Source organism: Solea senegalensis, linkage group LG18, assembly GCF_019176455.1.
Source record: "Solea senegalensis isolate Sse05_10M linkage group LG18, IFAPA_SoseM_1, whole genome shotgun sequence".
NCBI lineage: Eukaryota > Metazoa > Chordata > Actinopteri > Pleuronectiformes > Soleidae > Solea > Solea senegalensis.
In genome coordinates this window covers 3,507,331-3,649,375 of record NC_058041.1, presented here as the reverse complement: position 1 = coordinate 3,649,375, position 142,045 = coordinate 3,507,331, and the positions used below count along the sequence as shown (strand labels likewise).

Genomic DNA, 142,045 nt, shown 5'->3' with positions numbered 1-142,045 from the left:
ATTTCTTTGGCTTTTTAAGTTTTCTTTTTGTATTTTTTAGATTGAGACAATACATCAACCATTCCACGGGACTGAGTACACTTTGGGTAGCTGGAAATGTTGTGCAGTAGGGTTATCTGTGTAAACCATCATGGGTCATTACTATGCGCGTAATAGCCATCATTCAACTTCTCTGAGTCCTTTTGTGGGGACCTAGCGCCATCTTTGGGATTGGTATCGTTCTAAAGCAAGGATCAATTCATCACATCTTCCACAGGGGTCCAGGGTGTCTTCGCCCATCTACAATGTCCAATGAAATGCCAGCACGTCGAGCTCAGTGGGTTTCACTGCAGTGTTGCTGTGTCGACGACCACAGTTGATACTGTGCACTGTGTGACCATGAGCACGACTGACCCCTCTGTCTTTTTCTGGACTGCTTTTTATGCGTTTTCCAACATAAAATCTTGGCAGCTACATTTAATACTATTTATGAAAAATGTTGTCACATGTCTTTCTATTAAAGGTCTTTATGAGTAGAAAGTCCGGTGTACTGTATTGATTTTAAAATGTAGACGCACAGATGGCATTAGTATAATTTATTTACAATAAAATGAGCTGATTGTCATACAAACCATTCTGTATGTTTGAACCCAGCAGCTGTAAGAAAGGGAAGAGCATTTGACTTTGGTGATGGTAAAATCATAATTTTTTTTTTTGATATTTGCATTATAATCTTACCTATTCGACACACAATCTCCTCACACTCCTTGATGGTGCTGGCTTTGAGCGCCACACAGCAGAAGCCTGACTGAGGAGTTTCTGGGGAGTCTCTGTGAACACAGCCAATCATATGCTTAGATGACATCTGGCTCCAGCCAATGACTACACAGCAGTGTTGTGTAACATTGCCACAGAGGGGCGTGACACAATGCAGCAGACCTGGATTTATAGGGGTGTGTGGACAGTGTTTGAAGTCTGTGTTTGAGACTTACGCCACACAGAAGGCAAATATCGTATAGTCTGGTTGGCCGTATCTCCCCACACATGAAATTTCAGGATAGTGATGCTCAAACAGCTCCTGAGAAAACACCAGGTTAGTGTTACCAGGATGACTTTATTGACAATCAGACCTTAAAAACACTCATCCACTCACCTGTTTGGTGCTTCTTTCTGTGCATGTCAAATGTGTTTCCTTCATATCTAAAAGCACTTCCTGCAGGACAAAACACAGATGGGGGCAGGTTGCTGTTTTGTTGAATTAGCATTAACATAGTGTTAGTGTGCCCTCCAGCAGAGGGTGCAGTAGCATTACCTTGCTGGGCAAGTTCTGTTGTAACACCTGTGGAATTGCTTGCTGTAGCACTTCCTTTCCTCCAAACTAGAACAATTAAAGACCACAGAGTCACACTTTGTAGAAATTAGCATACGGTTATTGAACTTTGAACGTAAACAAGTGGTGATTTACCAATCCAATGCTTGCTTTTCCCAAGAACTGCACAATGTTCACAATCCTGTGGAGGAAAATTGCTTTAGAATCTTTGGCGTCAGTAATTACTAAAACATGAAACGGTGAAGAACAACTTGCCTTCCCTCTTTGAGACACTGTGAAGTAGACGGTGGCGTCTGTTCCGGGGGGACAGAGTTTGGCAAAGGAGCAGGATTGAGCTGCAGCGTGGGGTTTTCTGTCCTAAGTGCCCGCAGGAGCTTGACAAGAGGCCGGTACATGGTTCCATCATGGGCACGCCATCGCAGGACACGCATGGAGAGGGGGCAACCCTTCAGTCGTGACAGAAGCACACCTGCCTGAGTAAGCAGAGGACATGGCTTTTATAGCTCATGTTACAAGATCAAAGATTGACAGGTTTCCTTTTAATTATGCAAACAATTTGTCAAGGGTGTGACTGGATTGAATCACTCAGGCAGTACAAACTTTGTTCTGTGCTGACAGGGCTGCAGGGGAACTCTCTAACGCTGTCGACACCAAAATCAAACCTAGTCCAAGTGAATGTTTTTGAAATGCATTTGAAATATGGCGTTATTGCAACATCTCATTTACAAGACAAATGGATTCATTTCATACCAAAATCTTATCATTTCCTCATTGAGTCCAAGTGAGAGATTCCCTCCATATATTATTGAGATGGAATGGAAGAATGGGACAGAAGGACGGACAACTGCCACTAACAGGAGAATCCATCCATCCCTTCATCGAGCTGTAGCCAATTCATCCACTTTGTTATCATAAGCTTTGTGCTTAATCCGTGTTCACATTAGACACATTGACAGGAACCTGTACGTTCTGTTACTGCTAAACAATGTGACAGCGGGTCATCAGCTGACCAAAAGGTTGGCAGTTCAATGTATGAGTCCCAAAAGCCAAGACACTGAACTGCAAACTGCCTCGAAAAGCCCAGATGGTGTGAATAACACCCAGTAAACACCAGTTACTGATACTGATAATGTTAAATAAAATGTCACTTGTTTTGGATTATAAAACTTTTTTTTTTTTTTTACCTGCCCACACTTTGAATTCCTCAACGACGTCCCATTGATTTCATCAATAATGTCACCGGGACGCACAAACTTGTCCACGTGGGCCTGACTGCCAGGCACTAGTTCGAGGACAAAGACGCGTCCACTTAGATACCTGAGGGAGACAGACAGAGGGGATTCAATAAATCTTTTAATGAGCAGACAAATACTGTATGTGTAAATGTCTTTGAAAGTGTGCGAGATACGAGCCTCAAAACCATCCCCACTTCCCGACAGGGCACCACCTCATACATCTCACACACCTATAAAGACACGCAGAACAAAGTGGAAGGATTGACAGTGATATGACTGCGATTGAGCAAATTAGTTACTCAGTAAAAATCATTGTCTCTTACCGGTAGAAGACAACTCTCATCCAGAAAACTGCAATTCTACATAAAAGAGATCAGAGGTTGAGTGTTAGTGTAGAGTCGTCTGATTTGGACAGACGACTTAGTGATAATAACTGGTGTTAAATCGCGTGTCCTCTGACCTCCATATCCAGTTTAAACTGCATGTGAGAGAGGACGAGCAACAGTGACATGAAAGGCTCTGCCAGACAGAGAGAGAGAGAGAGAAACAATCAGATTAACACGAACAGTTTCAAACTACAACGTTTTATTCTAGACTTGTATAAAAGGTGCCAGCGTTGACGGCAGAACTTAATCGTGACCAAATTCGTGGTTTATCGTTTGAGCTTCGGTCGCCCAAATCTAAGAAGTTCATCTACGAGTCAAAGTGAACATTCGTGACAAATTTGAAATGGATTCACTGAAGATGATACAGTTCACAAGACAACAAAACAATGTTTTGTAAGGTCACAGCAACCTATAGCGACAAATCGTATCAGTTTGTCTTCGATTTCAAGTGACCATTTGTAAAACTTCACAAGGAAAAAAAGTCAAGGAGTTTTGACCTTTGGGCATCAAAATCTAGGCAGTTCATCACTGAATCCAAGCAAACGTTTGTGCCAAATTTGAAAGAATTCACTCAAGGTGTTCTAACGCTGATGTGTTTACAAGACAAAAAAAGTTTGTGAGGTCACAACAACCTTGATCCATTTGATGCTTTCTCATGATCTTCCTGAGATCACGTTCACAAGAAACAAATATACAAGATTACCAAGGTCTTAGGTCACAGTGATCATCATGTTTGACCTTTGGGCATTTGTGCTAAATGTGAAAAGATGTCACCAGCTCGAAGTATAAAAATAAAAACACTTACCTAAAAATTCTTCATTCCTGAGGATTGATAGTGTCGGACTGTACCACTGCAAGGGAGAGGAACAGTAAGAAGAACCATTCATTGACACTCATCTACAACAAGTCTCGTCCACTCATGTGCCTGCTCCAATGTCTCTGACCTCCAGGACTCGCGGCGTGTGCAGCAGGTGGGTGATGAACTGTGGGAGGGTCTTGCGGTTGAGGGCCAGTCGCAGCAGGTAACGCCCTCGACCCTGAGCCGAGAGCAGCTTCCTGCAAACTCTGGTCTGCTCCACGGCCAACGACAGAGCGGAGAGCCTTCACAGAGACACAGGGAATTAAAACGGGATCCAGAAGACTCTCTGGATCTGTATAGAACCTTACCTACTTATAGCCATGACCATCTTATATAAGCAAGACAAAATCCATCCTGATCTGTTAAGATGTCGCTGAGACGTTCAGCGGGACTTCCCATGTTAAATTTAAATGATGCCATATCCGTAATCTGGATGAGATCAAGATTAAACTTGAGTGTCTGGTCCTGCATCCTTTTTTATAGTTTTGCCCATCATCATCATCATCATCATCATCATCATCATCATCAGGTGGGTACAAAAGACAGAAAGTAAAAATAAAAATTTAAATTCAGATCGGTTTAATCCGATCCCTGCTCTACTTTTAAAGAACAAATAAGCACAACTTGACTTCCTATTTACATCTTGCATACAAATTCCTTCTCATATACAACTGTGTATATATATATATACAGATAAAAGAAAGGTATACACAATAAATAATCTGTGAGACCCATCAAAGCCCTTATTTTCTCCCTGTGCCTCATAAAAACGTTATGTTTGTACATTTATTTCAACTGGGTCATGCTTCCACGGTGGTTTTTAATGTTGTTTGGACACAAAGAGGTTTTTAATTTAACTCCTCCTTAAATTATACCCACCATTTTTCTGGGTCTTGCCAGAACAATCACATTGATCGTTTAAAGAAACTGTAGACAGGAAGTTGTACAGTGTTTTAAAATGTTACTGATCTCACCTGGAGCAGGTGTCGTGATGTGGCAGCTGCTCAAAACAGTGCCAGTAATCTCTGTGAACCAGACTGAGAACTGGTTCTGATCACAAACACGAACACACACACACACACAAACACAGATTATATGTTAATAAAAACTGTAACCACCAAAAACACTGTGTTCTAATAATATTATATGTCTGTGTTGATGTGTAATTATTTAAAAGAGACAATGCACATTAACTGACATTAATGACACTAAAACAGAAATAACTCATAATTACATTGTGTGAGACATGAAAACAAGGAGTTTTCGGCTTCCTACATATTTTTACTTTGTTTGAGCTCTTGCTTAACACCGAGGACACGTTCTGACACTTTATCAAAATGATCTACAGATTATTCAGAAATGAAAATAACTGTTGGTTGCAGCGCTGATGATAAGATCAGATCAGAAATGTGACGAGTGAAAGTACTTGTTTTACAGGACGTACGACGTACACATGTCAACATGAAGCAGTTACTGTGACCTCTGTAAATATTTGTATGTTCTTGTTTGTTGATATGCATGTACTTTGTAACTGTTTTTAAAAAAACACGACACAAATAATCCATTTTACTTACTCATGATATACAACATGTCTTAATCTGATTATTTCTTCAGATTTTTGACTTTTTTAGAATTAGAAAATGCTGTTAATGAGGGTTAGGCTTAATCAGACTAATTAATTAGACTTAATTTTGATCTGGTTAATATCAGAATAATGCTGTGCAATCTTATTACTGCTCATGCAGATTATGACTTGTTTTCACATTAAGGTAATCAGAAAATGCTGTTTACATGACACTGTCTTAATCAGACTAGACTATTGTGCTAATCTGGTTAGAATCAGAATAATGCTGTCAGAGAATGCTGTTTACATGACACTTTCTTAATCAGACTGTTGAGCTAATCTGGTTAATATCAGAATATTGCTGTGTAATCCGATTACTACCTATGATAATTGTGACCCTTTTTCGGGTTAAGGTAATCAGAAAATGCTGTTTACATGACACTGTCTTAATCAGACTGTCGAGCTAACCTGGTTAATATCAGAATATTGCCGGGAGAGAATACTGTTTACATGACACTGTCTTAATCAGACTAGTCTATTGTGCTAATCTGGTTAGAATCAGAATAGTGCTGTCAGTGAATGCTGTTTACATGACACTGTCTAAATCAGACTGTTGTGCTAATCTGGTTAATATCAGAATATTGCTGTGTAATCCGATTACTACCTATGCTAATTGTGACCCTTTTTCGGTACATGAAACTGTCTTAATCAGACTGTTGTGCTATGGTTAGAATGAGAATATCGCCGTGTGTTAGTGATCATATACTGACGTTGGAGTCCTTTCCTGAGCACCAGCTCCAGGAGCTCACAGCAGGAGGAGAGGTGACGGCTGGCGTCTGTTATCGTAGAGTCTTCATCTGACTGAAGGTTCAAGACACACACTGGAGGAAGAAGAAGAACAACAACAACAACAATAATAATCAATAATATATACTAACAAACACATGTTTTCCTCGTTTAATCGGTGTTATCGTTGTCATCTGACAGAGGAGACGAGGACGCACGAGACGTAAATAATCCGCTGTCTGTAATGTCAGCTCGCGCGCTTATGTCAGGGTGTGCGCGGCGCAAAAATAAAGAAACAAAAACCAAACGAGAAATTAAGGAATTCATGATCGACTATGGCGTGTGCACGTGATCGTTACCTTTCAATGAACTGAGGAGAGGATCTTTCGGTGCCATGTTCACGCGCCAGCTGTGATCTGCCGTCTACACACACACACACACACGCTCTCCTGTCATTTACACACACACACACACACACACACACGGAAGTCAGCCAACATGCCGAGACACACACACACTCATCCATCAGGTGGACAAAGAGACAGACAGTGTGATTAACGACTGTCTCGCGGACAGACGTCTCACTTAAAGCGATCACATCAGGGACAAAGAGATTTTAAATATAACAAAAAGAACAGGTGTTTGTTTGTGTTTGAGCTGCAGTGACGTCACCTGCTGTTCCTCTCCTGCCCTCAAACACCTCGAGTCAGTTAACTGTGGAATTAACACACAGTGAGTGTTTCTGACACACGTGTTTTTAGATTAGGGATGGCACCAGTCTTGTATAAAGAACATTAAAGGGATACTTGAGTAAAAGTACAAGTATCTTAACAGAAAATGACTTTGGTAGAAGCTGAAGTCATTTTGTAAAAATAAATAAATATTACTTAAGTAAAAGTCTCTAAGAATATGACATTTACTGTACTTAAGTATCAAGAGTGATTTTCTAATATAAAATGTACTAAAGTTTTAGAAGTAAAAGTATTTAAAAAAAGTGCTAGGGGGAGTTGTTGTTCAACTGGAAGGTTGTGGGTTCAATTCCTGGCTCTGCTAGTCTATATGTGTCCTTGAGCAAGACACATGTTGAAGCGTGTGAATGGGTGAAAACGTTTTATGAATGTCAATAACATTTTATTTAAGTAAAATACATATAATGTATATATCATTTGAATCTATATATAAGATCTATATTAAAGCAATAAATTAATATATTTCTATAGACAACAGTGGTCATTTTAATTCACAAACATTTCATTTGGACACAAGAAACACAACCCCCTTCCTTCCTTCCTTCCTTCAGTAAGCTCGTGGTTGTGGCTGAGTATCGCCCTCTGGCGGCGCCTTTGCGCCACTGCAGCGCGGTGAGCAGTGATAAGAGCGCGCGCTGCCTCCTCGTGCCGCAGTCGTGCTGTGATGAAGCGGTGTCTCAGTGATCCATGAGCCCACACACACACACACGCACACAGTTAATGGAAACATCAGAGAGGAGCTGAGGAGTCTGCGAGGAAAACAAGTGACAATTCTCACACAACAAGGTCAGAGTCATTTGGTTTATTTTTCATTGATTTATTTGTAATTATTTGTAAAGAACTGCTGCTGCTGCTGCTGGTGTTGTTGTGGTTGTGGTGCAGCCTGCGGAGAAATTAAACCAAACACTTCACCTGACATTGATTATGTTGTGCTTTTGTATATACAACAAAACAAACAAATAATTGATTTCTTTTATTTCAAATGATAATTTTCTCAATCACAGACTTTGAAGAATGTACCATAAAAGTGTGTGGACACACTGTGACGTTGTTTCACTAATTATATATATATATATATATAAATATATATATATATATATATATATATATATATATATATATGTATATGTGTGTGTGTATATATAAATAATAATCATATTCATTGAGTTTAAGTGCATTAGTTTTGTTGCAGACAGAGTTTTGTTGATATGTTTATATATAGAAACACACTCTTACCTGGGTTTGTACACAAATGGCACCAGTGGTAATCCAGGATATACTCAGTAATCTGCCTGCTCCTCACCACACACACACACACACAAACACACACACACACACAGGCTTACGCAGCTATTCTTTTTAGGACACTGCGTTGACTTCTATTCATTTGAACCTTAACTTAACCATAACCAGTTAATCCCTAACACTAACCTTTACCTTAACCTAAACCACAATCCACATCTTGGCCCTAAATTTAACCAGCTCCTCAAAAATTAGGTTCTGCCTCATTAGAACCAGGTTTTGGTCTCCTTGAGGAAGTCTGGTCCTGACAAGGTCAGTTTTTGCCAGAAAAGGTCCTAAAGAGGCGACACACACACACACACACACACACACATTTGTGCAGCATTCATAGTGAGGACACGTCATAGACAATGCATTCCCTTAACCATCACCTTAATTAAATGCCAAACCCTTAACCAAACCCAAACCTTATCCATCACAAGTAAATGCCTTACCCTGACCCTTAACCCCACCCTTACCTAACCGCAATTCTGACACTAACCTTAAAACCAGGTCTTAGCCCTGAAAAAGTCCTCTTAAGTGGGGAGCAGTCAAAATGTCCTCACTTCCTATGTTTATAAATGTTTTGGTCCTCATAAAGATACACACAAGAACACGCACACAACAACAACAATAACATAATGTAACCCCTCATCAGTGGAGTCAGGATTTACTCCTCGTGCCTCTGCAGAGGAACAGTAGAAATAGAACAATTACCTGTTTAAATGACACATTTAGTGAGATGCACAGTGTCAGATGTAAGTGTAAGTGTTTCTACTTAACCAGTTAACAGGCTCAGGCTCTGCGTGTCGGCGCTGCTGTCGCAGCACGTGTCTGTGCACGGACACTGACACAGACCCTTAAGGACTTTGTGAAAGAGCACGTGGTGCTTTGCAGATATTATTATTATTATTATTATAGAGAAAGAAAAAAACATACAGGCAGGGGCGGATCTGCAGGGGTCCAAAAGCCCCCCCCGGAACATGATAGGTCTGATAGTTTACTAGAGTAGAATTTAACATATAACATCACTTACTCATAAGGCTGATAATAAATCAAATATTTTTATCGTAATTTACAAAAAATTCAATATTTCTTATAAAATGACCATTTTAGCATTTTAGATTAAATATATTATCATAATTCAAGTTGGAGATACATTTAATTAACCCTCAATTAAAGACTACATCTACATTGTCCTTTGAAAAACTGAATTGCAGATCATGTGAAACTGTAGTTTTGATGAGTCACAGTGACGTCACACGGTCACAGATATCTGTTGTGGTGATTAAATGTTAAAGTGGCTCGTCATGACTACCAGAGCTACGAGGATCCTCACACGTCACTCAATCTTTGCTGGACTTAATTCACACCCTTCACACGCTCTCTTAAGGTCTGTCAGCCAGAACATTCTCTCGGTCCCTCGTACCCTGTGGTGACCCAGTGTTTGAGTCTAAAATGTGGCACGTCTTCCCCCCGTCTGTCTCAGGTGTGTCATCTCTGTAGATAGCAACTCAGCAATGTCCGTCGACCAGCAAACAAACACCCCCTGTTCCGTCTCGGTACTTTTCCGTTGTCTCCGCCTCCGCTTCACTCAGCCCTCCCGCCGGCCACTCCCACCTCATCAGGGCAACTTAGCTCACCTGTGAGCACACCTGCTCCTCATCCCCTGCAATCAGCTCAGCACATATTCACTCCTCGCCTGGTGTGAGATGTTCTGACGGACTGATTTCTTATTGCTGACCAATCCGCCTTGAATTGGTCTGAATCCTGGATGTTACCCGATTAGGACAATTGCTTTTAGCCCTACTGGTTCATGTCTCCTGCCCTGCCATCTCTGTCTGTTTAGTGCTAATTAAAGGGACATTTCAAGATACCTCTGCTGTACTGTGTGTGTGTGTGCTGTGTGTCCAACTCTTACCGGTTACAGAACATACAGCAAAACCTTTGTTTGTTACGTCACCAGTTCTAATTTCGTTGTGATTGTTTGTCAGCTCTACTTTAACAGTGTCTTTGTCTTAAGTTAGGGGGGGACATACTGCAAGATTTTACCCACAATTCAGCCGGGCAGAGTCTGCACCAGTTAGGAAACGGTGTCAGAAGATGGCAGGAAGTAGCGTGAATATCAAAACAACAATAGCGACGCTTGTTTATCCCCTTTAAACCGTTGCTCTCATATAGGGGTGGTTCAAAATATCGATGTGGGGATATATATGCTCGTCCAATATGATAATCTATTCACTAGGGTTAAATAACGAGGTTCAACACATGGACTTTATGCACTTTGTTTTCTATGTTGTGAATAAATAGAGAAATCCTTTTTGCATTTATCTTTTGTTTTCTTCAGTTAGACAGAATCATTGTATCGCAATATTATTGGTATCGTTGACCATCTATCGTATCGCGATACCCTGTGACGTGGCCGTTTGATGCGTTCACTAACGGAAACCAGTGGGTTAGTGCGTGTTCTCCAAGTCTTGTCCTCCGCTTTCAGTCAAAGATGCAAAACAAAACAAAAAAGAACGTAGCCTGGTCCTCCAGCGTTGTTGGCCTAAATCCACCACTGCATACACAGTTAATTTGTCCTCACAGAATCAGTCTCTTCCTCTTTACTCAATAATTTATTCTCTTTAAGTCCCGGAGTCAATACCAGCATCTCTTTGGCTCGGCTGCAACAGCGAGCACATGAAATGTCAAAGTGGCGTTCACTGCTGAATCAACAGCAAACTGGTCCAATGTTCCCCCCCACACACACACACACTCCGCAGTGTGTTTTAAATCTGCTCTGCTCTGCGCTGTGCAGTCGGCCGTTTCATCAGGGGAGTACGTTTTCCGATTTCAAGGCTGTGATGAAGACGCACCTTCTCGCACGCGCACGCGAGGAAATCCTGTTACTGTGCAATATTTTTCCTGCTTTGTTGGTTGGTGTTTGTGCACTTGTGATACCTCAGAGGATGATGAGCTCCTCTCTGGACTTCAGCTGATTAAAGCTCTGCAGTGCTTCTCTTTCTCTGCACACATACACATATATTTTTGTCCATCTCTCATAAAACACGGATTTCTGCCCCCTCATCGATTTGTGTGGGGGCGACAGGAGCACACTCAGCTGCAGTTCTGACAGAGTGAGTGCCAGCACGCTAAAGCCTTTTATTACCAAACCACAGGGCATCGGCCTCGCTTTCCAGCTGCCAGCATGATGAAGGACTGCCTACAGTTCCTTATTGAGCCGGCCAAGAAGCTCAAGATCCGACTCAAGGTGCGGGGAACACATCTCTCTATTTGCTGCAATGAGGGAATACACTGGTACAAAAATGCGTGTGGTTTTTTATCTTCGCTTGCTCTTCTTCCAGGAGTCCCGTAGGAGAGTCAGACTCGAGAAGAAGGAGCCACTGCTGGAGAGTCAGTTATTTATTATGGAATTGGCTCGAGAACTCAACAAAATTTGCCAGGTATGCACTTCTCCATCCCTCTCTTTGTGTTCTTACCATCACACCAAAAATGACATGAACTCACTTAAAAGGCATGAGAATGTCATGATACAATCGTCCTGCCAGTGAGTGAGTGAGGGAGTTGAGGTAATTCTTGGTAGCCAGAGCAAATCTGGCTACCAATCTCCTACCAAGATTCTACCAAGAACTGGGCGGCTCCAGCCATCAGTGGCCGGGAAGCTACCAAGATTCTACCAAGAATTGGACAAGCAGCGGTCGTCCAGGGTTGCTGGCACCAATCTCAGCTGACAGGAGAGAGGCGGGGTACACCCTTGGACAGGTTGCTGGTCCATCACAGGGCCACATATAGATACAAAAACCATTCACTCTTACCTATGGTTTATTCTAGAGTGTCCATTTAGCTAATCCCCCTACACACATGGGGAGAACAGAAAGGCCCTTGCTCTGACCAGGTCTCAAACCTGGGTCAAAGGCAAGAGCACTGACCACTACACCAACCGTGTGGCCCTACAATCTTCCAAATAATAGCAATTCACAATATTACTACAATAGTTGTAAAACGTTAAACTCTTGCAATGTCTCTACAACACACTGAAATCACAGTACCTTTGAGTTCAGGTTGTTTGCTTCACCCATGACTCATGATTAAGATTGTCTCATCTCCTACGCCCTCGTCTCTGTCTCTCTTTTATCATAGAGGTCAATTGTCCTAAGTCACATCTGGACCAGTGAGGACATCTGGTCAGCAAGTCTGTGTCGGGAGTTTATCATGGAATGGGCCGGCGTTCTGGAGAAGAGAGTACAGGTAGAAGTCAAGGAACCACCTTTCTGTGTGTGTGTGTGTGTTTTCTCAGTGCCGTCACTTCTGCTTCAGCTCAAACGTCTGTTTTTCTTAAATTAGCCGAGGATCGTCACATCCGTATACCAGCACGAGAAGCCAGAGAAGAAGGACTGGAAGGGTCACTTCCTCTGCATGCTGGAGGCGGGAGGCGAGTGCGACATGGGACCCTACAAAAGGGTCATCATGGACTGGATATGGGAGATTAAAAGCAGGCCTCAGGTGATTATACAATGGTGAATGATGAGGAGGAAGTGTGCCAGCTTTTTGCCCCGGTATCACTGGGTGACCGGCTGGTGATTAGAGTCTGACCCAGTTCCCTCCTTGCATCTGATAAAGATGATTAGGATAAACCCCTGCCCTTGACAATCACCCTGTCACACTTGTAATATCCTGAACGCACTGGTGTGCTGTCAAGACAAGACAGGACCTGCTGAAGCAAAGAACAGAACCAAATAATGTCGTCCTAAGTAAGCCTGGCCCATACTCGAGCATTGGCCAGTTTTTGGTCCCGATCTGGCTGTGGGTGCCTTCCAATTTTAGACTGATTTGTTTGGATGTTTGCTCTTGATCACTGGGGTATTCATAGGTACCTTCATACAAACCTTTGACTCAGCTTGTCGGTGAAGGATCTTAGTCCTCCAGGTCATAATCTTCTTCAGCAGTTGACTGTGGGCGACTGGACTTGCTCGGGTAAGTCCAGTCGCCCACAGACCAGCTACTGAAGATTGACTCAGCTTGGTAAGAGGGTGACGGTGGTTTTGCGGTTGAGGTCGAGCCTGAACCATCACATCGTGAACTCTTTACCGTCTTCTTCTCTCCAGCCCACCGTGTGGCCAGGTGAGCCCGTGCTCATGATGCTGGACGACCTGGAGTTCCAGTGGAAGAGGGGCCGTCTCCCCAACCTGCTGCCCGCAATGGAGCTCGCCCTGCTGGCCGTGCTGAACTCCGACAGCCCCGTAAAGGTCTGGATGTTTCCCTGATGAGATTGGATGAAACGCTTTGGCTCAGCTTCACGCTGTTAACAAATAACAAGATTAGATTGAATTAAAAACCATTCAAAGCTATGATTTATGTTATCGTTCTGCTGCTTTGTCGCGTGTGTGTGTGTGTGTGTAGGTGGATGTGACGAAGCAGTGGCTCGTGTGGAAGCAGAAGAATCGGAGCACCGGTGAGTGGATGTGATCTGATCACTGTTAAGTGTTGAAGACGGAGCAATAAACTACACCTCAAAAAAACCCACATAATCTGTCTTTACAACGTGTGAACTGTTCCTGATCATGATGATGCAATAGCTGTTAATCAGTCTCACTGATACTCGATGAGCCACTTCTATTCAAGCTAATCAGTATTGATTAAGTGAAAGGGAAATTCCTTTTCCCTTTCACTTAATCAAAAGCAGGTTTTCATTGCATCTGGTGAAGGAAACGTGTGATGACTCTAACAAGTTTCTGCTTCCAGACGCAGCTCGCTACATCCCCCACAGCGGTGAGTAAACATCCTGTATACTGTCACATCTGGTTAGAAGTTATTGAACTTTCAGACATTTCACTGGACGTTGTTATGACCACTGATAACGATCGAGGAAAACTAGCGGGTTTGTTTTTTGCAGCTAGCGTTTTTTAGAGTTTTTTGGCTGCAAAATGGCGGCAACTCAATGCGTTTAAGCACGTAGACATGGCCAGGATGACCAGCTGAAGTTCAAACTGAGTATCAGAAAGGAGAGGAAAAGAAAAGGTGATTTAAGTGACTTGGAACATGTCATGGTTGTTGGTGCCAGACAGGCTGGTATTCATTATTTTAGAAACTGCTGATCAAATGGGATTTTAGCGTTAGCGTTACCCTCTCTAGACTTTACAGAAAATGTGCAGAAAAAGAAAATACTCAGTGAGCTGCAGTTTTCTGGGTGTAGATATGATAGACTTATAAATAAAGTATGCAGAAGACCATTAGGTCGGTGCAATTTGGGCCATAAAATTAAAAATTAATCAGCTAAATGATGCAAACAAATGGACATCAGTGTATTGTTGCATTACTACAGCTCTAAATCTCTTTCTCTTTTTGTTTAAAGTGTGGAATTGGATTTGCGATGCAGCAGGTATGAGAACTTCACTCTGAAATCATCGAAATTCCCTCTTTTCTTGTCTTTCACACATTAATTATGTCCATTCTTTTCCACAGAGGAAGTCACTGTGGACTCAGACTCAGCCAATCCAGACCTGCTCATCTCCGGCGATGAAAAACGCATGAGGTGCGGCCTGGAGCGCCATGACGCGCCGCGGTGCCAGCGACGCTTCAACGGCTGGTGGTGTGCCGTGGGCCAGGAGGGCTACACCTCTGGACGTCACTACTGGGAGGTGGAGGTGGGTGAGCGGGACTGGCGTATCGGAGTGGCCAAGGCATCCGCTGTGAGGCAGGGCTTCCGCTCACTCAACACAGACACGGGCTACCTGACCCTGCGTCTGGAGAGAGGCACGGAGCTGAAGGCTCTGACAGTACCGGCCACCCCACTGCCACCTAGCTTGGCGCCCAGGAAGGTCGGGGTGTACCTGGACTTTGAGCATGGCCAGCTGTCCTTCTACGACGTGGAGAAGCGCTCCCACCTGTACACCTTCAACGAGAAGTTCAAAGAGGAACTGTACCCGCTGTTTGGGACTGTGGAGGTGGTCAAAGACCTGGTGATCAGGCCTGCAGACGTCCGACAGCCGTGCCTCTGCCCCGGGCCCTGCCTCTGGAACTGACCTGGCTCCTCTCCGCCACCGCCACAACGCTCAGTCCTGACCCTCAGCAGCTAACGGTGAACCTCGTGTACAGTAAGGCTGTCACTTTCTCCAAAAAAAAGTTTTAAATCAATTCCTTCGAAGATATTCGGACTCACACGAGGTCAAACACTCGACGCGCTGCCAGTTTGTGATGCCTCCGCATGCCGCCGTTGCACTCGGGTGGAGCTAACAGCTAAGCTAGCAAGCAGGTGACTCAGCAGATGTGTTTGTTTCTTTGCCGTTCGAAGGTTAGAAGCCCAAACACTTCCACACACGCCCGCTTTTCAGATGCTTCGATGTTGTGGTCGAGGACAGCTCAGCTTGTTTGTGTCCTCTTGTTTACGCTGGTCAAGGTCAAGCTATGCTCAGAGCGCCCTCTTGCGGTTACTTCAGAATATCTGATGTGCTTCTAGGCTGTATATTTTGAACTTAAGTGGGTTTTTAAGGTTAAAGTTTGGAGCAAAGTGACAGACCTTGCGCGCTGTTGTTGACCAGGAGTATTTCTGTGCGCTGCCTTGTGAGATCAGGAACAAAGAACCATCCTTCTGCGTAACACTTTCTGTTCCTCTATCCATGGAGACACAGAATTTGACTATTTGTATTGTAAAAAATGATTATTTTTACTCCAGTAAGATTTGAAAGAAGCCCAGAAATTGTAAATGTTTCAGGATTAAGTGGGTTTTCAAGATTTTCATCCCATACCAGCAACATGGAAAATAGTTTTTCTGTTTTTTTTTATGACGTATTGATTGATGAGAACTAACCTCACAAACAAAAGAAAGCAGGTGTTTATGTGAAATGGCTTGCAACCAACAGTTTGGCATGTCAGTGCAGTGAAACAGCACTGCTGATGCTAACACACTCGCACAACTAAAGAGTGAGTTGATGCATGTTATAATTCTTGTTATTATTATCTCGCTTTGTTGTTTCCTGCGAACCTTTGTCAGGCATGAGATTTTTGTTTTTGGAGCCTTTGAATATAAAAATGTGTTTTTTTTTTCTCCCAAATGTTGAAATAAATTTACTGTAAAAATGCTCCTCCTTTTGTCGTTGACACATCAATTTGACATTTGAATTTGTATTTGACAGAAATGGTTTAATTTCAGGTCTTTTAAGTGCAACAGAACATAAAAGACAAACCAGTAAGTGATCCAGTGAGTTGAATTTAGAGGCATCTATTACAGAAATTGATCCTTTGTGTTTTGATCTCCTTACATTGAGCCCTAGATGCCACTAGATCCAACACACTGGTGCTTTTAAGTTTGAAAATATTTTCTGGTTTTGGTGAAAAAGTTGATCCATCTGTAACTTTATTTCCTTGAAAAAAAGAAAATCCTCTCGACACGTTTCACTTACAAAAAGCATTTTCAACACAAACTATAAGCCCAGAACACAGTAGGTCATGCATTTAATACAAACACAATCTTTCTGTCTGTCCACACACCATTCCTGTAAAACATTGAGATCTTGTTGAAGTGTTAAATCTACCCAGAAATGTAAAATACGAAGGCCATGCAGCGCAAAAAGGACACATCAGCTTGAAGCGGTGTTGAGTACAAACCATCTTCCATTTTAGAGCTTTCAGATCATAGTCGAGCCCCCCCCAACAAAAGTGTGTTTGCAGGAATATATCTCTATATTTGGTTTAAATTTTATATATAAAAAAGAGAATTAAATACACTTGGAGAAAGCTTAATCACACTTAATATAAACAAATATGAACAAATACGTCACCTCACTGCTCTGTGTTGCTCAGGACGGGACCGTGTGGATGAAAACAGCGTTTAACTCGCTTTAGAAAACTAAAACAAAGCGACGGCAGAAAGTCTCTCTGACAGAACACGGCCTGAAATTTGGGTTGAGTTTAACCCGAAATAATCAAAACGCATCACTCAGACAAAGCACGAGAGAAAGGTCACTTTGGATTATTGAGCCACAGTCAGACTACTGACCTGTGCTGGCCGATTCAAAGCCCCAGTGTGTGTGTGTGTGTGTGTGTGTTACCAGATCTAAACCAACAGAGGGACTGAAGTCTAACGCAAAATTAAAAAAAACGGGAAAGAGAAAAACTTGATGTCACGTCTGTGGACGCCAGTTTGTAACAGACGTGGGAAAAACAACCTCCTCTCGTCTTATTTACAGTGTCGCATGATGTATTTTTGTTTCAGTGGCGGACTCTCACACACGCCCACGCGTATAAAAATAATAAACACTGACTGTGTGTGTGTGTGTGTGAGTGTGTGTGAGAGAGAGAGAATCTCTTCATCACGACACCGTGGACGTTTGTTCGGGTGATGGAATTACTGCATCTTATGACTCGTAAAACATCTTCTTCGTGACGGTGGTTCCTCCGAGCACCTCCCTCTGAACCACTTCCTTGGTGATTTGGCGTGTCACCATGCCGCTGGTCTCCGTGTGCTGCGTGGTCATCATCATCCCCTCTGTAAGAGACGAGGAACACGCGTGTGTTAATGTCTTCATTCATCACAGGACAACGCGAGGGAGACTGAAACACTTTCGTGGGTCACCTGAGTAGAAAGGGTCGTTGAGCATGGTGTGGGAGATGTTGGTCCGCGTGCTGATGTCTGTTGGCATGTGGAAAACTTCTCTTCTGGTCATGGATTGGTTGTTGTACTGAGACAAGGCACCTGCAGGGGGCGGTGAAGGACAGACATGAACATGTAGCGTATACTGTATGCAGTAGAATGTGAGGAATAGTGATAATGGGATAGAAAGGCTGCAGTAACATGGCAACAGAGGAAAAGGATCATGTCAAATTGCTATATTGCTGGTATTGATGCTCATGGTCCACAGAGGATGAACCCATGTAGATCTACTGACCAGTAAAATATAATTAAACTTTTAAAACGTTAAATCTTGAGGGTGTTTTCATGTTAACTTGACCTCTGAAACAAGGTTTTTATATCGTTAGGTCCAATTTCCCTTAAATTAGCTGGATTCATAGTACCCAGAAGATGAACCATTGATGACAAAAATGGACTATATTCAACACAAGACAATCTTTGCTCTAGTATCTGCTCAAGAAAATGGAATGTATCATGATTTCCTGTAATCTTGCCTCGTTGCCAGTAGCTGGAGTTTTTATTCTGATTTGTTGGTAAGCTTAATTTTACCTCCATCCTGAGACTCGATGGTGATGATGCCCTCCCTCTCTGGGCCGAAGCCCTGCGTGGTGCGAGCCTGAACTTTGAACTTGTAGGGCACGTTCTCCGTCAGGTTGGGGACGGTGAGGCTGGTCTCGGCGCTGTTGCCGCTCACCTGGAAGGAACGCACGTCGCCTGGAGAAAAGGAAGACGTCAGAAAAACACACTGGAGTAAAACCAAGAAGGAAAGGAGAGTATGATAAAGTGTGACGTTCTTACCTCCACCGTGCAGCTGCTCGCAGGTGACCACATAGCCTAGGATGTCTCCGTTGGGTTTGCGCGGCTTCTCCCAGCTGAGCTGCAGCGAGTCGGGGCTTAAAGCGGTGAAGACCAGGGGGCCTGGAGCGCTGGGTGTGCTCAGAGTAAACGGTGAACCTTTAGTGTGAAAGAAGACAAGAACAGCTGCATGAAGACATGTTCACTCTTTGTCAGTTAAACCAAAAATGATTAATGGCTTCAGTACCTGGCATCGGACTGAGGGGACTCTTGGGGTCGACGGCAGACTCAATGGTGATGACTCCCTCTCTCTCTGGACCCCAGCCCTCCTGGCTCTGAGCCTTCACCTTAAATAGATAGGAGTGGTTGGGCAGCAGGTCCTGGATGATCACAGAGTTCTCCGCCGGGTTGGTTATATTGATGCGCTTCATGTCACCTACAAAGAGAGGACACGAGAGAGTTGCGATGCCTCCGTACTGAGAGTCAGCCACGTGGATCCTCGTATTGCTGAATTCATTTACCTCCGTTGAGCAGCTGATAGAGGACACAGTAGCCAAGGATGTCTTTCTCACAGTGCGGCTCCTGCCAGCTGACTTTGAGTGCAGTGGGACCCAGAGCAGAGAAGACCAGTCTGCTGGGGGTGTCGGGGACACCGGGAGAGAGTCGGGCATCTGATGTGTGACGGAGAGAGAAAACTATGATTTTACCATTTCTTTTTCCTAGAAAAGGCACGGACTGGAAATATCTTTGTAGTTGATTTGAAGATGTTTTGACAGCCTTTCTACTTACCTGCAGTAACCTATTGTGAACTCTCCAAAAGCCATTAAGATTTCTTGAAGATGCTTCTCCTCTCATCCCAAAGGATTTTTTAGAGGTTTAACGTCTTCAAGAAGTCCAGTTACCACTGATTCAGTGACTTTTTGGAGAACTATGAGAAACTACAGACATTCTATGAACACAAAGCCTGATATCTTATCTCCTTAGAAAGTGAATATGTTGCACTGACGACATGAAGGTACATGCAGTCTTGGATCGCAACTTCCATTCTCCCTTTACCTCTGCTTTGGTCTCCACCATGATCTTTAGCTGCCAAATGCTCCACGTTATCCCCTCCTTTGCTCTGGCTACTGTTTGGTGATGGGAGGAGGTTTGTCAGCAGTTTTCTGATAAACTGCGCGAGCCAGAAAACCAAAATAAGTGCCTTTGAGGTCTTTGTTTTGGTCTATATATTGTAGGTGAAGTTCAGATATAGTATAAATGTCACGTTACTGTTTCACAAAATACTTGAGAGCATACATAAAGTGTATGTGGAAAGTACAAAATAATTGCATAACATCGTAAAACGCTTTAGAAAAAGAGAGGTAAAACGTGTGATTTGACGTGGCTGATAGCAGAGGCTCTATGTTAGGATAGGCCGACATGACAGCTTGCCAAAAAGTGAGACCAAAACATGTCAATGACCCCTGGTGAATTGCTGCCTGGATAAGTCACGTCCTCAACGGAGGCAGAAACTCGAATGGAAAGTGGATTCACATGGTCCCTCTTTATTTACAGTCTTAACAAGTTGAGTGTCAGAAAAGCAGGAATGAAGATGACATCACACCCAGCAGACACACCCAGTGCCTTCATGCTCGTATGCAGTAGACTTACCATGAAGCACCCTGTCCAGATTATATAAGGCTTCGTGGACATCTGAAGACGGGGTCCTGGCCCTGGAACCCTGAGACAGGCTGTAGCTGAATTGGCTCTGAGAGTTGCTCTGCATCCCAGAGTAGCCGAACCCACCTGATGGCGCATTGAGCAACGAGAGGAAAACAAGGAGGAGGAGGAGGAGGAGGAGGAGGACAGGATGACGAGCAAAGAGAAGGATGGAAGTGGCAGTGGAGTAGGAGGGGGGGAAGGTCCAAAACAAAACAGGAAGAGGGAGAAAACAGCGATAGTCAGGATAGCTTCTGCAAAGTCTGTATGGATAAGCTTGCTGTGCAGCCATCAGCCCCAACCCTGCTATAGATGTCCAAGCTGTCGGCCTCATGCATCTAAAACTCTGCTCTTCAAAGTAAAAGCTTTTCATTGACCAGAGACACAGGCTCTAATTCTATTTTTCTTTTTTTTTTACGCTGAATTTGGGAATAAAACACCACATCATACCCAGATCTGGGAACTTGCTCTGCAAATCTCCCATGACGATGGAGTCGCGGATGTTTTCGTCGGCGTAACCCCGGTTCTCCGAGCGCTTTCTCATGATCACGTCCGTTGTTTGTACTCCACCTCCAATCATGCGAGTGCCGCCTACAAGAGATAAACAACATAAAGACCTGACATGTAGGTATTCTGGCTCATATTGTTTCTCACTGCTCTTGGGAGTTCTTCTTACCTGGTCCGGGCAAGTAGGTGGTGGTCGTTTCTGTGGTGAAGGAGCTGCCGCCGGCTCCTCTGTAGTTGGAGCTCAGGGTGGACATGGGAGAGGAGGACGCGGACAGGTTGCGCGTCGCCGATCCACCAGGGAAAAGGAAGTTCTGCTCCCACTTCCCGTTCATCATGAAATCTGTGAATAAAGCAAAGCGGGAGCCACAAGAGTCAACCGACCTGACACCTGGAAGAGGTTTCCTGACACCGATAAGTCTGATATGAAGCAACCCAAAACCAGGCCAAAAGAGGCCTTTAGAGAGGAAGCACCAGCACTTCACCTTTGACCTGCAGCTCCAGTCCTACTGGTGCCACCTACAGGTTACAGCAACAGCAGTTAGCAAGTGTACACCATCTACAGGCAATGAGTGTCAGCTTCTCCATCTTATTTAGAACTTATATAAAGGTTTCTTTTTAAGATTTTATGGGAACTAATTCAGTTGTGGAGGTTTTTAGTGTATTTTAACGTAGATCTAACTGCAGCTTTCCTTTGACTTTTCTGCAGTGTTATTCCAAAATGTCTAAACTGCTGTTGCTGTTGCTGAAAAATCCTCCTCCACTGGTCAAAGAACTCGTGTGGAGAGAACCTGCGAAATCTGAGCATGTCTCTTTTAACTCGGACGATGGAAACAAACCATAAACCACAAACAAAGCCTTTATTTCTCTACAGCCGCAGACACCTGCCCTCCCATGATCATCAACTGGACGTGGGGCAGTTGATGCCAGTGCTCCTCTCTGGGCGGCGGCTGGAGGAGAGATGGGATAGGTGCCAGCTCATGGGCAAGGGGACAAGAACGCAAGCCTCACATGGAATGACTACACAAATATCTGAGCGGGTCAATGACAAAAGGCAGATTTGCTGGGAAAACCATTGGCCGTGCATAATAGCTGGCATGCTGGCTGCCTGTCTATCTGTCTGTCTGTGGGTCTGATGGAGTGGTCTTCACCTGGCTGGTGTGTTTGGGCGTAGCTGTGGTAGGGGGCCTCGTCTGTACTCGTCTCTGTGTCTGTGCTGAGACGACTGGCGATGACGTCCACCGGCCTTTTCCACGACACCTTACGGAGATCTAGGTTGGACCCCACCAACTTGACATAATTCCAGCCTTGTATTTATAGGTCATAGGGTAGAAGCAAGGAGTGTGAATTCTTTTCCCGCGCCTTCTAACTCTACATTAAAGGGGTAGTTCAGGTGTGGTGGGAAAACCGCTTAAAAAAAACAGCTCACCGAAAGAAACCTACACCAGTGTTGTGTCACTTACTCTTCCTGCACCAAAGTCCATAGAGAAAATCCTGTGTTTTTTACTTCACAGCACACAGACGTTGTTGATTCACTGCTGTCTTAATCATCCAGTTTAAATGTTTAATTTGTGACCTCTGTGTTTGACATCTCTTACTCAGATTTATATTTGTTAAATAAACTTAACAAATGAAGCAGCAGTCGGCCAGCAGCTCCTGCTAACAAAAAATGCAGATTTTCTCCATGGACTTTGGTGCACAAACGTGAGTGGTGACCAAACTTTTGTTTTGTTCTATATAAGGTGAGCTTTTAGTGAAGTGGTTTTTCCTCGTGTCGCTGCTACCTGAACTATCCGTTTAACACATTTCATGGGACATCGGATGACACAATATACACACACAGTATATTCATATCACAGAATGCCAGAATGATTGTCCTGGTGGAGAGCAGCAAAAGAAAAACATGGCAGCGTGGAGCAAGGAGTGTGACAGCAGATTTACTGAGGTGAGGCCATGCGGTTTGTGATTATACAGCACTGATCTGGCAGATTTTTCATTTCATTGCTGCCTGCTTGCTTGGGGCGTTGCCTGCAAGAGAAATTCCTCCCAGATGGAAGAGATTTATAAAAAAAAAGAAAAAAGAAAAAGGAGCAGAGCCTACGAGAAAAATGCCATCGACAAGCTGGAGGAAATATATTAACGTCAGCCTGTGCAGGCGTTTTCACGCCTGACAAAAAAAGAAAAAGTGACAAGGCAGAAATGAGGCCTCCTCGTTATTTTCTTGGCTACATTTCACGGTGCTGTCCACCCCTGCTGCAAAGTAAGTGATCTGACGATGACATAGGTAAACTTGCACCAGATTAAACCATTTTGACATGTGCAGAGTTAATAGTCTTGTAATAAAAGCTATTATTGCTGCTGCTCGCCCTCTGATATTTGTCCTCACTGAAGCATCGATTTATTGTCCCTGCTCTCTAAGCGTCTGTTTCTTAGTTGTTGTTGTTGTTATTTTTTCCTCTTTTTGATAAACATTTAATTTACTGTCCAACCATGTGGATTTCTTTTAAAGTCTCTGAGAGTTTTTTTTGCTCCTGTTCCTGTCCCATGTTTTTGGGAAGACATGTGAACACAGAAAACCAGGAAGTCATGAATGATGATTGCCATAAACCTAGTATTTGGATTAGATTATCTTGGTCATATTTTTAGCACGATCATTTGTGTCCCTGTAAGCGTAGCTTCAAAAAGCAGGATGGAGTGTGAGTACTGTGAGGAGTCGGAGTGAAATAACAGCAATGAATTACACTCTGGGAAATCAGTCACTTGCATTTCAAGCCAAAAAAAAAACACACTAAGTTTACACCGCGGGCTGTCAGAAGCAGCAGTTTTTGGTTCTTGGTACCCACCATCACCAGAGACGCTGGGTGTCTTGGAGCCACCGGGAGATTTCAGCACCTCATTACTGTACATCAGGAAGCTGTCGTACTCATCTCCCGCCTCTGCATCCACTATAGGGATGTCAGGAATGATGGGAACTGGGGACACAAAGAGAGAAATGAATCTCTGTTTTGGGGGTAAATGAGGGCTCAGAGTGGGCGTCGTGGAGATGTGTTTGCAGCCGACTTACTGGACAGTGGTCTGGTAGGCTGCGACGCCAGGTTGATGGTGGCGTCTTTGAAGGGGCCCCAGCCCACGTTGTTCTTGGCACGGACCTTGTACTGGTAGGTCTGACCGTTCTGCAGGTTCTCAATCAACAGCATTCGTTTCTTGGGGTTGTCGATCTTTACTTTCTTGGCGGTGCCTACTGGCTCTGAAGAAAAGAGGATGAAATACAATTTTAGGGCGTGATGGAAATGTCATAATGCAATTAATGTTTGGGACTTTTTTGCACTTTTTTTTCTTACTCATATCGTCACTGATGGGCGTGTAGATGACTTCGTAGGCTGTGATGTTGCCGTTCGTCTCGGCCGGCTCGGCCCAGCTGACCTGAGTGACAGTCGGACTGATGACGTTGAAGGCTAAACGCCCAGGTTCACCAGGCGCTGGAGAGCAAAGCAGAGCAAATTTCCTTTATATCACCAATGTTTACTGAGTATTTTGAATAAAAAGCTGATAGTATAGCCAGTATTTGCCTTATGCAAAAGCTAAGTAACTGAACTGAAAGAGCAAAATATTGGTTTAAGTTCTGGTGTTTGCCTTTATAACTAAACTGTAACTAAATTAAAAATGGTTATTAAGCAAATATCTGGTGTTTTCTTTGCCTATATATGCCCAGATAAGCAAAAAATAGTACTTAATATTAACACATTGGATTGAAATGCAACAGAAATGAGTCAAAAAAACAACATTGCTGTGGTTGACATTTTCTAACTTAATATTTGATTTAATTATGATTTATTTATGATGTAAACTGGAAAAATGCAATGACATAACATACAACTAACAACATTTATGTAACAGCTGACTCTAAAACACATTATCTACAGCAGATTCAGTCTTTTACACAGACACACTGTGTTGTCCAGCTGGTTTACCAACAGCCCCAAAAACAAACAAAAAGATTGTGATTTCTTTTAACAAGATGCATCATTTGTGCAGTAATTACCATCCTCCAGGGTCTGACAGGGGATCATGTCAGTGTTGTAACCGTCTCCCATTGCATTGTAGGCGCACACTCGCATCTCGTAGTCACAGTACGGATACAGGTCCGTCAACTCGGCTTGAGGCGTCTTCACATCCAAGACCGTAGCGTCTTTCTCTGGGTCACCATAGATCCAGTACTTAACCTACAACACATGAAGACACAACATTAAAAAAAAACAACACTTACACACAGCTTCTTTTAAATGAGATAGATTAATAGAAGTTAAAAATGGATTTACCTTATATCCCAAGGGGTTACCAGGTGGTGGCTCCCAGTTGAGACGGATGTTTCTGGGTCCAGTTGCTCTAGCTTTAGGGTTCCCTGGAGCGAGCAGAAGACCACCAGGTGTGCTGGTCTTCGGGACGACGAAGCCCTTGTTCTGAAGCTGGGAAATCTCAGGAGATTTGGGAGCTACATGACGGACAAGAAGTCAGAGGATGAAACCAGAAAATCAACACAGCATCTCGTTTTCCTTCACTGTATCTCACCTCCGTCTGTGACGTTGATGATGGTAGTCTTCCTCTCTCCAATAGAGGCGTTGCCGCTGGGCTCAAACAGCTCCACTTGGAAGGTCTCGGGATGGATCGGGCCTGGATAGGCTTTGGGGTCGATCACTATGTTCTTCTCCGTTTCTCCAGGACCGAACTTCAGAGGGCCGGAGATGTCAAAGCGCTGCGCCTTCCTCGTTCGCCATTTCACCGTAGCAGGGCTGTCTGGGTTTCGAGTACGAACCACGGGGATGATGTAGTTTGGGTCAGAGGTGCTGAAGTTCTGCGTGGCCTTTTTGAACATCAGCACACTGGGATCTGGATAAAATAAGAATTCAGCCAAGGAAGAGAAGAAACCTTAGCAAGACACGATTTGACAGGGATGAAGTTTGAGACGTTGCGATGTTGTGAAGCATCCTCTCACCTGGTTGGTCTGCAATAGTGACAGTCGTCCTGGGATAGCGTCCCAGTTTGGCACCCTGTCGTGGATTACTGAGGTCCATGACGAACTGCTTGACCTGTTTGTCTTCCAGGAGGCCATCTTTCTCACTCAGCTCCAGCAGCCGAACAGGAACTAACTTCTGGGTCTCACCAGGACCATAAGTCAAGTCTCCTTCCACAGTGATATAGTCCTAAAATACAGAGGAAGAGCAAAACCTGTCATTATCAGCCTTAGCATGCAGTGAGTCAGAGTACAAGCCAGGGTTGTCGTAACCATGCCAACATGTGCTTAAAAGTACAATGGTAAGACTGCCCAATGGAACAAACAAAGGACTCCTCCGCGTGTGTCAGGGAACTACGGTGGCCCTCACATACCAGAAAGGATGTCGTTCTTCTGTGTTCTGTGCGTAATTAGCCTTTGCTTTAACACACAAAAACACACAGTAACATACTTACATACTGTCATTAAACCTAAGCATTACAGGTTAACTAGGTAAAATATAATCTAGATGAAAAAAAACCCAGAAGCAAAGTGAATCGTGATGATCCGCTCACCTTTTTGTCCTTGGCGGTGAGGTCGCGTGAGCGGTACGTGACCTGTGTGCGTCCGTCCTCGATGATCTCTCTGCTGATGGGAATGTTGGCCACTCCATCCTGGCGGCTGTACGTGTACGCCGGCTGGAGGAACGAGAACACACTGGTGGCTGGAGACAGAGAAAGACAACAATCAGATGGTGTGATCCACGACAATCAAGATTTCTCAGTTTCACACATAAAAACACAACACAGGTGGTTTGAAATCTGAAGGTACTTGATCTTCTGTGATCATATTTGTTATTTTGGAATGCAAATCATCTAAAGTCCGAGATCTCGCACCATGCTCTTTGATGATGGTGATGTTGACCAGGCGTTTTCCGATCTCGGCGATGCCCAGCGGCACGTCCACGGCCTCCACCAGCAGCTGCTTCTTGTCGTCGTCTTCGTCTTTGACGAAGAGCGGCACGTGAACGTCCACGGACTCTACATTTTCCTGGAACTCAACGGCTCCCGCGGCCTCTGCAGCGGAGAAGCACACGTGACAATGACAAATAAGGAACATTCTTTATTTCTTTATTCACACTCTGTACAAACAGCAGACACTCACCTCTGTCTGTGGCCACTGTGTAGTAGCCAGGCACCACTCTGAGGTCCTGGAAGTGTCCGGACTGGACGTTTTTCTCTGTGAGTTTGACAATGTCAGGATAACTGCTGCGAGGAGCAGACAGGACGGTGTCCATGATGGTGTAGTCCTGCCTGAAGGAGGGGCAAAGAAAATGAACACGTCTCACCTTTCATTCTTCAGGAGGAAATAAACTCTTTGCTGACTTGTTTTGTTTTTTATGAGTTTTACCTTTTTCCCGCATTTCTCTGCAATCTGTCCAAAACAACCAAAACAGATGTTTCCTCGTTAAGATAACTGTACACAGATGCTCAACGACAACATCTACATGCAGTGCAAAAGTGATGACATTTGGACATTTGACACATCGTACCTGAAAGCTGTCTTTTGCACTTTCTGCGCTCCGGGGATCTGTTTGTAAACCTCATTGAGCTGGATGGAAGAAAAACAAAATACAACACTCAGTGACTCAGAGTCTTTTTTTATTCGTACATTTAACACAACAATCAAAAACACCACTCACGTTATCAGCCACTTCCTTGCGGAGTTGCTCTGCGTCTCTGGATTCCGGGCGAGACAAGTTCTCAGAGAACAACCTGTTCAGCCGCAGAGAGACTGGGTACTGGACTACAAATTTAAAAAAGAAAAAAAAAAAGACATGTAAATAATTTAAAACCTTTTAGCAAAATCAGCACAATTTGTTTTGGGATCAAGGCTCTTTGTCCTAAGCTCCTCCCAACAGATAACAGATGAGGTGACGTTTCGGTGTAACTGTTTATTGTCCAACTCTCTTTTACACTTTTTTGTTTTTGTCATGTTGAAATGATGACTCCAGTGGTTAGCACTCCAGCCTTTGCAGGAGAACCCGGTCAGAACAGGTAAATTTGACACTCTGAATTGACCACGGGTGTGAGACTGAGAGTGGATGGTTGTTTGTTTCTATGTGGCTCTGTGTTGGACTCGCGACCTGTCCAAAGTATACCACGCCTTTCACCCTATGTCAGCTGGGATTGGCCCCAGTGACCCTCATGTGGGGGACACAGTGATAGATGAATGAATGAATGAAAGAATGACCTGAATCAAAGAAAGTAAATATCAAGTAGTTGTAGAACAGACAAAGGAGAGACATCTCATTATAACTAGATATTGGCAATCTGAGCATGCCTGATTTTTTTTAAATCCACCCCCTTAATTGGATCTTCTTCAAAACTTTCTGCATTTTTATGTATTTTTGCTAAAAACCCAGAAAAACAAACAAAACCTCCTTGATGGTGGTAATAATTCAGGACTCACTGCTTTCTTTAGGATTAGGCTTTATCAGATTCTGGGGGTGATTTGGTCCTCGGTGAACATTATCTGTGATCTTCCAGCGAACCACATCCGTTCCTTTCGGTGGGCCGGTCCTCACCATGGGTGTGTCCAGGTGGTCCGAGGTGAGCAGAGACTGACGGAGCAAATACTCATCCTCCTTGAAGCCGACCATGCGACCTGTACAGAGCACATCATGTTAGTTATATTGACCATGACGTGGGAAAACGAAGGATTTGAAGCCACGCTGTTGAGTTGAATGTCCTACCTCTACGACAGCAGGGCAGCAGGGCAAGGCAGCTCTGTTTTACAAGAAAAAGATAAAATAAAGATCAGTAAGGTGGCTTTATTTCCTATTATGTCCATAGGTGAGAAATGTTTCCGCACCTGACAGCAGGTTTTACAGCACGCACAGTATTTCCAGCAGCAGAGCAGCAGAAGTGCGAGCAGCAACAACAGGAACAGGAGGAGAGGGAGCAACCACAGGAGGCTGGCAGGGGGACAATCTGAGAGAAGTGGATCATGTCAGAAATGCAGAGAATCACACAGATTTAATCTGAGCAAAGAAAAACACTCAACAACAATAATCGTTCCCCAAAGTTTTGTAATCCAGGCTGTGAAAGGATTTTTCAGGCAAACACTGTTAATGTCATTAGGGTGTAAAATACAGGGTTCCCACACATTGGTTGACATCAAATTCAAGGACTTTCCATTATTACATTACATTACATGTCATTTAGCAGACACTTTTATCCAAAGCGACTTACAATGGAATTGGTCCTTTCCAGGACCAATTCCCTCAAATTCAAGGACCCAATGTGCTGACACAGTTTAAGATGTTAGGGATTGTGTTTGAATAAACGCCACTGATCATTTTATGCTGTAGCTCACCTCTCTTTTCCAGCACCTGAAGCTCCAAGATTCCTTCCTTCGGATCTTTGGGGTTTTCAGCAGTGTAGTAGTACGTACAGTCGTTGTCCTCGTCGCGGAAACTGCACGAGTCACGCACCAACTCCCCTAAAAACAAACAGGCACAAATATAATACTACAACACTGTTTCTGGTGTCACAACTCATCACCTGACAGGAGGTGAAGAGAGAGAGAGAGGGAGCGGATCACTCATGCTTACGGTCTTTGAGTTTGTCCACCATGACAATTTTGAAGGGGCACTTAGCGCACTCATCCTCAGTTTTCTTCCCTGTCTTCCAGGCTCGACACTGCACGCATTCTCTCGTAGCCTCGCACGTGCCTAGCTGGGCCTAATCAGTAAACACACAAGGCAATGACATTAGGCCTCGTTTGGGCTTTTTCAACGATGGTTACTGCAGTTTTCTGAACATAGCCAATCTAAAATGTTCCAAATGATCATTCCTGTAGACTTTTAGAAGTTTGTTCTAAGAGGTCAGCTATCAGCGTGTGGCCCCAGACGGTTGCTTGTACACACCTCAAAGTTGGGCTCACAAGTTGCACTCATGTCGATGTCAAGGTTATGACACTTGCAGCGGCCGCATTCACACAGACCTCGGTCGTTGCAGATACCCTGAGAGTGACACAATAAAAGACACAGTGAGACACATTGTTTTTATTCTTTTTCTATTTTGTCACTTGTCCAGTAACAGTCTAATTTCACCAGGGAGCATCTTATCTCATACAAACGACAACCACAAGCACAAGAAAAGAAGAAAATCATTACATAAACCAAAGTTATTTGATTTATAAAAGTCTTGACTGTATAACTGGTAACGTATAGCACTAAACCTGGGGTGTGCCAGCAGTAGAATAACAATATCTGGTCTATTATTTATTGAGAAAAAGAATCTATGCATCAGGTTTCACAGAAAAGCTTTAAAAGTTCTGACACCAGGGGTTTCTTAAGCAATATTCTAAGCAATACGTTTTTGCATTGTATCTTATCGCACCACTCACCCCCTTGTCATCCAGGCAGGTCTCATTGCTCTTGGGACACTCGCAGGCTTTTCCCTCCCAGCCTTCTATACACGCACAGCGACCCATAATGCAAGAGCCGCGTTCTGATGGGAGAAAAGGGAAAGGATTTCACTGCATTAACCCTGTGGCAAGTGATGAGTGTGTCTACGTGTGTGTGTCCTCCAACAATTCAACAATCACAAATGTGCGCACCGTTGCAGAGGAAGCCTCCAAATCTTTGACAGTTGGTCTTGTCGTACTGACAGTAGGGCCCTTCAAACTGCTCCGGTTTGTAGCACATGCACGTCCCACACTCGAGGCAGTCTCCGCGGCCTGAGCAGGGCTCCTTCATGTCCGGGCCTAGGCATTGGCTGGTGTCCAGAGCCGAGCTGACCGCAGAGCAGTTACAGAATGTACTCAGCCTGAAGAAAACACATGGACGAAGAAGAGTGTTGTGACAAGAGTTCTTTAAAAACATTACAACACACGCACATTTGGTGTCAATTTTGCCTCAGATACTTTTACAAACTATGAAATTCAATGATAGTCTCACCATCCATCATAACAGCGACACTTCCCACAAACCAGGTCTCCGTTGCCATGGCATCTGGGTGATTTAATAGATGCAAACTGAGGGACAGATAAAAACAAAAAATGTATAATTACCAGTATCAGATGGCATTAATACTCAGCTAAATACAGAATAATACTTAAGCTGTCATAGCTACATGTTGCTATTACAGGATATACAGTACAACTAGCAAGCATCTGCTTTATGAGGAAGGAACTAGACCTTGAGAAGCACCTAGTGACAAATGTGTGTGTGTGTGTGTACGTGCATGTGTCTGTGTGCGTATACCTTCTCACATTCGCAGGTTGGACACAAAACCGAGGCGTCCACGTTAAGGGCGGTGCTAAAAGTCGTGGGCTTTATTTTCATCATCCCTTGTTTTTCATCCACACCCGTCTGACACACGGGCGTCCCGTCGATCATCCTCTGGGCTTTGAGACGCATCCTGAAGTTGCCCTGGAGAACAAACAAACATTAAAATGTAGAATATAGCATTATTTGGACTCGAGTTTTGTGAGTCATCTGTGTGTCATTTTAGATCTTACTATTGCTCCTGGCTTGAAATCAAAAGTATTATGCTCTGCAACTACTCCACTGGTGGACAAGAACTCAGCCTCAAATGCCTTGGGTCTGTCCACTGCACGGATGCTCATCTTAGAACGGATACTCTGAAAGCACACGTGAGGACATCAGCCAAAAGACGTCTGATTGCAGCCGTTTGACTAAGAAAATGAAGGAAAGAAAGATGGGGGCGAAGCGATGTTTTACCTCGAAGGCTTTCGACATGACCTGCAGGATGTTGGATGAGTCCTCTTGCAGCTGACCGACCTCAGCAATGGGGAAATACTCTTTAAGTTTCTACACAAAACAAGACAAAATAAAGACATAAGTTTGGGACTGAAACAAAAGCTTCATTTTTCAGCAGCATAACAGGGATAAAAAAAAAACCTGAATAACTCACCTGGTAGTACGTGTAAGAGTGGTTGGTGACAGCAAAGATGGGGATGATGTTGTGTTTGCCCAGAATATCAACCAGTGTGGGTATGGAAGGGTAGTCCTGATTTTTATCCTCTGTGTATTTGCCTTCTTTGTCCAGATGGCAGGCCTTGTCGTTGCGTTTGAGGATGCCGGCCAGCACGTTGACGCCGTCAGCCTCGTAGTGGAAGGCTGACTCAGTGGAGAAAACCAGGAGGTGCGTGCTGTGCTTCCGCCAACCGATCTGCTCCTGTGGGACAAACGTGAATAAAACAGGAGGCAGAATAAGGATATTTAGGTCAAAGAAATCAAATGATGCAACTTTTTCCATTACGATTGCTCAATTGGTCATGTCAGTTTTGATGAACATGTGTGACCTGACAAAACTCCAAAGTTCAAGAACACAAGGAAAATGTTTTGTGAGGTCACGATTCATCTGGTCATCCTCGAGTTCAAGTCAGTATCTGTGCCAAATTTGAAAAGAATCCCTCAAGACGCTGTTGAAACACACATAAAAGCCTCTGATAAACTATAACACAGGAGGTGATCGGAACAGATGATTATGGTTGAACCGATACAATATTCAGTGATGTATCGTCTGATATTGACCACAATCCCAGTTTTACATAATTATCGTGTTATGTGTGTATCCGACCCTCAGTGAACTACTTACCCCACACACCGCAGCCTGCAATATGGCATCAAACCCGCCTTCAGGAGCATCCAGGTTTCCAGAGATTCTCTCCTTCTGCAGCTTATTGGTGAACTCCTTCACGTTGCCTGTCAGCTTGATGACATTTTGGAACGAGAATGGAGGATCGCTGTTGGGCCACGGTGTTTTGAGTCTGAGAAGTGAAGCAGGAAAGAGACCATTTTGATGTTTTTGTTTACACGTACGGTCGCGTCAACCGTCTTCAGCGTGTTCACGTGTGTCACACTTTCTCTCTCTTACTTCGCGGGTCTCATGTCCGTCTGCGGCTCAATCACTTTGTCCACAAACTTGCCAAAGCCGATGGTGAAGTTATCAGACAGCGTTCCCACCACCGAAGCTATGCATAAAAACAAGTTTCATTAGTATAGACAGTGTGTGTGTGTGTGTGTACAGTTGTGTGCAAAAGTGTTTGCCCCTTCCTGATTTCTTATTCTTTAGCATGTTTGTCACACTTGCAACGAGTCTTTCACAAGGCTGTGGAGGAATTTTGGCCCACTCATCTTTGCAGAATTGTTGTAATTCAGCCACATTAGAGGGTTTTCAGGCATGAACCGCCTTTTTAAGGTCATGCCAAAGCATCTCAATAGGATTCAGGTCAGGATTTTGACTTGGCCACTCCAAAGTCATTTTGTTTTTCTTTAGCCATTCAGAAGTGGACTTGCTGGTATGCTTCGGATCATTGTCCTGCTGCAGAACCAGGCTTCAGCCTGAGGTCACGAACAGATTCTCCTTCAGGATTTTTTGGTAGACAGCAGAACTCATGGTTCCATTTATCACAGCAAGTCTTCCAGGTCCTGAAGCAGCAAAACAGCCCCACACCATCACACTACCACCACCATATTTAACTACTGGTATGATGTTCTTTTTCTGAAATGTGGTGTTACTTTCATGCCAGATGTATTGGGACACACACCTTCCAAAAAATTCAACTTTTGTCTCGTCAGTCCACAGAGTACTTTCCCAAAAGTCTTGGGGATCATCAAGATGTTTTTCTTTTGGCAAAATTGAGACGAGCCTTAATGTTCTTTTTGCCCAACAGTGGTTTTCGTCTTGGAACTCTGCCATGCCCAGTCTCTTTCTTATGAACACCTTAACTGAGGCAAGTGAGGCTTGCAGTTCTTTAGATGTTGTTCTGGGGCATTTTGTGACCTCTTAGATGAGTCGTCGCTGCGCTATTGGGGTAATTCTTGTCGGCTGGCCACTCATGGGAAGGTTGCCCACTGTCTCCATTTATGAATAATGGTCCTTACCATGGTTCACTGGAGTCCCAAAGCTTTAGAAAGGTCTTTGTAACCTTTTGTCAATTACTTTGTTTCACATTTGTTCCTGAATTGCTTTAGATCGCGGCATGATGTCCTCCTTTTTTGGGATCTTTTGGCCGACTTCACTTTGTCTGACAGGTTCTATTTAAGTCGTCTCTTGATTCAATAGGTCTGGCAGTAATCAGACCTGGGTGTGGCAAGTAAAATTTTCCAAAAAATGTGACTAACCACAGTGATCTGATGATTTTACAAGGGGGGCAATTACTTTTTTACATGGGGCCATGTAGGTTTGGATAGTTTTTTCCCCATAATAAATAAAATCATCACTGCATTTTGTGTTAACTTGGTTTGTCTTTGTCTAATATTTAAATTTGTTTGAAAATCTGAAACATTTAATGGTGACAAACATGCTAAAAACTAATAAATCAGGACACCTTTGCACACAACTGTATATAATGTATATATATATAAAATCCAACATTATACATACTGTATATATACATATATATTATAACATATAACTCATTGCACCAACTCATTGCAGTTCTGATGCCGTTTCAAAGCTGCTCACCAAGCTGGTTGCCCATCTTCTTCAAGTTGTCCAAATCGTCAGCCATGGAGTTGGAGAAGTCCATAAGAATATAGAGATCCAGAGGACCTTTGGTTGGAGCAAACACTTCCACGTCCACCATCTTCTCCTCTCCTGGCAGGAAGCTCATGGCCATCATCTGTGGTGACACCTGAGACTGCTGAAGCGCTGTGTTGATCATTTGAGCCTGAGCAGCAAGAGGAGCGACAGGGAGGAAGCACAGGAGGAAAAGTAAAGATCTGACCATAGACTGAGGGAGATTCCGGCCTTCAGAGCGATGGAAACGATTGGAGTCTTACCTTAATGGTCTTCACACTGCTTTGAATGGTGATCACAGATCCAGCCATGCAGCCATGGGCGAGTATATTGACGCGCAGGTCACAGCGAGGACCATTAAAGGTCTGTGCAAACAGAAAGTTTGATTAATGTGTTTTGCTCCAATACTGAACTCTAAAATGAGCCGAATTCTCACTTGACTTGCAATTTCCTGACTAGTGAACGGTCTCAATGGCTAGTTTCAGCTCTTCTTCAACAGAAAATAATGTCAATCCTGTAAATATTTATCTGAAACCTGAACAAACCGATTCCGGAGGCTTCAATACAGGAGTTCAGATTCTTATCTGCAATGTTGCCATTTTGAGTCTGACAAGTTAGAAAACATAACTTTTCTTTCAAAGCATTTAATTGAGAATGAATTAAATTATTCTCAATCATCCAAGAATCAAACTGCATATGGAAATATGCACAGGGAGCTGGACTGAAGTCGACTAAATGCTAAAAATATCTTGGAACATAGTGGGCCGAAAGATTGAGACAACTGTTCTGGTCTGGTTCTGTTTTCTGCACTCACCTCATCGGGACAGTAGGCACAGCCCTCCCCAGCCTGCAGGCACTCGGAGCAGGTCTTAGTCCTGGCAGCAAAGCAGTAGTTCTCTGAGAGGGGGAAAAGCCAACAAAGAGATAATCAAACCCATGAAACATAGCAAGAATACCTGTGGTAACACCAAAACACATTCTACGGATTTGTTCCAAGGGAAAACAGCAGCTGGAGGTAAGTAAAAAATAAATGCTGTGATCTTTGTCAGATAAACACCCCGGAATAAACAGAAATATTGCACAGTATACAGTAGATTGTTGATTGTAACAGTAGTTGCAATTAAATTGCTTGTTTTTTTGTAATCAGCATTCACCAAATACTAAATATCTAATGATATAAACTGCTTCATCAACAATTTCTTTGTCTCAGGGCCTCAAATCAGAATTTGTGGTCAAAATACTCAACAACACTGAATATTAATCTCTCAAACTACAAAAATGAGGTCTGAAATTCTTAAAGTATCTCAGTATATTGATAAATCCAAACATAACAACTGAATAGGACTCTGGCTCAAGTCAGAAGGTTGGCAGTTCAAATCCCAGCTCTTGCAGTGCACATAAAAAAGGTAAATAATAAAGAAGCAGCATATATACTGAACATACTCGTGTTACACGATTTACTTCCTCACCTTCGGCGTAACAGGATGTCAACAGGACGGCCAGAAGCCCGAGTCCCACCGAGAGATGTAACGTCCATCTCCCCATCTCCTTCCTTTCAACAGACAAACACAATGCTCACATTCATATACATCACGTCTACAGTATATACAGTGTATATATAAACACACACAGATTTAACACAGTTAGAGGTTCTTGTTCTGCGGTGATCTCCCTCCGCACAGACCGACATGTAACTTGAACCACCTGTACTTTCTTTTGGCCGTGGCACAGAGACGAGGACACTCCCTTTACCTTCCACTTTGAAGTGGAGCTGTAAACTGAGACTGATTGAAAAGCGAACGGGCGGACCGTTCCTCACTCTTTTTGTTACGTTCCTGCTGTGCTTTGGCTTTCATATTTCGACAGACATCACTGAGATTTCCATCTGTTCCAGTGAAATTAAGGTTATGTGATCTTTTGTCCAATTTAAATCTGGACTGGGTGAAACAGTTTTGTTGTTACTCATCAACAAGTCAATGTTATGTAAATCAACTGATTTAAGAGAGAATTTATTAATTCATTGACAGAATCCAGGAGACTTTGACCAATCAGGATGCAGTTTACAGAGAGAGGGTGCCTCCCATTGGCTGTTCTATTAAGCAGCTATACGTACATGTTCCTTTGGCGCAGATTCTGCCTCCATGAGTGCGACAATAATAGAATAGTCAGAATAAAAGGAGTGATTTGAGAGATTGTCTTGAAAGTGTGTGCGTATGTCCTTGTTCATCTAGTGGGAGGAGCTTCGTCTTACTAGCTGTCACGTACTGCAGCTTTAAAAATGCTGTCACATTAAAGAAGAAATGGGGGTGTAAATAAAGGTTGGATGTGATTTATCGAACGCTCCTCCATCTCTTTATATAGAGGAATCAAAAAAGACAAAGACATTTTCTAAACTTTTAAGAAATGCTGCCTCCGCCTTGAGGTTCTTAAAAATAAACGACTGGAACTGTACATTGTAAAGCTTGACAGCATTTTCCCAAGTCACTGTGAGTGCTTTACATCTCAAAGTGCCACAGAATTGTATATAATCCCATCCCTAATGAAGACTTATCTCCTAAATGGTTTGTAAATTAGGTGGAACAACCCATTCAAGGTGATTAGAATGACACATGAGCTGCTCTTTATACCTGACTATATAGCTCAACGAGTGCATTTTACACAGAGACACTATACAGAGCCAGTTGAGACACAACACAGAGAGAGATAGAGGAATCACAACAGGAAGAGACTAATACCGGGCGGGGCCTAGAAATATTCATGACAACGTGTTGTTTATACTATTCAAAATAAAAGAAAACAACCTATAATTTCATGCTGGAATGTTGAACGGAGGACAATCTGACAAACGGAAATAATGTCTCCAATAGACGGCGGGAGAGGTGGGAGGTGAACAAAGGGCACAACGGTATGTGGCTCAGTCGTAATCTGTGTGGGCAGTAAACGGTGCCACGCAGAGAAATGATGATTTGCAAGCGCGGCAAAGGAATTTCTCCTCGAGACGAGAGAGTGACCCGTCCAAGTCAGAAAACACAGGCTGGAAACACATGGGAAAGGCACCATAACACTCTACTGTGAGCTCCAGCTCACTACAGGTGTGTGTGTGTGTGTGTGTGAGATTGTGCCATAAGATGTCACATAAATCACTGACCAGGAGGGGTCAGAAGACAAAAAAAGGGAATACAGCAAAACAGAGCAGCTCTTATTCTCCAACAACAGAGCACATTTTGAGCTTGTCCCCACGTGAAACTGAAGGCGTTAATGAGCCCGTCAATGTACTGAGAGACACAAATTGCAGCCTGTGAGAGACTGAAAATAGATCTGAGTCATTCAAGCTTCCAGTGGTCTAAACATCGAGAAGAAGAAGAAACAGGAGAAAAAGAAGACGACGACTTTATCTCGAGTTCAGACAACTTCACGACTGCCAGGTGAACATACCACTGCGAGGCGTGAACCTGACCCTATCATGACATCATCAGTTAGGGGTAATTACAGGTCTGGGGGGGTCAAGTTCAACACAGCTTTGAAGTAGTGATGCACAGTGACATGTGCACATGTCAATAGGTTCATGCACAATGCAAACACAGTGATTAAACACTAGAACAGTTTACTCTCATGGTCTTTAAAGAGTCAAATGTGAAATGGTGAAAAATATGAGGAAAGGGGAAAAGAGAAAAGGAAACATTCACATTTTGGGCACTAAAACTGATTAATAACCTATAGAATAGTTGGCAATTAAGTTAGTATTTGATTGTTTCAGCCCCATATAACACACATAATTGTTTTATATTGTATTTTTGACCTCAGATTTGAAAATTGTTTCGGATTTACTACCCGTAAATAACACAATTATCTGGTTTCTTTGACTTAAATGTCAGATATTCAATAATGATCTGATTTGGCTGCTTTGCATTAGTTAATATTGGCCAATTTCAACACTTTAATTAGTGTTTTGTAACATTTTTTGGGCTATAATGCCCACGTCCCTCATTGAAGTCACTGCACATCACTATTCCACTTTAAAAACAAACAGTAAATGAATGAATAATGGATCAATAAGTTCATAAAACAACTGCAACTCATGTCAAATTAAAAAAACACAACCAACTGAATCCAAATCTGCACAAACTCCAGTCCTTCATGCACGTCTACAACCACATGCTGAACTATTAAGTTACATAATGCGCACGTTATAGCACTTCACCTGTTGCAAATGAGCATTTATGAACATTTCCTTATGACTCTTCAGGTGAAGGGCATTGCAAACAAAGCTGCCTGAGGAAATGTATGACTGGATAAAAAAAGAGATTAGTAATTTAACAAACCTCTCACTGCGCTCTAACCCAGGCCAAGTCCAAAAGTCCAGGAGCAAATCAAAAAGAAAAAAGAAAAAGAAAGACACGCTAATTCCTTCTGCTTAAGTCTGAGGGGAAAGTTTGTATCCACCTGCTGACAAGAAAACGTCCTCGCGTCCAAGATCAAAGTTCAAAAACAGCCAAACTTCCAGTGTTTTCTTATGTCTCTTTTTTCCTCCTGCTTCCCTCCTGCACCACCAGCCTCCTCACACTAGGACTTCAGAGTCGAGCGTGTGTGTGTGTTTTAAGGAGAGAGATATGAATGACACAGAGTCTCAGAGCAACTGAGTGAATATGAGTGTGTGTGTTGAGACTTGATCCCTACGCTGACTCTTGTGCACGCACATGCACACACACACACACACACACACACTTTCCCTTCCCTATCCAGGTGAGGGAGAGGGTTAACTCCCTTCCTGTATCTGAATCTCCTCCCCACCCTCCACACCTCTGTGTGTCAAGCCCCCCACCCCTCCCTCCTTGTTGCATTCCACCCCAACGCAAGTTCACCTGTGTGGGCTTGAGTGTGGGGGAGTAAGGCCCCTCCCTTCCACAGCCTCCTCCCCAGCTCTTGGGAGTGGCCCACAGAGCAGAACAGTGCCTGCAGGCTAAGGGAAAAGGGCTTTGTGACTCCTGTGTTTACACAATCATGTGCTCACACTTTGTGGGCACTATTGTCTACATGTCAAATATTTGATAATGAAAATTAAGATTGCGACACATCTTTTAATCTCCCCTCGCCTCTCGCTCTGTGGAGGATGTGAAAACGCTGGCGTGGACGCCGACATTCCTGAACACTGTCCCTGACACTCAATCCTGGTGCTCACCTCGTTTAATTGTGTTGCAGAAGCACACACACAAAACCGCAGTGGACTACAATGTGGAGCCGAGCCAACAATGAAAGGATTAAATATCACTTTCAGTCTATTCCTTGCAGCAAAACAGGCCAAAATGACCATAGTGGATTTGATGGCTGCAAAGACAAGGACGGTTTTGTCCATTATGTTAAGTTGTTGTATGTTGCTAATGTAAGCTACGCTAGTGGCCAACTTGGCCTCCAGACTTTCTGTTGCCATTTACAGTGGCGGCCCGTCAATAGAGGGCACGAGAGCGCTGCCCCACCTGTCTCACACGAAGAAGAAAACTGTAGTTTAAATGTAATTTAAAGATTTTCTCACTCGTTTACAACGGTATTTCTTGTTCCTTTGGGGCACAAAAATCTTTCCTATAGACCCTCATTATGAATGGTAGTGCGCAGTAGATTTTGGGAGACCTGAAATGTTTGTTTTTTGAAAATGGGAAAATCTCAAAACGCCAGCCTTGCATTTTCGTGTAGACAGCGAATATGCTGCTTTTGGAAAACGACGATATCATAGTCTCCCTCTGTTACGCTGGCATTCACTGTCTTGTGTTTGGAGATTGTCTGGCAGTGTTAATGTCAATGAAAAGTAACTTAAGCTTCACTGATATCACTAGAACAGGTCCTGTCCTCAGCGAGTTCAGACACGTGGGTGAAGGAAAAAGTGTTGAAGATTAATGGTGAAACTGAATGGTGAAATAAAGGGAAGGAGAAAACAAAAACCTATTTTAACAGACACTATTTTTACTTGAACGAACAAATAAGTGATTGTTACATTTATGTCGTTGGATTTGTCACTGGTCTCTTTTGGTCGCGGGGGCTCTGAAAAGTTGCTAAGTTGTCAAAACCGTTGTTTGGTGTGTTTGCTTTATGATAACTCTTTCTTTCTTTCTTTCTCCTGGTTCAGTTAATTCTGTCTTTGGTTCTGTAATTACGTTATATCAATAATGTGTGTATAACGTCTTCTTCTGTTTTTGGTGTAGCATTACAGCACCACTTACAGGCCTGGCATATGTACTACAGTGACACGACAATCCCATTTTGTATGTTTGTTTGATAAATAAACTTTAACTCGTCTTTGTTCCAGGTTCACGGGAAGCAGGCATTTTGTTTTACGCTGACCGTGACCCCTTTTAATCTTTTTTTGTTTGTTTGTATGATAAATATCCTTGTCTTACATTCCTGTTTGAGGTTATTTCAATACAGTCTGATAAAGTGATACTTCAGAGGAAATAGTGGGAGTATCAGATGGCGCCTATGTTACTGCAACCTGATTTATGTGTAGGCCTTTGCTTCTTAAAACACAGTGGACCACACATCGGTCGTGATAAAAGCCACTTTAAATCACTGTCGCTGCACCTGATTATTACACTCTTACATCCTGTGACTCGGACGATGAACACAATGAGTTTAGTTAGAAGAGCGGCTCAGTAAAGGCCATGTTGGGCAATCTGAGCTGGAGCGCACACAATCACACTCCCAGCAAAAACAAGGGCAACTTTCACTGCGGGGTAATAAAAGTGCACACTGCAGTAACACCTCTCCGCTCCTCTGTTGCTGTCTGACACCTCAGCAGCAACAGCGAGGCCAGTCTAAACAGGCGTTTCACGTGTTTGAGGAGGAGCTGGAAGCGTTTACAATTGTGTGAGGAGTCACCACAGCGAAAAAAACACAACACTTTTCACGCTCAGTTTGAGTTTTCAGTAAATACAGATGAGGATTTGTTGGAGGTAAAGTGGAAAAGACAGTTTACATTATAAGAACATATATAATCATGGTTTATGTTGTGATAATTGTGTGCTGTGGCATCACAGTGGAGCACATTTAGACATCATACCATTATGACGTCATAGTACATTATGATGTTGTATTCATTGCTACTCCCATGTCAGTGTAAAGTATGACATTTTAGTAAAGTATAGAATAGCTTTGCTGCCATTATCCTTCATTATGACATCACAGTATAATGTCATGACATCATGGTGTAGTACAGAGGTGTCAAACTTGTGGCCCCCTAATAGATTTCATATGGCCCACCACTCAATATTAAGTTATAATTATTTTTGCATGCTATGTCTTTTATTTACCGATAAACTTTGCATCATAAATGTTTTTTATTGTGATCTATACTTCCAGTATATCATTCCCTTTCAAAATAAACACTTTAATTTTGAAATTCTGAATAATGTTACAAATATTAGCTCATATCACCCACCCGACTGCTTTTTACCCCTAAAAGTTGGAAATTTTTTCCACATTACTGACCCCTCCTGACCAAACTACATGACACCCCCAGTGTAGTACTTTGTGATATCACGGCCATTATCGCCTGCACGTCCAGTGTACTTCGGTCCAGTGTCATAATATACAGCATTATGACGTCATAATACAAAAAAAAATATGATTATAAAAGCTATTGTGACTCATTAATATGATTCTCATAGACACTTGAACAATGAATGTACAAATAAAGATTTAATGAAGGAAACAGAGCAAATCACATCACCAGAAAACATTATTGAGGCTAAGATTCACTTTATCACTAAGATAAGACACTTTTAGAACACTTTAAAAAACTTATTGTGCACACTGAGGTTAAAGTAAAGATATATTATACGAATCAGCCCTTTAGCAGACAAAGAACTTTGACTTACTGTGAATGAGACGTTGTCCCAGTGAAGCTGGACTCATCTGCAGAGAACCCACAACAGTCTCACTTCCTCTGGTTCCAGCGAGACTGTGCGAGTGTGTGTGTGTGTGAGCTCCGCTCCCGCCCGCAGTGTCCCGACTCTGCGACAATTTACATGACAAAAACTGCACTTTTTGGATCACTGACTTCATTCACTGCTTATAATGGCGTCTCTCTCTCTCTCTCACACATACACTCACTCTTTATCCCTCTCACCCATAAATCTGCAGCAGACAAACTGACCACAACAGAAACAGAAAAGAAATACATTTATCTTTGAAACAGGAGCCTGTGTGTTTTTTTTAAAAAAAACTTTTAATTAAGGTTTTCTCTCAAGTTACATGGACTGTGAGTGTTAATGTACTTACCAATCGCTACCATACGGACTTGAACGTACCTGCAGGGAATATTTCATATTTAAAATACTTTTACATTTGCTCATGATTGCATAAACACCCATATTACGTGTCAACATTAAAAAAGAAAGAAAGTCATTTCCTGTTCAGTAAGGACATGGGTGTGGCTCATGGACTCAATTCACACCTGCACAGATGTGGACTTCATCACAGTGAGATGAATCATGTGAATGTAGTCTAATAAAAGGTATTTTGATGAAAGCTAATAAGTAATAAGTCAATTGTAGCGTTACATATTTAAAAATCTCAGATGAACATTCCAATTATGTTTTAACTCGGAGCGCGTTGGCACACGAAATCCATGACACAAGAACTTACTTTATTGCTACGGCTCATTATTAGTCCATTATAGACAGCATATAAAAAACTGTTCATCTTATGGTACTTTTCAGATCACATTCCACAATGACATATTGATTTATTTACCTATCAATTATATTATTGAAGGTATATTGCTCTAAAGTGGAAAAGGTTAAGTGTGATTCTTAATGTACAAAAGTACCTTTTTCATAGCTGCCATTTTGAAAGAAAACAGTGAGTAAACAGGAGTGTGAATAACATTACAGTTTGATACATTAATATTCTGTACAAATACTAAAAAAAAGAGCGATGTTTATGAATTTTACATTATTTAAAACCTTTTTTTTTTTCATTAAAATACAGCATGGTGGTTTTCTAGTGTCAGATTAGATATTTTCCTTTAAGTTCATCACACATTACATTCTCTAATGTCAGTTGAGTATTTGCCACCTGAGAAGCACATCAGAAGTCAGACAGATGTCTAGATGAAGAATTTATTTTTCTTTTCCAAATGTACCATATTTGAATTCCAGGTTCTGCAGAAACATGTTGCGATATAAGACGGAAGCTGACATGTGCTCATTCAAAGTACCAGATGCATGACTGTGTGAGTATGATTCAGCCGTATGACTCATCTTTTTATCACAGTCTGTCTTGGAGCATCCTTGAACTCTGCTGGGGCCTAGATCACACCCGGGCCTCTCTGGAGATGTGGAGCCAAACTTTAAATTTATCCTCCAAATAAGAAAAGAAACAAAGTTTTGAAATTGTAATGGGGAAATTGCAATATAAAAGTGGAATGTATGAACTTGAGCCTTGTAACATACCAACATGGGCCATTGTCCTTCTGTGTCTGGTATCAGCAGATTCCCACAAATTCTAATAATTTTAGGGGTTGAAAGTTTCAAATATTTTGATACTTTGCTCCATATAACAAGAAAATTAATTTGTAGACAAAACATGACATTTGAGAACACCATCATTTCAAAGGTTTTGGAAACATAAATCAATTGAGTTTGAAAATAAGCACACGTTGCAGCCCTAAATAATTTATTTGAATTCAACCCCAAAATAGAAAAAAAGACAATTAATCTAACTGAAACCATTTATTCGCCATCAATACATACCGTATGTACAAGTGTAAAAAAAATCTTCAGAGCTGAGACGACCTGCTGACGGGGGGAAACAAAAAGCTGAAGAACAATAAAATGATGGACTCACAGCTGAGGGTGGGGTGAAAATACTGTACCAGTACTATGGATATAAAAATAAACATAATTCAGATATTTCTTTGACGGTGTGTTTTTGGATCCTTTTTTTCCTCATTTGGTCAATGTCATGTTCATGGTGACACTACGGTAAAAAGAAAAGAAATGAGATGGACACGCATCATCAGATTTAGTGATGCTACAGTGCAGAAACAATCCCAGAGATAAAAGGCAGTTAAGTCTCAGTCCATGTGTAGCAGGGTTTGTATGTGGCTTCTGAAAATGACACGTGTCCATCATGTCCATTTGTCCACGCTCTGCTTGTTCTCATGTGTGTGAAATGGGCGTCTTACTTAAAAAAGGAAACGCGTTCACTGCTTTGCTTTCTTCAGGATGGTGCCGACCGCGGAGATGACTGTGGTTTTGGTGCCGCTGGCGGTGGTGGTCACCGAGACGACGGCGGGCAGGTTGGCGGTGGTGGTGATGAGGGTGGGCTGGGCCAGGGTCACGGGGATCGCAGAGTCCCACTTGCTTTTCCGCTTCTGGGCTTCTGATGGGGAGAGTGAAAATGTGAGTGAATTCACGGCGCGGCACGTTTGACTTGTGCACAACATACAACACGTGTGCATGCAGATGTTTGCTGTACACACTCATGCCAGAGGTTTTACTCCACTGATCTACATTCAGACCTGGTATTTACATCCATTGACAGTAGCCATGTTCACAATTTACAGGTGAAAAGATTTACGCCGTTTACGCGGACGCAAAATTTAATTATCTGATTCCATTTTGACTAATTGTCCAGAAGTGGAAGCAGAAGAAGAAGTCTGCTCGTGCCCTCACTGTCCAGTTTAATTTTAGGAGTGAAAATACAGCAGTAACAAAACACTAATGAGATCAGACACTAAATCAGGAAGTCACGATCCGATCGACTGTTCATATGAACACAGATCTGAGTGACAATCGGCATATACCAGCACTCTCCTTTGGAATAAAACTAGTTTCCGAATGGGCTTTATCGGATCAGAATTTTCCAATTGGCACGCGTGTAGGATATATTTTTGTTCGGATTATTTGTGTCCATGTAAACATAGCTACTGATTTACTCATACTCACACAGAATTGAATAAAAAGCATTCAGGATAATCACATTAGGCTTTACTGAAATTAACATTCAGTATGTTTACATGACACTAGGAAAAAAGACTTTTAAAAGACATGTTAACATGTTAGTCCGCCTGAAATTGCACTAAACCAAATTTCTCAAAATCTGACGAATGAACTAATGAACCACACTATGAAAAATGTTTAGCCGGCATTCAAACATATGTAAACATTCAACAGTAAAATGTGACTGTTATTGATAGAGTTTAAAATGCTTGGTGGCAACAACAATAACAGAGAAGAACACAATCAGAAAAATGTGAAATGATGATTATCAGGTGATGATTTTAAAACCCTGAGTTTGTCTGAGTGTCTGTGGCATCTTTAAAGTCCTGAAAACATATTCCAGTTTGTTAGTATGTGTGATAGGAGTCCCACATCTACACACTTTCTATTATCCTGGATAATATTTCTGTATTTCTCTCTTTTCCTAGTGGCTGTGTTTGTATTTATGTGCACCAGCTTAGCGACATCTCCTCCAAAATGTGGACGACAGCTGTCGGCTCATTTATATTTATATATATATATATATATATGCTGTCAAGCTGTTGCTCACACCACACCCAGAGTCCTGATGAGGGAAGTTAAACTCGTCATAAATCACATCTACATTTTGTTTCCCCAACTGAAAAATGGGAATGTTGCTTATTTAGTCAAATATTTCAGGATTAAGGAGCTATAAATAACAAGCTCACAGTTAGCTGACAGGCTGTGCGACAGCATTCAGTTCACACTTGTGCCTTTGCTGGAAGTGTTGTGTAAATGTTAAAGAGTTTTGACCCAGTAACATTGACTTTTCCAAACACAAACACAACATGAAGCATTAGTCTTGCTATGGTGGTTGTTTTACCTGTGGCTGTGGTGTTGGTGCTGTTGCTGGTGGTGGATGCTGACGTGTTGGAGGGGTTGGCGCCCTTCTTCGTGCCCGTGACAAACTCAATCTAAGACAAACACAGAATATTATTAAGGTTTTATTTATTATTCTTTTAAATCAATACTGCTGATACTGTTTGGCGTGTATGTTTTATTGTTAATAACCAGGACAAGCTGCAAATAAGATTGAGGATCTAAGGGGGTGGTTGGTCCTTGAGGGCATATCAACAGTATTTGTGGTGTGTGTTTAAGCTGGCGAGCGGGGCGTACGCCTGATTCATACTCTGTCATCTACATCTTTGCAGTAAAACACACATTCCTATTTTGCTGCACAGTGCGATTGGTTGGCACCGTCTTTGTGTAGGTTTGATACTCAACAGTCGAACCAAAACATATTCACTTTGTTGCTCTCTATTTTTAAAAACTGTACCTCTGTTTCTTATGCTCCTTGTTAATTCTAAATCTTTTCATCCAAAATTATTACCTAGTAGAACTATATCATATTGAGCCATTGTCAAATATATATATATATATATATACACACACACATATATATATATACACACACATATATATATACACACATTTGCTATTTATATTCTGTGACTTATACTGGACCATTCTGCCCTTTTGCCAGAGAAAAGACTTCTCTGTGGTGAAAATAAAGTATATCGGATTTGATTTGAATTGAGTGAAGGGAAAGACACGCCGTCTGGTTTCATTCTTGCACTGCTCTCCCCGCATACCACCGAGTACATTTCACTAAGCGGCTTCTGTAATGTGCATGTTCATTCAAGTCCACTGTCTAAGCGATGCTGCAGCTGCAGCGTCTGATAAGAGCAGCATGTGTCACGATGTTCTCAGACCACGTGTGCATGTTTCTAACACCTGACACCGTGTTATTCACCTCGCAACGATCGTTTCGAGGAGGAGAAATAACAGGAGCAAAAAATAGCTCAGCACTCTCTTTTGAGCTGTTTGTGTTCACCTGGAAACACGGTGGTGCCAAACACAGGCTCAGGTGTAGAGTGGCACTGGCCTCGGCCTGTGCTGCTGACACAGGAGCAGCACTTGGCAGTGTTTGTTTGTGCATGTGTGTGATGAAGGACACGCGGTAGAAAATAAGTGCAGCTGGTGGAGACTTGCCCCCCTGACGCAACTCAGAAGAGAAGCGTCAGCAGAATAATCCACTTTCCTAAAATCTGAGCCTCACCTTTGTCCGCTCCTTCTTGGCTTTCTCCAGTTTGTCCATTTCCACTTTCTGGGCTTTAGCTGTAAGGGAGAGAAAAAAAAGTGAGTGTGGAGCTGGAAACACACAGAACTGTGAAGAAGATACGAAAAAACAGCAGCTCACCCAGAGATTCATAATAGGAGTCTTCTGACCAGCCATGAGGATCAAACATATCTTTAGGGTAGTTGGTTCCAAGTTCATCTATACCACAGAACTGAATGAGCTTCTCGTAAATACTGAAAGAAAGAAAAAAAATCTGATAAGACATTTTTGTCTGTGGACAGAGAAAATTAAGTCCTGTTAACCCGTTAATTAGCGTTTACGTGTGGTATCATGTGCGTGTGTTTGTTTGTTTGATTTGGGAGTGATGATACCTTGGGTTTCTAAACTCTTTCTTTTGCTGGATGTGGTTGTTTATGTCGAAATCTCCGTGGAGCTTCCTCTCATACAGCTTGTGGATCTTCTCCTGCAAGCAAACAAACAACACAATTTGAATGAAGAGCAGGTTGAGAAGAAACAACTCTGCTTTAACTCTTCACATTTGGCAGAACAGGCCATCAGTGTTGAGTATCTATACTGCTGAGTCCGTGGTCGTGTGTGAAAGGGGCCATTGTATATTAAGTGTCTGTTGATGCCACTGGGAAATATTTGACAACCAGGCTCAACAATGCCACAGGGAGCTGGCAGATGTAAGCAGGACGGTGATAAATGAGGCCAAAAGTGGAGCGAGACGAAAGAGGATATTTGTCCTGAGATAATATCGACTCATTATCCTGTCAAAAAGTAATTTCTGCTCTTGCTTGCTGCATTTGCTTGGGTTTAGGCAAAAGATCTGCTCAGTTAAAACGTAATCTATCATGTAAACAAACATACTCACAAAATCCCACTGAACAACTTAACTGCGTTTACTTCCCATTTAAGGATTTGTTGTTGATTTTGACAGGAAACTGAAGACATAAGATGAGATTGTATGTTAAAAAGTTACTATATAAAATTTGTTTAAAGTAAAAGGTTTGCAAAAACGATTTCCAAATATTTAATTCTACATCATTTACCTCCCCGTTTCTTCTTCTTCACACTTTCGACATTTCTTGAGCTTTACCTCAAACCAGCATTCAGTGTAAAACCAGTAACAGGATCTAGTTAGAAATGTCAAATAACACACTTGCAGTCTTTGTAGTGGTTAGATCTTATTTCATTTTCAAATTGTACAAATTTTATGAAGATTAACATAAATAAATAAGTTTATCTGCATCAAATTCACTTCATGTAAAGACCAACATATATCCTATTGTGGCTTGGTTTTCTTTCACAAAGGTTGGTTTTCTTGAAAACTCAATCTCGGTCTGAGCTGAATGAACTAGCAGCAGGTGGGATGTTCTCATCCTGACGTCACAACTCACATTTAAGAGGTTTTTAGAAACTGACACACAACGGATGCAACTGAGTAGTGGGCGAAATTGCACAAAAAAACGCCAAGTAGCTGTAAAAATATGTTTCAATTGCTTTCTAAATGCAAGCGTGTGTCCACAGCCCGAGGGCTGGGATATTATCTAGGCCTGGTTTGACGTGATTCATTAGCTGTTCATCTGGTAAATAGGTGGGGTGAGGGAAGGTGGTGTTGGTGGTGGTGGTTGTCAGCCCAGAGGGGAGACTGCTGAGCTGTTCACTTACTTAAGTCGGCTGTGTGCCCTGACCTGCCTGGGCTCCTCACAGTGGAGTTAACTGAAGCGTATGAATAGACAAGAGCAGCGCTGGTGATTCCACACTCGCAGGAGACGACACCGTGTGCTGCTTTAATTACAGGGGTGAGTCTCAGGATTTATGCAGCTACGGGAATTTATTTTCTGAGCCCAGAGGGAACAAGTGAAAATTGTTAATTATTCACTTGGATGCAGTGCCACCTTGATGATTTGCCTTACACTGAGGTCGAGGTTGCTGTTCAAAGTGAAATTTTTCAACACTTGACCTTGACCTTAAAAATTCTGCACTGCAAAACAGTTTGAAAAGAGGAGTACAGAGTGTACATGTGCTTATGAAACCAATTTGTTCCTTTAGGAGATGATGATGATGAGTGTTCATTTTAGTGGGATGAATGCGCAACATGGAAAATGTTTATTCAGCATGAAAAAAATGAGCCAACGGACTTGCTAAAACATGACATGCTGGAACCAGGCAATTCCATCTAGCTCACAAACCCCCACAAACCCTTGACATGTGTCTGGTTAGCAGGCACCAATGTGGCCACATTAAAAAAACAGCTTGCACGAGCTGAGAGCAGCTGCAGATTTATATACATCTTGATGGGGAAATGTATTACGACAGTGGAGGAGTGTCTACCTGTAGTTGGCTGGAGCAGCGTCCAGGAGGTTCCGGGGGGATCCTGATCTCATCAGGCGACATGCTCCTCACCTTCTCTGAGAATAGAGCTGGTGAGAAGACAAGAGACGTAAACGTAAGCCCACATACGTATGTGCTTGCAAGTCTTAACCTGCAGAAAATCAAGTCAGAACCTGCAAACAAAAACACTTTTGCGTTTGAGCTAATTGAGTAGATAAGACTTGAGAGAGAGGTTTGGATATGGATATAAACTGGAGAACATGAAACAAAAGGTTCAGTGTGTGTGTATTAGTTGGGCAAACATTGTAGGCGAATTCCTGAGCATCCTGCTGTTTATCACAATACTGTGTGGGTGCCATTGGGTTTTATAGGGCAGCATGGTATGAGGAGTGCATGTTCTGATCAGGGCAGGGCAGGGCAGGGCGTGGCTGCTGTTGGGGCTTGTAAGAAGAAGGGAGGCTCCACTTTCCTCCCGCCCCCACCCCCACCACCACCACCACCCCACTGCCTCCTTCCCTCCCTTGGGATCCTCCCTTGTTTTGCTCTCTGTGCTTTTACTGACTTCGGGCCAGGCATTCTTCAGTGTCACTCTGTATCCCAGTCAGACAGACAGTCCTGCGAGTCATTCGACAGTCAATCATACTCTGCATGTGTGCTGCAAGCAGTTTGCTCTGTGCGTGCGTGCGTGCGCATACGAGTCTGCAGATCCTCTACAAGTAAAAACCTGACTGGACAAGAGCAGATCACTCTGTTCTCTTCTTGGACCTGCTCAACATTTCATCTTACAAAACCAAAAAGGAAAATTCCACATTTGCAAAGTGTGAAACAAATGGTGTCAACAGCCTTCACTTGAGGTTTTGATTTCCAATAGTTCTCAGGAAGGCTTCTGCTGATTGTGGTGCATTAACTTCAGCATTCCTTGAGTCACCATCTGCAACCAAGTATCATCTCAAACACTAACAATGTGGAATTCTTGCTCAGGTTGAATTATTTCTCTAGGCATACATATCACTGACACAGGGTGATGGCATCTGCAACTGTGCCACAGCAGTTCCTCTCTTCAGAATCTTTACAGTTTTCGTCAGGAGCACAAATTCACCCTGATCCGTCTGAAAAGTCATGCTCCACTTGCTCCACTTTGTTTACCACCCACACCGAGGAGGAGCTCGCCACTGCCTTTGTTGACTAGACACATTAGTTAAACTAAGCAGGTCCGGTATGCAGCTTTACATTGACATGCAGAATAAACGGGCATGTAACTAGTTTGTACAACCTCTATTTTAAATCACAGAAAACACCGTAGCAGCCGCAAACAATGAAAACCTGACAAGACAAGTCTGATGAGTCACTGGTGTTTCGGTAAACTCTCTCTCTCTATCGCACAAACACTGTCACAGCCAATTACACACTGCGGCTGCAACAAGGGTTTAGCATTGTTAAAGCCCAATGATCTGCTCTTGACAAGGGGGGAGATTTACTCGATGCTTGTGGGATAAACTCTAATTTAAAACACCAAAATAAAAGACACTACAGCCTCCGCAGTGGCAGTTGGGAATAAATATCCCTGTTTGAAATTCATCTTATGTAGAACAGTCAGGAAGAACATGGGAAAGACGGACAGAGAAAGAGATTATGCTCAAAGTTTCCATTTGGACTTCCTAAAAAACAGGCCCCGAGTCACAAAGTCACAATCTGTGCCCTGAGGGTCTTTGTGGACAGACAGTCTTTCCCTTCAGTGGAAAGACAAAGGGCCGTCTTCAGCCTGCTGACAAGAGGCCCTTTTGCCAGATGCACTGTGACATTTACTGACAGACGACACAGAGGAGACGAGCTCCGCTGCAGGAATGTCAAGAGTCCAGGGCCCGAGCTGTGACTCACACTCTGTGCCACTACAGTGCACCGATGTTAGGATGGAGGCTGTGAGCAGATCGGCTACAGCTGCAGATGCCTCTACAGTGGAGGAGGTGGAGGTTACTGCACAATGACAGCATGCAAGGATTTAATAAAAAAAAGAAAAGCAACAATTTCATTTTCTTTCAAGCCGTCAGCTTGCTCTATAGCAATGACTCCCAAAGTGTAGGCAAAGGCCCCCTGGTGGGCTGTGAAGCTACTGCAGATGGGCCATCATGTGGTAATAAATATAAATATTAGTTTTTAGGAATAAATTATTAAGCTTGGGTTTGTCAACCTTCTTCCATATGTCACCAATTTAATTTGGAGATTTGCTAAGTATGATATGAAGTCACTGAAGTGCTACAACATCTGTTATATGATCAAACAAGATGTTGAATATGATGAACTTGTTGAACTTTTGTTTTCTCAGTGGTCAGTCTTCCCTTATGACCATTGAACAACCACCAATTAACATGTTGCTTGCAGACGATGCTGTGTGTGTGAAATTTTCCACTTTCCAGAAATATAATCTTTAATTTGTTAATCAAACAATTTCCCCCCCAGGGATTAATAAAGTATTCTGAGTCTTATTTGGTGGGTGATCACAGCTAACAGAATTCATCATGTGCTATGCTGGGCCTGATGGAGCAATGGTGTCCATCAGGTGGAAAATCTGTGCGATTAAAAGATTTCTTGGGCCATCAGACTTTTACGAAGGAGTATTAGGGCCAGCCCAAAAAAAAAAAATCTGGCACAAGAAAAAAAAAAGTCAGGCATAAAGATAAATTAATTTTGAAAATATCAAAGTACTATAGTTGATGGCCATGGCTGCCGATGGCTGCCGATTAAGTGGTTCTTCAGAATCGGCTATAACAATAAGGAAATTCTCTCTCTTTTGGCTCATGAACACGGTGTGGTGATAAGTATTAGGACATTGAAGAGACTGTGCCGGAAACTTGGAACGGGGCAGATGCAGGGTACCAATGGTTGCACCTGTATGCGATCCAGAGAGGGTATGTTGTATCACAAGATACAATAAGGCAACTGATCAAGTTGCTTGATCCTGTCGGTGTGGAGCTCAGATAGACGCGGTGTCTGAGACGCAGACACTACCGCACCACAAAATCACGTTCACACTCCACGTCTGGCCAGCTGCTGCCATGGAGCCGTCAGTCGCTTGTCGCTCTGTTGTGGTACGTGGTCAAGCCTCTGCAGTTTTTTGTTTTTGTTCGCCTGGCTTTTTTTTTTTTGGCTGGCCATAATACTCCTTCATAGACTTTAAATAAGGCAGTCTTGATCTTATTTTATTTTTTTTACTTTTGCAACCTATGTAAACATTTAGCGCCGCATATAACCATACAGCGGGCAAGAAAACTTCACTATCAACAGTTTGTGATCCAACATGCTGGTGCATAAAAAGGCCGCTCCCTGTATCACTCACTTCCTGTAGGATATAAAAGTCCTCTTATTCACAAACACACCTGTACAGGTCAGTCATTACTCATTAACCACTGGTTAGCACTTCATAACCCACCTTCCACTGGCCTTTATAACTCACCAGGGGCTAGTAAGTGATTCATACACTCAGCGCCGTAACACCCATCTTACACGATGACAAGTTAAAGCCTGATCATTTATTATACTCTGATATACACATGTTTTATTGTGCACAAAATCATCAAGCTACTCTTCATTTGTATTAGGACTGAACAATTCATTGTATTTATTCAAAGTACAATAAACACGGTTGAATTGGAAATGATACAATAATTGCATCAAGCAAGGATCAAAAACTGTAGTTTTGTAGTCATTTTAAATCTTTTACACAAAGAATACTGAACAGCAGCTTTTGTTAAAAGTTCAGGGGGGAAAAATTGACATTACATTTTTCCACAAATCATTCATAAATGTTGTTATTATATACAAATTTAAAGCTAATTTGTAGTGACTTCCTCCGTCTTTGACATTAAGCCTTAAGCCTACTGTCACCTATAAAGAATGATGCATCACAAAATAGTGTATCGTTAGTGTGGGTCAATTTTTTAAGAAAAGTTGTGTGACAGTGTAGTTGAATAATACCCTCAAGTATCAAATGTGCATTATGGGCAAATATTTATTTAATATTTATTTAATATTTATATGGAAAAACAAGCCAGGACAAGAACGCCTGGAATGAATTATTATAAATAACTCACATTACGAAGAATTAAATGTATAAGACCGACCATGTACATTCAAATTAATGACCATGTCTGCGGGTGCAGTAGTGTGGCTCAGTGATTTCATGGTTTCTGGGCACAGATGAAGGTTATATATCTTAGGACACATTTATTAAAAGGGTGAATTCATTGCTGGCTTCGGTATTTTCATGAAAATCATTTGAGGACAAGCACCAGCTTTGACCTTTAAGAGTTGGTTGTGTGTCTGTGTGTTTGAGAGAGCGAGAGAGAGAGAGAGAAAGAGAGAGTGTATGTACTCACCAACAAGCTCATTGGGGTCTTTTTTTTCTGCTTCCGACATCTGTAAATAAGTCAAGGAGGGGGGTAGATGAGGAGAGAGAGAAAAGAAAGATAAACAAAGTATTTAGGTTTCCTTTATGTAGGAGTAACAAACTATTCACCGACAGATAAAGATGATATAATTGTTGACCATGGTCTCAGCTTGGGTTATAAATTATAAATTACAGGGTATTTATAAGTGTGGTAAAACTGTCCCAACAGTCAGAACCCGAGGTGAGGAAAAGCTGGAAACAAAGCTTCATTCCATTAGTTCTTGAAACACCACAAATCACAGCTGTAAAAGCAGCAGCAGAGAGCACAGAATAGAAGAAGCAGACAGGGGAATAGTTTCTAAGAAGCACAAACATCAGAACAGTAAATCTAGGTAGTCTTCAGTGAATGCTCCGGCTCAGCAGCAGCAGGATGAGGAGGAGGAGACATGTACAACCTCTAAAATATGCCGCCCGTTGTGCCAGCAATGTGGGCAAAACACAGGTCCAACACACACGAACAGTGCCGTTATTCACAGGAATCACATTGTCACCTAGCAACTGCACAGAGACATCAAAGAATTGTCCTGAAATGGAGGACAGAGAGGCACAGTGGAGCCTGTCGACACAAATCCAAGTAAATACCATTTCACCTGCAGTTTGAGACACAGCCAACGAATTCGAGATCATTTCACTGATTCTGCAACGAAGGTTTCTTTGCCCATTTGGCTGCCCTCCTCACAGTAGTGTCAGAGGTCACACTATGCAAAGGAGCTGCAGCACTAGCAGTGTCCAGTGCTGCAGCTCTTTTTTTTTTTTTTAAACAGAACTGGCATTAACCTGTATTTCCTGTAATTCAAAGTCTAAGCTGCTTTAAATGAAACCTGGCAATACTAGGAGGAATTAAACAAAACTAATAAAGTAACATTTAGTACAAGTGTGGTAGATTAAGTGGTTTAAGTGTCTTTGTGACAAGCTGTTGTTTACAGGATAAGAAAAATCCTACAGCCCTGCGCAATGTTTTTTGACCACCTTTCGATTAGCAATGCTATGATGATCATGCAGTATCATCATCACTTCATTGGAACACATCCAATAAAAACACTAAAAATAAAACAGCTTCTACAGGTTAAATGGTCAAGTATTCAGAGTGATTACTTATACTTAAATAGCACGACCCTGGCTCTCGAATGGAACTGGAGTGGAACCCCTATTAACGTTATTGGTACTCATTTTTGTCCAGGTCTAATATGCCAGCTTTATTCACGACATACCTAAGCAATCATTCCAATCCAAATGGCAATGATCACACAATTTGACATACATAAAACAACAAAGCGGGTGGTTCCGATGGAAATGCTATGGTGCATTTCCATCGGCTCTACTCGCCTCGCCTCGCCTCGCCAGATCATTCTCTCTGTGTGATGTTTAACTGCAGTTATGGAAATGTGAATCAACTAATGCAAACTCACAACTTATCCTCAAATAAATACAGAAAATCACCATTCATACACCTCTAATACTGTGTCAACAGAATGAAAAAAACCCAGATTTGCAGGATTGTTGTAGGTCTGTTATGCTACACTCTACAGACGACCCTACTCCACATGTCCACGTTTTCACGAGAGCTGAAACTATTACTCTAAATTAATCGTCAACTATTTTGATAATCGATTGATCAACATTTTTTAACGTTTTCTGACATTTTATGGACTTAACGAGTACTCGATTAATCATGAAAATGATCGATAGTTGCAGCTCTAGTTTTCACATTTTCACGGGTGAGAGATGCTCCTTAACAAACATTTTATTTAGTTTATTAATGCATAACAAATGCAAAATTAGTAGATTAGATTGTGAACCTCTGCCTCATTTTCATCCAGCACCACAAAGGCTAACCTAAATATGCCAACATGCTCATGAGACTAGTACTTGGTCATAAACAGGAAAAGCCAAACTGTGACCCGATGATGGCAGCGGAAAAGGTACAAGAGTTGGTCAGAAATTATTAATTCTTCTCCACCAGTGAGCTCAAACATCTGTGTCCTATTCCAGAGTAATCTAACCTGACATGGCAGATGGTTTTGTTACACCGGAGGCATCTGGAAAGGCTTCGTTTGAAAAGAAAAAAAAGGCAAGTGCTTTTATAAAAGAAGATACTCGGCACACAACTGAAGTATCTGTTTATCACAGTTGGTGAAGTTCTGGGAGACACTTGTTGCCCCTTTTCCCATGAAGAAATCCAGTTCTGATATAAATGACAGTGTAAGAAGCAAGATGTTACTCTGGAAAAACCAAGATCATCATTTAACAGCAAAACAAAGACATTTTAGGGATGAAACAATCAATAAAAACTGACGGTTGGATTGTTTAATCTGTTGATTATTTTCTCGAATCATCAATTAGAGGTCTGGTGCCTCAAAATATAAGAAAATATTTTGTCCAAGAAACCAAAGTTTAAATGTTTTGTAATATGGAGCAAAGAAATATTTGCAAAGTTAGTTTAATGCCTTTAATGTAGAAATAGATTAATAATCCATGAATCATAGCAGCCCTAGATCATTTGGTCCGGATCAAAGTCTGAATGACCAACCAGCCAGTTTACTCACTCACCAACAGACTGATAAAGATGAATTGAGAACTCAACCGCTCTGCCATCATCAAACAGTAAAGTGCAATTACTAAGGCTGTGTTTAAAAACTTGATTTCATAATTACAACTCGACAACTCCACTGAAGACACTGCCAACCAAACCTCAAGGCAAATGGCAGGTTTCATTTTTCCTTTAAAAACTTAAAATAAAGATCGAGACAAAGGTTATTTTATTATCTGAGAATCTTTCATATCCAAGCAGAATTGGGATCGTGACTGAAAAATCGGCAACTGAATCAGCATTAAATCAAATTTAGAAGTCAAATAATACCAGGACATTGTGAATCCTGATCACGTTGGTTAGCGTGACATGTAGCCCTCAAAAGGAATAATAACAATTAAGTGGAAAACTGAATAAGACGTGACAATTATTTTCACTCTTATTGCATAAACTGCCAAATCTATGAGCATTTCTCTGCTGCTATAGGTCAGAAACATAATTGTATGACACGAGTCAGTCAACAATCACAGAAATTTAGAAAACAATAGTTATTAAAAGGTGTTATGAAAGGTAAAAAAATTATTGTTTCCTTGACTTCACTGTTGTGAAATCATCACACGCCATATCACAACTTCCTATGAGACTTTATGAAAAATGGGATCAGTCAGAGACTGTAAAAACCAAAGCTTCATCCTGCACTTAAACTGTTTCTGCTTGTTGGGTTTGTGACTCACTCTCACATTAGTGACCTGTGCCAAACAACACAGCAGAAGAGAGCTGGCATGCTGTCCAGCTCACAAACACACACACACAGGGTGGGGTTAGTATGGTACAACCGTGCAGGTCCAAGCAGCTCGCTCTGACGAGCACCACTGTTGGTCCTGCACTTCACTCCAGACGAGGTTCAAGACACATGAAAATGTTTCGGTCCAGCAACTTGGAACAAACTGTCCAAGCCACTGACCTGATCTCATCTACATGAAGTTTCTCATTTGTTATTTGGACATTGGGCATTTGTTAAACCACAGCACCATCTAGTGCACATGCTTTTTCATTGCAAGTGGTGAATGGGGTTTTAAAAGAGCTACTGTTTTTTTTGTTAGTGACAGAAATGAGAATTGAATCAAGTTTATTCAGTTTCCCATTCTAATCGATCCCACACCAGGCGGGTGTCCAAATACCTCAACATCATCTGCGTCCCTCCCCTCGTCAGATTCTTCCATTTCCTATAAAAACAGAAATGCAGGGGGTTAACGTCATAAGGGACAAAGGGACAGACAAGGGGGTTGAAAGAAGCAGCGGAACACGATAGATGACAACCACCACCCAACAATGGACTGCAAAAGGGTTCAAGCTTTACAATTCTGTTGTCTGGAGCCCAAGATTGATCCATTTTTCTTTGATTAAAATATTGTTACACTATTTTTTGTTTTAATTGGCACAACCATAACCTTAGATGTAATTTTAAGGCGTTTTCTTGTGTGCAATGGTGGGTCACACATCAGAAATGAGAGAGATGATAACAAAATGTACTCTTTTTTATGTTTGGACGTGTATCAAGGCTTTGCAGTAGCCACCGAGCAATAAAAAAGCATTGTCAGGCATGAAAGCCGACCAACCTGTGCAAACATTCTGATTTCCTGGTTTTTTGTGTTTTTTTACCCCTGATCGTAAATGTAATGCAACTCAGACATTGTTTTAACCCCATCAGTCTGCTCACATTGCATCTACTGCAATGTCTCTCAAAAAACACACCCACGCTGCACTCTAAACTCTATCACTAAAAAAATGCCAAACACCAAGTTGTCAGTGGTTCTGTAAAAATGAAAACTTTCTTAAATACTAACCGAGTTGCTTTCTCTACTTTCTTCATCGCCATAGTCCTTGTCATCTAGATCCTCTGTTCGGTTCAGGTCATCCTCATTATAGTGATACACCAGTGCCCCAACATGACCTCCTGGTGACAGACAAAAAGAAATGAAGAGGGACACAGTCAGGTAACTACAAAAGGGAGACAGCAACAGTGGTAGGTGATAAGGAAATAAGGCAAGATCAAGACCAAAAAATAGACCACACGCCATATATTATGACCTTGAAATCAAGCCCATTCTTTTTAGAATTTGTTTATTTTCTAGCTGATTATCTAACATCAAACTGACTGCTCCATAACCGAGACATTTGAAAGAAGACATAAAGAGTTAATATAGAGCTCTATTAGGACTTGAGACCTAAAAACATTCAAGTTTTTAGGCAAGTTGACAAGGCAAGTCAAATCTATATTTTTAAATTGTGTGTAACTCATCAGAAATTAAATCTGTGGTGAACAACTACTGTATGTTACAGTGTTAAACATATATACACACACACACACACATACATACATACATACATATATATATATATATATATATATATATATATATATATATATATATATATATATATATATATATATATATATGCATAAATATACACAGTACTGTGCAAAAGTTTAGGCACCACCAGCTCTGTTGTTTTTTCTGTCAGTCAAATTCTGTGATCATTGGAATTTGGAATGAAGAGATGCGACTTAAAGCTGGTCTTATTTTTAGCGAGCTGTCAATGAGTTTAACTCATGCAACATGTGTATATAATGCTCAAGCATGTCTTGAATAAACCTGGCGTAATAGACGTTTTTTTCCAGCAGATATTTCTTTAAATGAAATAGTAGGACAAACACAGGAATTACCAGTTACATTAATTAAGGTTCAACTCCAGTATTAACGGAGCTGTGTCTTTGTTCAGCTCAAGTGTAAGGGTAGATCACACTAAATACTTGACAGCTTTGACACTTTTTTTTCAGAATTTTTTTTTTTAAACAAAAAACTGCAAACATATTTTCTGGATGTGTTCCAGTAAAGTGAAATTGAAATAACTATCCTCTATTGTCGTTATAGGATTGCTCCATCCATGTTCAATTCATAGACTTGATGCACTTTGTTCTCCATGTTGTGAAAAAAATTTTGTAATCCTGCACTTTTAACCAAACGTTTCATTTTCTTCAGTTAGTCAGATATTGTGATGTATCGCAATATGATCGGCTGGCAATATATTGATTATCACAGAATTGTTGTACTGGGATATTATAGGTATCGTGGACCATACATGCATAGTGATTTCCACCTCATTATCTTCTGTTAAAATTCCCACTATTTATCTACACTTTATATTTCTGTATTTTGTGTGTCTCTACTCTTTGTAAATGTGATGCATTGTTTGTAATCTGGTGCACTTGTTTCTGTACATGGATCCCTTCCTGAGGTTTCTCCCATGTATTTTCCTTTTGAGGATTTCTTTTCCCTCACTCGATGTAAGGGTCTAATGCCACAGGGTGTCACAGACTGTAAAAATTGTAACTTTGTGCTATAGTTACAACTGACTTGACTGGAGGTGGACGAAACTGCGAGGACCGACGTTCATTCTGATACGTTAACGTATAAATATAAACAAACACTGTGAGGATGCTCCAATAACATTATCAACATTCAAACTGGAGCATAAGTTACTTTCAACTGACAACACATTAACGTTTTTACACCCATGGCGAGAGTAAACATGGCAACAAACAAAAAGAAAGGCCTCCGGTGAATTAAACCCGCTAGGTTAGCTAGCTTACTACTTGACGTTAGCAACCGCAAGCTCGCGGTAAACAGTGTTTTATCATAATGATACTATGAAAAACAAACAAAACATGACATAAATTACCTGTCTCATCTGATTCAGGGTCAGAGTCGGGATCTGTGTCGCCCCCATAGTCTACCAAAGAGGAAAGTTGAGCACTCTTTCTAGCGCCCGCCATTGCTACATGCGTCGCATAAACGCCTGGACGCAGAATAATAACGTCACGGAGGTGTACTACTGCGCATACGCCGATGAGCAGCACAGGGAAATGTAGTTTATGTGGTCTTGTACCGGAACCGTGGCTCCACAGACGATAAAACATTGTTGTATAAAGTACCTAAAAGGCCAAGGGATACTTGAGTAAAAGTACAAGTATCTTAACAGAAAATTACTTGAAGTCATTATTTATAATATTACTTATATATACTTTATATTACTTAAGTAAAAGTTTTAAAAGTCATTTTCTGATATAGAAATGTGCTAACGTTTTGGAAGGAAAAGTATTAAAAAGTGTAAAGTAAGGATTGAGCCATGGTGGCTCATTGGTCGGGTGAATTATCTTTCAACTCGAAGGTTGTGGGTTCAATTCCTCACTCTGCTAGTCTATATGTGTCCTCGAACAAGACACTTAACCCCATGTGGAAGTGTGTGAATGGCTGAATGGTAGAACTGTAGTGTAAAGCAGGTCATTCTTAAAATGTTACAGTTACTGTCACCAGATCACAGGTTCAGACTGAAACAAAATCTGGTCAGTCAGATTTGTGTTTACTAATTATTACTCAAAGAAAAAACTACACCGTATGAAGCAGATCAAACAGCAAACAAATTCTGATTTAGTGACACATTTTATTGGAGAAATCAATATCTCACCAAACTCATACTGTACTTATATACGACATACAACTTACACTTACAATTTCTTTTTTCATATGTTGCAATGATAATTCCAGTCCAAAACTAACCCCAAAAATTCTCCATCTTGTCAACAAAGAATAGAACGTGGGTCAGGGGGTCACACATCTAGATCACTCCTTGCTTCCTTGACTTCTTTCTCCCCTGCTTGTGTCCTGCTGGGCTGCGGCAGCATCCATAAACCAGAGCAAAGATGACCAGAGACAGAGTTCCCAGCACAAACACTCCTATGACCACCGCGCCGCCCACTGCCCACGGCTCCTGATGCATCCGACATAGGAACCTTTTCATCCAGTCATCCGGTGACCCTGTGAGATACTGCTGCCCACACTCACTACACATAGGGGGTGAGAAACCAGAGAAAAGCTCTAATGTGATACCTTTAGCTGCCACTAATTATGCTTCATGGCTTCCACAGAGTTACATTTTCACATTTACAGTTGAAAAATGTCTCTCAAAAGTCAGTTTTTTAGGAAATAATCAGCACCAGACACACGAAAACTCACCTAACCACGTCCATGTCCGGCTAAATGATCCTCTCACAGCTCAGTGACTCCCAACAGTGAAGTTTGTGAGTGTAATGTGGTGTGTGAGGGAAAACAAAAGGCTTCAGCTACCGCTCTGATCCACTCGCAACCCTGCAGGTATTTGAGCTCAGCTCAAACATTTCAATATCCGTGTACACAGAGGAGTCAAAACTCAAACGTCTGCTGCGGCCCTGTTTTCCCTGTGTGAAGGCCACAGCAAAGTGAAAGCAATGGTTTCCTGGTTAATGTTTACTCAAAACACGGAATGGCCGAGGCATGGGTCTGACAAATAGCTGTGTAAACATCAAAGCACTCTTTTACTCATGTGATTTAAACCTATTTTAATTTAATAAGACATTATTGTTTCATGTCTTAAAATAAAAACACATAAAAGTCAGAATACCTTAAATAGATGGACATATGGACAGTGTATAATAGTTTTTGATATAATATTGTCCAACAAAGTAAGAAAGTAAGAAAACGGATAATTTAAAATTTCTTTTTTAATATTATATATCATATACTGGTGTCAATGTCCATATTTCATATGTCAAAAGGGGGGGTCAAACCATGCCACAATTTTAACATACATTTTAGAGTAACACAATAACAATAACAGCAGCAGCAATAATAACAATAATAATAATAGTAATACTACTAATAATAATAATGTAATGGAGTAAATGTATGATTTACAGGCAAAAATAGCAGCTTTATATAGATGATAAAACATAATTTTGGTTGATTGGCTGGCTCACAAGCTTATACTAATATCTGTACATTTGAATTTTGAAAAAAAGTGACTTTTCAATAACATTTATAGTATAATAAGACATGTAAGAACTAAAAAAAATACCTTGGGGAAAAGTTGTTACATATAGTTGAACAAAAATAATAATACAAAAATAACAATTTTGTCATTGTCCTATATCAAACAATGAACTCTTATTTTACATTTGAAGAGTTACAAACATTTGTACATTATATAAAATTGACCAGCAGAGGGCGTACTCTCTCTCTCTTTCTGTGTCATGCACCACATCTCAGAACTCAAGGGATCAAATTAAATTCCTTCTTCATTCATCCCTTCCTTCCGTTTCCTTTACTGACTTTACTGACATAAAGGTCTTGTATCGTAAGAATAAAGACATGAAGGATGGATGCCGCATGTCCTCCGTACCCCCTCCTCAGACGGGTTCAGGTTCGAGAGGCTGGACACTGGAGGAGGCCTGTTGTTTTGTCTTCTCCTGGTAGCAGCAGTAGACACAGGGCAGTATGATCATGAAGATGAACATGGCTGAAATGAGAGAGAGAGATGAGTACAAACTATTATTCAGTTAATCAATTATTAATCAAAGTTTTCTGATTTTTCAGCTTCTTAAATGTGTAAATATTGATTAAAAAAAAGTCTGAATTCTGAGATTTTAAATCAATATTCTGAGATTACAGTCAGGGAAAAAAAAGTCAGAATGTTTTCTCAGAATTCTGATTTTAATTTCAAAAGTCAGGCTGTATTATTTTCTTTTTCTTTTATATTTATATTATGAGCAGGGTCAGCTCTATGAAGGCTGCCATTTTGGACCCCCATGTTTACTCAATAGCCCACAATAAACAAACGATTTGATGCAAACTGAAGGCTCCAACATTCTTTAAAGGGAACGGTGAGGTGATAGAAGTTCTCTACCGTAAGTCTTATAGAATCAAAGAAGAACTCACCAACGAAGAGGACGACCACCACGAAAGCTCTCTGATCCAGAACATTGGCTCGTGGTAGATCCAGAAGTTTGCTCAACATCTTTTCAAGAATTTCCATCATCTCCTCTTTCACGTCCATGCTGTCTCAGGTGTACAGCACCTCAAACGATGAAGGGAACAAGATAAATAAATAAATAAATGAATAGATAAATAAATAAGGAAAAAGGGCTTTGTAGACCTCACACACGTCTGCACCTGAAGAAAAGGACTAGATGCTACTGGATGTAGGAAAAGTTATTTTCATAGACAGCTCCACCCTTCACTGTACCTCCACCCTACAATTACCCCTCGTGTGGCACTGCACTGCAGTACTGTACACCCATAATAACCCTGAGACACTCACTCTAAGGCTGGGTCTCTATTCAGGGTTTGCAGCCTTGGAGGACCACATTTGGAGGCTTAAAGGTGTTCAAATGTGTCACAAGGCCTGTTCCAATTCACAAATCAACTTTTTCCACCTCTAAACACTTGCGTTGCGAATCACCAGAGACAACACAATAGAATATTATCACGATATTTAAGTAATGATACAAAATTATCACGATATTGCGAAATACTGAGTGTAAATAACCCAAAGTGTGACTGTGGTAGGTCGTAAGCGATGGTTTTATTTTGAAAGGGTAAAATACCGGAAATAGAAAAATACGTGACAAATGTAGGGCAAATTAAGGCTGCAAAAGCACTCTTCATTGTTTGTTTAGCAGCTGTATTTGTTTTATTTTATATTGTGTGTGTTTTGGCTCGTTTCTTATGTCGGTTAGTACTGTATAGAGCTTTATAGAGCTTCATGTTCATGTGAACGTTATGCTAGTAGCATCACTTCCTGATTATGACTTCATTAGCCTCATCCTGTGATTTGTTTTACGAGAAAGTTATTACAGTTGGTTCATATACACAATTCATTATAAGTGTTTCACACATTTTATTTCAACATTCTCATATTAAATTGTTGTTTAGTAAAATGGGTTAAGTTAAACATATTATACTCTAATAGAGTTTGTTTGAAATAACATTAAAAGGGTTAAAGAGGAGTTAAAGGGAGATAATACATATGTTCATGTAAGTTAATTTTTGTTTTGATTGTTTCTAACATTTAAAGTTGTCTTTATTTAACTATTTACAACATAACTATTCATAACATCAACTATGTGCAGCAATAACCTGAGCAGAAAGCTCCTGAAAATAAGAATAATAATGAAAAAGTTCTGTAATGTTATCAATAAGGTGAATGTGGGAACAGATGGTGACACAATTTCTGTGGAAGCATCCAGGGCTTCCGGTTGGTGATTTACAGAGTCTGCCGCCTCCGTAGATCACGCAGGCCTCTAATAAGTGTCCTGATTTCCACTTCGATGAACATGTGTGGATGGGACATGTGTCAGACCCGACAAAGACCTGTGTCCGATACCTCAGATCATGCAGCCTCGGGAACATTTGTAACCAGTGTCCTTCCTACATGCTCAGTTTAATTATAAACCAGCAAAACTATTTTAAGTCTGGCATTTCAGGCCTGTCATCATGAGAGCAGCAGCTGTGTGTGGGTGAGAGCCCAGCTGATACCAGTCAGGCTGCACAGGACTGTGACACTGCAGCGGATGACGTCCGTCTGCGTGATAAACACTGGAGATTATTGGATACATATGAGGGTTATAATTACTGTAATATGTCTATGTGAATGGGTTTTCGTGAGCCTTTTTACCAAATAAAGTGGTACAGCTGTAGTCAGCCAATCACATCCCAGCAACTCACTGCATTTAGGTATTAACGCGTGGCAATAACAATGGTTGTGTTGTGAAATTCTTGTCAAAATGGGAGTTTCTTTCAATGTAAAATGTAACACCTTTGAACATCCTGCCTTGGTGAAATCTTACTGATGCTGCCATGCACTGTATGTTGACGTACACTCATGAGCCACTTTATTAGGTACACCCTTTAACCAACGATTTTAAAGGTGATCTGCCATACTATCATCATATGCCGCACTATAACATACTGTATCACACAGCTATGTGTTCAGATCTTTATTCTACATACTAGAATAGAAAAACAATAAAAAAATACATTTTTATTCAAAGAAAATTGACTTATTATATTTCCACATGAACAGGTTCAACCAAACAAGACATCCATAAAAAAGTATGGTATCTCTATGATCTAACTGTAATTTTCTATTTACAATACGTACAACAATCACATTTTCTACACTGGACCACCAGAGGGCACTCTAGTTTTCATGCTTTATGTTTGATTCCCATTTGTTTGTCAGATTCCTGATGAGAATATCAACAGGGCACCAAACCACTGAATAAGTCATAACAGAGTCACTGTGTGGCATAAAAGTTCACGTCGGATTTCTCAATGAGTCTTTTCATCCTTTGCACTGTTGAGTTTTTGTTGTGGGAAAAATGATCCCACACAGATTTTCATTGTCCTCGGTGAATCTCGATTCAAGTCATGCTACCACTGCTCTGATGAAACATCATGGAAATGGAAACATCATGGAAATACTGTACGACGTCATCCTTCCCTTGATGAATTTAGTCTGTGTTTTTTCTCAATAACAAGGAAAACAAAAACAGCCTTGGATGGAAGAGGCCGTATGTTCTTGAAGAGTCTGTTCTCTGTCTCCTCTTCAGACAGGCTGAACTCTGGACGCCTGGTATTTTGGCTTCCCACAGCAGCAGCAGCAGCAGTGCATACAGGAGAGCAGGACCATAAAGAGAAATGTGGCTAAAAGGGAGAAACAGAAGTTACAGAAGACAACATGGATCAGAACGTAAAGAATTATTTGTACAGAACGCAGATGTGCTTTTGGAAAAACTTCTACTACTATGTAACAGTTGCTGTTTCAGTAGCACATGTATGCGTTTAACAAAATTGTATCCATGCATATGTGTCTACATCGTGGCTGCTGTGTTTCTGAACACCAATTTGCTCTTAAAATACGGTTAGTTTGTGGAGGTGTGAATGCCCAACCGAACTGTGATGCGCATCAAAGAAGCGAACTCTGGTCCACCAAAAAACGACCATAAACTCACCAACAAACAGAATGAGGACAAAGAAGGCTCCCTGCTCCAGAGGACTGGCGTGTGGGAGACCCTGTAGTTTGGTCGACAGCTTCTGAAGAATATTCATCACCTCCTCTTTGACGTCCATGTTGACTCTCAGATGTGCAGCAGATCACACGGAGAAAACCTCACACCACAACGCCTGAAAAAGACAAGATGATATGAAATGAAGGAAATCTAATAATACATTTAATTCAATAGCCCCTCTCAGCTGCTGTCCCTCCAGCAGGTGGCGCTATGCCCTTGACTCAGTTTTCATGTACTGACATTTTCCGGCCAGGTCTCTTAGCTCACCTGTACAGTTTTGTGCAAATCAGTAAATATACAGAAAAGTTACAGGCAACGTTTTTGTTTTGTTGCTAATGCTTAATGCTAAAGATAGACGCCAAATTCAAAATGGCTGACTTCCTTTTGCGTTGAGGTCATGGTCCCAATACACTTTTTTGTTCTTCTCGGGCTGTGACATGTTCCCACCAAGTTATGTGAAATTTGTTGCAACTGAGTTTTGGCCATTTTGGACCACTGTCGATGTATTTCCCTTATTTTATCAAATGTTTCACCAGTTCTGATTTGCGTGCCAATTTCCGTCCATTTCCACTGATACTCAAAAATGCGATTCTTTGGGGAGAGAAAAAAAATCTGTGAGTACTCGGGCTCTAATTACAGCATTAACCTTCACTACTGCAAATCTGCACTTCACTGTTGTTGCCATTAAGGTTAATAATACTGTATAATAATTTAGACTAAGGAATAAAGATACCACATAAGATACATCACATGTATCGTATACACCAGTCGACCCACAGATGGGTTACCTGAGATTATTTTTGGTATATGTCTGGTTTACCTATCTAGAAATAACATTATGTAAATGGCAGTAAAACAGTTAGAAATCAATATAATCAATAAAAATCATGTTCTTTTCAAGATTTATATCGTGAATTGCTTCATATAACAAACAGAATTAAAACAATCAAATAATAGTTAAGAATAACAATAGTTCAATCAAATAAAACAAACAGTAGATGGTGTTATTTATGATTTGAGGATGTGTATTTGTGGCACCAGACAACATCCTGAACCTGCTTTCAGCTCTTCTCCTTTTTTGTGGTTACAATGATTTGTTTTGCAAAAGCACGTCTACAGTTCTCACAGGAAGAGCCTGACTACTCTGTGGCACAGAACCTGCACCAGGCCTGTGTTGTTTTGAAGATAATTTCTGGTTTAACTCTGGGTTTTCGGTGGTTGTGCTGTTGGCAGGAGTCAGAATCATCTTTAATAGCCAAGTATGAGTGCAGATAAAGTGTAATTACACTTAACACAGAAAAAGGAGACATGACAAGGACAATAAACTGACAACTGACATACAGTAAGTTGAATCTGACGATATCTTGACGACCACAAATCCTGATTTGAGATTTGGGGAATTTCTAATTTTAAAGGTTGCTTTGCAGATAGTAGGAATCGTTCCATCAAGGCACCTGTATGCAGAAGAGTTGCTGAAGAACAACCACTAGAGTGGTTCCTCTTTCTGGTTACAGTCAACCATGATGGGCCACATTTTGTAAACAGAGACTTGAGAGGTTACAAACGTCAGGAACTGTGGGACTGTTCAAGGAATCCTGCCTTCTGTACCTTTAGCTTTGATTAGTGGGTGACACTGTTTGGTTCTCCTGGAGCTCACTATCTGATAGTGAAAATCTCAACCACCTGCCAGAGTTTTAGCCTGAGGAATGCCTGACCTCTGCTGCTGGCCTCTGCAATGTCTTTTCTTTTCTTTTTTTTTACTTCACTCCCACACCATGTTTCAGAGGGAGCAAAAAACTCAAGGACATAACAAAACCATGCTGCTTCATCTCACAGAGGAAGTTAACATTTCCTTTAAAGCTCAGTAAACTTATTTGTCATTTTTAAAGAAGGTAAATCCTCTCTCTGTATTATATACTGACATATGAAAAGCATTAAAAGCAAGCTCTTACCTCTGCAACTGCACTTAAGAGAGTTGCTGCAGTTTCCACTTGTAAACTGTTCCCTGAAAGGAGTCAGTTGTCTCCAGCAGAGGTTCCACGGACCTTTACTCCCCCTCTCTTCTGTTGTGTCTCATTTGTTCCCTCACTCTGGTTTGTTTACAGTGGAGTCTGCTTGTCTCAGGCTGTTCATCTAATTATCTTTCTCCACTGCAGACTGAGAGAGAGAGAAGCAGCAGCAGCAGCAGCAGAAGTGGATGTTTGGAAGTAATTCGACTCTGAGCAGATTAGCAGTGCTGCCTACAACTGTTCCTCCTGTGGTGAACACTCACTTTCTCTGACTCTCAGGTCTTTCATTCTGTGTGCACTTCTTCTCCCCCCACCCTCTACTCCCTTTTCTTTCACCCTCCTTTCTCTCTCTCCTCCCAGTCTCTCCCCTGTCCAACCACCTCCCAAATTCACTATTATTCACTGCTGCTTACGCTGTCTCTCACTCCCCCTCACCCTCTGTGCTGTCTGTACATTTGAACACTCATTCAGTTTTCTCTCTCTTGCCAGAGACCAGCTGTGCCAGGGCCTCTTTTTGTCTACAGTCACCGTGGAGACAAGGTTCCTTCTCAAAGGAGCTGGGGGGTGGAGTGAGTGTGAAAGAGTGTGCATCCATCAGATGCCCCACATTTCTCAATAGCACGTATGTTTACGCTTTGTTTTTTCCTTGTTTCCTCCACGTACACACAATTAAAGTTGTACAACACCACATTTTTGTCTAGTTTTGTCACAGGTGAGGTCTCCTGGACTCGGTCAGAAACAAAGAACAATGTAGCCTTTGAAAGATTTTAGTGTCTGGACTGGTTTGTTGTTGTTCGATGCCTTTCTGTAGTTTTTAGGGTTGATATGAATCGACTGTGTGCATTTGAGACTGTCTTAAGTTAAGTTGAACAAGCCACAAATGGTCCTCACTCATTTCCTAACAGCACAAAGTTCCTTCCTTAGGCGATTGTTGGGTCTAGTGGTCATTTCCATTTGAACAGTACCACTAATGTGCTCTGTTTGTTTTGTTTTTTATGGAAAATGTGATCATTTATTTAGAATATTTTTATCCTAGTACCTAAGGGAAACGTCTAACTCTTTAGCCAATAAATGCTAACTAAGTTCACCAATTTAAAGCTGCTGTTAGGGAAATGTTTTAGTTAAAATCCATGTTAAATTGCTTAATTTTCACTGTCACTGATCTTGAGTATTTACTCAGTCAGTACATTAAACATGCACAGTTTAATCAAGCTAAGGCCATAGTCCAACTGAGACAGGCAATTGGACAACTTACTGAGTCTCAGTATGCATGCAGAGGAGAAAATCGATTTATTGGCTGCACCTCTCTATAAACTAATCTGTATTGAATCGGTTTCCCGTTGACCTTTTTAATCGGACTATGAATTGTATATCCAGGTCTATTAGTCGGACTAAGACTAGCTCGATGGTCTTAGCCAAGTTATCGTCTTAGTCTTGACTAAAATCTGACTTCACATGATTGGACATGATCTCTTTCTCTTAAGACAAACTTTTTCAGTATGCTCTAACACTTTACCCAACCAGAAGCCAGGAATCCACAAAGGAGGCGGTCCTATCTGCTCGTGAGGTCTGGCTGTTTTTTGGTAAACATGTTAATGGCGTGATAAAGGGAGGAGGCAAAAGGAATGCTAATGGAAGCAACGGACAGGAAGGTAGCTAATGGCTAAAAGACAAAATAACTGACAGTGCCACTGCTAACTATTGTTGCTCTGATCGAGTAAAATAAGTTACTAAACATATTCATGAGGTGACATAGGGTCCAGGGGGAGGAGAATGCTAATGGCAGCAAAGGACAGGAAGCTAGCTAACAGTTATAGCCAAAGCTCAGTCTAATCCAAATTCATTTGTAAAGCACTTTAAAAACAACCACGGTGGATCAAAGTGCTGTACAGAATAAAGATAAAAGACACAATAAATAAAAGGTGTAGAATCTCACACAAGGCTCATAAAATACGTCAATAAAATACATTAAAAGACATAAGCAAGTGGCTAAAGGCCTACAAATCACACAAACCACAATAAAAACAGATCAAATCAAATAAATAAAACTAATAAAATGAAATGGAAAATAACATCAACAAAATGTAAACAAAAATAAACAAAGCAGTAGCTTTGGGTGCTGAAAGGCCAGAACACTTATTTGAAAGATGCTTATTTGCCCAGAAAATCTTTACTTGCATATTTGGTTGATTTTCTCTGATGCCCATCTGGAGGACCTTTGGGTTCACAGCCGACAACTAGAAACTAGAAACTATTGATGTAAAGGGTCAGAAGTTGAGGCGGCATGTTGTGCAACAATAGGCTGATTAGCATTGGACCCCCTCAGTGATAGTGTGTGAGGAGATACTCAGGTCTCTACTCAGGCAATCACACCCCTTGACCCCTGGTGCTGTCAGACACCCTGGACATTAGTATTAATTCATATTCACTCCACATATGTAATCCTCACTTATATAGATAATTACTATGAATAATTCATGATAGGTAGTTTTGATAAATGCTCTGTTACATAAGTGATTCATTAGGCTAACTAGTGCTGCCTCAGCAGGGCTGACTTGAGCAAACACACAATGAATCACATCATTTACATGTTAACTTACAGAGTTTCAATACTTCACCAATTCTTGTGTTTTATGCAACAAATGATAATAATAATATTCCACATTTTTCTGTGGAGTCCCACAGGGCCCAGTTCTGGATCCACTATGGTTTAACTTGATGGTTAACTCTAGTCCTAAAGTCATCAACACAGATGTCAATGATGCTGAATCTTGTCGGCAGGGACATATGTAAAGCAACCCGTTGTTTTTCATTTTTTCTTGAAATAAAATGCAAATGCGAGGTGTTATCCTGTTATCATGAATGAAACAGAAAGTGAGGTCAATCTTCAAGATAAGGCGCAGCACATTTCCTTATGAAGTTTGCGATGCAAATGTTAACAGTTTTAACAAAGATTTCTTGTTCTCGCAGGTGTGAATAAGAAACCAATACATGCACAACTTTCTGAAGTTGGTGGTGACGTGGAACTTGAATTGTAAAATGAAATCAAACAAGTAAATAAAAGTACTGCATTTGACCGCATATCAGCTTCATGTATCAGAAAAAGAACAATGTGTTTTCTTCTCTCCTGTTGAGAGAGTTGAATTTCCCTGTGTGTGTTTTTTTCTTTTTTTTCCTTGAGCTGAACTGGAATGATGGGGGTGTAGAACATTATGAATTTACCGTAATGGTACACACAGTAAATAACTGTCTCATAGCTTATTGTGTGTGGGAGGAAGACAGAAAGGACTGTTGACAGCACAGTAAAAATCTCATCGAGGTCTCAAGTGACCCACATTCCTTATTTATCCTCACAAGCTGATGATGCATATTTATTGGGAAAAAAACTAAAATTGAATCACATAAAACGTCCACTGCACAAAGAACAAAGTTGTTGCTGAATTGTGAGTAAGAATCTGTTTGGGATGACGTTTCTGCAACATGTTTTTCTTCAGTTGAACAACAATGTGATGATTCAAGCCAGGTTGTGTCTGTGAGGATTTAGCCCAGGTCAGATGCTGCACCCTCAAAATGTCTCATTCTTATCATTGCAACACCAGCTGGTATTGATAAAGCAGCTGTTTTGAGTGTGTCTGTGCTTTGTGTTAACCGTGAGCCGCAGAGGACACGGATCGGCTCACAGCCATCGGTTCCTGCTGTCAAAAGGAACAAAAACAGCTCTCCTGATGGGGGTCTTTGTTTTTGCCATGTCATCCAGACTGTTCATATCACCATGTCAGACAAATGCAATGTGGTGGAGTCATGTCAGCGCATTTTAAATAAACAAACTCCAAAAAACATGTTATATTCCTCTGAAAAGTAAAAGTAAAACTTGGTGAAACTACAGAGGCCATATATGTCTGATTTAAATGTAACAAAATTCTCTACATGAAGTGTTCAGGATAGTGTACAAATTCACATGTTATGTGATAGTACATTGGCAGTGCAACTTTAAAACACTTGCTCGCCATCTAGTGGCGTAAATACCACATAACACTGCTTGTTGCCACATCATTTTCAAAGTACTAAAGGTCACCAGGGGTTACTTTTTTGGGGGGCATCGTGAATTATAATTATAAATGTAATCATTTTAATTGATTATTTTTGCAAAAGGTTTAAAGATCGTATTAGATTTTGCTTTATTCTTTTTTTTCCAGTGTCCTATTCAATGACGCTGACAATGAGTCTGACTGACTTAGACAAACAGTATCAGCTCATCCCCATGATGTGTTAGGGAATATACACCTAACCCTAACCCTCTACACGAATTATGCGTTCCATTTCCATCGGAAGTCGGAGCTGAGAGTTGACTGGACTGCAGTGAGGAAGATGAAAATTAAAACGCAAATGTATTTTGGGCTAGCCATTGTTGGCAAACAACGATCTACATTTGTACGGGGCATTCCAGTTAAAACTTCTGGGAACTATGAAATTCCAACTTACACTACAATATCAGCTCTTGATAAAAGCCTTGATTAAAAAAAGATATCACACAGAGCTTCTGTACCGTGGACTCACCTAATTATAATTATATTTTCCTATCGTGAGATTTTGATCTCGGCGTGTAAAAAAAACCCCGAATGCTGAAATGTCCGAGCAGCACGTGAAGGCGTCACTAAGCGCCTGCGTTGCAACATCACTGCCACGTCCGAAGGAGCCCGAAGAAGCAGCAGCAGTGACGGCTCTGAGCTGTGGGATGGACCGGTGCCTGGCGGTGGTGGGGGGATGAGAGCTGGGAGTGACCGAGGAGGAGAAACAGAGGAGAGGGAGGAAAGGAAGGAGGAAACACGTAGAGCCACAACACGAGAGCACAGCAGCGGCGCAAACAGCCTGTGCGCATCTCCAGCCTCTCAGCCTCCCGGAGGAAACGTCCCGTCTTCGGCTCCATTGTTCCCACACGGAGGCTTGTTCGGGAGCATTGGGTCACCCATGCTGAGCGCGGGGGGAATGGAGGAATTCGTGACCGAAGAGGAAGAGCCGTGGTACGACCAGCAGGACCTGGAACAGGGTAAGAGACAACACAACATCGTTCCCCCCGTCCTGCAGCATCATCATCCCCGCTGCTGTCAGCCGCGGTCGCCGGCCGGTCAGCTGCTCCTCCAGCAAACAAAGGCTCTCTGTCAGGTCCACAGGACAAACACATCATCTTTTATGGCTCCTATCATCAGCACGAGTGCAGCTATTTATTAATACGGCTTATTTGACATCAACATAGCAGTCGGGGCCTGGCATTACGTCACCGGACTCATCAATAACAATGGTATTAGGCCGTTTATTAGTTTATGGAGCAATCATTCAATGACTACACACATATATGTTATTTTCTAACCACATAATTAAGGTTCAGTGTACAGCAGGATATATAAAAAAATAATTAACTTGTTTCTTCAACTTCCAAAAATCAACCTTTAAAGGACTCGTGTGTCAAATTTAGCATGGTTCGTTGGCAGAAATTGACTAAACTACTCAGAAATAGTGATGGAACAATATAAGATACGATCGCTCATCGAGACAAACATGAATAATCCGCTCTAACTAGTTAACGTACAGTCATTTATTTTCTAACGTGCCACAAATGGGGAGCCACATCTTCCCCGTGACCTTATTAAGCCTCAGAACACAGAGTAAATCTGGATTGAATTTGCGGAATTTTGGAAATACATCAAAGGTCAAAGGTCGCTTGGCTCGTTTTTATGGACAAAAAGCAAAGAAAAACAAATGTAGTTTTAATAATTAACCTGATTGAGAGACAAACTAGAGTCATTTTTGGTCGGGTACAGGGAAAGTTCTATTTCCGTGAAGGTATTGCCTTGATTGGTATCTATAATTAGTATCAAACATAGTGAGTTCCTCTGCATCCCTTACCTCATTTCCTGTCTCCTGTCTCTCTTCATGTCCTGTTCATAATTCGATTTCCTGCCAAGTCATTATAATGGTTACATTTCCAAAAGTGCTGGTGTGCTGATGCAGAGATTTCACTCCACTCTACCGCCATGATGATGACATGAGTTTATTACTGTAAGTTTCCTCACGTCAGTGCACCAGAGGGTCTTCAGTACTAATTACAGAGAAATTATTATTAAAAAAACTTATTTAAACAAGAGCAGGGTTGTGTTTAGTACAGTTTAGGGGGTTGAGTGTCGGATTTGAGTGTTTTTTAAAGAATTAAAACAGAATTAAATGTGAATATTCAGTTTTTTTTGCTCCATATAACAAAGAAACCAAATTTTGGTTTGTGGACAAAACAAGACATTTGAGTATATTTTCTGGCCCAAACAATTACTCAATTAATTGAGAAAATAATCAACAGATTAGTCAATTACATGTGCCTCCGCGATACCACTTTTTTGTGTCTGATACCGATACAGTCATTTTAGACCATTTATGAACGTATAAAGCTGTTTGCTCGACACATTTATGCCGAGTCACTTCAAAGACACAGTTCTCCCACTGTGTAACAAATATTGTTCTCCCCAAAAAAGAAGAAATAAACAGCAAACAAACATGACTCCACTTTATAAGTCCTTTATAAAAATCTTTTAACAGATTATTCTTATTCTACCTGAATGATGACGCTATCATGTGAAGAGGATTTTAACAACAACAACAGCAAAAAAACTGACGGAAGAAACATGATATCTTGCCTTAAGGCCGGTTTGTAATAGAGGAAACCATGAATTTATTTCTATCCACTGGAACGCCTTTGTTCAGAAGTCTGGTCAGCAGCAGCAGCAGCAGCAGCAGCAGCAGCAGCAGCAGCAGCAACAGCACAGGAAAAGGGGAAGAGAAGACGCCTGGTTTTCCACATTCCACAGAATCTCATGGGTGATTTGCAGCTTCCATAACAACTCTGTCTGTGGAAGAGATCACCACGTACAGTATATCAGTGAATATGCCCGTTTCCGAGTGTTTAAAAGTGCAAATTGGACAGCAAATGACATTTAAAGCTTTAAGTTCCCTTTGGTTTTCATTGTGTGCAGAAACACACAAAGTCACGCTCAGCTGTTACAGCTGTTTTTCCAGGAGGATTCAGGAAGCGTGTTCTTCAAACATGACGTGTGTACGAAGGGAAATGTTCACAGATTTTCACAGATATTTTTATATATTAATATATGCTGATTTATTTTCACTTGGCCAACACAGATTTGCAAGTAAGTGTTGTGTTTAAGTGCTGGTGGGAAAAATGGGACATCTGGACTTGAAGAAGAAGAAGAAGCACACGCAAAAGTACACTCATATAAGGAGAGAAAAAACTGCACGTTTTTAAAATAGTTAAAATGAAGGATTATGAAGTGAAATAACTTAAAGAAACAAACAGACATGGGAAATAACCACAAGAATCATGTGACCAAACCTGAGTTCATGACTTATTCAAACGTGAAGTGGCTGCAGGTCGGCGAAACAATTAACATCAATAAATGAAAACAAAACAAAACTGGTGAGTCAATAACAGCAACCACAAGTCCCCAAAACATATTGAACTTTTGACATTAAAAATATCAATAAATAAATAAACATTTTGAGCCTATTATCCTCTCCGCTCCTTACCTTACTAAGTTGTTTGCTTGTGCACTGAGCCGTGTGATTGGTTCTACTCCTCCCACTCTCACTCTGTTTTCCTCCCTCCTGTTCTTCTCTGTTTGTCTTTAAAAAGTCTCTAATCTGACGTCTCGCTCGGTCTCTGATTTTTAATGAATCAACCGTGCAAATAACTTATATTTCTTATTTTTGCGTTATATTATTGCACAATAATAGTGTTTGGTGGGAGTTAATGATCAGCATTAATCTTTAAAGATGGAGCCAGCGCTGTATTTTCTGCTCTCGTCCCCGTCACTTTCCTTCTGTGGGGTCACAAACCTCATCTCACTGACTCCGACTGTACAGTGCTGGCCATTAAAACCGCTGAGTCAGAAGACAGTGACATTGGTGACTCATCATTCATACTCTGAATGTGCTTGTGTCTGGAGGCACAAATGTTCAAATAGAGTGAGAGAGAGTGAGTGATGCAATTACATTAAAAGCTGCAGATGAATGTGAATCTCACTGTGTGTCCACATAAGCTTGGCAACAGCCTCCGACCTTCATATTTGGCCAGTGGAGAGACGAGGACCTGCAGGAAGACATGCTGCATGGATACAACTCTATAATTAAACCGGTCCAGTGCAGCCGGAGACAGTGTGATGGACCTTTTCATCATTTTCCCTCCAGAATCCATTATATTTTCACCTAAAATAGAACAGTGTGCTCCATTAATCCTGATGGCAGGTGACCTCATCTACTGTCTCCACTCACTAAACACCGCTGTCCCATTTCCAGACCTCCACTTGGCGGCAGAGCTGGGGAAAACTCTGCTGGAGAGGAACAAGGAGCTGGAGGACTCGCTGCAGCAGATGTACATCACTAATGAAGAGCAAGTGCACGAGATAGAGGTATAGCTGAGGTTTTTCCTGCATGCTGGGAAACATATATATACATATGTATATATATATATATACAACAAGGCACATTTTACAGGGGAAAAACCATTTGATTTGATGATGTGACAGACTATAACTTCAAAAATTGAGGTTGTAATTCCTCTCAACCAGTGCTTGAAACTTGTATTCTCTGGCCTTTAGGGCGCGATTTCTCAGGTTTGTTTGCACAGTATGTGAGAAAATTAGCCTCTTTCTTCTTACTTTCATAACATTAGTACGCATATACGTTAGTTTATGGTCTCAATCAGTAGTTTCAGGTCTTCTTCAGTACAGCATGATGTCAATTTTATAAACTATGTTCCCATTTACAGTCAAATAGATGTAAAATTTAAAGTCAGCGTGGGATGTCAGGCCTATTCCGACTCTTCCAAATGACTAAATCCAAAACTTAACGGTAGATATTCTATCAAATGGTTAAAAATACAACTCAAAATAACCTGCTGCTTGGCTGTGTTTGTGCAACAGTACCTGTCCAAGCAGCTGGAGGTTCTGCGGGACATGAACGAGCAGCACGCCAAGGTGTACGAGCAGCTGGACGGGACGGCCAGAGAACTGGAACACACCAATCACACTCTGGTGATGGACAGCAAGGCCTCGCAACAGAAGATAGAGAGGTAAGAAGGGGGACAGTGAGTTTACCTTTGCTGCTTCGTCTTCCCTTTTTTTTGTTCTGTACTAAACATGAGCTCTTTCTTTTCTTTTCTCCTGGTTCCAGATTGACAGGGACCATTGAGACTTTGCAGAACCAGGTGGAGTCTCTTTCAGGGCGGGTGGAGCAGCTTCGCTCCTTGGAGCAGCTCCGAGTCAAGAGGGAGAAGCGGGAACGACGCAAGACGATCCACTCGTTCCCTTGCCTGAGGGAGCTTTGTACAGCACCAAGGTATTTTTCCTTTGTTTATCATAAACTATATAAGAGGAGTCAGGAGACCATCGTGAAGAACATCGTGTCCTATCTTCAGGTACGAGGATGAGTTCGTAGTGGGCAGGGCTGAGAGCTTTACTGTGGAGGCAAAGCGTCAGCCATTTGAAGAAGAGAACCAGCACCTGCGGGAGGCGGTGTCGGCCCTGAGAGCTGCTGTCCGGACAGAGAGGGGGCGTAGAGAGGGCGTGGAGAGGGAGTGCAACCTCCTACTCGGCGAGTATTCCCGGCTGCAGACACGAGTGCAGGTACACTGAAGAGTCATACTCTAATATCATTTGTATTATTGTGGGAAAAGACATTCCGTACGTGTCTGTCATCTCAGTTGTGTCCAATTATCTTTGGTACCCAGGATGCCGAGGGACACCAGGCAAGGGTGCGTGAGTTGGAGGTGGAGCTGCAGGAGCTGCAGCAGCTACGCCGCGCTCGGACATTCCTGCTAAGCAGCGAGGATGACGGCGTGACTCTCACCCAGACTGTCCTCAACAGCACCCCGGAGACCGACACCTTTCTGGAAGTGGAGGTCTTGGAGACGGGAGGAGGGGTGAGGGAGGAAAGTGAAGGCGGAGGGGGTGTCAGAGGTGAGGCCTTACCTGAGTCCAGCCCCGTGAGGAAAAGCTGCAGCGACACGGCACTCAACGCCATCGTGGCCCGGGACGCGTCTGGCCGGCGGAGAGGCAGCTATGCTCTCCACGCCAACAGTGTGAGAAAAAGGGGGATGTCCATCCTCAGGGAAGTGGACGAGCAGTACCACGCCTTACTTGAGAAATACGAGGAGCTGCTCGGGAAGTGTAGGCGCCAGGAGGAGAGCCTGTGTCACGCCGAGGTTCAGACTTCCCGACCAGTCTCCCGGGACCCATCCATGAAGGACTGTGCCATGGGCCCCATCCCAGTGCCGCCCCCTACCCCGACGCAGTCGCCCTCCACCCCTGAAGCGATTGAGAGCATCAGCAAGCAGGTGGAGGCAGTGGATAAACGGCTGAGCCAGAACACGCCAGAATACAAGGCCCTTTTTAAGGAGATCTTCTCTCGTATCCAGAAGACCAAGATGGACATCAAAGCTACCAAAGCTGCTAAGGCTAGCAAGTCTGGCAAATCTGGCAAATCTAGCAAACACTAATGATACAGTGACAGGCTATAAAGAGGCTGGTGAGGTTAGTGCTGGTGCCAGGGCTGAACGAGGGTTTACTATTAAGGCTAGTTCACAGGTTCTGTGTCCACACGTCTGCTGAGGTCAGCTATAGTCCACGTTGAGTACATGTTGTAATCCACTAATGTCGGCCCCCTATGCTGATGTCTGCGTTGCTGCCTAAACGTTTATGACTGCAAGGATCACATGGGTCTACCGTGCATGTCCCAGGTAGTACAATATATTGGAATGTGGGATCAGGAACGGATCTTATTCTTCGCATTCTTATTTAATCTTATTTTAGTATGAGTGTAACCGGCAACATGTGCTTGATCCGAATGAGTGTGCAACTTATTGCGGACATGAAAAGTATGGAGAGACGTTAAAGCCTCTTATTAAAGGGGGGGGGTTCTGAAAAATATGTTAAATCAAAGTACAGTTCAGTTTATTTGAAGTCAAATTTAACTGCACAGCTGGGATACAGAATTGAAGCCCGATGTGGATGTGATACATTTTAAACCGCAGATTCCAGTCATATACAGTATATAAAACATGGCTACAGTATACTTCCTTCATATTCTTTCAATAATCTATACTATCTGGCTTCACTATAGGCACAGTCGTTGGCAATATGTTTGCCATAGAACCTCATAAGAACACTAAACATTGAAGCTTAACTAAAAAATTGCATCAGGAACATGAGTGGAAATTTAAAATGAATGTGAACTGGTATCTGGTGTGTTTATTTTAAGGTACAACAGAATTAGTAAAAACGATAAAGAGTGGTGCTCTCCAGCTACGGTGCTGTCTGTCTCAAGAATGAACTTGGAGGTGCTAATAATTATCTGACAACTTATGGCGTCTTTGTCCATGATACAGTTCCTGCACTACTCGGCTCTACTCTACACAGTTTGTTATCATGCATTAAAAATAATTGTTCAGTACTTCCTGCATGACCGGAGACAGTCACTGAACTGAAATGCGGCTGAACGGGTTGTGATTCAGCTCTGCTTTTTTCAGTGCTGTGGCTAAATACACCAGACTCTGTATTAAATATTGAGATTTTAGAAATTTCCCTGTTAAATGTTGTAGATTAACTCATGTTTTCAGTGTCGGCTCAGCTCGCTTGCAACCTCATCAGATCAGGTTACTATAAAAAGCACCAGTTACCAGGTGCTATCCTTAATGGAAAAGCAACAAAATCAAAACGAGTAGAGTCGAGCCGAGCCATGCTAGAACTGTGCAATGGAAAAGCGTAACGATTAAAATTAGGAGGAAAGAGGTTTTGTTTTTTATGTCTTTGTAGAAGACCATGTCCTGTCCAGTAGCCGGTAGAGTACTACACGTTTAACATGACCTAGTTAACACACAATAAGCTATTAAATAAAAACCAACCGTTCACAGGGGAGCATTGCTATTTATTGTTAGGAAGAAATAAGTAGTTTTAGACTGTAAAACCAAGTATGATTGATGCTTCCGTTAAAGGACAATTTATGGAGACTGTTGTTTTCACTATTTTTGGACACTCAACATACAATATAATCTTGAACATTGTTTGTTGGGGCAAATATTGAAGACTGATCTTGCAGCACTGTGTTGGGGCTGTTTGACAGAAATGCTGCATAGTAGATAATATAAGACCTCAAAACAGGGCTTCGTTTAACACCTTTACCAAACTAACAACGAACTAACATGCAGATATATTGCACCTTTTTCACAGTATACAATACCTATGCCTTTTTCTGGGTAACCTCTTACAGTATGTATGAACCTTTGTTATAATGAATGTTATTACAGCCAATATTTTTTATCTTGTTTTTCACATCAAAGCTTGAAACCTTTTACTTACAAGAGCAGGTGTTTTGATTAAAGAATTGAGGAGGATGGATGGTTTTCTGAATCCTGATGTAGTCGAGGTGTATTTACAGTTTGCAGTGATGTAATTCCTGTGGATACCTGGTGTGTAAAGTACATTTTAGAAGAAATGATTGTGTTATAGATTAGACAAACTGGTTGTCAAACCAGAGCCTGTAACCATTTTTTTACAATGACTCATAGGGTTTCTGTACTGTAATGTCTTATGTGTTTTAACGCCTCATCTCTTGCATATTAGGATAGCTACACATTTGTGCTTGTGTATTTATTTGTGTGAATGTTACCTTATTATATTTTTCTTACATTTTGAGTGCCTATATGTGAATGTCACTAACACGCTGTCAAAGTAAATAAATACACTTAATTTGCCTAATTTCCCTGTGCATTATAATGTCCTTGACGTTCTTCTCTGGGCTTTTGAGTTCATGTATTATTGTAATTGAACTCAGTTTACCATGTTAATAAAGCAATGATAGAATGCATTATGTGTTTCATTATTAGCAGTATAATTCATACATTTAATAAATGAAATAATAGTCAAAATGAAATCACCCCAAAAGTGAACACCATGAAGTATCCAAACACACAACTGTTTTAATGTTATATTACAACATTACGCCTATCTGTTTTATCCATCTATATATAGTATATAGGTCTCATAGCTTACCATGTGACCGCGTGGCCTAATGGATAAGGCGTCTGACTTCGGATCAGAAGATTGAGGGTTCGAGTCCCTTCGTGGTCGTCCTTTTCCGTCACCGTATACGAATCCTTCCCTCAGCGCTTTTGGGTACTGTTGTGATAAGCAACTCGTTCGGGCGAACAGCGTTTTACTCAATGCATACTTTATATATTTTTCGAACCGAAAGCTAACCTTATGTTAATGGTTTGCCTCAAGTAATGTGGCCTGGTCAACCAGGTTAGCCGCTAATCTAACAAAATCAATCTGCATTTGTCAACAAACGTACGTATTTGTGTGTGTATACAGATTAATGTATGAATCTGTAAATTCTAACATTTCGCACACCGAAGCAGAGTGGCGCAGCGGAAGCGTGCTGGGCCCATAACCCAGAGGTCGATGGATCGAAACCATCCTCTGCTAACATTTTCACATTCTTTCAGTGAATTTTTTTTTTACATGCTTCACAAAACTTACCACTGAGCATGTTGAAGGTTACTACTACAATTAAAAAGAACAGCAACAAATTATTTTACGAATATATTTATTTTGATTGTAAGTTTTACAATCGATATCTATAATACATGTTAACACCCGCTTCATAAATTATTTACTTTTTACAATAAAATGAAACATTTTTCATCACATATAATTTACACATAATTCTCCACAAAACAACGAGTGGTCGAAAATCACAGTCAGTCAAAATCTCGTCTGCTCTGCTTGATCGTCGAGTTGATCTTCTTTTGTTTGAGTCGCTCCTTGTTCCTCTTCTCTGACCTGCACAACATAATAAACATGACACAAAATGGTAGCCAAAGCGGGACACAAAATGTACATTCTCCAATTCCCGGTTTTACCTGGCTGCCCAAAGAGCTACGTTCTCCACCGTTGGTTCATGTGGCTTCTTGCTGGCTTCAGCTATGATAGCAGAGATCTTCTGCACACAGTCTGAAAGGTTTCTGTGCTGACTCCTGCTCAGCTCCGATGTCACCAGCAGCTCACCGGCCTTGGTGATGCGGTTTTTGTTCTGCGACAGACACCACAAATGCTGAATATGTGCTGGGTTTGCATATGACATCAACCGCTCAGACATTGTCCTGAAGTCCTGAAAAACAAACCTGGTCAAAGACTTTCCGTCGAACGTCTTCTGGAATCCAGTCGGCGGTTAGCACGTGGAATCTGACCTCTGCTTTTGTGCTGACTGTGGATTAAGACATCATTACACACACACATAATACAACTACACCTACAAAAACAGTAAATATTGTAGCTCTTGGTCTCTAATGCTTCTATTACAGCAAAATCTGTGAGTATACACACTTTTTTGCCACAGATGTACCTGCTAAAAACAGGTGATTGACTTGGCTATTCTAAATAAAGGCGTTTGTCTTTCATTGAGTCATATTAAACATTAGAAATGTGCAGCACACAACGGAAGAAAGCACCACAAAGAGCACAGACAATGTCACCAAATCCTTTCACACTCAAGAGCAAATGAACAATTAATAATGATTTAATTGGAAAAATAAAGGAGATGGCAGTAAATTAAGCGGAAACTCTGACTAAACAGGCGTTCCTCTGTGTTCCCCGCAGCTTTAAATACACTAGAAATTTAAACTATTGCAAACCTTTATTGACATTTTGACCACCAGGACCACTGCTTCTGCTGTAAGATACTGTCAGACGGTCTGAGGACAAGAAGGGGAATATAAATGTTAATAGTAGAGATAATAAAAATGTAAATATATATATATATATATATATATATATATATATATATATATATATATATATATATATATATATATATATATATATAATGTGTGGGTTAAAATACCTATATACCTACTGGAACGAGCACTTGGACACCCTGAAAATAAAAAAAATATAGATACTTTTAATCCTTTTTTTTTTTACAAAATCACAGATGTAACACTGCTCAAGTGCCATGGTCAAACGATCCGACGCTGAATTTTAACGCCTTCCTTACAAATGCTTTTACGGTAAACTGGTTCAAGCTGATTCGTAAGGACATCAACATCCGGCTTTCTAAATACAAACACAGAGAGCACCGTATCGCTGAGAACACGTTTGAAAGTACATTTTTGAATCGGATAAATTGTAAATAGCTATACCAACAGCTATGTTTCAGAGACCTAATAACTGGGCAACTGTTTGAAGAGCGAGTCCTCTAAAAGTTTACAATAAGAATTCAATAATCGTGTGTGTTTTATTTTGAAAGCCGGATGTTAATGTCCTTACAAATCAGCTCGAGTCACTGGACGGGTTGCAGGCTTTTTACCATAAAACACTTTGTAAGGAGGGCGTTAAAATTCAGCGTTAGGTAGTTTGACCGCAGTGTATGTTCGGTTTGTGTCACGTGGGCAAATCCGGGACAAAATAACCGATTTGCACTTACTGACGAGGAAAGTCGTGGTTCGCAAACTCCAGTGTGTCGTACATTTTCTCGAAGGACTTGGTTCACAAAACACACACTCACCTGTTCGTTGTCTGTTTCTCTGGTGCCAAACCCAACTCTCAGCTGTAAATGATTGTTTACGCCTACATTTAAAAGGGTTTTCTGTTTAACCTGCAGTAAAACCACGTCTGTTCTTGCGCTGCGACAAAATAAATACAATTGTCGTACTATGTGAGCCGCCATGCTAGCGTGAAGTTCGTCTTCTTCTAAGTAGGTTTCCGGCTGTAGACTGAAAAGCGCAATGCTGCCCTCTACAGGCCAGAGTCCGCTGCTGCTTCACCTTCATTCATGTAATGCAGCTGTTTCCCATACCAAGGCTTGGCAAAAGAAAAAGGAAAAGGCAATTAAATTACACATAAATGTTTTAATATGGAGAATTTTGACCAGAAAACAAAATTGAACAAACTTATATCAAAACAAACCCAATTTGTTAATAGATTATTAAATTAAGTTTATGTACACAGCTTAATTTATTCATTTGCAGATAAACATTCAGATTGCGGAAGCGTGCTGGGCCCGTAAACCAGAGGTTGATGGATCGAAACCATCCTCTGCTAAACAGTTTTGAGGCTTACTGTAGACAGCCAACTAAGGAAATGTCTGTGGAGGTGGTTCTCACTTCTGCAGGCAGGTGACAAACTTTGGCGAGGGTGTTTGCTGTGCCTGCCCTCACTCTCCTGTGTGAAGGTCCTTTTTAATTCATATTTATTACTTTTAACCGACCGCTCTTTCTCTGTAGTGTCAACAAAAATCATTCCATTACTAACATTTTCTGTTCCATTTTTCTTCTGCCGAGGCTTTTTTTAATTTCAACCTCATGCTATTACATCAAATCAATCATCAATTTTCAGAAGACATTGTCTGCAACGACTATAAAGCACTAAATGAAAACGCCACTGAGTTGGTTCAATTTAACGTGAACAGGTAAAAGTTTTTAGCTCCGACACTGTCCTTTTGAGAATATAGGGACAGAAACTGCAGCATAAACGCAGCAGTAGAGTGGTGCAGTGGAAAATGTGCTCATCCCATAACCCAAGATGAAACCATTCTCTGCCACACACTTTTGTGGTGTACACAAACAGGCTGCATGTTAGCAAAAGTCCTTCACAGAGAGGTTTGAGGTTAAACAATAATGTAGTTGTGAAAGTATGAAAAAAAATGTTACAACCCAGCAAGTAGATGAGAAGATTTTTAATTTTAACCAAAAAACAAAGCTTCTTCAGTTTCTTTACTCTCTCACACACTGTATACAAAGCCGGTTTTCTGCAGCTGCACGTTGTACAAAAGGAAAGAAGGTCTCTGTATGTGCCGCACGTTTTGTGACTCCTACTCAGTGTGCAACACAACAAAGAGAGTAAATGAGTGAAGGCTGCATGTGGAGAGACATTTGTGCGCTTGGGTGCCCAAGTAAGTGTGTTTGTGAACAGAAACTAAATAAACTCAAGACAAACATACGGCACATTAGAAATTAAATATATCTAAGTAATATATATGAACTGTTAAGCAGCTTCTAACAAGGGCATATGATAATTAATAATCATAAATGCATTCATTACACTTCCAATAACACTTAAAAGGAATTATTTGGGTTTATAAGCATCTAATAAGGCATTCAAATTGCTTAATAATTGTTAAATGTTAATTTTATTGTATTTTTATGTTTGCATTTGTATGTAAGGTGACCTTGAGTGTCAAGAAAGTCGCTAACAAATAACATGTATGATTATTTTTATTAATTACTGCTTATTACCTTAAAGTAAAGTAAAGTATTACTAGATTTCTTTATATTAGGGATTATATTGTTTATATATTCTCAGCTATATCACTATACCACACCAAAGAAAAATTGAGATTTCATCCCTGCCACACCCAACGACACCTGGCCAGGACACAAATATGATCCTTCACACTGAGCCGTATCCTGTGAGACTCATCGTTTCACATCACGCGACCACATTGTTGCACAGATTGCATGTTGTGGGTGAGCGGCAGAGAGTAATGAGAGCGAGAGATGAAGGTGATCACAGGAACCGACCAAAGGTGTCTGTCGACCGTAAGGTGGGTGAGGACAATGAGAGGAACTAAGAGGGTCCAAGGAACAGGACACCGACCCTGCAGGGGAGAGTGAGCATGTCGAGGGGTAATAAAGCACAACTGCAGCACCGCCCAAATGATATTAGTGCATGGTGTCCTCCTGCTTCTTGGATTTCTGTTACTGAAGGACTGACAGTATCAGTTTTGACAGAATTGTTTGAATCATATGAAATGTCAAGCCAATTTACTGTAGAACTTTTGAGAAAGGTAAATGACCTCCTACAGTAAAATATTCAGACAATTCTGGATACAAAACCCTTTCAGTGGATTCTTGCTCCTGACAGGTGAGGAAACAAGGATATTTTCTTTTTCTAATGAATATTTTACAGTCAGAAATTAGGAATATATTTCATATCTTCTGGTCCTGCCAAAAGAACCATTTAAGCAGAAGATTGGAGCTGAGATCTTTAAGGTGATAGGAACGGAGTTGGACTACATTTGCAATATTATATTTAGGAAAAATATCTGATATGGTCAGACACGAAGACAAATATTTATAGAAGCAAATCTGTGCCAGTTTTTGAGTGTGCATCAACATCAGAATTTGAATTTTAAAAGACATTTTCAAGCACTGATTTCTTTTCAAAATTCAAATAAATTCAGCGTAAATCAATTCAACATCTCCATAAATTCAGTGTAAAGAAAATTCATCATCTCAAAGAATTCAATGTCAGAGAATTCACACAAACATTCAATGCCCCCTTAAAAATAAATAAACACTTCGTAAGTATTTTGACTTTAGTTTGACCCTAAATTTCTTTTTTTCAGCACATTTTTAAAAACGTCGGTCAGCTTGTGTTTCTATACGAATTTAAGCTCCTTTAAGCTCACTTGACCACACACACACCTGTCGTTGCGAGGTATCACCGTTAGGCGGCAGTGTAAGGCCGGCAGGTGAGGAGGCAGTGCCTCGTTGGTCCGGTCAGTCAACGTCCTGGTTCTCCTGTCATCCAGCGGGAGCAGCAGCAGTGGCAGCGGTAGCACCGTGCACGGCAGGCGGACAGAAGACTCACAGATGAGCCGGCGTTGTTCTCAGAACACTCAGAACCGAACGCGGCCCCAGGTAGTTTGATATCTTACATCTTAATGCCACGTGATTCCCCGCCCTCTTTATAACGTCTTGTTCTCGCGCCCGTCGCTTCGTAGTAAAACTATTTGCCCTCGTGATGATGTGTGGCAGCCAGGTCCGCTCATGAAGTGACCGACCTCAGCTCAGCGTGTCACTGGAGGAGCCGTGGGTGCTGCACCGGGCTGCACAAGCCGGACTCGGACTGAAGGTAAGCGGGAGGGAAAAACAGGGGAGCCTCGCCGGGCTCGGACACTCCTCACACAGGTTGACACACGCTGTCAGTTTGTGCCGGCCGCGGTGCTCGGAGCCTCAGCATCAGACAGACAGCGCGCAGAGTCTGGGTCTGTGGGTGAGGTCACGGGTGGACGTTTGGGGGTTGACTTCCAACATCTGGACTGGCATTTACCTTTAAAAAGAATTCATACGTCTTTGTCAAGTGTAGACATGAAAGTGAGAGGAACAGGTGTGTGTTTGTACTTGTTTGGATACCTTTGTGAAGACCATAACCGGTACATCGAAAATGAGGACATTTTGTGATGTGGGGACATTTTGGCTGGTCCTCATGTTCTCATATCTTAATAGACCCAGTGTTAGGGTTTGTGTTAGGAATAGGTTGATTTCACCTTTAGGTTTAGGGTTAGACATTCAGTTGTGATGCATTATGTGTTGTTAATACATTTGTTTAAGTGTGTGTGTGTGTGTGTGTGTGCATATAAAAAGACTTATCCTAGTCCTAGCCTAATCATTTCTGGTTAAAGTTGGAGTTAGGTTTCTTTTTTATTTATTTCATTATTATGAGTATTATTTTAAACAATATTTGTGTTATGTAGCATGTAGGTGATGAGTTTTTCAAACTTTCACACAGATTATATGTATATATATATATATATATATATGAGAAAAGTGCATCAGGATGTCAAAAATTGTATTAATAATCAAATGAGGGCATGTATTACATTATTATAACATTAACTGGTTGTAAGAGAGGCCAGGGGTCAGTCTTTGGTTAGGTCAGGGATTCCCCTAAGACTGGGTTTTGACCCACAGATGGGAATTTTTTGGGCAGTCCCAAAACACATTTTTGTCAAGATATATGTGTGTATGTTTTAAATATGTTGTATGAAGTTAAGTTTTAATTAAGTTACCAAACATCTCATGAAATTATGCAATGGCGTTTGAGTCATGGTAGATTGCCATCTTTAAAATGTGAGTTCCAAAATAGAAAGATCTGCAAAGATTCACAACAGCAGGAGAATGTCCAAAATCCTGATATGTGACTTAGGTGCTGACAGGAGAAATTCCGGAAAAGTCCAGAGCATCTTTTGTGGTCATTTGTGTCCTTGTATGCAGGCTTGACCTTTCAGACAATTTGAGGAAACTTGGTTCCGTCTTCTGAAAGCAGTGGAAAATCCAGAGTCGTTTTCAGTGGCCCCCTCTCAACTTAGGGGCCCCAATTGTTTCCCTTGCCTACCCTGTGTGTGTGTGTGTCTCTCTGGTTGTGTGTGTGTGAGAGTGTGACATAGAAAGAGAACCAGAAAATATTTACAGTGGGTTTCAGGCATTCAATAACTTTTAACCTCCAATGTTAATATTTTCTTCTCTATGCAGTCAAGTTAGTCTGTAGCCTCTGTATGCAATTGGACAGACCCGTTGTTCTCAAACTGTGAGAGTTTTCTCTCGTTGTACTAGTTGTTGAAAATCAGAAATACTGTTCTACTGTCTATACCAGGGTATGTAATCAGAGTGATCAAAAGAGATGTGTATTTGATCAAAAGACAGTTGCTCTTCAGTGGTGGCCGCCGTGTTGGACACATACAAAAGCTGCTAGATGTAGCTTCTCAGTTGTCATTGTGTTAAGTCCGCATCTAGTGTGCCAGGGGTTTGTGATTGGTTCTCTTTTGTAGGCGATTCTGAAGTTGGCATCGCATCTTTGCCAGACGTCTGCAGAGCTAAATCAAATATCTGGCACACTTGGCTAGGTTCACACTCACACACAAATGACACACACATGGGTTATGCAGCTGTTCTTCTTGTTTATCTTCTTGTAATTCTTCGGCCTCATTAACTCTTCACTAGCAGTTAATGCCTAACATTAAACATAACCCTTACCTAACCACTATTTATATCTTGGCACTAAACTTAACCAGTTCCTCAGGTATGAGATTCTGCGCAATTAGGACCAAGTTTTGTTCTCCATGAGGACTACTGGTCCTGACAGGGTCAGTGTTTATGCCTGAAAAGGGCCAAAAGAGGTAAAAAAGTACAAGTACACATACACACAACACAGGTGAAGAATGGTTATTCAGAGTGCCACTGTTGTTGAGATGAAGGGGGTTGCTGCAGTTTCTGGACGCTGCACAGAAATCCCACAGAGACAATTAAACTGCTGACCTGTGTCATCAAGGATTTGTTTTGCCTTCCTGTTTGGAAGGAGAGTAGGAAGCAGACTTCTGGGCCAGATGGCAGTCACTAACATACACACACACGTCTGTACACACACACCTGGAATGGCAATTCGGATTTACCACTGAGAGAGACTGGATTAGAGGCCAAGTTTTGAACCTGTGACCTGCGGTGTTTGCAGTGACTCAGCGAGTGAAGCCACAGGAATCACTCAGGGCGTACACACACATAATATCTGATACACAAACACACACACACACATTTGGTTTTGTTGGTCTTGACTCTGTCAAGTAAAACTATCAGACCTGACATCAGGAGCATTTGCACGTATAAAGAAAGAAAGAAAGAAAGACGAGAGACATTTCTGACAGTTTTTTTTGTGCAGTAGAATTTACCTATTTCACACAGATTATATATATATGACAAAAAGTGCAAATCATCCTGTAACCAGGCGTCCCTGAACCCCCCAAACCATTTACCATTAGACCTGCACCTGCCTCATGTAGTGTGAAGACAAAAGAAGACGCACGCTCCTCTATACAGGAAGCTGGCACATCCTGAATGATATAGATATCTGGTGTGATCTCTCACTCTTCATATGGAAGTGTGAGTGCAGAAGGCGCATCTATGCTTGGCTGCATGTCACAGGTGTCTGTGTATGATTTAAAAAACAAACAGAAAAAAACCTTTTTCCTCCTCCACCCTGATCTCATCGTGTTAAACGTGTTTGAACAGGTTGGATAGAAAAGCACCAGCGACAATAGCAGGTTTAATTCTGCTCTCAGGAGTGAACCATGGCTTTATGTTCATACGGAGTGTGGCCGCATCGGTGTGGAAAACTGGTTTGACTTTACAGGAGCCCTCCAGCATTTTTCATGATACATTTTTAAATAATCTCATGATGAGTGGATTGTCAAGCTTATCTTTCACACACAAATCATTTCAACACCTACGATATACTTATAAGGAACATTGAACTTTGATGGGTCCATTTGACAAAATGAACTCTTATAAACACATCAACAACAGAAACATCCCATTATATTCCTGCTTTTTCCCCCCCTACGATTGTTGGGACATATATAATTCATACTCAGACAGCATGTCTTTTCAACAGCAGTAACTGTAACATTTATTCACGCTTCATTTCAGGTTTTGACAGTAATTGGAAGCGTTCAGATGACATTTTCATGATTCAGATTTCAGCAGCTCCGCAGAGCTGAGACGGTCCAATCCAGATCTCATTTATTTGTCAGATTTAACTAAATAAAAGTCCAACAAGAAAATATTTGACACAATAAATCGAGATTTTTTGATTATTTTTAAATTTAGGCCCTTTAAAGCAAAACAATGTCTATGCTTAACTAGGACTGCGATCGTAGGTTTAAGTTCGAGGTTTATCAAACTCTGAATGTCATTTATTTAGGTTTTAACCATTCCACTGGCAAAGCGTTTTACTGTTAGGTCCTTTCTCCATATAATGAATTATTACAAATGTCCATTATTTTGTTTGAATAACCAAAACAAAAAGCCACTCAGAGCATTTCCCACACTCCACTATCTTGAAAATAAAATCTGCATCTGTATCTAGATCACCACCAAAATCTAATAATTTAATCCTTAAATCATAACCTACATCCTCGGAAAACTTAATTCAAATCTGTCCTTGGCTTTTTTTTTTGAGTGATGCTGCTCACAGACAAACACGTGCAAAAACCTGACCTTCTTTGAAGGACTTAGTATTTACATGACTTTCAGCCTCGGCTACACTTTGTGGTCACTGCTTTTGCTAAATATTAGCCTTCTGCTAACACTCGTATCTTACATTTTAGCTTCACACGACCCTCGTGTAAACTCTGAGAGCTCTGTTTGACGCTTGTTGATTTTCAGTATAAACCCTACGCACAGAGGTTTTTGTGCGTAGGGGGGTGCAGTGGCTCAGTGGTTAAGACCGGTACTCTGTGTGCGAAAGACATCATAAATAAATTTTTCTTTATTAATTCCCTTAGGGAAATTATTCTGCATTTAACCCATCCTAGAATTAGTAGCGCCCGGGGAGCAATGGGGGTTGGGTACCTTGCTCAGGAGTACCCCTTTTGACCTGGTGGGATCAAACCGGCGACCTTCCGGTTACAAGCCAAGTTCCCTTTCCACTTGGCCACAGACTGCCTCCACTTGGCCACAGGCTGCAATGGTCGCAAGTTTGACTCCACCCCTGGCCGATTGTACTCCATTCCATTGTAAGTCGCTTTGGATAAAAGCGTCTGCTAAATGACACGTAATGTGATGTTTCTCTGTGGTTATCTTGCAGTAGTTTGGCACCAGTTGCATGACATAAAAGCAGTAGCATCTGGCGTGTAATTGTGGTTATCGGTGACATCATCACTCCAGGAAGAGATGGAAGAGATAGCTGCATATTGAAACATAGGATTTTTCTGTCTGGCAGGTGACAGCGGGAGAAACAGAAGCTGGTGTGCAGTTTTACCCTCAGTGTCCTGAAAGACAAAATTTGAAGCTGAAGATTTAACCTGATCCCAAACAATCTGGTACAGGATTTCTCTAATCCTCTCCTCTCCATCACGTCGCTTTTATTTTTTTGTGTCATTCTTATGTGTTCATTGCAGCGCTGAATCAGGCAGATACACCTGCACTACCAGGTTTTTTTGTTGTTGTCAATATCTATTTCAGTTATACTTCTTTTCAACATTCTGTATTATTTGACTGTCTCCTTTGTGTCCAAAGGCCTAATGTCCCCTGCTTGAGATCGTAGGGACAGCTGTAGAGATTGTGAGTGAATGAAAAAGTACAGCACATCGCACAGATTGTCGAGTGTTGAAATGCAACTGTAGGATCAGTGACTGGACACTGGTGCAAATAGGTCACCAGGCGGTCACGGGTGGATCACTTACATCAGGGTATGGGATGATGTTTAATGGACAGATGTATGTATGTACTCTGGAACCTCCATCTTCTGAGTGCGCTTTATTAAAGCACACACTACGTTTCAGTCTGGTAGTTTGACGGTGTTTTTGCCGTTTCTAGAGATATTATTTATAAAGGTAAAACTATAAAGCTAGAACCATACACATGCTCTGATTAAGATTTGCATAATGAAAATGGATTCTATTATAGTATCGTAGTAATTAATTATAGTCTCTCATAGTCAGTGTTTGGAATTGCATTCATATTTGGACTGGAAGAATCTAGATCATGTAAGCACATATATTATATATATATTTAATAAATGAATTACCATTTTAATGACATTTTAATAACTTTTACAATACATTTTGCAATTATAGTCAGTGACCTCTAATCTACAGAACAGTCCTGGCACACTATAAATTACAGAACCAAATCCAGATGATTACACAACTGAAAATAGTCCCCAATAATAAAATGTAGGGAGGGAACTAAATTATTGAAGTTCTTGAGGTACAGATGGCTATTTATGGCTTTTTAACTTATATAAACTGAAAACTGAATAACCTAAAATAATGAAAAAACAAAGGGCTCTAGGTTAAACTCTTTACACTTTACAGAAACAAAAACAATGGAGAGAACAAGAGGAACAAAGAAGACAATATGGCAGGGAGTGGCAGGAGAGTCTAGAATGTAAATAAACAGAAGAAACAAGAAACAGGTGTAACTGATACACCCAGAAGTAAGACGGACACAATGAGACACAATAAACTGGAAGGTAAGCCAACAAAAGACACAGGGAGGACAAGATTATTAAATAACGCATATTAATCAAAAGTCACATAGTCAGTGATTAAATAACAGCACTTGAAATAGATCAAGGTTCAGCATTGTGACAGTATCTGTTTTAACTTTTCATTTTTTTAAAGAAAGGTTCAATAGAAACATAGCATTGTTAATGTTAGTGAACTTTTTTTAAAGGCCTGAATAACATGCAGCCTCTCCAAAAAAAAAAAAAAAAAAGGGAATTTTAATCTGCCCATTGTGTGGCACATACTGTTCCAAACTCTGTTTGATGACAGCGCCGTCCTGGGGCAGAGGTTGCCTGAAGGACTCCAGACGTCTCAGTGTCAATCCTGAATAAGTTCTCTCTTTCTTTCAAACCACAATTATGGCATCCATTTTTCCTCTCTTCAGGATTCTTTTCTCCCCCCCCCCGCCCCATCTCACCCTAATGTGGCATCTGTGGGCAATTACTATTAACTTTTCATACAACGCCGGCCAACAGAGGAAGCCGTTGTATTGGAGCTCACAGCGTGTGTTTGCTGGCTGCGTAGAGGGACGGCAGGAAGGAGGGATGAATGGCTGCTGAGGAGGCCTATTCATGTTGGCAGGAGAGGCCATGCTTGATTAGACACTAGACCTTCCTGTCACCACACAACTGCTCCATAGAAGGGTCAGCTGAGCTGCTCCCTTTTGTCTCTTGTCCCGCCTGTCAACCTCCTCGGTGTCTCTCCTTCCATGTCTGTGTTTGAACGCCACGTGTTGTACAGTAGCATACCATGATTACATTGTTATAACTATAAATAATATAAATAACCATAAATATACGGCTGCTACTTCTTGAGAAAAAGAAATGGTGGCCATTTAATGGAAGGATAACCTCATAAAATGTACACCTGTTTAAGTCTAACATTATTTTACCACAGTGGCGATAGTATCACCAGCAAAAACCAGCACTTTTACATCATAGCAGAGAGTTATATATCCACTGATACACTCATGAGTAAGTTCGAATTTGTTATTTCCTAAATAACAAATATTTCCTTTAATCCTTCACTTGGATTAACTGAAGTAACACAAATTTACCAAATTGAAGCAGCCGTACACCAGACGCTCCTGTGTTCCCAGCAAGCTAAAAACACTGTTTTTCTCTATGGACTTTGGTGCAGGCCACACCGTTGGTGTAGTGGTTAGCACTCTTGCCTTTGCAGCAAGAAAACCCAGGTTGGAACAAGGGCCTTTCTGTATGGATTTTGCATGTTCTCCCCGTGTGTGTGCATGTGTTTTTTGATTAGACAAATTGGACACTCGAAATTGACCGTAGGTGTGATAGTGGATGGTTGTTTGTCTCTATGTGGCCTATGAGTGCCCCCTGCGACCCTCATGTGGACGATTAAGCAGTAGAAGGTGGATGAATGAAGTAGACTTTGGTGCAAGAGAGTGAGCAGTTTAAATACTGCAGGTTCCAGTCAGAAAAAGGTCTTTAATAGCAAGTAGACATATTCTTCAGATGTGTTTTATTATTTTTAATCGCGGCACTGCAAAATCATTGTTCGCTTATGTGTCAGTACCTCGTGTAACCATTTCTAACGATTTGGCATGTATACTTCTCGTTACCGTAACTCCATGACCGCTTGCGATAACTATGGACTGGCGATCTTGTGCCCTATGTCAGCTGAGATTGGCACAGCACCCTCTGCGATAGGCATAAGGCGATAGAAGATGGATGGATACCGGAAAGCAGAGAAATAGAGCTTTGCACCCATATACGTGTCAGTATGGTAGCCCTCAGAACATTCGCGGAATGACTACCCAATCACAGATTCTACAATTCTACAGCCAGAAAATCAAAATATGCTCATTACATTCTGCGCGGATGTCAGGAGCAAAAAGGATTTTGTGAGAATGTGTTTTAAAAACCGTTGTCACTATTATACTATCAACGGATCAACGGTGGCGGGTTCTTGCACTGTTATCTCTGCACTCGCGCTACGGTTCAGAGGCAGAAACATGTAAACTGGTGCAGATGTTTGATGGACATGTGCACAGAGTCACTGCATGCATGGATAGAAGTATGAAATAACAAGCAGGAACATGCATGTGTGTACACACACTTGCGCACACACACACACACAGATCCTGCAGCTTTTCAGCGTGCAGCAAGCCCACACACTGAAACTATGCAAATGGGTGTCACATGTTGTTCAGAGGATGTGCATGTACAAGGAAGACAAGTGTTTCTGATTTTGTCTCTTCTACATCCATCTCTCTCGCTGTTATTCTCCACTTGGGAGTTTAGACTTGGTACAGCATGTGCTTTTTTTCTTCACTACTTTCATCTTTCTTCCCAAACGACGTAAAAATCCTCTCTGTTTTTTTCATCTCTCCATCTGCTGTAGTAGTTTCCTCTTCTCTGTGCTTTGACACAAACCAGGTTGTGTGTGTGTGTGGCCGTGGCAGGGTTGACATATTGCCAGTGGATGCTTGTCGGAGCCTTTTTTTTTTTGAAATATTGAAATATTTTGATGCATGAAAAATACGGGCTACATTTACCTCCAGGTTTTAGGTGACGGCCTCTGCAAAGACGATACCACACATCTTCAGAGCTGCCTTCCTGTTCAGACTGTTTCGTCAGAAAAATGTGGGTGTGAAGTGAGGTGCAGTGCAGTGCAGTGCAGTGGGTCGAGTTGTGAATACTTGCCGTCCAGGTGCTTTTCCTGCTCGTGGTGTACAAAAGCAACTTCCCCACAGGCCCACGTCAAGCACTTAATAGCAGTAGCCCGAGCCAATCCTTTAATCATCTGTTCATGACTTTCAGAGGAGGTATTTCACTCACGGACAAAGATCTGAGACTCTTTTTGATGATGCAAGAGCCAGGCGTGCAGGGAGTGTCGCTATGGATTCTAACTGTCTCTTCTTCTGCCGTGGTTTCAAGTTGCCAATTGAGTCTCTCCCGTCATACAAACTGATCACTGCGTGCACACCTGAAGCCTGAACCACACTAGACGATAATTGGCCAGATTTCGGACCCGATCTGGCCCTTCTGACAATTGTGGTTGCCTTAGGCTGATTTGAACAGATTCTGTGGTCAAATTATCCTGTAGTGTGAGGGATTAACAGGTGCGATTTTAACGTAACCGGATGCATCAGTCTTCAAATCGTAAGTAACAAACATGTTTGATATTTACAACTGAACAGAGATAGCAAATGCTAATTTTCTCTATGGACAAAGGTGTGGAAAACATCCCAACACACAGCATCCTCTGCTGGACAGTGTGGTAATTACTTCACGCAGTCTGAAGCGCACCTAAACTGTATATTTTGTAGGGCTGCAACTAACAATTTTCTTTCATAATCGATTAATCTGACGATTATTCTCAGGTTTTTCATAAAAGTTGATGCATTCATTAACAAACTCCTTTGATAAGAGGTTGAATCCTGGCGCCGCTACTGGTTTCAACATAAAAACCTGCGGCTTATATTCAAGTGCGGCCTGTATATGTACGAAATGTATTTTCTTTTACAGTTTAGCTGGTGCGGCTTGTAGTCAGGTGCGCTCAATAGGCCGGAAGTTACGGTATTTTGTTTTGACCACAAGCCAAAATCATTCAGATTTTATTTATTTGGTCTATGGAGCAAAGAAAGACATTTTTCAGAAAATATTAACATTTAAGAACCTAAAAAACCCTTAAACCAAAAATTGTTGATGAAAATTGACAAATCAATTGTTTCAGTACTAATGTTTTGAAAAGGCTTTTAAGGTTCGACTCTCCCTTGCAAGTTGGAGCAGATATCTAAACGTTGGATAAAAAGTGAGTCAGTTTCTTACCAAAAAATCCCCTCTAAAGTGGCAAAACTATTCGTGAGATATGACAGGTGTTTATTTTATTAGGTGAGCCTTTTGTTAAGTGGCTAAAATCAGATTTTCCTCATGTTTCTGTTTTTTCGCTGAGGGCGAGTGTGTGTGTTGAGGGGGATAATGGAAAAGTCAGGATGTAAATGTTAATGCTCTTCAGTAAAATGAATGAGAAAACCAAGCATCACCAGAGCAGAGCGGGGCAGCGGATGCAAATCATTAAAAGCTTCAAAGGCGTCGGGTGACAGAAGGTAAAGAGGGGTTTATGGAAACGTGGTCTGTAACAGAAAGAGCACCAAGCAGGGACAGAGACAGAGACAGAGGTTTGCTCAAAGCTGTAAAATCCGTGTGACAAACGTGTGTCACATTTTGGCTGTGGTTTAAAAATGAAACACGTACTTTTTCTTTGTGTGTGCGAGTGTGTGGGAAACACAGAGAGTGGAAGTGTAGCAGCACAGTGGATGACTGACTAATGAACTGCTCACTGTGTTAACAAGATGTAAGACAGGCTCCACGAGACAAGCAGAGCCGTGTTAAGACAGGTGACCTCGACTCATTAAGACCATGATTGTGGGTTTGTGTCTGTGTGTTGGTATGCTACGGGGAATAATCCCACACATGAGGGAATAGAATCCAGTGTCATGTACAGTCAGTACAGTCTTCTGCGCCTCTGGTAATTATCTATTCTTGGGCAGCAACACTTATTTAATCTGTTTATTTTGTACAATCTCTTGTGTGAATTTTGGGTGTACACACTGGGTGTACAAATTAATTAGATAATAGGTGTACATGTAAATATTTGTTTGGTTTCACGGCTCCTCTGTGACAGAAAGCTTGAGGAAGTCATCATTTTGAGGTTTTGCAAAATACCTGTCAACGTTTTTTACCCATTTTCTGACCAAACAATTCATCAGTTAACCAAGAAAGTAACTGACAGATTAATCCGTAATGAAAGGGATAATGAGTTGCAGCCCTAATCTCATGCTATTGATCCAGAGGAAACACTTTTTCCTCTAAAAACAAATACAAGACATGAGAGAATCAAGAAAGTAGGGCAACCCGTAGCCAAGCGGAAAAGAGAACTTGGCTTGTTTGCCAGTTTGAGTCCCCTCCAGGCAAAGGGCTGGGGAGCAAGAACCCCAATCCCCATTGCTCTAAATTGACCCCATCCACGAGTGCACTCATTGTGCCAGTCCCAAGCCCAGACAAATGGGAGGGGTTGCGGCATCAGGAAGGGCATCCGGTGAAAAAATCTCTGCCAAATCAAATGTGTGGATCATCTGCTGTGGCGAGGGAGCAGTTGACAAAAAAAAATGTCATGTGGCAGCAAGAGATAAGCCCCAGTTATTGGAATATTAATGGAATCAAACACTGATTTGGTGCTCAAAATTGAGCATGTGATGATTGATTTACTCAGTGAGTGGTGTTTGACATCATGACAGGAAACAGTAGCAGTTGACAGCAAACAGGATGATCATCATGTAGAGTCATGAGCCTCGGTGTGGTCAAAAAGTCCCAGTATAGTTGTGATTGAAAGTGAAAGGATCCGTTTTCTTTCTTTTCATTTCTCTGAAATGATGATTTGACATAACAACTGCTTGCCACGACATATGTTTAGTCGCTTATTTGTGTTTGTGTGTCTGTGAGAGCAGCAGCACAAACGCATTCACACAGTACAGGAGGATTCCACTGAGAGGACACGACCTATTGTGTTGTTATGACTGTACTGTAACATCTGGCACAGATAAAAGCCCAGAACAAACTCACCATTGGTTCAGGGGTGAGGATAGGATTGGGGGGAGTTTGAAGAGGAAGGTGAAGCTCATCTTTAATATATGGATTTTCATGTGAATGATGATTTGAAGATTAGATTTAATGCCCAAAAAATCAGAAGACTTCCCAAAAGAGATTCTGATGAAATGCGTGGTTGAGTCTCTGACTCCATTCATAATTTGTCATTTAAAGGTGCAGTGTGTAAGAATTAGGGACATCTAATGGTGAGACAGCAGTTTGAAACCAACGGGGGAACGTGTGTAGTAATAACGATAGCCTTTCCATTCCAGAAACAATGTTGTTCTTACTCATTTGCACTTAAAAAAGGGGAAGAACACACTCCGGCTGTTTCTCTTTTTCTTTCTTTTTAGGTGCTGCCATGTTGATGGCTGTGAAAGGTGTTTACCAATGTGTCCAAGAGCATCTGTTGCAAGAGTGACGATAGACACGATAGACGATAGAGTTCCTCACCAACTTTATTTCAAGCTTTTCCCTTTTTTTAAACGGTCTCTGTAGACAAAATCTTCGAGTGGTGTGAACCAACTGAGTCTGGCTGGCGTTTGGACATGAACATGACGTAGAAGCGAGAATCTCAACACTGATTGGTATTTGCGTCGTTGTTTTCCGCCAAAGTTGACATTTTTCAACTGGAAGCAAACAGAGCTATGTGGGACAGCGGCATAAGGGATTGGTTTTCATTTGGAGCAGGCGGTTTTCTTGAGGCTGCTTTGGAAAAAAAAAGAAAAGAAAAAGTGCATAATACTTTAAGGCTAAATGCATCCAGAGGGTGCTGTTAGACAGGTTATTGTACCTCTTAAGAGCAGAGCAACGTAATGAGGTTCAAATGGGATAATGAAGGTCAAACTTATCTGGATTGTCCGATCATTGATTCACTCCTGAGTCCTCAACCAATTAACTTGGAAGTGCACTTACTTACTCTGCCTTCCTCGGGTGGTGCAAATAATAGAGTACGAATCTTGCACTACACCTACTTTAAAGAAGTATATTTGAACCTGAGAAGTAGTTGGTCACTTGACGTCGACACATCTTTTCCTTGTCTGGTTGTGGTTGTTTTGGTGTTAAAGCCTGTTACTATTCCTAACTGAAATGTTTAAAAATCAGTATTGTACAAAACTGAACACGGCTAAGAACCTAAAAACCTAAAAACAACGGCTATAGTTACTTTTACTAAAACTCACCATATATATGGTATCCAAACAGTATGATAGAGAATGTTATATAAAAGAATGATAGAGAATGTTGTATAAATATATAGTAGATATTTGCAGAACATTGCGAGACAGGAGTTGCTAATAAACGTTCTCCATCGTTTGAGTTTTTGACCTAAGCTGAAATAAGCTACGCTAGCATGGTATTTTAGTGACACGCTGCAAAATTTGTACCTAAATGATATATTGACTACATTATTCAGCAGCATGTTGGCCAGCAGAGTAAATGAAAGTCTTATCTGTCTGTTTTCTTTTAGAAAACACTCATTTCAGTTTGCAAAGAGGACGAGGGAGAGAAAGAAGAGCAAGAGGGGGATGGTGAGAGTTTTAGAGAATAAAAGGACTGGGGTTTTGGGAGAGATTAAGTTTTGGGCTGCTTAATATGACGATCAATTGAATATTAAAGCTTAGTGACGTGCAGTCACAGTGCGTTTCATGCCACAGTGATTTCTTGCCTCAGTCGGGAAAAAGTGTCAGTACAAGCCTGGCGTCGGTGCCAAAGTGACGCCTTTGTTTTATTCTGCCTCGGCATGTCAGGAGATGTCACTGTATGTCGAGAGGAAGATCCGATTACTCTGCTGCGCTGCCACCGTCCCCTATACAGTCGCCACTGCAGGCAATGTTCGGAAAATCGCATCTGAAATTTCTGCCATGGTGAAGTTTTACTGAGACTGCCACACACGGCATGTTGATACTCAGTTATTGGCCATGTACTCCTGTATACTTGGTTGTCAATGGAAATATCTGACCAGCCAATCACATCGCAGCGACTGAATCCATTCAGGCCTGTAGACATGGTCGAGACGACCTGCTGACGTTCAAACCAAGCGTCAGAATGAGGAAGAAACGTCTTTACCGTGGCGTGGTTGTTGGTATCTGACTATTTCAGAAACACACACAACCATCGCTACCTTTTACGGAGAATGGACCGTAATAGAGAAAATCCAGTGAGCGGCAGTTCTCTTTAATTCGGGTAGATTGTCACTGTGTTCAATGTCAGAAAACTTTGAAATATGTTGAAGTGACGACGTTCTCAAAAATGAAACCAGAAAATATTCACATTCAAAAAGCTGAAAAATCAGAAAGCTTGTTTTAATAATTAAAAAAAAACGTCTAAAACTGTTTAATCAAATAATCGTTGCAGTCCTAAATAACTTCACTTCAATGTGAATACCCAGCACCCTGAATGATGCGTCTGTCCTCGCGGTAACTTTCACTTCTGCTGCTTATCTGAGACATCACTTCCTGTTGGTGACACAATCGCAAGGGTATCACCGTCCAGGCAGGAGCCAGTGTGAGCGTCTGAGGCCTGACAGCAGGACGATGTCATTTGGTTTGTACTGCACAGGGATTATGGCGCGCTAATCTGCCTGCCAACCCAACTCCAGATAAAAAAGCGTGATCATGGAATAACAAATGATGGATAGTGGAAACAAGATGAAAAACAGAGGAGATTGGTTTTGGACCACACAGCATCTCTACACCCTATAAGGACTGTAAGTCTTTATATACTGTGACCGTGTCCTGCTTTATTGTTTATAGAGTGGCTGTGTCCACGTCCACGTGTGTATTCGCAAACACACACACAGTGTGTGCAGCGGCATCACAGAATAAGCAAAGGATGTGGTCAAGGATCGCTCTGGTGAAGGCTTCTATTTGCAGGGGTGTGTTTATCCTCGGCGACCGTAAGAGAACGCGCTGGCCCTCCACATGTGACCGCAAGAGAGACCAAAACAGTGACATGTGCAGTCGAGTTTGTGTCAACATGTCTTTTTCATTTCTGTCTTCAATTCTCTGCACAGATGCTCAGAAAAAACATGGAGATTAATCCAGGAGAGGAGCAAACAACAGCAGTCGAGCGTGGAGTCCGATTTTTTTAAAAGCTGCTATTTGTGGTGTTTTGATGGAAGTCTCAGTCTTTATTTTATCCCCAAAAAATAAACAAAAAACACCTTTGACAAAGATCAGTGAGTTCACACCTGCTGTGGAGAAAATGTTGGAGATCTTTATCTGAAAAGACATGCTGGTTTCTGTAAATGTTAAGATATGACGAACAAAAACAAAATGCACTTTTAAAGACTCAACTGACTGTCCTTGACAAGTGTGGTGGTATGAGATACTGACGCATCGCTAATGCTGTTTAAAACCATAGAGAATATCAGTAATTCTGTGTGTGTGTGTGTGTGTGTGTGTGTGTGTGTGAGGCAGAACTTAATGTCTGAGGAACTCGTTAAGTTTGGGGCTCAGATTTGAACTGTGATTTTAAAGGTAGGAAAGGAAAGAATCTTTATTGTCATTATACAACCACATTTGCAAGCTCAGATGGAGGTTTGATCACTTCTGCTGCAACACACTTCTGACCATCATAAGGAAGGAAACCCACACAGAAAGCTCCCAAACCAGGAGTTGAACCTTGTAGCTTTGTGCTGTGAGGCAACAGCGCTAACCGCTAATGCACAGTGCCAATAATTGAACATGGAGTACGATTTTTGGTGCTTTGTTTAGACGATGCAGCAAAACTCTGGGCTCACACTTGTCACAGCATCACTTAGTGCATGTGTAAGGCCTTATTATCTCTGATGATTGCAGCACCATCTTCTGGTCGTGGAGCAGAGCTGCACTGCTAACCCATCTTGAGGAAAAGCCTACCGGATTGTGTGAGGTGCAGAGGCTCCAGTGGCGCAATCGGTCAGCGCGCGGTACTTATATGACAGTATTCAGCAGAGCAATGCCGAGGTTGTGAGTTCGAGCCTCACCTGGAGCAGAGTAGTTTTAAGTGAAATATGGGTAAACGTGAGGACAACAGATCGACTGACGTGTCTGTGAATGATTCATTTGCAGCCACCACAGCACTGCGTCGCACTTTCCCCCCCACTCTCATGTCATCCGCCTCTACATTGAATTAAGATTTGACGTTTCCTTTGAGCAAAACGTCCTCGAGCGATCATAAGTGCATCATTCTAATCTACACTCTCTTTATCTGTCTTGACCTCGGCCTCGGGGGGAAAGATAATGACTGATATGGGATATACACTGAACTCCATTGATCCTCCTGAGGGGAGGGGCCGTGTATGTGTGAATACAAATGTCCGCAGAAACTCCCATGAGATTCTCCAGAGATTATCATGTCGGCTCCCTGCTATAATCTTCTGTTAATATCCGCGTGAGCTCATGTGAGAACACAGCTGTAGAAACTCTGGGGTAATCCACACAGGGAGTGAGCGTCCTCTGCCTCCTGCGTGTTTTAAAGCCGGCCCAGAAAATAAATAAGCCAAATTAAAAATTAAATATAATAAGAACACCAAATAAAATAGAGCATGATGAAAATAAACTTAAATTGTGCCAAATTAGATGGGGAAAATTTATAGATAAAAGATAGATCCATTCTCCTGCTCATGATCATATGTTTGTCCCACACGCTCACAGTGCTTTGTCTGTGTGTCTGTGTTGTGCAGCTGGCAGGTGCAGGTGCAGGTGGAGGCAGTGAGCATGGATGAGCCGGGCAGCAGGAACAGCAGCCTGCAGAGGAAGAAGCCACCATGGCTCAAACTGGACATTCCCACCATCCAGCTCACACCGGACGACTCGTCCACACACCTACAGGTAAAAATAAAGCAACCGAGCTGCTGTGTAGAAGAAACTACTACTGGTTTGTGCTGTTGTCAGCGTTGTCATGTGTTTTATGTGTGTGTGTGTGTGTGTGTGTGTGTTGCAGCCAGTAAAGCGCCTGCGCAGTGTCAGCATGCCGGGGGAAAACCCTCAGAGCCGCATCGCTGCCTTGGAAACTTCAAATAACTACCTCAGACCTCCACTGGAGAGACAGCCCTCCTTCACGCAGTCTATCAGGAGGTTAATCCCAAACACTCACACACACACACACACACATTTGTACAGCATTCTTAGTGAGGACACTTATCGACATAATGCACTACCCTAACCTTATTTAAGCAAATTCTAACCCTAACACTAAAACCAAGTCCTAACCCAAAAACAGCCCCACAATCGTCCTCATTTTCACAAAATGTCCCTTTTTTCCCTATAGTTTATTAGTTTGTTGGTCCTCACAAAGATGTATGTACAAGTGCACACACACACACACACACACGTGTCTCGTCTTTCCTCTCTGCTGTGTCCTCTGCCTGCTGATTTCCTGTCTCTTCTCGCATGTCTTTTTTCAAGCAATAATTCTCTTCATTAAAGGCACAGTGTGTAAAATGTTGCATTGTGGGCTTCTGTAAAAAACATAGCAGTCCAAAATGTCAGCCTCAGCAGAGCTGATCCAGCTTATTTTAAGGGTCATGAAAAACCACAATTCAATTAACTTTGCCTACATTTTGCATGCTGGGCCTTTAAATGATTCACTAATTCACACTGAGGTTTACTTTCTGCTTCATACAAACTAATCTTTACACCTTTTTTCTCTCTCTTTGTCTCCCCCTTTCTTGGATTATCTTATGTTTCTGCTTTCCCGCTCTGCCTGTCCCTGTCTCCGCTCCTCCTCGTCTTGCTGCATTGAATATTAAGTGAGAAAAGGGTGCGCTTCAAGCGCGTCAACACCGTTCCACCGAAGGGCCAGAGGAGCCCGAGGAGGGTGTCGACCATTCGAAGGCGGTCCTGCATTCCCAAAATACTGACCCGGCGGCGTTCATCTATACCCAAACAGATTATCAGGTACAGGGAGGGAGGTGGTCTGAGATTGTATATCCAATCTGACAGCTACTTAAGGTGAGGTAAAATGGAAAAACCCTAATATTTTCACAATAAAAGGCATTCCCCACCTAAACATGTTCACGGGAATCAAACATACTCAACACTATGCCTCCAGTTAAAGCACTTATAAGAAGCCTTTTGGTCCTAATTCAGTGCTGCTCTGATTAGGACAACCCCCATTTCCGACACTGGTTTTGTGGAAAAATTAAAGGTCCAGGTTTGGCCATTCAGGCTGCTGTAAAAACAGCAGCTTCTATAAAGCAAGGTCATTGACTAAAGTACAGTGTGGCTCATTTTATACTTATCTAAACGTAATTATGGGTCGTTTATTCAATGTCTGTCCAGAAATATCCTAAATGTTACACACTGGTTCTTTAACAGTGAACAATATTCCATCATGCTGTATTTACTGAGCATCAAAGGTCAAATAGACAAAGATAGAGACTCCATAAAAGCAGAAATGGCTCTTGGTCTGTGTGTAGTAAAGCAGAATATGTGATATATTGGGGTTTAGGATCATTTTGCGTCTCATATTGTTTCCTTTTCCAATATAGAGTGAAAAGGTCTTTATGTTACTATAGCTACGTAACTATTAACCTCAAAGGTGACACGTCAGTGCCGTGTTTTACACCCATTCTTTTTGTTTTTGCACCCTGGACGTCCGCACTGCGTTTTCATACTTCAAATAAAACCTCTGCGCTTTTAATGTCTTTGTGCCGCAGCTGTGAACCCGCTCTGTGTCTGTGACACAAAAAAGAAGAGCACACACGAGTGGTCGTATCAGTGTCAGTCCAGGTGACACGCAGCGCCGCATGCTTTGACGCAGACAAAATAATACAATTACTCATGCGGGCCAACTGTGCGCCTCGCAGGGCACGTGGGCCACATCAAAGCCGGCCCCTCAAACTGTTTGAACGTGGAGCCAAGACTCAAACCTGGAGACACTCGCTCGGTGATTTACCTTTATCATGCCGAGGTTTATTAGCGATGTGAGAGAGGACTGTTTGTGATGTTTGTGTAATGGGATTGAGGGCAAGTTGTGTAATCTTTTACTATTTAAACAAGGGTTTTCTGTGTGTGTTTGCAGCTACTGTGTCCCCATTAGCTAAAAACATAGTTTTCTCAATGGAGTTTGGTTCGCAATAGTGAGTGGTTAAACCTTTGTAGCACTCCTGTGTGTGTGTGTGTGTGTGTGTGTACATGTGTCATGTTCGGACATGTCCCAGTGCCCTTCCTCCAGCCCGTCTCCCTCCCAGTGTGTGTGATGTTCTGTCTTTTCCGCTGTCCCTCCTTCTAATCTCCCATTTCCTCTGGAGTGCTGGTATTTCAGAGAGGGAGAGCTGGTGTTTACACACACACTCATGCAAAACAAGGCGTAAAGAAAGAGAGAGAGACGAAGAGAGAAGGAGCTTCATGAATGGAGAGGGGGGCAGTGTATTCAGTTTGACAAGGACCAGAGCCGCTGTCTTCCTTGCCCTATAGGTCACATCCCTTTATGCATATTCTGGAGGATGGATTCTGGGAGGCCTGCCAGAGACTGACACGTTCACACAGTCTCTCACACAAACACACTCCACAGTCATACAGGAACGTCTGTTGTGTGCTGGTGGTGACATGAGGTCAGAAAATCCAAGATCCTCCCACTCATTGTTGTGTGTTGAATGAGTCGGTCCAGCTGGTGGAAGTGGACCTAACTCACATCGGGGACACTCGTCTGGTCTGACCAAGGAGATGGACGCCAGCTTTTCCTTCCAGTTCTGATGTCAGAGGAGTGTGGACGTGTCGTGACTTTCCCTCTTTTGCGTCATAGTGAGAGTTACAAGGTACCGCCAGCCTGGATGTCAGGGGAAAATCCTCTGCCAAGGATCAGCGTGAGTTCAGCGGATCAGGGTTTAACACAGGTCCAGAGGGTAAACGGGGACAGTAGGTCAGCGATGCTGGTGATGGAGGCGACACATCTCCATCGGCCCAGATCTCCTCAGGTATGACCCAGATCCTGAACCTCTCCTGGAGCTCACTGGACAGGTGGGTGTGCTGTAGGCTTTTCTCAACCAGAGCAGAAGATACTGTTCAAAAATGAATGGCTTTGGAAGTAAATGCCATGCCTTCATTCCTTGTTATGCTCATGCCCTCATATGGGTTTAAGTTTTGTTTTATGGACCTTTTTATTTTATCATTTCCAACATCTACATGTGCCTAGTCCTCTCTTTTTACAATGGTGAACAATACTCCTGATCCTTTACTTCTACTACTTTACTTTTACTACTCAGGAGTTACTCAGCGTTGTCAAAGTTTCAAAATAAAAGTACGTACGATATTTAATTGATAAAATATTTTAGATTTTGGTCATTTACATTGGTAATGTTCTTAATGTCATGATGTGGAACTACATTTACATCTCCATCACTAGAAAATGTCCACTTTTTTGACACAGAGATAAGGAAATATTTTATTCTGGAAATAATAACAGAAATATTAAAGAAATGTCCTAACAGTTAAATCGGTTACTTGACTGTCTTATAATTTATTTGCTGTTTTTAAATGGCTGATTCTGGTGAAGTTATACATCAGCAAAACCACTCCGTTGAGCACTATTTGCTCTGTTCTGTGTCACATTTGTTTCGATTGTTCTAAGATCTTCTCCTTGGCTTCCTCCTTCCACGTGAACAAAAACAGCCTGTAATTATTACGGTAGATTGCAGCTGCATGTGTACCAGAATTACCTTGAGGATGTGGAAGTTCATGTTCATGTGGCTTTAACATTTTATCTCTCGTGGTGCGGTGGATTTGTATTTGTGCGGTTGAGTGGACAGGCGGTCGTGAATATTTTATTTTGGGTGTTGTGAGTGGGTGAACGCGGCGTGTTTGTTTGTCGATGCGTAAATGCACAGAAAAAACACGCAAACGAATTGGGCTGATGTGTCAGTGAATGTCACGTTATGACCGTCATTGTTTTTCATGACTCCTCATCTGTTTGTTTCTCCTCTTCAGCTCAGAGAGGTCCAGTCTTATTCCCGTCTCTGTCCCCCCTCTCAAACCTGTTTTCTTTCTAAGTCATCCTTCCTTGGAAGGACGACAGTCAGCACCACACCGCCGCCCTCCCTCCCCTTGCGCCGCCTTAAAAGGCTTCCCCAGCTGGCCTCTCTCTTGATGATGAGGGCTGAGTGTTTATTACTGAGTGTCCTGCTCTCTAAACAGTTTCCCCTGCCATGACCTCCCCCCACTCCTTATAGGTTAACACGCAGCCTCGCATATAGTTGATGGGGAAAAAAGGGACCGGGACGCACACAGTCAATCAGTATAAATGAGAAACACACACACACACACGTCAGGTCATCTTCTGCGGGACGAGCAACATCTGCTTCTTCACTGCCGGTCTAACTTTTTCTGGAAATACTTTCCTGTGTCTACGATCACACACACACACATTCACAAACAAAGATAAATAGAGAAAAAAAGATACTGTAAAAGAGCTGAAACTAAGGGTTTTTCCTTGTCTGAAGTGATTATGAAAGTTTCAGAAACCAAACATCTTATATTTAGTATTGAAGGTATTTAAAGAGTGTAAAAAGTCTTGGTGTTTTATGAATCTTGTTTCACTAACCAGAGTCCTTCCTCCCTGCAGGGGTACGGCCGACTGGTTTGGGGTGAGCAAAGACAGCGACAGTACCCAGCGATGGAGGAGGAAGAGCCTGCAGCACTGCGGCCACCTGTACGGGGGTCTGAAGCCTCAGGTGATGAGGGAAATGGAGCTGCAGAGTCAGGACAACCTCTCCCTGGCCAGCACTGAGACCCCTCCTCCCCTTTACCTCCCACCCCACCACCCCAGTCACCACCACTGTGGCATGCAGAGGGTAGGCCAGCGCCTCGGGGCATGAGCAGGGCAGGGATAGAGGAATAAACGGGACAGTTCATCCTTTTCTTCTCACACATCTTTCACTCGCTTGCTTTGTTCCACTTTAGATTTATGGCGCTCGCTTTACCTCTGTGCTTTGTCAGCTTGTCCGGGGTTAGATTGATGGAAGATTTTGTGAAGATTTTACACACATTACAACTACACAGTATAACTACTATTGCTATAGCTAGATTTTTATTAAAATGTAATTTGAATGTTTAGGAAAATGGACATTTATCTGTGTTTTCATCATCTGAGATAAGCAGTAGGTGGCACAAAAAACATTATACCACAGAAGAAAAAAATTATCTTGGCTGCCGTACAATTTTTATCTACATGCAAACATTTGCAAACATTTTAACCTCCCTCAGGCATAAACAGATTATATTTTATATATTTCAAGACTTTTATTCTATTTTCTAAGTTTCCATTCAGGTGTTTTAATGTGTTTTTATCCACATAAATAAAAATAAATGTGTGTAAAAGAATATAAGGCTGAAGGAAACACATTTAATATTAATATCAAAGCAATGTCTGTGATCTAAGTAAAGTGCATTTAATTTCATTCTATTACAGCAGTTATGTCCAATGTAGATACATCTAATCCATCGTAAACTGATTAGCCTTATGCTAATCAAGATGAGATGCAAATTGTTTATTTTTTTGCTTATTATTAAAAGTATTGAAAGACAGGTACACTTGATAGGTTATTACTGTTTTAAAGAATATTATGATTGAATAACAACTTTTTATGAATCTTTTTCCAAAACTTAAAATGTTTTTAGTTTTTTTTTGCTAAATTGATAGCAAGCTAACTTGTTTTTCTTTCTCACTTAAAGTTAGATTTTTGTGGTCCCAGCTTCGATATTATGTTGAAATTAACTCTAAACAATGATTTACTCAGTGTACAAATCATTTTTCAAAGTTTTTTAGGTTTTATTGGAAATAAATTCTGTTCAGGCTAATATAGTATAATGCTAACACAGGACCCTAAGTAGCCCCAAAATAAGCCTGTTTTTAAGTAATTTAGCAAGTAATTTAATTCTAGGGCTTGTTTTATTATTGTTTTTATAATAATTGTTAAAAACATGTTTTGTCAAACGTCAAACTAATCAATCAACAAACACAAATGTGTTTTTATTATTATTGTTATTTTTAAGTTTCCTGTGATTGAAATCTTCCCGTTACGTCAAACTAACCCTAGTGTAGATGTCTATGTGCATCCCTACTGTTCCCTATTCCTGTGTTGTGGGTTAACAATATGTGTTTTATAATAAGTGATTATTATGAGCACTTAGTGTGTTTATGTGCGTGTGCAGATTGTCGACCCCCTGGCACGGGGTCGTGCCTTCCGCATGGTGGAAGAGGTAGACGGCGTCGGCGTTCCACATACTCCCATCACACCCGGCACCGCCTCCCTCTGCTCCTTTTCAAGCTCCCGCTCGGCTCTCAACCGGTTGCCGCGGCGACGCAAGCGGGAGTCTGTCGCTGTCATGAGTCTCAAAGCTGCGGCAGCACTTATGAAGGTGTTCATTTTTAACAATTATTTTTCCGACACACTTTTAATCATCAGTGCTTTGCAGAATCTGTGCTTCGCTTTCGTCCAAAGCTGAGGATATTCTTTACATCTCGAAAATACTTTCACATGCAAAAAAGAATTGAGTTCTCATGCATAGTATGCACACATGTTAATATCCATCATCTCATGTTTTGGTGAAGAAATTCTTGGAAAACCTCTATCCATTATATTCTCATGCGTTCCTGTTTCCCACACACACTGTATGCACGGATGGGATTAATATCTCAGTCAATCTGTGTTTTTATGCATGTGTAATATGCGTTGTAGGCACGTTATGTAAAAACACAGGATCAGCTGTCGTGCTGTGGATTAAGAGTCACAGCAGAGACGGGCAGATGGCCCATGATGACACACAGTGAATGCTCACGGTTAGAATATTCCAGAAATGCATAATCCAGTATTTATGTATTTACGCTGCTACATAAACATCAGCCGCAGTCATGAATAATGTCTCACACACTGCCTGTCAAGATCAGGATATTTTGCTTCTATTGACTTCCTCCATACTACTCTATGTGTACACTCACTGCCCACTTTATTAGGTACACCAGTTTAGCTGCTTGTTAATGCACATTTACCCAATCATCCAATCACATAGAAGCCAACTCAGTGCATTTAGGCATGTAGACATGGTGAAGTTCAAACTGAGTCTTAGATTTGGGGAAGAAAAGTGATTTCAGTGACTTTTTGATGCTCGACTGATTCTCCCAATGATTTACTTTATTTCTTCATCTGTCATTTTTGATGTACTTTGTTGTTATTGTGCTCCGATGACGACTGTTTGTGTGTTTATGTCTCTCAGGGTCGGACATTAGGAGACGGCGCCACAGGGAGACAACGGAGACGCAGTTTCATGCCGCCTAGTTTCTTTGAAGATGACACTGTGGACTTTTCCGACGATCTGGACACTTCCTTCTTCACCAGAGTGAGCAGTAGAAAGACACATTTAATGTACACTGCCCTCGACTTGCCTTAATTAACCATATGCAGGGGCATCACAAGAGGTTAGATAAAGAAAGTAATTAACCTGAGACCATGAGAACAGCTGATTACTTTAATCCACAAATCATTTTGTGAGAATACCCTGAAATGATCTGCCTGTTTTCTGTAGCCTATTTTGTGGTCATTACATTAAGATTTATAATAAGTCAGGTTCAAAATATGGTCAAACTAATCTACTCATCTCATCGTTGTGAATTTAAAAGGTATTACAAGTTTAAACCAGAATTGATCAAAGATCATACCAGCTGTTGTTCAGCTTCAAACTCTTCTTGTTTTGTTTGTAGGACGGCATGCACGATGAGATGTCGACGTACGCGGACGAGGTTTTCGAAACCCAATCAGAAGCCGCCCTCAAACACGTGGATGAGAGCGAGCTCACAGGAAGTGCGCTGGATAAGAATGAACTGGAGCGGAGTCACCTGATGCTGCAAGTTCTACACGCTGAACTTATTTGCAGCAGTTACTGTGACAGCGTTTGCTCATCTCTCCTCTGCCTTTGCTCTGCTCAATCCAGGCCTTTGGAGCGAGGGTGGCGCAAGACGAAAGACAGCTCCCTGGTCCAACCTAAACCGCGCCTGAAGCAGGAGGTGGTCAGCGTCAACAGCCACCAGCAGCGAGGACAGCGCATCGTGTTACCCGTTAAGAAGCTCTTTGCCCGAGAGAAGAGGCCGTACGGACTCGGCATGGTCGGACGCCTCACCAACCGGACGTACCGCAAGCGCATCGACAGCTTTGTCAAACGGCAGCTTGAGGACATGGATGATCACAGGTAAGGCAGCTGATTCTGTTTTTACTGAGAGACTAAGAGCAGCCTGACATTACGTTCTTCTCTTTTCTCTCCAGGCCTATCTTCACATACTGGATCACGTTTGTCCATTTGCTCGTCACTATTCTGGCTGTGGCTATCTACGGCATTGCTCCAGTGGGCTTTTCCCAACATGAAACTGTTGATTCTGTGAGTAAAGTTTACAGCCGGTATAATGTTAAAGGTCCAGTGTGTGAGGATTAGTGACATCTAGTGGTTAAGCCTGGATATTGCAACAAACAGAGGACTGCCTGATTTGATTTTGGTGGATTTCCTCCAAAAAAAAAGTAATTTAAGTATGTTTATTTTTAGGTGTTGAGGAACAAAGGAGTTTATGAAAACGTGAGGTTTGTGCAACAACAGAACTTCTGGGTCGGTCCAAGCTCAGTGAGTATTTTTTTATTTTACAATCTTTGTAAATATACTTAAATTAGCTCAAGTGTAGTAATCAGTTGTTGTATAAATGGAAGAATATTTAAAAAAAAATGATTATTTACACTGTGAAGCGCTTTATAAATAAAATACATTATTGTGATAATTGGTTTAGATAAAGTGCCTCACAAACTTGACAGGATTGTGAGAGGGTCGTTTTAGACGTGTTAATAATATTGTCATACTCCGCTTTCCTGCAGGAGGCACTGATTCACCTGGGGGCCAAGTTTTCCCCGTGCATGCGGCAAGACGAAGAGATCCAGAAACTGATCCGGGAGAAGAGAGCGCGAGAGCGGGAGTCCGGCTGCTGTGTGAGGAACGATCGCTCCGGGTGCCTGCAGACGTTACAAGAGGAGTGTTCGGTCAGAGGAAACCTTTTTTTTTTCTTTTTTTTTTATCTTGTTGCAGCGTGTTGTCGAAAAGCCGCATATAATATCAACATTTCCGGTTGTTTCTCTTTGTCTTTTGTTACTGCAGAGTACGCTGGCAGTGTGGGTGAAGTGGCCTCAGCACACGAGTGTGCCGTCTGTGAACGGTGAACTACGGCAGCACGGTGCAGTCTGCCATCAGGACCCCAGGTAACATGATAGAACGCTGTTCTTTTCATGATCACAATCTTATTTTCACCTAATTTTAGTTTAGTTCTCATCCTGTTTTTTCCTCCCTGTATGATTGTTTTTTATTGTATGTCCTATTGATTGGTCTTTATCATCTGTTTTTATTGTTTAAATGTCATTAACGTTTGACACATGTTTCATTTGCAGCTCTTATTGCTGTTGTATATCCTGTACAATGACAATTAAAGGCTTTCAACTCCTAATTTACCTCCATGTGTGGACTCTGGTGTTAGTGTTTCACTCCGTTTTACAACCGTTTGTATTTTATTTTGTAGAATTTGCCTCGAGCCTGCCTCGGTTACACCTCATGAGTGGCCGGATGACATCACCAAGTGGCCGGTGAGTAAAATGACATCCATTGACAATCATAGGTGGGTTCATAAAGTCTGAATTAGTCACATTATTAGAATTCTCTCTGTCTAAAAAGATCATTTTGGCCTTGTTATGTTCAAATTGAAGAAACTTACTTCTGCCAAAGCTGATTCATGGTCATGATCTGTAGGTTTGTACAAGGTACAACTCCGGGAACCACACCAACCTTCCCCACATAGACTGCACGATCACAGGCCGGCCCTGTTGCATCGGAACCAAAGGACGGTACGGACGTAGATTTATTCTTTTTTTTATTATTATTTTCCTTTGATGTTAGCTGATCATGTGTGTCCTGTTATAGATGTGAAATCACTTCCAGAGAATACTGTGAATTTATGCGAGGATACTTCCATGAGGAGGCGACTCTCTGCTCACAGGTAGGACAAACACTGCACAAAATTCCTTATTTTTAAGATGACTTTACTTGAGCAAGCACACTGTAGCTCATCTGCTAGTTAGTTAGCAGTAGTTAGTATGTAGTTAGTTAGTTACTTAGTAGAAATTATGTTTCTGATGCTCAGTTTGAACTTCAGTTAAATTGCTGCCATGTAATTGGCTGGTTAAGTATTTGAGATTTTTGATTGTAGCTGAACATTTATCCAGTATAACCTTTGCAGTTGCAGGTGTCGTCTTCCTCCACAGGGTGGCAGTGCATCCACAGCCCTGACTCTTTCCCTCATGTCTTTACTCCACCAGGTTGCCTGTATGGATGATGTGTGTGGTCTGCTGCCTTTTCTGAACCCAGAGATCCCAGACCAGTTCTCCAGACTCTGGCTGTCTCTCTTCCTTCATGCTGGGTGACTGCACTTTATTTTCCTAAAACAGTCAAATGTGGAAAAAAAAAATCACTAAGTTTGGGGTTGAAAATTAAAAAGGACCTTCTGCGCCTGTAGGATCCTGCACTGCCTGGTGTCGGTGTTGTTCCAGATGACCGTGCTGAGGGACATAGAGAAGCTGGCCGGCTGGCTGAGAATCTCCATCATCTACATGCTGAGCGGCGTCACTGGCAACTTGGCCTCAGCCATCTTCCTGCCGTACAGAGCAGAGGTACAAATAATCAAGTCCTTCTGGAGGAGCCTTAACATGTTACAGCTGCAGTACTACCAAGACTGTTAAGTTTCTTACACAGGTGGTTGAAATACTTACACAACAACACCAGCTACACGTCAGTGAGCGCACACATTTGGGTCTGTTTAAGAATCTGTGAGGTCACTGAGGTCCATGGTTCTTAGTACCCAACTAAATACCAGGGTAGATTGACTCTGGGTTGTAACGTCAGAAATTTCTTAAACAGTGAGCAGGTGGTTTGGTACCGTAGCCCCTTTTTTCACCAAACAAATGTTCCCATACCAGGAGTTGAACCCGGGCCGCCTGGGTGAAAACCAGGAATCCTAACCGCTAGACCATATGGGACATGTTCACTTGATCAAATAAAGTCATATTGGGTTTTCTTTGTGTCTCTCAGGTGGGTCCTGCAGGCAGCCAGTTTGGTATCCTGGCCTGTCTGTTTGTGGAGCTGTTTCAGAGCTGGCAGATCCTGGAGAGACCGTGGTGGGCGTTCGCGAAGCTGCTGGCCATCTCGGTCTTCTTCTTCTCCTTCGGTCTGCTCCCGTGGATCGACAACTTTGCTCACATCTGCGGCTTTGTGTCGGGATTCTTCCTCTCCTTCGCGTTCCTGCCGTACATCAGGTAAGTGACTTCAGAGAAGGGTGTTGTTGCTGCTCTTTTCACTTCCTTACGAGAAGCATAACACGGGGGGGGGTTTGTTCTCTTTCTGTAGTTTCGGGCGATCAGATATGTACCGTAAGCGGGTCCAGATCTGTGTCTTCTTGCTGGTCTTCCTGGCTCTGCTCGCGGCTCTGGCCGTGCTCTTCTACGTTTACCCCGTGAAGTGCGACTGGTGCGAGTATCTCACGTGCATCCCCATCACCGACAAGTTCTGTGAGAAGTACGACTTAAACGCTCACCTTCTCTGAACGCTGGAGAAACTGATGTCGGACCGATGATGTTTGTGAATGTTTCTCTTGAAATAACCAGTGTTTGAGGATTTCTTGTTGAGGTATAAACACCAAACTGCACTTTTTGGAAATTGCATGCATGAAAGCCCCCGGACACCTGACTTAAAAAAAAAAAGAAAAAGACGTGCATGAGGACAGAACTTGACTGAAAAGGACTATTAATTGACTGATCTCTAGCTGGGCTAATCAAAGATCAGTCAGAGACTCACCAAGGTATGTGTTTACCTCTCTATTAACATGGTGTAACAGCACCACCCAGTGGCCATAAAGGTCCTCACGCTCCGAGGACGAGCTGAGGATCTTTTCGTTTACAATCTCAACAGTGAAGAACCACTTAGTGGAAGATAAAACTCGCCAAGAAGTGACACTCTTAATCATTAAATGTGCCTTATTGACACGGAACATCTGTTTCTGGCACCACATGTCCATCATGTAAAATGGGTTTGTTTTTTTAAACAGCCTTTAAAGCACTTCTGTCACAGATTGTATTTTTTATCGTGTGTTGCATGTAGGGAACATATCTGTATGTTAAAACCTGCTGCACTGTAAAAAATGCCCCTCACCCTTCCATGTTCTTTTTATTCAAAGTGGTCGCGTTTTAGCTACCGAACAATAAACACAACATGACACAGACTTTGACTCATTCGTTTCTTTTCCTATGTCCAGGAAGCTCAACCACACTTTCAACCTCAACAGGTATAACTAACCAAACTAACCAGCTGAGTGAGCTGTCTCTAATAGCACAGGTTAACATACACGGATGATCTCGGGTGGTGAGTTGAAACTTGTCGTCAACTAATAACTGCTCAGCCCAGTTTGTGAAAGCCTTTGTATGTAATGTAATTCTAAAATCTCCCGATTAAATACAAATGCTGATGCTCGAGTGAAGCGTTTACTTTTTTGTTCAGAGACTAAACGTCATCGATACAAAACACTGCGCCTACAATTCTAAATAAGAACACATCCAATCAGCCAAGGTGACCTTGTTAGAGACAGGCTCCAGTGGCGCAATCGGTCAGCGCGCGGTACTTATATGACAGTAACCTGCAGAGACATGCCGAGGTTGTGAGTTCAAGCCTCACCTGGAGCAGTGAAGTTTTAACCAGGTGTAACTAGTTATTCAAACGACCTGAGCGTGGTTGAGAAGTTGGTCCGGCACACCTGACTCAAAGTACTGGGTCGTTAAGGTTGATGATTTGGATCAGGTGTGTTGATCCAAAGGTGACCCTGAGTTACTGCAACGAGACAAAAAGGCCTCTGGACTTTAAGAAATCGTCCGTGTGCTATTCTCAGTTAAAGGTGAGTGACTTTGTGACCTCTTTTTGTCTCGCCGTCTCCATTAGCAGCAAAAATGGAATCGCAAATGTGTCGTCGTCACCTTTGGCCTCTCGTTCAGAAGGTCTCCTCCTACCAAAGTTAGTTAACGTTTATTCATGTTACTGTAGACTCGGGCCCTCGGGGCTACAGTGACGCGACATTTGCTGAAATTAACTGGAAAATGCTCTCAAACGCATCATATGTCTTTATATCTTATGACCGTGTGATGTGTGCGATACTTATGAGACAGTAACTTGCCGTCAAATGACAAGATTGGGGTTAAGAGGATTATTAAGTCGTTTTTTTTGGAAACTAACTTACACTGAGGAAGTGTCTGTAAGTTGGTAAAGAGGTTTGCAGTAGTTTTAATGAATGCCCACTAGGTGGCAGCACAGGACCTGTCCTTGACAAGACTTCAAGGTCCCAGGCTTGAATTACAAGGTGGTGATGTTGTGTTGTTGCTCTGTGGGATTTGAATGTCATTATTTTCAAGCAGAAGGTTTATTAGCGTGCAGAGCTCTCATTGGTTTCCCGCTTCCTTGTGAGATGAGCGGCCTCTTCTTCTTCTTCGTGGTCCTCCATACAGATAGAGAGAGGGAGAGAGAGAGAATTCATTAAGTCCTGTCTGTAAATGAGTCTAAGTGAGTGAGTCCTCATGATAGAGAGGACGAGCTCTGAGGGGCTGAACACAGACAACAACAAACTCCAGTATCTACACATATCAGTCTGATGCAGTTAGATTTCAGACCGTTTATGAAGCTGCTGACAAGCTGCTGTCATTTTTAAAGACGTCATTCTACGAACTGTGTCACAAATGTTGTTCTCCCAAAAAACAAGAACTAAACAGCCCCAAACATGACTCAGCTAAAGAAATCTGCTGGTTTGTATTTACATTTTTAGAGTCTGTGCATCTGTCTGATATCAGAGCAGGTAATTTTGACCAGTATCGGGCCAATACTGACCCATTCTCATCCCTACAATTAGATGTAATAAAATCAGAGATCAACCCTCCTTTCCTTTCCTTTCCTTTCCTTTCCTTTCCTTTCCTTTCCACCCAAAACAAAAGAAATCCACTCCAAAATAATGAATTAAGAGATTAAGATTAAGATTTGGCTTTGCTTTAAATGAATGTATTTTCTTTATAAAAGTGATATTGAAACAACAGAACATCTCTTGGTTTCATGCTCTCATGCTCAGCTGTTCTGCAAACACTTTATAGAATGGTTAAATAGAAAATACAAGGTTGTAACTACTATAAATGATAATGATATTACTTCATCCACAAAAACTCTTTACAAAGACCCCACTCATATTCACATGCTTTTATAATGAGACACACATCTATATAAAGTCTCTTAAATTAATGTGCCAAAGACCTTTGACCTCACAAATGGAGTACTTTTTGTTTTCCTTTGCAATGCAAGTTTATTTATTTATAGTAGATGTTTCCATATTTTTTATGTGTGTTGTTTGTCTCAAAATGTTAGTGTTGGAAAGGATTTTACAACATTTTACAGGTATATTCCTTATCCGCCAATAAACCCTTTTAAATGTGACCCACTGCTCCTTTAACACACACCTGTCATTGACACATGGAGTAAAAACCCTGTGTGAGTTAACACTCTTTGCATTTTTATTATCGTTAAAAGCGGGACGAGCAGCTAATGCTGACAAAATAATTACCCTGCCAGAATACAGATCCAGAGAAATCATCATCTCAGGACTCTTAGGTCTTATTCTGTCGTCTAGTGGCTGCTTGTTCTAATAGAGGCAGCACCGAGACCCCCTCCCCCCCTCTCCACGCCTCCCCCATCCCCTGCAGACTCCTCCAAGGAAATTATCTCTCTCTCCTTTTCCTCCAACCTCCACACACTTCTCTTCTCCCATCTCCAATCCAACGCCATCCTATCACATCCTCCTCCTCCTCCTTCTCCTGTCCATTTCATGCCTCCTTATTTCCATCACTCATTCATCATTTGGTTTTTCCAAACCTCCTCCGCTGCAGCCCCCCCCCCCAACCCTCCATCACAGTGACAATAGAGATGGTAATGTGTCATGAAGAGGGGTATCTGAGCCATTGATCAGCATCAAACAAGACACACTTAGGTACAACTCAGACCTCCTCCTCCTCCTTCTCCCCTTCGTCCTCCTCCTCCTCCTCCTCCTCCACAACTCCTCTCATCTTTTAATGAATGGATGTTGTTTTAGGGAGAAAATTAGTAGAGTAAGGTTTCACGACACAGACAGACAGACAGACAGACAGTCTAAAAATGAGCGTATGTATTGAAGACAAAAGGTCAAAAAAGAAGCACTGACCGAGTGTAAGAATTAAAGTCCACTAATAGTGAAAAAACAGTTTAAATCCAGGATTAAATGGGTTTTTGACCACTGGGAATGGGTAGGTAGGTAGGTAGGTAGGTAGGTAGGTAGGTAGGAAGGTTGGTAGATCGACAGACAGACAGAGACAAAGTGGGATGGATGGATGGATGGAGTCTGAGGAGAAAGGCGACCCTGAAATGGGACCCTGACAGCTGGCCAACAGGTGGCCTCTGACAGACCCTCTCTCCTCATTGTGCCTAATACACACACACACACACACACACACACACACACACACACACACCACACACACACGCACACACCCCTCATCTTCTAAGGACGTTGCAGTGACAGCCTCGATAACAAACTGTTAGCCCTAACATTAACCATAACTAGTACATGCCTAAACCTTTACCTTAACCTATAATTACAATTCACCAACCCTAACCCTAAACTAAACCAGTTCCTCAGATATGAAGTTGAAGTTCTGCCTCATTAGGACCAGGTTTTGGTCCTACAGAGGTGACAAATACAAGCACACAACACACTCTTCAGACCATCAGGTGGGTGGCTTGGTTTTGGGGTGGGGGGAGTGTTAGAGGGGGAGGGAGCGAGGGGGGAGGGGACAGGGAGGCCCAGCACACACCTGTCTGATGATCCCACCTATGGTAGAGCTGATGAAGAGTAATGTTATAGCTCCCTCCCCTCCCCACACACACACACACACATGGTCCTATACACCACCTGGACTTACAGTGTGTGTTTGTGTGTGTGTGTGTGTTTTAAATGAAGTGTTTCTACAACCTTTCTAATTTCACTAATGATGAACTCTTTACCTATTTTCGATTTTTTTTCAACCCCCCATATCTATGTACTGCCATATTTATTAATACTTGTACCACTTCGTCTATGCAGCCATGTTTAGAACCATATGCACATACTTGTATTACATGTATTCGATGCCTTCGGCATTTCATTACCTTGTACTTGTGACATGTGCAATGACAATAAATCCAATCTAATCGAATGTAATCTAATAAATGATGACACAGAAGCGCTTGTTAGAGATTAACTTCAGAAACTCCACAACTGCAATTATACTTATGTGTATTATATTAAATTTGCACTTCTGTAATTCTGTGTGATCTTGCTTTTGGACCTTTCTTCAACTTAATAAGACAAAGCTCGTTCCTGGGGGTTGTACTGTCTGTTTACACATTTTTAAATCTCAAGCACATGCACTGATTATTAAAATAAAATAAAATAAAACCTATACCGTATGAATTCATATTAAATCATATGTAGCCATGAGTGCAAATGATTTGCTAATTATTTATTGGAAATGGGTTTAATGACGCGTCCTTTATTTGTCCGACTGTTGCGTCTCCATTATCGGCTTGTATTTGCATATCCTTCCATCTTAAGCCCACGAGTGTCCAATTAGATTTCGTGAAAGGGACTAATCAGTGTCTCTGCCTCACAGCGCACAAGTGGCTGGTTTACAACCAGGTTAGAAGAAAACTGTGTCTCTGTTTTAATAAAGAGAGACTGTCACATACAACTGTGACATCACGTGACCACTGAACGCCGCCACAAAACTGTGCGGCAACAAATGACCTTATATGCTTTTAATGCTTTACTTCCTGAGTAAACCCCTCCCTCCCCAACCCCCACCCCCCCACACCAGCCCACCCTACACACACACACACACACACACACGTCCCTGTCATCTCCAGAGGACAGCCCTCTACCGTAGCATGTGTCCTCCAGCCATCCTGAAGACCTGGATTTTCTTCTCCACTTAATGGCTCCCCACCACCAATTACACACAGACACACACACAGACACACACACAGACACACACACATACATACACACCATGGTTTCCATGACTTCAGAGGACATTTCCTGGAGACTTACCGTAACCATAACTACTACTGGCCTAATCCTGACCCTGACCCCTAACCTTAACCTAACTTTAAAACATGTCCTCACCTTAAAATGTAGTAATGTACACTATGAGGGACTTGATTTTTGTCCCCATAAGGAAGACAAGTCCCCATAATGTGACTGTGTAATCAGATTTAGGTCGCCACAACGTAAGGAATACCAGTTACACACACACACCTCATTAGCGATCATGCTAACTCTTAGAAACTCTCTCTATGTCTATGTCTATTTGTGCTACATGTAACCTCTCCTCCCTCCCTCCCTTCCTCCCTCCTTCCCTCTGTAGGTTGCCTCTCACTGGATTCATTTTCATGGAACTGTTATCTGATATTCATGTGGGACACATGGGACCCAGAGAGGACAGAGAGAGAGAGGGAGAAGACAAAAAGAGGAGATATTGTTGAAAGAAAAGAGAAACAATAAAAAAAAGAAAGAAAGAAAAGATGAAAGTGATGAAATTGAAAGTTTCAAACGTCAAATTTTGTGTGTAATGAAGCACAGTCGGTTACAGTGCAGTGTACAGAGGGTGTACCTCAGGGATCAGTGTTTGGTCCCCTAGCATTTCATTAATAAATGATCTTACACAAACTTGTCACGGGATAGAAGTGAAGTGCAAATCTATGACCACGTCGTACTCAGTACATGCTAGAGATAAATCGTTTTGTTGGTCTAAAACCAGACTTTTGAAATACATTTTAGAGGAGGGAAGGGAATCGGTATCGGTCAGTGTCGGTATTGGTCCGATACTGGTCAGAATCACTGGATCGGATATCGGATAAAGATAAAAATGTAGAATCTGATACAATCCAAAAATCATATACAGTATATTGCACCTTTCACTATGCACAGACAGAAATGTAAATAAAAATCAGCAAAAACATTTTCAGCTGAGTCATGTTTGTTTGCTGTTTATTTCTGCTTCTTTTTGAGAGAACAATATTTGTGACACAGTTGGACAGAATTGTGTCTTTGAAACGACTCAGCACAAATGTGTTGTGTCTGTTAATTCACGTATCTGTACTTTACTTTGTTATTTGTGTTTCTAGCAACCTTTACTTTTACTCCACAACATTTGCTCTAGCGAGCTTTGTTACTCGTTACTACCAAATAAAATCAGAAGAAGAAGAGTTGGTATTATGGGCTGTATTTACATAGAGCTTTTCTAGTCTTAATGAAGTGCTTTACACAACAGTTTTAAGACTCACACGCTGAAACATAGGGTTAAGTGTCTTGCTCAAGGACACATATAGAGCCAGGAATTGAACCCACAACTTGCCCTACCACTGAGCCACAACGTCTCAATCCTTACTCTTACTCACTTTTTTAATACGTTTACTTCTAAAACGTGAGTACATTCTATATCAGAAAAGTAGTTTTGATACTTAAGTTCAGTAACTGATTGTTAACAGCTTCATAGTTCATAAACGGTCTTAAAATGACTGTATCGGTATAATATTGGTATCAGCAGATACTCAAGTTTTTTATATCAGTATCGGTAATGGACACAGAAAAAATGGTCTCTTAGACGTCTTTGTCCAACTGAAATTGGACAAAAAAAAAGAGTCTGACAGTTCATTCATGCTTGTGAAGTGGGACAAGGACAGAAGTCCAATTAAACCATACATGGAAATGTCCCGACTGTTAGCGCCAATGTATGCTGATGACAAGACCATGTCTCAGTATCAGGTAATCTTCAAAAAATAACGTCTTCACCCTGTGGAACTACAGCTCAGCACTGCGTTGACATTGTCCGTTATTACGCCGTCTTTACATCAGACAGCGGAAAGTGGTTCGTCCACATTGTGCGCTTGTCTTTATTGTTCTCAGTGAGACGCTCCGAACCGGTTCCACTCCCTCGTTTCACTCCGTTCCCAGTTAGCCATGGGTCAATAAAGATGCCACGGCGTCAGTGAGGAAGACGCCATTGTGTCCAGTGTAAGACAAGCAGGACTAATCATTGTGCGAGGCAAGTCTGGGCCTGTCCGACAGCACGAGTGTCCGCTGTGCTGTCACGAGTCAGTCGTCATGTAGTGACTCAGCACAGGTGTACACGCTGTAAAGGTGAAATCCAGTCACACTATTACGCCCGGTGGTTTACTTTGACAGTAGATCTTTCATTTTTGGGGGGTTATTCGGGTTAAGTGTTCTCATTTAACTTGGAAACCAACCAAATATTTCTGTATAAATGGAGTTTGACTCATTTCTATGAGCCATCATTGTGTGCAACAACAAAATGCCGAGTAAAAATATTCATGTGCAATACTTTTCTGCTGCTACTGTGAATAACTGCTTTTAAAACCCTGTGGGTTTAAACTGTTTTCCTGAACATACAATACATTCAATTATGATTGTGTTGAATTTATTGTCAAAGAGGTTGTTTTTATATTTATATTATTTTAATTCTGAAGGACCAAACCCTACCACTGAGCTACTTTTGATACCCAAGTACAGTAAATGTCATATACTTTAAGACTTTTACTAAAGTAGTATTATAAAAAAGTGACTTCAACTTCTACCAAAGTCATTTTCTGGTAAGATACTTTTCCTCGAGTCTCCATTTAAGGTACTTATATAAAAGGCTGCTGATTCTGATTCTGAGGTACGTCGTGTTACTTCAACACAAACTAAAGAAAAACCTGGAAATAAAATGCCATCAGTCAAACAACATGGTGTACCTGCAGTTGTCAACATTCACACAAATCCTTTTGACGCTAACTCGAGGTTAGATCATTTCACTTGTGTGGTGTTCCACCTCCCTGAGCGTGATGGAGGGACATTTGTCTTTAGTCAATCATCAGCATTTTCTGCAATGGAGCGTCCGTGAAACACATGATCACCTTGCATTTCCTGCATCCATGTGGCCACTGGACTGTTTTTGGAGCAAATAACTAATGCCGCTTTTCCAATACATGGTCCTGACACGACTCGACTCACACACACACAAACTAGTGACTAGTGACTTGTAAAGCAGTTGTTTTCAGTGTAACTGAATCAGTACAATCAGTTCTTTAAAAAGATGAGTTCAGTGCTTCCTGCATGACCAATGATGATCAATGTTGGAGAGTAACACAAGTTTTCAGGTATTTTTAAGTCTTTTTACGGATCCATTGTTCGGTTTGATTCTAATGACTCTTCCAGTGACTGGCAGTCTGTCGACGTCACATTTCAGTACCAGCTAAGCTCGTTTGGACCCTCGCCAGAGCAGGTACTAAAAAAAAGCACCAATGGAAAAGCTAAAGAACCGTACCGTGCGTAGGCGAGCCGAGTCGTGCCAGGACCATGTAGTGGAAAAGCGGGCAGCTAGTGGCTCCGTAGTCCTATACAGAATTTGTATCATAAAAATATAGTTCTTCCTCCATTTCTTAGTCAAAACTTCTGTGTATTTCTACTTATGCATGTGACAAATTTATGCAAAGTGACAATCGTCGTTGTCGTCCCGTCCGATCGTGTTGCAAATCAGCCCAAATCATCACGATTCAAGTCTAAACATCCCTCCTCGTCTCTCGTCCATTATCCCCCCCAGAGTAACAAATCAGAGCCACCCCCTCGTCCGAGATACAATCTGACAACCAAATCAGCGTCTCGGGGAACACTGTGCGCCATAAGATGAGCGCAGACTAAACACCGTCATCAACGTCCATATATGCAATTTTCTTTCTTTCTTTCTTTCTCTCTGACTTTCTATTTTGTGAAATTTGCTTGAAAACGCTCATGTTGATGGGAGCAACAGTGTTGACACGGTTGCCGTCACTTTTGGGGGGGAAAAGCCATTTTCGGCGGGAGTTTAAATGCGATCTTCAACTTTCGGCAATCAAGCCAAACATCATCGTCCTCTGGTGAACTGAGAGGAATCTGTGGCTGCGTTCAAAAAGAGGCAACTTGTTGCAAAGGTGTAGAGAGTGAGAGAGAGAGAGAGAGCGAGAGAGAGAGAGAGAGAAAACTCTGGTGTTTGTTTGGGTGAAACCAGTGGAAAATTCCACCTCTGTCAATACATTTAAGAGGATTGAGGTTAAACCAACAGCAAACCCCTTCCTCTCGCCGCTTATCACCACACATTTGTAAACTTCGGTTTGTTGTTTTGCGTGTTTTATCTTTATAGGAGTTTCCCTTTGTGTGAGGTAGAGAGAACACACACACACACACACACACACACAACCTGTACTTGTCAGCTGTTGAATCTTAAAATCCGTTTACCGCCGCTCACCTGCGTCAATAAAAGGTTTGATACAGCTCAAGCGCAGGATTAACACCTCGCTCTTTGTTTCTCTCTCTCGGTGCAACGGAGCGATTAAGACACTGATTTTACCACAGAAAAAATGCCTATAAAGCGTGGCTGTATCATATATCACCGCTTTTGTGTGACAGTTGGGTGTGTGTTGTTTTTTTTTTGGTGAATATCCTCCTTGGCTTCCTTGCGCTCTCTGTGCTGCTGATGCCGCTGCTGCCATCATCGTTCATTTCTGACAGGCTTTGTGGATTTGTTGCTGGGGCAAGCTTGGGCTTGTACAGAGCAGCCCTCCCAAGGTCTGAGGCATGCACACACACACACACACACACACACACACACTCACACTCCAATCAAATGGGGGCAGACACAAATAAATGACTGATTTTGGAGGAAAAAAAAAAACCGTGGCTCTTGAGTAGAGGCCAATCATGTATGGCTTGTGCTAAAGAGGCGACACTTGGCTGCTGACCCCTCTAACCTCCACAGCCATCGTCTAAAAGAGCGTCGTGTGGCAGCTTTTTTAATTTTATATGCTTGTTGCATTAGAGATTAATGAACAAAGATATTATGCATACTATTTCAGGTTAAATATTAAGTCCACATCTTAAGTCTCAAGATTTTTCCCATTAGTTTTAGTTTTAATTTCGTTTTGACTTTTTTTGCTTTTGAAATGAGTTTGTTTTTATTAGTTTAAGTGTTATTTTTGTGTAATATGAAGTATTTGCCAGGTGTAAGAGTCAAACAGGTCTCAAATACAATCTTTCACAATGAATAAATACACTTCATATAAACCCAAAAGGATTATGTATGAAATTAATTTACAAAAAATGAAAATTAGGCACATTTTCGCTACAATTTTAGTTCGTTTTATAAACACACACAGTTAGGAACTCCAGTTTTATTTTGTAGGTTAAGGGTATATAAAATCCTTGGTCTCATTTTCTCTGTATAAACCAAATAAGGTTCACAGCAAAAATAGACAGTGGAATAAAACTACATCACATATTCAATGTCAATATCTGACAAATATGTCTCTACACCTTTAAGAACCAGTTTCACAGTTGCATTTTTTAAAGTAAAAGCACTCTAATTATCTCAGTTCCCTGAATCTATTCATTTAAAAAAAGGGGCTTTTAATTTGAAATATTTACAGATCAGCTTCATCCTGAAGAGTCCAGGGATTTACTTCATTACATAGACATAATATAAAGGTGCATTCTTCATGTTATATTCACATCAGAAACTGTATATTATATATGTATATTATATTATTTTCTGTTTTAACCTTTATTCAACCAAGAGAAAACAACACATTGAGAGTAAAAATCTCTTTTTTCACAGTTACAAAGTATAGTAAGAATACAAACAGTCAGCAGCCATACATACTATACAAGAACATACACAGGATCACAATCTTGCCTTCATGGACCTTGATTTCCAACATTGAAATTACAAAATTATGAGAAATGTAACACTAGGATTAAATTTTTTAATTGCCAAGTATTTCAATGGGTGCACCCTGCAAAGGAAACACACTTGCATAATAAACACTTGTCTATTGTCTAAGTTTTTAGGCCATATATGCTAACACAAAGGCATTTTATAGTGCTCAGCTTGTCACTATCACGTCTGGTCTTGAAACAGTCTGCTCAAAATCACCGCTTCCTTTATTCTCCCTCTCAAGTTAAACACCAATCAATTTGTCCTTAAAACCGTTTTCCTGTCCATTCAAACCTGCCGCTCGCTCCCCAATTGGGCGCATAAAACCAACCCCCACCCCTTTTTCTTCTCACACCCTCCCCAGATCAAAACCCCAGTACATAAACCGCAACAAGCTCCGCCATCCCGCGTCCTTCCCCTGGTAGTAGTAACGCAGAAGACACAACAAGTGTGATGATGCTGGCCGTTTACAGGGGGGTGGGAGGGGTGGCTTCGGCTGTCCGGACCCTGCCAGGCTCTTTATGGTCCGGCGAGGGTTGCAGCAGTGAATGGGGCCCCTGCCAGTAGCCAGCGGTGGTCAGGGCCATACATAGGAGAGGGTCCCAGCAGGCAGCGATTGTCATGGTAAATGTGGTGGTGGTGGTGGTGGTGGGGGGTTTGAATGGAAGAGGATGGGCAGGACACACACATAAAACAGAGGGAAACACACGGGAGGGGAGGGAGAGGGAGAGGAGACAACAAACACTCGACCACCTCAGAGATGGCACACATCTCTGTGAGTGAGCAGAGACACACAAACATTCCTTCAGGCCAAGGACAGGACACTGTGTGTCAGTATTAATACTTGTTATTGCTTCTCACAACTTGTCTCTCTCTCTCTCTCTCTCTATATATATATATAAATCTAGATCTACAATAACAAGCAAGGTTAGCCGTGACTGCTAATGTTGAGCGGGTTGATAAAGACACTGTCGTAAATCTCTGTAATCTGTGTGTGTTTAGGTCTACATACTGGAAACAGGCACCCAGGGTTTTCATTCATATTTAAATAAGGGTCTGCTGCCGTCTGACATGATCACCGCCTCTGTTTATCTGCTTCTACATTTCACTCCACTCCTTCTGGTTTTGTCAGCCTTCATTGAACTTTTCGGCCCCAAACAAGTTTGTCATTGTGGTCTTTTTCTGCGTGGTGCAATCAAACGCACCGGAGACAGCTGCTCTGCAGAGGCCTGATAACGAGCCACTCATTTGAATCAGGTGTGTCGGAGCAGAGTGCATTTTCACAGCTGACCGCACAACATCCAAGGGCCACCGTAGTTCCCTGACGCACTCAGCAAAGTGTGAGCAGAGGAGCTCTTCTTCAGCCTCATGATGTTTAGATGTTCTCACACACTGGATCTTTACTGTAAGTACAACAACAAGGTGTTTTAACAAGGTTTATTCCTGTAAATTCCCATGGAAAGTGTCCAATTGAAAAATTATAAATAACAAAATCCCAGAATTTTACATCCCAACTTGACGTCTGGAAATATTTTAGTTTAGTTTAGTTTTTGCTAGTCTATTATGTGTCCTCGAGCGAGACACTTCACCCCATGTTGGTGAAACTGTAGTTAAGCAGCTCATCAAGACTAGATTTTTTCTTTTTAACTGGTGAATTTCCTCTTTGGCTTCTTAGTGTGCGTCTACAGCCACAGAGGGTTCAGGGATGGGGACCCCGTGGAGACGACTCTGTCATACTGGAGAGGAAGTGTACGGACCTGGCTGAGGTGAGGTGCGACCACATTCTGTTTAAATTGTGACATTATTGGTCGACAACACTGTACAGTTCTAGCACGACTCGGCTGTACTCGGTTCAGTGTTCCTCCTCAATGTGGGCGAGATTTTGACAGTTCCGAGATTAAACGCACGTTTTCAGGCACTTTTAAGTCTTTTTAACCGATCTACAGTTCGGCATTGTTCGGTTTGATTCTTTCTCTTCATGACGATACTCTCTGACCAATCAGTGGCCGACAGTCTGTTGACGTCACGTTTTAATATCGGCTCAGCTTGTTTGGAACCTCACCAGAGCAGGTACTAAAAAAAGTACCAGGTTCTATCGCTAATGGAACAGCAAAAGAACCGCGCCATGCCGAGGCGAGCCGAATCGTGCCAGGACCATGTAGTGGAAAAGTGGCAGCTAGTGGCTCCATAGTCTGTACAGAATTTGTATCATAAAAAATATCCAGGTGTCCAGACTCAATAAATTCCGCCTCCATTTCTTAGTCATGCGAAATCTTTTTAGTCTTTTTAACTGACCTACAGTTCGGCATTGTTCGGCTTGATTCTTGTGTTGGACGTTGCGCTCATGACTCTTCCAGTGACGACGCTCTCTGACCAATCAGTGGCCCGACAGTCTGTCCATGTCATATTTTAGTATCAGTAGTATCAGACACTATTCCTAATAGAAAAGCAAAAAAAAAAACACAAACCCAAGTAGAGTCAAGTCGGGTCAAACCGTGCTCTAACTGTATAATGGAAAAGTGCCATTCATCTGCTGCACTCATGCAATAGGAGAGATTGCAGACTCACTCATCTGGCAGCATAATATCACATGATAGCCTGTCTGCTGTGAAGGTGAAAATGCATGTTTAACCTCTATAGGTGGAAAATGGGAGCGTTTGCCTGCAGCTGCCTGACTGGAGTACAGAGAGAGAGAGAGAGAAAGGGTTAAAAGGCCCCGGCTGCCTGATAATCCTCTGCCGTTAAAAGCCCTCCAGAAAGACATGACGTGTGTGAGGTAATCAGTAAAAGATTCAAGTGTGCCTGTGTGTGTGTGTGTGTGTGTGTGTGTGTGCACACAGAAGCACAAACACCAGTGAATGAACAAAAAGGGAGGGAAAAGACAGACCAGAGGAGGGAAAAAAGAGAATAAACATTTCTCTCTCTCGCTCTCTCCCCGCTTCTTTTCTCCGATTCCCCAACTGTGTCAACACAATGTGACGGAAAGTTTCTCCAGAGTTCCCTTCTCGATAAAAGCAAACAGTCAGAGCTCATGTGACCTTTGTTCATTCTTCTCATTCCTCGTCGTCCTCTTCTGTCTTCTGGTCCCCGTTACGTTCCAACAGAGCAGTGTCAGGGTCTACGTCCGTGTGTCACGACGGCGTAAAAAAACAAAAAAACAGCGACTTTTATCACAGCTTTGAGTATCTTTGGACCGTGTGTGGAGAAGTGGTAACACTTTATTGAATAGCCATCAAGGGGGCAAAGGGAGAAAAAAACAGTTTGAATGGAAGCCTATGGGGAAAATGAGTCACTGGATTTACAACGCCAATGAACATTTTCCTAAAGGCTTAACTGGTCTCCATCGCTACTTTCACGTCGTCCTCAATAGAACGCGGTGTCCATTTTGTAAATGATGTTCCCATTTGGAGGAAATTAGACGATAAAGCACAGCGCGCATAAGTGGCCGACGTGCGACTGACAGCCAGTATTGTTCAATAAGTGCCTGGTAACAGGTGACGGCTTTGAATCGCACAAACCTTGAGGCTCCAGTTGTCGTATGGGCTCATTTTTAATTGATACAAAAACGGGAAAAAAAGAAGCAGATTATTTTACCATGTAGGCCTCTGTCCCTCTGTCCCTCTGTCCCTCTGTCTGATTTTGTCCTGACCTCAGTCCTTCCCCTCCGTGGCTCAGATGGACCAAACAGTCCACGGCTAATGATCTTCAATTGCCCTCTGTGTCACAGCATCAAGCATTCAAAATTTGGCATTTAGATGTTTAATTGACTGTCACAGATAATGAGATTGTGTTCATTCAACCTGTGTGCAACGAGGGAGGGGAAGGCAAAGCCTGTGAAACTGACAGAAAGGAGGAGGGATTAAACGATAGACTACTTCATATCCCGTCATTATGTTTTACTACATTGTTAGCGTGAACACAGGTGAGGTCGTCGAGCAGTTCATTTCTAGCACAACAAAAATGGAAACGGCAGGAAAATGCATTGTGAAAATCAACCCAATCCAATGTCAAAGCTTTCTGTTTACGCTGATGCAAATTCAAAGCCTCCCCGTTTCCCCTTCTCCATATCCCATAATGACTATTTTAGTTAATTAGTACATTCCTCCTGTGTGTCCTGGTGAGACTGTGACGATAAACACTTGTAACACAACAAGCGTGAGGCAAAATGAGAACCACAGGGAAAAGAAAGCTAATCTTTTTATTAACATGTTCATATCTTTCTATAGTTTTCTACATTTACGTTAGACCTTGAAGTAGAGAGAAAAGCCTCTTACAGTTTCACTGCACCAGACAATAATGACAATAATACACTTATCTCTTCTACCGCTTTATCCTCCACACGAGGGTCGCCGGTGCCAATCCCAGCTGACAGAGGGTGAAAGCCGGGGTTATTGAACTTATTCTTGGCAGATATTAACCTTAAATCAACGCTACTGCTCTGTTTTGTGCTCGCTGAAAGCAAAGCAAGGAAAGTGGAACGTGGAAGAAGGGATGAAGCGGTTAGAAAGCCGTTAAATGCTGCGGTGCATTTCACTTCATGAGAGAGGTTAAATTAGAGCTGAGGTCCAACGCTGACCTTTACCCTGACCGCTACACGAGAGGATTTCCAAATCTGACTTCATTTTTAAAAAATGTAGCACATAAACAGACTTTGAATGTTTTAATCCTGAGAAAGCACAGATTAGACGATCCAGTCGAGACCCAGGACAACACACCAGTCTTGTATAAAGTACCTAAAAGTAAGATACTTGAGTAAAAGTACAAGTATGTTACCAGAAAATGACTTAAGTATTCACTTTTTTTTAATATTACTTCAGTAAAAGTCGTAAAGTATATCGATCTTCAGTCGTAAATATCAATCATACTAATATATATACATAATACTTACGATTTGAAATCGGGAAGACTCTGATGTGACGTTAAAATCACGTCTGTTAATCCCTCACACAGCAGGATAATTTGCGCCGGATAATCTGCTTAAATCAGCCTACAATCAGATTGTCGGAAAGGGGACCAGATCGGGACCGAAATCTAACAAATTATCCTCTAGTGTGCACACACGGGCAACATAAGGCCCTGGGGCCACATGCGGCCCGCGGTGTCCTCGCAGGTTACCTAAATGTTGACTCTTGCTGATTTGAATTTGGTTCAAAACCTGATCTGTTGTGTCACTGCAAATACAGACCAAACATCACTCACAGTAATAGCATTTAACTCGTAACTAACAGCCAGACTTTTATTTTTGAAATATTCCCAGGAAAGGAAATGTATCATGTCGTATTTTCTATGTATTCTTTTTTACTTTTAAAATGTAAATATGGATTTAAAGATTATTATTTCTTTAAAAAACTTGTAGTTTTTACTATTTGTGTCCTTTTAGCTTTTTAAACTCAGTGTGGAAGTTTCTCAAGTTTCTTTCTTATGTTTCCTAAGACACAAAGGACAAAAGCATGTGGTAGTAGCACACACACACACACACACACACACACACGCCGCTCTGTGCCCACTGCAGTTTGCGGGTAGTTGGCCTCTTCACTGTAGTCTCCCAGAGGAACAACGATGTTAACTGGCATTGTTGGGGCGGGGGTTGCTGAGGCTGAGGCTGAGCGGAGGGTGGTTTTTAATAGCTCATGATTACTCTGGAGAGGGGAGCCCATAATTACAACCACAAATGATTTCACGCCCCTCACCCCCGTGATGTGCTCTGAACCTAATCACAGGGAAGCACAGAGAGGGTGCAGCGGAGGAGCTGGGGCTTTTGACAAAAGAGGTCTCCCCCTTTGTTTGCTGACAGGAAATCGAGAAAATTAAATGTGTGCCCGTGTCTGTGTTCCGCCGAGTGCGCTACGCCGGCTGAAAAGAAAAGTTTGCAGCGCTCTCGTATCGCGCCGCTGACACGATGATCATACAAGTGCCTTTGTGGACCAGAGTGTTGGAAAAAGAAACTGCTTAAAAACACAAAGGACCCTTTGGTTAAGGATACAATGTGAGTTTATATGTCTACTACATAAGATAAGATATTCAATTATAAGGTAGTTATTGTCCTGACTCAGTTAATCCCAAAGTCAGTCAAATAATAGCATATAAACAACAAATTCCTTTGTTTTACATTTAATGAAGCCTCTTTTTATGACACAAATCATCAACAACCTCACATTTCTTGAGATAATTACCAATAAATGGTAAACTTACACTGCAACGTACAGATCACAGTAGATTTGTACAAAGGCACAAACATTTAGTCACAGGTATCGAGAATTTTAACAGATTCATCCTGCGGGCCGGATTGGAACCGTTAGTGGGCCAGTTCTGGCCCGCGGGCCGCATGTTTTTGACACCCCTGATTTATTCAAACCAGTTTATGCTCATTTGACGACCAAAAAACCCCCCCAGAATAAAGTGTTGCTGTTTCCCTGACATACTGTGTCATTGTGTCCCTCTTCACTGGTTTCTGTCGCACACCGACATCCTTTCATCACATCCTGAAAAGCCTGAGAAGTATTATTTGTCGTCGTGTTTGGCTTCTCCGTGAAGATGCACGGCCTCCACGGTGACACTCAGACACCTGCAGCATTGTGTGGACGAGGTGTGGAGCACTTTTCTTTCTTCTTCTTTCTTTTTAAACTGCGATTTAATACTACTTTTGCAAAGAAAAGCTCTCGGCGTCTTGACCTTGTTGTCGCGCGCACAGATAAACACCTTCACATGCTTTGATGCCCGCCCCACAATAAGACTAAGTTAGCATTCTGCCCACACGGCTCTTTTGCCCGGCCCTTGCCAGCCAGCTGGCCAGACACAAACACACACAATGGCCAGACTACATGTCCTTAATGGAGGTGCAGACAAACAGAGGAATGCTGTGGCGAGGACGCCGCAAAACCGTACGTCTGCCCACATCAGCCAGCCCTCAATAGAGATTGGCCAGGAACGCGTAAACTGGCCCCCGCAGGAGTAAAATAGTAAAATAGGGCTTCTCTTCAGTTCTTTCATTGTCCGACTCGAGAGTGAAAAGGGAAAACGCTGGAACGTGGACAATTCGTCTGACAATTAAACCAAAGCTAATAACATTTACGGACATTGGAGATTCATTTTGTGGGCGCTCAGCAGCAGCGCGATTGTAAACTAGAGTTACTTGTATTCGGTCAACAAGAAGAAGAAAAGCGACCAATGGTTAGAGCTGGAGAAGTGGTTCCCAACCTCTGATGAACCCCGTGTCCCCGCCGGTGCCTCCTCAACACTGTGAACAAACACGGCACCGCTTTTTCCAACCACTTTCATCATCCATGTACACATTTATCCACTCATTTAATGAACTATTTAAACTCCGTTTTACGTATTACATAGAACAGAAAAAAAATGGCTCCAAATCCCCTCCCTGACCCTCACTCACCTACTCAAAAAGAGTTGATACTCTTAAGTGATACTAAATAAATAATAATGATCAAAATAAATCACCATAGAATAAATAAATACAATATAAGAGGCTGATAATTCTGTCGTCTTCAGGTTACCTGAAGACCAATGGTGTATCAATCCAGTAGCATTTTTATACAGAATCAGACAAAGGTATTGGTAGTGCATCAATACAGGTCAAATATGGCTGTCACATCTTCAGAAAAGCATTGTTGTGTAGTGGTTAGCACTCTTGCCTTTGCACGGGTTCGCGACCTTGGTCGGAACAAGGTTCTTTCTGCATGGAGTTTGTATGTTTGCATGTTCTCCCTCGTGTATGCATGGGTTTTCTCCAGGTTCTCCAATTTCCTCCCACACTCCAAAAACATGCTTTATGGCGATTAGGTAAATTGGACTCTCTAAATTGACCGTAAGTGTGAAAGTGAACGGTTGTTTGTCTCTGTATGTGGCCCTGTGATGGACTGTTGACCTGTCCAGGGTGTGGAGGATAAAGCAGTAGAAGATGGATACGTGATCTTTTCAAGTGGGATGCAACTTTTCATCTCCAAAAACCATCTCGCTTTAGGGAGATGGAAGTCAGACTTCCAAGTCTGTTGTACTATTTGTTGCAATAATATAACAATGAGATAATATTTGGGAGCTAATACCTTTGCTATCCTTGAGACAACTCCCTGCTAATGCCTTAACTACTGCCTCAAAATTAAAGAAATGCTGAAATTAAGATGCATTAATACTCCTGTTTGTTGTTGTAGACTCTGTGACTATTATTAAGCTTTTCCAAGCACTGGATCTTTAAAATAAAACACCATGAATACGAAACATCTTGCATTTCCCTCATTAGTGACCTGTCCAGGACAAACCCCAGCGTCTCACCCAGTGTCATCTTGGACTCTCAAAGGAAAAGCAGTATAGATAACGGACGTATTAGTGTTTTTTTCTCATTAATATCTCTCTTAACGATGTTCTGCAGGCCTCGGTGTTGGAGGTGCACCAGCTGTCTCCTTCAGGCCAAGAGTAAATAAGCTGAGAGCTCTCTTCAGCTGCACACACTGATCACCGCAGCCTGTCTCTCTCTCTCTCTCTCTACCGCTAATTGACCATCGGCCAAAGGACAAACCTCAGCCCTTCTGTTGCGTCCTTCTCTCAACGTCTGCTGCTTCTTTCGCCATCACTCACACATCATTCGGCTCTCCCTCTCTCTCTCCCTCTCTCTCGCTTTCTCTCTGAATGTGTGAATCTACTGTCTTGACCTTCCCTCCCCGTCATTTGTCCCGCTTTTCTTCTTTTCATTTCTTCTTCATCCATCGCCTTTTGCCTGCCCTTAACCACCGCGTCTGCCAGAGCTGTCTGTAGCCTTGCATAATTAGCTGGAACAAGCTGCACAGAGTCCAGTCCAGGTCTGGCATGGACTCAACCCAGCTCATTACTGAGAATGTATCTATCCTGCCACCTCCTCCTCCTCCTCCTCCTCTGCATCGCTATACTGTTAGGGTTTTACAGGGTGTGTGTTGGTGTTCAGATGTTGAAAAGACACAATGTGTCTCCTTGATCAAAGTCAGAGGGAGACAGTCAGTACGGCTGTTGCTCGACTCGGCTGTTTAATGGGACTCCCAGTGTATAAGCATGTGTCGGGAAGTGAGTGTACTCCTGCTATACTTGGGTGGTTTCCACTTTTTTGGCGTGTTGGTAACATGTAGAGAATAAACTTAACAAAAAATATTGAATCCTTTAACCTGACAGAGCATAAATTACACACTTTAATCAATCTAAGGCCTTAGTCAGACTAAGACAGGCAGTCAATCGGACAACTTGCCTAGTTTGAAAATCTATTTATTGTTACGTCTGACTCCGCCTCCATATAGGTGGCGCTGTATCTCTCTATCAGCTAGTGAGTGTTCAGTTTCCTGTTGACTTTTACGTCACAAAAAACAAATGGTGAACGTTAAGGTGGATCGTGCTGTGGTTCTGTATGTTTCGTACCTCGTCTGGGGAGTCCAGTCTGACTAAGCGTATACATGCACAAGTAATCGGACTATGAATCGCGTTATCCAGCTATCTTAGTCCGACTAGCTCGATTTTTAGTGGTAGTAACGTGTTTACATGACATTAAGAAAACCGAATTATTGTCTTAGTCCGACTAAAATCAGACTTGTAACATGCATGTAAACACACTGACTGTTGTCTTCTCCCTCTGTGTTCATCTGGCTTCTTTCATTCTTCTTCTTCCATTCCATCCAGGAATTAAGACCTATATTTACCTTTTTAAAAACCAGCACCCCCTAGTGGTAGTATAAATTACAGCACACTGGTTCCGTGTGTCATCCTCCAGTAGTAGTAGGCCACTTTGACTCTGACTGAACACATACATACATGCAGTAGTACTTTGACATTTGCTCAGGCGACTGATCACGTATGAGGTTTCACACACAGACGTCGACGGGTCCAGCTCCCCGCCGCGTGTTCAGGAATATAACGATCGACCCAAGGGTGCGGAGGGCAGGTCACACCGAGGTTACATTTTGTTTGGCCACTAATTGGCCTTGAAGGACACACTGCACCCTCCTTTTGTATCGACTTATTCTGCTGTTTGTTACAGCTGCTAAAGGCATATTTTATATTAATATAAATATTCGTTAATAATAATAATATAACGTTAATATTCGTTAATATCGCCAGTTGTTTCAGGAAATTTCCAGGGTCTTGTCAACTGATGCCGTGTCATTTGACCCCGGGAGTGAATGCCAATTAAAGTCACTCCCACTGGTGGAAAAGGCCATTTTAACCCGGGATTAAATGGGTTTAACTGGCAGTGGGAATGGGATTTTACAGATTGATTGGAGGTGACACGATTTCTTCCAAACATGTGTGTTCTTATTGCACCACTGCCTTTACCTCTATATTCCTTTACTACCTTTACTGACACTGACTCCATTAGCACTTGTCTCTGTCTTTTTCTCCTGTGATCTTGTCCAACTCATTTACAACTCCCTGTCAAGTCTTCTTCGCGTCATGCTGCCGCTGCCTCTGATCGTCCTTCTCCTCCTCTCTGTTATGTCTTCACCCTCACACTCGCTCTCCCTCTCTATATATTTCTTTCTCCCTCTTCTCTTCCCCATCCACCCTTTTCCCAGCGGAGGCTTTGGATCGCTTTGTTCTCCAGTGGCTAATTTGACTGTTCTACTTGCCAACCAAGCAGCGGGAGCACTCTGTGTGTGTGTGTGTGTGCGTGCAGCACTTCTCCCCTGCCAGCTGCTGTTATACAACACAGGTTCTTGTCTTTACACTTAAGCACCGCACTTGCCAGGGAATATGCGCCACACACACACACACACACACACAGAGAAACACACAAATGCAACGTTAATGTAGGTCAATATGCCATGTTTGTTTATCTAAATCACTTCCATTCATCCCTGTGACCTCACAGGATGAGCTAAATAGATGTGTGCGCGTGTGTTGTGACTGCTTACATGAACGTCTCTATATCAGCATTCACTGCGACGCTGCTTTACCTCATGCGTGCTACCTCGGCGCCCATGGAAATGATGATTATATGGTGTTTGTATATGTGCGTCTCCTCCTCCTCCAGTGGCTCTCGACATGACAGACAGGCGGACAGGCGTGAAGTCGAAGCAAAGCAGCGATTGGTTCCGGCGAGCAGAGTCTCATCAGCCATCAAGTGTTGAGGCCCTTAAGTGGCTCTGAAAGGGGAGGCGCGCGGCGAAATGAAATGCATATCTGTCGTCTGCCCACACACAAATCACATGCAAATGCGGCGTTAAATGGCGACGGCCCGTACGCGAATGCATATGTACAAACGCGACGGAGCCATCACGGCGCTCTAATGGGAGTGCTGTGGACTCAGAGCAGCAGAGCACATGATGTGCTAACAGACTGATGTGCTAAGCACATATCCGCACACATGCACAAATACACAACCGCTCACATGAGCCCCGGTACCTTACCTGTCACAGGCAGGTGTGTTCCCAGAGGCCCCAATCAGTTTTAATTAACCCCTAGTGGTGGAAGGTGGCTGGGGGTGGGGAGGGTTTGAGGTGCGAGAGTGGGAGAGAGATGACAGAGCGAGAGCAGGAGGAGAGGAAACCGAGTGAAATGTGAGCTTGAGAGGCAGAAAAAACAAATGCCATTAGTTATTTATGATGACTTTCCAATATAACCAGTTAAATTCAGACCATTGTCAAATAAATTCACATTTGAGTTGAGACCTGCTTGACTAATGTTGGAATACTTATGATTTGTGCGCCAAAATATGCTGTTTTTTTGCCTAATACTTAAAAATTCATTTCCATGGTTTAATGTAAGCCTATAATGTCATTATTCTTTACATTCTAGGCTCTGTAGTTTTCTTTATTTTCATTTTATTGATGTTGTATGAAGCAGTCCTTACTAGGGATGGGAGTCTGTAACGGTATCGGTCCGATACTGGTCAACATCACTGAATTGGATATTGGACGGATAAAAATGTAAATCAGATACATTCCAAAGAATCCTGTATATCACATGCTTCACTATGCAGTGAACTGTACAGCTTCATACTTTCATAAATGGTCTAAAATGACTGTTTCGGACTGATATCGGTATCGTATCGTAGACTTTGTGGCATTGGTATCGTCCCATCCCTAGTCCTTACATCTAATACAGTGTTTTTTTATGTGGAATATGTGGGATTTGCTTGAGACTTGAAGTTTAAGACTTACTCCCATCTCTGTTTCTCACTATAGCCATGTTTGGATCTGCACACAAACACAGAGAAAACTCGGCCGCAGTCAGGTCTGATAGTATTGCTTGACCGATACTGGAGTTGTGTTTCCCTGCTCCTCCTCATCGTCATCGTCGTCATCACTGTTATTTCACCGTCTGCATGAAGACGAAACAATGGCGCGGTGAGTCTGACATTGACACGATGACAGCCAGTGTTTTGTCTCCTGCACACACACACACACCTACCTCACAGACACGCATCCTCATCAGCACACTGACCCCCACATCCATTATTGAAGCGTCAGTGCTTAGTGCAACTAAGGCCCTGGGCAGATAAGGTGTCGCACTGCAGTCATGCTTATATAATCAGGACGGGTGATTTCCTGGGGAGGCCGCGATCGATGAGGTCATGGTCGGTAAACACACGCCGCCGTGACACGCGGTGAGTCACCGCAAAATAAACCCTTTACAGTGAAGGATGTGACCCTCGCGTCACGTGTCCATCCACATGTTTGGAGACTGACTTTAGTTGACATTGTCTTTGTGAAGCATAAAGCCGTGAGACACATTTATACGCCGCTTCTGTCGTGAAATCGGTTTTTTTTCCCCCCCGCTTCGATGCACAAATAAAAGAAAGGACACAGAGGCAACCTCTGAGAAGAGCTGGATTTGAAATGTACTTATGTTCTCTGTGAGTCTGTGTGTGTGTGTGTTTGTTAAAGAACCCCCTGCAGAATGTGTGTGTGTGTGTGTGTGTGAAGCTCCCCCGGTGAGCCAAATGCTCCACCGCTTCACGAAGCCAATCGCAGCTAATCAAATAAGAGCTCTTAGCAGCGCACAGACACTGGGAGAAGAATGGAGGAACTGTGTGTGTGTGTGTGTCTGGAGGAGGGGATGGTGGAGGCAGTCTAGTGGCTTCAAGAGGTCCTGGATAGTGGGGGTGGGGGGGTGGAAGGACACACACCTGCACCACTGCTGTCAAAGACACACACAGGAGCAATACAAAGTCATGAATCATACAAATCAGCTGATAGTGGAACTGAGTAGAAGGAGAAGCACAATAGTCAGCGTGTGTTCACAAACCTTTTTTCTGCATTTTCTTATTTAGTGTACAAATATCTGCGGTGAAGGCGGGCGGTGGAGTGTTTGATGATGTCGTGGTCGCTCTGCTGAGGCAGCGTGAGCTCGCAATATCCTTCAGTCCGTCTTCTCTTTTATGTCTTTTTGTTTGTCACATTAGCGTCTTTGCTTTCTCATCCTTTCTTTTCCCGCAAAAGAAGCCAGCGTGAAGCTGATATTTACTCCACTAAATGTCACAATAACCTCAGCCATGTTTATAAAGGAGAAAAGCCAGTTGTACTGGTATACTGTCATATACATGTATATACATGTATAGATATATATGTGATTCGGATTCTACTGATCTATCAATTCACCAAAGATGACGGCTAATCAGATGAAATACTTTCCAAAGTAAATCACTTAAATGTCTGCACGGTGCTTGTTGGATGCGAATAAAAGTGCAACTATTGAACTCTTTAACTAAAAGTGACAAATACATTGCTTCCGCAGCCCAAAGAGGTCGTAAATAATCTTCTTTTTCTGTGTTCAAAAACATATATATAACACTCAAAAGTGAACAGCACCTCATACTCATAATAAATGCTAAAATAATGATAATAAAAGCACCGTGAAAGCATATTTTGGACAGTCTCTACGCGCTCGAGCAGTGTTGTTTGAAATTGAATTTGGCACAAATTAGTTTCTATACTGCACTGTGTGGAGGACACGAGACGGGTCAATCACTGTCCTCTGAGGCTGAGTCTGAAGGGACAGGTACCTCGTCTTCCCCCACATCGCCTTCATCGCAGTCAGATTATTAGATTATTCCATATCTGACTGAGCTCTCCACGCTCACACAGTCTTCATACTTGAAGTTTATCAACATGCATTGACGCGGTCTAATTTAACTTCTTGGTGAGATAGAGGTTAATTGCTAAAGTTACATTCTTGCCTCCTTTAAACTTGAAGTGTTTTTGTTTTATCTATTTGATTTTTCAGATATTTTACTAAAACAGAAACACGGTAAATAGCAGTGTAGGGCTTTTATTGTCTTTGAAGGAAGTGACTTTGATGTCGATTTTTGTCCATTTTATTGTTGTTTTTTTTCCCAATCCCAACGTCCTCTGCTGACGTGGGAATGAAACACCTGTCTGTCTGATCCACTGTTTGAGGATCAAATAACTCATTTACCTCTGGAAATGTGTAGTTTTTGGGTGAAGTGGCCCTTTAATCTTTGCAGAATTCTGAAGATCTCATATCAGGTGAAATGATAATATTCGTAAACAGATGGCGTCAAAGACATTTGGAACACACAGATAAGTGAAAACACACACACACATAGCGTAACATGAAAGTGCTGAGATGGTGTGTTCTCTCTGGCTGAGACTCAGAGGCGAGCGGCGGGCCAGATTGAGAGGGACGGTCCAGACTTGTTTTCTGCTCTGCTCTCTGGCACCGTCATTGACGTGGTGTGAGTGGCAGAGCTCCAGAGCCTTTCCCTGGCTCGCTCTCTACACTCTGGTAGCCTCCTGACACGCTGCCCTCTGGCTAGCCCTCTGTGTGTGGGCATGAGTGTGTGTGTGTGAGAGAGTGAGTAATCGGTGAGCCCCCTTTAGTCCATGTGTGTGTGTGTGTAGCAGCTGTGTACCCTCCTCCCGTCTGCCTCAGGGACAATCGTACTATCCCTGCGACCACAGAGACCGAAGGCACAGGGCAAGAATGT

At 42.0% G+C, this 142,045-nt stretch overlaps 9 protein-coding genes and 4 non-coding genes across 20 annotated transcripts in view; 7 read left to right on the top strand and 6 right to left on the bottom strand.

The window, feature by feature from the left end:
• The window catches only part of LOC122759611 (histone H3.3A), a 2,261-nt gene extending 1,742 nt beyond the window's left edge, over window positions 1-519 (top strand). Inside the window, exon 4 of the mRNA XM_044014550.1 lies at window positions 1-519. This exon is cut by the window's left edge and continues 199 nt beyond it. The gene's annotated coding sequence lies outside the window, so the exon portion shown is untranslated.
• A 41-nt stretch (window positions 520-560) lies between these two features.
• Window positions 561-6,605, bottom strand: si:ch211-250n8.1. Its single transcript, XM_044014549.1, has 16 exons — window positions 6,499-6,605; window positions 6,124-6,234; window positions 4,764-4,839; window positions 3,875-4,031; window positions 3,736-3,781; window positions 3,005-3,063; window positions 2,868-2,903; window positions 2,722-2,774; window positions 2,494-2,626; window positions 1,565-1,782; window positions 1,445-1,490; window positions 1,292-1,357; window positions 1,133-1,192; window positions 972-1,057; window positions 718-809; window positions 561-636 (listed from the first exon to the last, which is right to left on the bottom strand). The coding sequence occupies exons 1-16, from the start codon at window positions 6,533-6,535 to the stop codon at window positions 602-604; spliced, it is 1,311 nt and encodes a 436-aa protein (XP_043870484.1). The 5' UTR covers window positions 6,536-6,605; the 3' UTR covers window positions 561-601.
• A 945-nt stretch (window positions 6,606-7,550) lies between these two features.
• Window positions 7,551-16,245, top strand: zgc:194990 (uncharacterized protein LOC568410 homolog). The gene is made up of 10 exons (XM_044014715.1): window positions 7,551-7,674; window positions 11,334-11,425; window positions 11,520-11,618; window positions 12,316-12,423; window positions 12,520-12,678; window positions 13,281-13,421; window positions 13,576-13,627; window positions 13,918-13,944; window positions 14,528-14,554; window positions 14,638-16,245. The coding sequence occupies exons 2-10, from the start codon at window positions 11,363-11,365 to the stop codon at window positions 15,195-15,197; spliced, it is 1,236 nt and encodes a 411-aa protein (XP_043870650.1). The 5' UTR covers window positions 7,551-7,674; window positions 11,334-11,362; the 3' UTR covers window positions 15,198-16,245.
• A 48-nt stretch (window positions 16,246-16,293) lies between these two features.
• Window positions 16,294-42,329, bottom strand: itgb4 (integrin, beta 4). Of its 3 annotated transcripts, none has more exons than XM_044014712.1 (42): window positions 42,214-42,329; window positions 35,818-35,900; window positions 35,163-35,245; window positions 34,612-34,713; window positions 34,295-34,499; window positions 32,702-32,798; window positions 32,423-32,594; window positions 31,736-31,999; window positions 31,543-31,632; window positions 31,320-31,442; window positions 31,063-31,230; window positions 30,757-30,833; window positions 30,417-30,625; window positions 30,204-30,307; window positions 29,722-29,817; window positions 29,407-29,536; window positions 29,169-29,294; window positions 28,665-28,783; window positions 28,546-28,579; window positions 28,263-28,457; window positions 27,493-27,596; window positions 27,343-27,401; window positions 27,201-27,224; window positions 26,955-27,103; window positions 26,687-26,866; window positions 26,366-26,514; window positions 25,794-26,001; window positions 25,370-25,687; window positions 25,120-25,292; window positions 24,843-25,023; window positions 24,142-24,279; window positions 23,865-24,047; window positions 23,644-23,772; window positions 20,973-21,143; window positions 20,747-20,887; window positions 20,249-20,383; window positions 19,120-19,269; window positions 18,846-19,034; window positions 18,602-18,757; window positions 18,353-18,517; window positions 17,747-17,866; window positions 16,294-17,659 (listed from the first exon to the last, which is right to left on the bottom strand). In XM_044014712.1, exons 2-42 carry the CDS (start codon window positions 35,891-35,893, stop codon window positions 17,529-17,531), a joined length of 5,823 nt encoding a protein of 1,940 aa, XP_043870647.1. In that variant the 5' UTR covers window positions 35,894-35,900; window positions 42,214-42,329; the 3' UTR covers window positions 16,294-17,528. The 3 variants fall into 3 exon arrangements, with proteins under 3 accessions (XP_043870647.1, XP_043870648.1, XP_043870649.1); XM_044014713.1 differs by lacking the exon at window positions 42,214-42,329 and adding an exon at window positions 38,671-39,015 and having other exon boundaries at window positions 35,818-35,899; XM_044014714.1 differs by lacking the exons at window positions 20,249-20,383; window positions 42,214-42,329 and adding an exon at window positions 38,671-39,015.
• Window positions 42,330-43,444: 1,115 nt separating this feature from the next.
• LOC122759697 (SAP30 binding protein) lies at window positions 43,445-60,638 on the bottom strand. Its single transcript, XM_044014716.1, has 10 exons — window positions 60,499-60,638; window positions 58,602-58,711; window positions 57,936-57,980; window positions 54,154-54,193; window positions 49,781-49,869; window positions 47,815-47,906; window positions 47,564-47,676; window positions 47,423-47,481; window positions 46,187-46,277; window positions 43,445-44,722 (listed from the first exon to the last, which is right to left on the bottom strand). The coding sequence occupies exons 1-10, from the start codon at window positions 60,590-60,592 to the stop codon at window positions 44,544-44,546; spliced, it is 912 nt and encodes a 303-aa protein (XP_043870651.1). The 5' UTR covers window positions 60,593-60,638; the 3' UTR covers window positions 43,445-44,543.
• A 1,658-nt stretch (window positions 60,639-62,296) lies between these two features.
• LOC122759658 (small integral membrane protein 5-like) lies at window positions 62,297-63,795 on the bottom strand. Its single transcript, XM_044014623.1, has 2 exons — window positions 63,570-63,795; window positions 62,297-63,150 (listed from the first exon to the last, which is right to left on the bottom strand). The coding sequence occupies exons 1-2, from the start codon at window positions 63,685-63,687 to the stop codon at window positions 63,041-63,043; spliced, it is 228 nt and encodes a 75-aa protein (XP_043870558.1). The 5' UTR covers window positions 63,688-63,795; the 3' UTR covers window positions 62,297-63,040.
• Window positions 63,796-73,388: 9,593 nt separating this feature from the next.
• cdr2l (cerebellar degeneration-related protein 2-like) lies at window positions 73,389-81,633 on the top strand. Its single transcript, XM_044014113.1, has 6 exons — window positions 73,389-73,759; window positions 77,068-77,180; window positions 77,694-77,842; window positions 77,944-78,108; window positions 78,188-78,395; window positions 78,500-81,633. Exons 1-6 carry the CDS (start codon window positions 73,477-73,479, stop codon window positions 79,265-79,267), a joined length of 1,686 nt encoding a protein of 561 aa, XP_043870048.1. The 5' UTR covers window positions 73,389-73,476; the 3' UTR covers window positions 79,268-81,633.
• A 190-nt stretch (window positions 81,634-81,823) lies between these two features.
• trnar-ucg lies at window positions 81,824-81,896 on the top strand. Its single transcript has one exon. It is a non-coding gene; the product is annotated as a tRNA-Arg (tRNA).
• A 461-nt stretch (window positions 81,897-82,357) lies between these two features.
• mrpl58 (mitochondrial ribosomal protein L58) lies at window positions 82,358-84,521 on the bottom strand. The gene is made up of 6 exons (XM_044014114.1): window positions 84,334-84,521; window positions 83,679-83,703; window positions 83,462-83,521; window positions 82,952-83,034; window positions 82,691-82,860; window positions 82,358-82,610 (listed from the first exon to the last, which is right to left on the bottom strand). Exons 1-6 carry the CDS (start codon window positions 84,493-84,495, stop codon window positions 82,529-82,531), a joined length of 582 nt encoding a protein of 193 aa, XP_043870049.1. The 5' UTR covers window positions 84,496-84,521; the 3' UTR covers window positions 82,358-82,528.
• A 2,826-nt stretch (window positions 84,522-87,347) lies between these two features.
• Window positions 87,348-116,504, top strand: LOC122759346 (inactive rhomboid protein 1-like). Of its 6 annotated transcripts, none has more exons than XM_044014142.1 (21): window positions 87,348-87,469; window positions 87,587-87,683; window positions 103,897-104,044; window positions 104,157-104,290; window positions 104,966-105,112; window positions 108,777-109,005; window positions 110,366-110,572; window positions 111,428-111,550; window positions 111,912-112,054; window positions 112,142-112,396; window positions 112,471-112,582; window positions 112,745-112,819; window positions 113,065-113,226; window positions 113,342-113,442; window positions 113,757-113,820; window positions 113,984-114,078; window positions 114,155-114,230; window positions 114,550-114,650; window positions 114,747-114,900; window positions 115,319-115,542; window positions 115,634-116,504. In XM_044014142.1, the coding sequence occupies exons 3-21, from the start codon at window positions 103,931-103,933 to the stop codon at window positions 115,827-115,829; spliced, it is 2,712 nt and encodes a 903-aa protein (XP_043870077.1). In that variant the 5' UTR covers window positions 87,348-87,469; window positions 87,587-87,683; window positions 103,897-103,930; the 3' UTR covers window positions 115,830-116,504. The 6 variants fall into 6 exon arrangements, with proteins under 6 accessions (XP_043870077.1, XP_043870076.1, XP_043870079.1 ...); XM_044014141.1 differs by having other exon boundaries at window positions 87,553-87,683; XM_044014144.1 differs by having other exon boundaries at window positions 87,349-87,683; window positions 108,777-108,885.
• On the top strand, window positions 103,112-103,205 carry trnai-uau. The gene is made up of 2 exons: window positions 103,112-103,149; window positions 103,170-103,205. It is a non-coding gene; the product is annotated as a tRNA-Ile (tRNA).
• On the bottom strand, window positions 115,195-115,266 carry trnae-uuc. Its single transcript has one exon. It is a non-coding gene; the product is annotated as a tRNA-Glu (tRNA).
• Window positions 116,505-116,867: 363 nt separating the features above from the next.
• Window positions 116,868-116,961, top strand: trnai-uau. The gene is made up of 2 exons: window positions 116,868-116,905; window positions 116,926-116,961. It is a non-coding gene; the product is annotated as a tRNA-Ile (tRNA).
• Window positions 116,962-142,045: the final 25,084 nt, after the last annotated feature.

Coding starts and splice junctions, on each gene's coding strand:
- si:ch211-250n8.1 (XM_044014549.1), bottom strand. CDS start 6,535: ATGGCACCGAAAGATCCTCTCCTCAGTTCATTGAAAG. Junction 6,235..6,498: donor TCTCCTCAGTTCATTGAAAG/GTAACGATCACG, acceptor TTCTTCCTCCAG/TGTGTGTCTTGAACCTTCAG. Junction 3,064..3,735: donor CAGGAATGAAGAATTTTTAG/GTAAGTGTTTTT, acceptor TCTGTCTGGCAG/AGCCTTTCATGTCACTGTTG.
- zgc:194990 (XM_044014715.1), top strand. CDS start 11,363: ATGATGAAGGACTGCCTACAGTTCCTTATTGAGCCGGCCAAGAAGCTC. Junction 12,424..12,519: donor TTCTGGAGAAGAGAGTACAG/GTAGAAGTCAAG, acceptor TTCTTAAATTAG/CCGAGGATCGTCACATCCGT. Junction 12,679..13,280: donor AGATTAAAAGCAGGCCTCAG/GTGATTATACAA, acceptor TCTTCTCTCCAG/CCCACCGTGTGGCCAGGTGA.
- itgb4 (XM_044014712.1), bottom strand. CDS start 35,893: ATGGGGAGATGGACGTTACATCTCTCGGTGGGACTCGGGCTTCTGGCC. Junction 25,024..25,119: donor GTAACCCCTTGGGATATAAG/GTAAATCCATTT, acceptor CATGTGTTGTAG/GTTAAGTACTGGATCTATGG. Junction 23,773..23,864: donor GCCTACCAGACCACTGTCCA/GTAAGTCGGCTG, acceptor TTGTGTCCCCAG/TTCCCATCATTCCTGACATC.
- LOC122759697 (XM_044014716.1), bottom strand. CDS start 60,592: ATGGCGGGCGCTAGAAAGAGTGCTCAACTTTCCTCTTTGGTAGACTAT. Junction 47,677..47,814: donor AAAGAGTTTAGAAACCCAAG/GTATCATCACTC, acceptor TCTTTCTTTCAG/TATTTACGAGAAGCTCATTC. Junction 46,278..47,422: donor CCAAGAAGGAGCGGACAAAG/GTGAGGCTCAGA, acceptor TGTTTGTCTTAG/ATTGAGTTTGTCACGGGCAC.
- LOC122759658 (XM_044014623.1), bottom strand. CDS start 63,687: ATGGACGTGAAAGAGGAGATGATGGAAATTCTTGAAAAGATGTTGAGC. Junction 63,151..63,569: donor GGTGGTCGTCCTCTTCGTTG/GTGAGTTCTTCT, acceptor CTCTCATTTCAG/CCATGTTCATCTTCATGATC.
- cdr2l (XM_044014113.1), top strand. CDS start 73,477: ATGAGAGCTGGGAGTGACCGAGGAGGAGAAACAGAGGAGAGGGAGGAA. Junction 77,181..77,693: donor AGCAAGTGCACGAGATAGAG/GTATAGCTGAGG, acceptor TTTGTGCAACAG/TACCTGTCCAAGCAGCTGGA. Junction 78,109..78,187: donor GAGCTTTGTACAGCACCAAG/GTATTTTTCCTT, acceptor TCCTATCTTCAG/GTACGAGGATGAGTTCGTAG.
- mrpl58 (XM_044014114.1), bottom strand. CDS start 84,495: ATGGCGGCTCACATAGTACGACAATTGTATTTATTTTGTCGCAGCGCA. Junction 83,035..83,461: donor TGGTCAAAATGTCAATAAAG/GTTTGCAATAGT, acceptor CTTAATCCACAG/TCAGCACAAAAGCAGAGGTC. Junction 82,861..82,951: donor GACGGAAAGTCTTTGACCAG/GTTTGTTTTTCA, acceptor TGTCTGTCGCAG/AACAAAAACCGCATCACCAA.
- LOC122759346 (XM_044014142.1), top strand. CDS start 103,931: ATGGATGAGCCGGGCAGCAGGAACAGCAGCCTGCAGAGGAAGAAGCCA. Junction 114,231..114,549: donor AGGCGACTCTCTGCTCACAG/GTAGGACAAACA, acceptor TTACTCCACCAG/GTTGCCTGTATGGATGATGT. Junction 114,651..114,746: donor TCTCTCTTCCTTCATGCTGG/GTGACTGCACTT, acceptor CTGCGCCTGTAG/GATCCTGCACTGCCTGGTGT.